The following is a 102,219-nucleotide window of genomic DNA, read 5'->3' as shown; positions in this document are numbered from 1 at the left end:
GAGGCAGGCCATTGGTGGAGATCTTGTTTGTGTCTTTGTTTTCATGGCTATTGTTTGTTCTTCACTAGAATGGAAACTGCCTCAGCCAAGACCTTGTCCGTCTTGTTCACTCATGTTTCCCCAGCCCCTACAACAGTGATTAGCATTTAGTAGCTATTCAGTAACTATTGGTCAGATGAATGAACACAAAATTAACGGATGGGCTGGAGGATGGAATGACTGAAAAGATTTGTTGTTAGGTGTGATAATCAAAATAGTTACTAATGTGGCCCAGGCACCGACAACAGAAAGATCCCCATCTGCGGGCCTGAGTTCCCCCCTTTACCAGGTGGTAACACTTCCGTTTGTAAAACTAATCTCTGTTCAGCCTCCCAAGGGTTTAGCCAAGAAGAACGGCTCCTACCTCTCTAGAATCATTCTTTTGTTTCCTGTGTTCTGTCTTCTGTCAGTGTGACTCCATCCACTTGGTATCTCCTGGAAACGTATCACGATCTGCAGCCCACTGGGGTTGATTAAAGTGATTAATCAAGTGATTAAACCCAGGTGCTTCCTCCCCCATCTGGACCTGGAAACCCACCCAAACAGTACAATCCCACAATGGCTGATTTAACATAACTATTAATTTGTTAGGGCTTAAGGCTGCCATTTTATTTGTTGCTTCTATTTGCTATCTCTGGTTTTGGTTCCTCTATTTTCTGTCTCCCGACTCCCTGTGAATTACTTAGAAAATGTTTTAGAATTCTATTTTCTCAATAGTGTTTCTAAGTCCGTCCCTCTGTACAATATAGTTTTGTTATGATTACTGTAGGCATTACTTTATATATGTGTAATTCATGGTCTGTTGGTGTCCATATTCTATGAATTCAGATGAACTGCAGAACCTTTGAAGATAATTGCCCTAAATTTCTCCTCTACACACCTATAGAGCCAGGTGGGAGTGAAGTCTTAGGTCCTGACTCAACTTGAACTTTTCTGAAACCACTCCTGAAGGGGTTTGAACACCCATTATAAAGGGGTGAGGGGAGACATCCAGGCCCCCATTCAGTCTTTGCTGGCCTGGATAAGGTGAAGGTTAGTTTTTTTTTTCTGTTGTGTTTTTCTGGAAATGAGTAATTATTGCCTACAAGTTTTTTGTCTTGTTAAGCTGTGCTTTTCCTGGTCTTTTGGCTAAAGAGAGCAGGCTTTCGGTAGAGCTTTTGGATGTCTGTATCCATGGGTGTTTCTGAGTTGCCAACTCCTTCAGCTCCAAGTCTGAAATAGTTGAGGCAAGAGGCAAATCTAGGGAATTCACCACTGGGTTTTCTTTCTAGCTGAGCTGCCCTCACTTCTCTGCCCTTCGTGGCCTCCTTATACTGAATTTATATGTGATGTTCAGAGGTTTGGGTTGCGTTGGGTTGGCCAAAAATTTCATTTAGTTTTTTCTGTACAATGGCTCGAGTAGTGCTCAGTGGTCTTTAACCTCATTCAAACCAATTTGTTAGATCGTATTGTGACAGCTGTCATATCTGTGAATTTTTAAAAAATGATCAAGATTGGTGAACTCTTGTGTAGCCATTTTAATATTGAAGATGGAAGAAAAATGTACGTTTTGGCATATTATCTCAAAAAGGATAGAAGCATGACTGAAATGCAAAAATAAAAGATTTGCATAGTGTATGGAGAAGGTGCTGTGACTGATCAAATGTGTCAAAGTGCTTTGCGAAGATTCTTGGTCCTATTGACATTTTGGCCAAATAATTCTTTGCTGTGGGCTGTCTTATGCCCTGGAAGATGTTTAGCAGCACCCATGGCCTCTACCTACTAGAAGCCAATAATGGGAGACAGTCAACATACTCAAAATATGCACATCAATAAAGTTATTGGTGAAAATGAGAAATGTCTTTTGTTTTATGGAAAAAACTAAACAGACTTTTTGGCCAACCCAATATTTAGTGGGAGAAATAGGGAAAAACACTTCTCCATCTTTATGGAAACAGAAGTACATTGTATAGATTTATACAGCCTTTGAATGCTAACCCAAGTGAACAGGTTACCTATTACAAATAATTAAATAAAATGTTAAAAATGTGACTGGAAAAGCAGGCTGGAACCTTTCGGTAAGAGATGGAAGGAACTAGGAAATCAGATTAAGACGTTTACCCTACCTCAGAGTGAAACGGTGTGGTATTAGGTGGCTACACTGAGAGTGAAGATGATGGTGTGGAAGGCAGTCAAACTGCACAAAACTAGACCTAAACAGATGAAGAACAGTCGGTGGGAGAAAAACAGGACACACCCGACAATTCACAAAAAGAACAAAGAAAAGTTGTTGAAAATATGTGAAGAAATCCCCAATGTCTCCGGGAATAAAAATCAACCAAATTGAAACAAGGAGATGCAGTTTCTCCCTCGCATTCTAAGTTATCTGCAGTCGGACAAACAGGTACTATCATAAATTGCCATCAGTCACGTAAGGTGTTACCAGATTTCTGGAAGGTTATTTTGCAACATACGTTAAAAGTCCTGAAAATATTTATTGAATCTGACCCCATTGTTTCAGTTCTATGACTATATTCTTGCACATATCTTCTTACTATTTCCTAAGGATAGAGTGATAGAGGTGGCAGCTTTGTACCTAAGAGCAAAAATTAGATGCAATTATATGGCCAAGGCCCTTGGTAGTATTTACAGTGTATCAGGCACTTTCCTAAACATTGCCCACATATTAACCTATTTAATCTTTCCAACAACCTGTGAACTAGGGGTTATTATTATCATTTTATAAATAAGAAAATTGAGGCATAGAGGCAGTAAGTCAGTTGCTGGCATTTGAATCAGTGCCGGGGTCCATGCCTGTCAGTACGCTATCTGCTACATGTCTCTAAAACACTTATGCAACATATCGAGGTTTCGTACATAACCATTAAAATATGTTGTAAATGTTCATATTTAAAATATTAAAATGCCTTCCAAATTTATTGCGAATGGAAAACTGGCAGATTATTAAATAATAGAAGGCAATCTTGGAGGGAAAAAATCCAAGTGTAGATTTTTGAAGGGTAGAATCTAGGCATAAAAGATTCATGTCAAAAGATTAATGGTTTTTTCCTTTAGAGTTATGGTGTCTTGGGGTTATCTTGTTGATAGTGCTGTAGACATAATGATTTACCAGTGATGGTAAGTGCCAGATAAATTCACATTTACTGCAATAAGGAAATAAGTCTTTCATAGAAAAATTGAATGTTCTCCAAATTTCCCTAAAATTGGATGAGTAGATATGTATTTCCACCAAAGATTCTTCAGTGTTTAAAAATTAAAAACTGTTCTCATGAAAGCTTTGCAAAACTGATCTCATAATTGGAAACTGGGTTTTTCCACTGTAGACGCAGATAAGTGTTCCCCCCCCAAAATATGAGGCTTATTATTTAAAATTATGTTAAAAATTGTGAGTTCTCAGGCATTTCCTTGTCTTCTTTGCTGCCTTTTTAGAAGTGAAATTAACTGTTTTTTCCTCTCTCAATAATACCACTCCACAGGTCTTTCTTCTTCATTGTGTTTCACTTTGCCTGTCACTTCTGAGAGTGGCTGGACTAGAGTCAGAGTGGTTCTTCGGGTTGCCATAAAAAAGGTGACCTGAGCAGAGTGACGTGGGACACAGTGATCTCTAGAGCTTCACGAGAAGATGATCTCTGAGTGGGAAGGCAGTTTAAATGACCAAAGATAAAACGAATGAATATAAGACACTCCATGGACTTTCCTTAAATCCTTAAACATAATACCTCCCAATAATTAAAAAAAAAAACAAGATAGCAAAAGTGGCGTTGCCATTAAATCATAGTTTAGTCCACATTGAGCAAAACATCAATTGAAATAACAAGGAGCGTTATACTAACCACCCCGGTGCTAACACTGAGAAAAAAGCAAGTCGGAAAGTGGTGTCAGGCCAACGCGTCTAATTTTAATCGCAGCTCTAAATAGTTAAGAGCACACCCAGCAAATGATAGTGTCTATCTGAGTCTGGTGTGCTTCTGTGGTTCCCACCTCTCTGACACAATCTTAGCGAGCACAGGTGGTTTCTCCTCTCATGGGCAAAATTCTAAATATGGGACATCCTTTCCAGAGGCTGTGGTTTGGAAGGACAGTCACAATGGCTCCTTACGCAATTACATATGATGACAAAGGTTCTGAGAAAAAAAAAACATCCCTTTTGAATCTCCCAAATGTTTTAAATTAAGAGGGACCCGGTAAAAAAGACATGTAAAGTTTTACAAATTGTGTAATTTTTTTCCTTCACCTTTATTTTGCTTCATGCACAAATGATGTGATCTTTCAGAAGGCAAAGTAAAGACCTAGGCACATGTGTGGCTTTGTTCATGGTGATAAAAACTGCAGTGGCAAAGACTCTCATTTTTTAATCAGACCTCCATGCCTATGAGTCTTCTCTACTGATGTAGTGGCTGACCCTGTGATAAATGGAATGACTCACAGCACTGAAAGCCACTGAGTGAAAGGTGCCATTGTTTTTACGGTGATCTGTACCAAAGCCAAGATGTGTAAGTACGTGAATCTTAGCAACTCTGCTGCTTTCACTGACCTGAAACAAGTAAAAGTGTGGTTACCTGAAAGGGGTTTGTTGCAGAGATTTGAATCCACAAAGACAGGGCAACATCCGCCCTGCGATAAGTAATGAGCACAGAATCAACTTCTCTCCTCCCAGATGCAGTGTCCCCCACACCATGCTCCCCTCCCAGCTGTTAGGGGAGGTGGGAAGGGATTTCACAGAGTGACGCATAGGCCGTGTTAAAAGGAAATGTCCAGCTTTGTGCTGCAGATCCGGGATGGATGACAGCTACATGCGAAAAACTGATGAATGTCTGCAGCTGCAATAGGAAGGGGAGATGGTTGGTGTTGAAAGCTGTTAAAATGGACGCAATGTGCAGTCTTGAGAATCCCTATCTGAGCCAACAGCACCAGGACCCAAAGTGGGCACTCGTACTGGGGAGGCTCTGAGGCTCCTGCCCGATGTGAGAGGCAACACGAAGCTGCGAGTTGCTTTTCAGCTTTGCTGCTACGTCAAGTACGGAAATAGAGCAGACAGCCTGGCTCTGGGGAGGAGAATTTGCTCTGTTTATAGTGGTAGTTAGAAATATGAGTATGAAGCTGGGACAGGAGGTTGTAGCTAAAGATAAAAATTTCAGCACATAGGTGGCATTTATAGCCCTACGACAGGATGGGATGACTAGAAAGTGTATACATAAGAGAGAGGTGCTGCCCAAGGACTAAGCTGTGGGTGGCCTGTTCCGATATTAAGGGGCTGGGAGGAGGCGGGAGGAAACATAGAACCAAGAACATCAAGGATGAATGAACAGATGATTCCTAAGCTATCTCAACTATTCTTGATCAAAGTGGTGGACCGAACCCTGTCCTCTACAATTTCACCAAGGTGACAGTAAATGCATTTGAATAAGACTAAATCTATGCACATGCTGGACCAATGTACATGCCACAAGTTGGACAAATAATTGGAAATCAGAAAGCATCTTAATGTTCTTATTTATGAATGATGCAGGACAGGGGAGATGTAAACTGCTACCTGCAGCAAACATGAGCCAGTTGCCAGGGGTGGTGGGAAGTGATCTCACATGAATACTGACTCCAGGCTGTGAGTCAGCAGAGAGCAGAGACGGGCTGTGGGCTGTCTCTCAGGGTGGCCAATGGGATGCTTGTATATAGAACACATGGACCAAAAGGCTCCACCACCACCTGTGGTGCCCCACTGCTCTGTGAATAGGTTGGAAGATTTGCCTGGGAAGGCACCTTAGTGTGAGTGCTGAACTTAGTAGGGTGGCAGAATATGGGGAGAATCAGGCTCTTACAGGGGCTGGAAGGACCAAGGAATAACAGCTCTCCCCAGGAGTGAAATACACTGAAGTATTGTGTTCTTAGAGTCTTTCATCACTTTGGCAATTTGGGGAGTTCTAAGTCAGTCTGCCTACACCCTTTCTACAAGCCACACAGGCAGAGCTCCCAGGAAGCCACCGCATCGGCAGTGGAAAGGCCCTGCTGCACAAACACGGCAACAGAACTGGCAAGGAACCCCCCTCCTGCTACTGATGTGAATCCAAACAACTCTCACTCGTAATCATATACCGTAAATGAGAGGTCACTGGACGTTTACAGAAACAAAAGCACAAAAGGGGAGAGGCAGGAAAAAGAAAACAAAATAATGTAAAAAACGGAACAGAACAATTCTGTGATATTTTAAATGCTATTTCACCTACAAAATAGGGAAAATAAAAAACGAATGGAGATTCAAATAAATTATCAAAGTAAAATAATTCAATAGTGTTATTTACTTGGCAATGCATAAATGTTTACATAATCACCTGATTGTAGAATTTTGGCTTTTTTTCATAGTTGGAACCAACCAAATATTTATAGACAAACTGAGGTAGCGTGTGGGGAATGGGAAGTAGTGCAGAGGTGTGGGAGCTCTAATTGTAGCTGATCTTGTCAGGATCAATGGGCAGCCTTCACTGAAGTGTATTTTTTAAAGTTATAATGATAAACAATATAAGTGATCATAAGAAATTTAGTATATCTCAGGAAAAAGAGAGGGGATTTGAGTAAAAGTGTTCTAAAATGCCCATGTTTTAGGAAGGGAGATATTACATATCTTTTTAAATCGATCCATTCAGAAGGAGATCAAAGCAGATTTGTTACCAGTGCGGAGGTAACCACCGAAAAAGAACCAAAACCAGAAATGGGTAAAGTGCTTTGTACTTAGAGAACTTTTATTTTTTTATTTGTACCATTCTTAGAAGTTTTCTTTAAACAAATACGTCTTTATATTGCTTTTATGAAGAAAATAACAATTATTTTAAATAAACAAATCAAGATAAAAGAGAAAGAGACCCTTGAGTTTTTGCAGCTATCATACTGCTCACACCACACTCTAACAGAGAAAAAGTGATAAACTTTTAAATTTAGAAATTTGTAGATATTGGTGCAAATGTATGTTAATAAATCAAATTTGGCATTAAATTAAAATATTGATGTGACACGTGCAAAAAGAGATTATTCCCAGAACATAAAGATACTTCAACATTAGGAAACCAATTCACACATTTCTACATATTAACAAATTAATTAAGGAAAAAGCCACCATTATCTCAACAGACTAAGAAATAGCATTCTTTCCTGATTAATAAAATCTTACAGTAAAAGACAAATCAAAATAATACATTTTTAACATGATAAAAGTAGGTGAAACACGTATGACAAAATTTCACTCCTTAATATATAAAGAGCTTCTAAAAGGCAACAAGAAAAAAAATCCCAAAGAAAATATCAGTAGGAGGCAAATCATAGAGAAAATAAATTGTCCCCAGAACACTGAAAAAATGTTTGACCTTATTTTATTTAAAGAAATGTAAGCATACCCTACAAAATAAAAATTTTAAACTATTATATTGGCAATGATTGAAATGTTAATGCTCAGTATTGGGGAGGTTGAAAGAATGGACTCATTTGGCTGAAATATTGTATATATTGGTAAAACAATGAAAGTAATTTTTCAATATGTTGAAAGGCATTAAAAGTGTATATACCTTTTGATCTAGAAATTCCATTTGTAGCAGTTACATCTAAAGAAAGTAACATTCAAGATAGATGCTCACAAATTTTAGCAACAGGATTAATTAGTAAAACTTTGTATTTTATAATGAATGATAGAAATAAGCCAAATGTCCAATACTAAAATAATAGTTACATTAATTAATTGATAAGTCCATATAATAGAATACTATTCAGCTATCAAATACTTCTTGATATGGAAGATATTCATGACATATTCAGCAATAAAAGCAAAGCTTGAAAGAATATAACAATATGATCCTGTTTTTGTTTAAAATTAGCCATCAATCATCTACCTATCATCCTATGTACTTACCTATCTGAAAAAGGCTAAAAGAATATTTATCTTGATGTCATTGTTAGTGACCACTGATTGGTATTTTTTAATTTTCTCTGTTATTCTACATTGTATATAGTATTATTGTATATTATTGATTATTTTAAAGTAAATGTTGTTTAAAATAAAATTTCTTTTGTAACAAAAAATGTACAGTTGACCCCTGAACAATGTGGGGGTTAGGGGCAATGACCCCCGCCACCCACACACACACACAGTTGAAAATTCGTATGTACCTTTTGACTTCCCAAAAATCTAATTTGTTTCTCCGAATCCATGAGGGGATTGGGTCTAGACCCCCTGCAGATACCAAACTGCAGATGCTCAGACCCCCTGTAAGAAATGGTGTAGATTGATGCATCCCACTGGCCCTTTGCATCTGCAGACCCCCAACTGCTGATGGAAAACGGTATAGGTATTTATTGAAAAAAATCCGTGTATAAGTTGATCTGTGAAATTCAATCCTGTGTTGTTCACAGGTCATCTGTACATGTTATTTAAGGTAAAAGTTTGTATATATTTTCTCCTTCTGTAGGGCATAACAAGAGTTTATAAAACAAGTCTTATAAGTCAATTAGAAAATGAAAAATACAACAAAAAATAGACTGTAGATGATTCCCTAAATAAAACTATAAGTGACCTGGGAACAAGAAAAGTTCAACCTCACTAGTAAATAAAAAATAAAATGAAAATGAGATATTTTTTCATAACCAGGTATACTAAAGTCCTCTTAAAAATTAATTTTCTATGGCAGCAAATGCTCAGGACTATGAGATCCCTTGTACAACGCAGAGATGAGACCGATTTCTAGAGAGTATGACACTGCCTACTCTATGCAGTATGACACTCAATATTGTGCATACCTTTGGCCCAGATACTCTTTTCATCAGAATTTCCATAAAGAGATAATTATGGACATGTTCAAATAAAGATGATCATTATCATACTGTTTATATAGTAAAAATGAGAAAACTTCAAATGTTAAGCAAGAAGAGATTAAATTATGTTCTAGACATAAAATGGGATGTCACTCAAAAGTCAAATTGGGCTTTTCAAAGACGATTTCATGACACGGAATAGGTTTATAATATACTCCAAAGTGAAAAGAAGTGTTCTTTGTCCGCTCCATCACCATGCCAGAAGAAATTTTGTTTGTTGCTTTTGTGCCATGTGATACACGCTGGCACGCTTGCCACGCTTGACCTTTGACCTCTTACGGAGATGTGGTATGACCTCTTACGGAGATGTCAGATGCCTGTTCTGACCCTTGTTATCAACCTGGCACCGTGTGTCTCTCTCTCGTCTCTCTTTTTGAATGTATACAATGATATTAAAATGGGAAAGATCTTTACTTGAAAAGAAAACAATACTTGTAAATAATGGGTCCATGTTCCTCAAATACAGAACCTGGGGAGGAGCACTAAGGAAAGGAGGGCGATCTTAACAGAACTTGAAAATACATTTGGAGGTAACAAAAAGATAAACATGCCATCTGCTTGGCTTTCTGATTAAACTGATAATGCTACGCTACATTATTTTGCTATTCAATAAAAACACTTGGATATGAAATGAATCATATGAGGGGTATAGTGTGTGCTCTGAGACCACATGCAATTACAAATCACCTCCATCCAGCCCCGGAGGTTTGGTTGTTCCCTCTGTAAAAAACGGAAGCATCCGGTATGGTGGGTGAGAGCTTTGGCTCTTTTGGTCATAAATTCGGCTGTTGCTCTGTGTGCCTGGGCCAGTTACACAGTCTCTCTGTGCTCACCAACAACACAGGGATGCTGTGTGGTTTACATGAGTATATTTAGAGTTCTTAGAATATACATGGTAAGCATTCAATAAATTCTATCCAATAGTATTATTTTTAATAACTATTACTGTAGTGGAAGCTGTACTTGATAGTTCAGATGGCAGTTGCTATAAATATTTTAAAAACTTGAAGGGTCACATAATACTTGCTTGCTCACTCACTGTATTTTTATATATTTCTATAATTTTTTTGCATTGCTTTCTTGAATATCAGAGCCTAAAAATACACACACAGACCGAGAACAGGTGAGGCTGTAGAAGCCATGAGAAAGAGACAGGAAAGCCTGGACTCCCATTCAGCAGTGGGGAGGGAAGCCAACCAGCTCATTGTGGCAGACGGTAGAACGTAGGCTGTGGAAGCCCAGTTCTGAGGGCTACTGCGCCCCCTGCAGCACAAGCCACCGGGTAGGTACTCTGAGTGGCTGTGCAGACCTGCGCTGCTGTGGGTTAGCTTTTCCCATTGGCCTGACTTCCATGTCTTTCCAGCATGATAAGATTATCTCGGCCGACAAAACCTGAAGACATCTTTGCAGTTTGCAGAGCACGTGTGACCATTTATAATAGGCCATGGATATCCACTCGAAAGCTCTAGACTTGTGGGAGGCCCACTCTAATTTCTCCATTTTCTTGGACTCTCGGCTTTCTGTTTTGGACCCACGCTGCAACCTTCTTCTCCTTCTAGTCCTTTGAAAGACTGTCTTGATTCGAACTTACAATCAGGAGTTTTGTGGAAAGCACCTCTTTAGTTATGTCTCAATCCTAACTTCCAATTTCCCTTTTTATAAATCAGGATGATGAATAAGCACATCCTTCCACTGCTATAGCCCATGGAATTCAGCTCTGGACTAAGAAGGGAGGGAAATGAGGTAATAGCTAGGCAGAGACAGTGACGGTGTACCTAGCAGTCAAGTAGAAGGGGAGGGAATGTGGGCAGGAGGATTTTAGAAAGCAACACCGATAGAACATTGGGGTGAAGGAGAGGACGAAGCCTGGGTAATGTCTATGTTTTTGTCTTCGTTGCCTGGACTGACTATGAATAGGACATGAGAGGGTTGGCCGCAGAGGCCGCAGAGACAGCAAGTGGTTGCATGAAGTTGGATTTGGAGATTTCAGGTGGAGCCCGTTGAAAGTCTGTTTTCAAGACCTCAGCCCATTTCTCCAGTGCCTAACCACCAATTAGTTTGACTTAAAGTAAGCAGGTAGAGTGTAGACTGCTATCTTCTCTTCCCTGTTTATTTGCCTTGCAGGATAATTTGCGTTCCTACTCATATCATTCATGTTGGCCTTGGAGAGAGACACACTGGGTGGAGCCCCACCGAAAAATCTGGTGCACCGGGAATCTGAGTTCTAGAGCATTTTAGAAAGAATCCTAAAATGGAAAATGATAGGTTATCATGCAGAAAGTTGGTAAGCAACACTATCTTGATTGTACTGGCTATTAAATTAGTTTCTAAAAGAAAAAAATGTCAGAAGGCACAAAAACATCATGTTTGGAATAACTCACAGCTGTAAGAGCCTCTTGTGAAATCCATTATAAGCAATGGTTTATGACATTTAACAGACTATGACAATAAAATTAATGAATGACAAATTTAAAATACGTGGCTTCCAAAGTAAACACAGAAGAAATGGTAATACTTTGCAAAAGGTGCGTAATATCAGTTCACAATGGTATTTTGAAAGTTATTTTGAGTGCTTATTTTCACAAGTGAAATAAAAGGAAAAAATAGCTAAATAACTGCAAAAGGGCAGAAGGTCTTGGAAAGAGAGGAAATAATAAAGTGTAAGGCAAAGAAAAAGGTACCAATAAAAAAGATAAATTCATAAGACATAAAACCTTTTTTTAAGAAAAACTTTAGGAATAAAATAAGCAGATTAAATTCCTTGCTGGTGCATACAAAAGAAACAGAACCACAAAGACAGAAAAGGGAACTAAAGATCGCAGTAAGAATAAAGCCTGCTGACTTACCATTTTATTTCTTAGTAAACCACAACTCTGCAGATGATAGACAAATAAGAAAGTATCCTTTAAATGCAAGGAAGAAATTTGATTAAAAAACCCCTCACACCCATCTTTGGGTGGGGAGACAATGAATGGTTTCTCTTTCTTTTTAGTATTCTGTGTTTTACTTAAATGTCTTATGTGAAGCTACGTTACTTTCATAATGGACAGGAATTGACTCCATTAAAATGAAGCTCTGTATCACATTTCATATTAAAATTCAATACAGCAGAGTCTTACTCCGATGCCAGCTAGTTCAGGAACGGAACAGAGGACATTCTTTCCTGCATAATATGTAATACAAACTTCCCCCATAAGGAAGTGCTTATCTCTGGTTGTCTGATGTGCTCCTAGCCTGCGGTTTCTACTCATTAACTTTCAGTAGGTTGGTTCATTAACTTTCAGTGGGTTGGTCTACTCTAGACTGTCTTCGTTTTGCCCTGGAAACAAACAACATACTACTCCTGGCTGCTATTATTCTTTCCTATGCATGTCTTTTTTTGACATTTTTAAAATTTAATTGTTTTGCAAGTACAGTTTTCTGTCTTTTACTCCCATCTCAGCCCACCCCCCGAGTGCTCCCCACCTCCCTCCCTTTTTAAAAAAGATTTTATTTATTTATTTTTTAGAGAAGGGAAGGGAGAGAGGAAGAGAGACATGAATATGTAGAGGGAAAGAAATATCATTGTGTGGTTGCCTCTTGGGTGCCCCCTCCTGGGGACCTGGCCTGCAACGCAGGCATGTGCCCTGACTGGGAATCCAACCCGAGATCCTTTAGTTCGTAGGCCGGCACTCAACCACTGAGCCACACTAGCCACGGCCTTATCTAGGTCTTGTTGGGCCTCTGGCATTGGAGTCCTCTGGCTCACAGAGTCTGAGAGGAAATGGCAGTGTTTTACTTGCACCTCTTGACCTTAGACGCTCACAGTTCCGTCTGCCCTCTCACACATGCGTTCCAGAATTCGGTGAATACTGGCGAAACTGGGTCTGTCCGCAGGCAGCCTGCTCCAACACAGGCGCATTAGATTGTACAGCTCCAGGGGACAGTTCTCGGGGCAGGAGAGGATGTTGCCGTCTCGCACATAGTAAATGACCTCCTCGTGGGCCATCCCGTAGTAGGGCTGCAGGCCGTAGGAGAAGATCTCCCACAGGACCACACCGTAGGCCCACACGTCGGACTCCGTGGTGTAGCGGTTGAAGAAAATGGACTCGGGCGGCATCCAGCGGATAGGGATAGCATCATTCTCATTAGCTTTGTAGTAGTCCGCCGAATAGATGTTCCTAGAGAGGCCAAAGTCAGCAATTTTCACCACCATGTTCTCCCCCACCAGGCAGTTCCTGGTGGCTAAATCCCGGTGGACAAACTTGCGCTCCGAGAGGTAGGCCATGCCAGCTGCTACCTGCCTGGCTATGCAGAGCTGCTCAGCGCAGGACAGGGGCGGGGGCCCGGGGCTGGAGACCCGAGCCCTCCGGGACAGGTCGCTGCGGCTGAGGCTGCACGAGCTGTGAGGAGACATGCTGCGGAGGAACTCGTTGAGATCGCCATAGGCCATGTATTCGAAGAGCAGGCACATGGGCTTCCCCACAGCACACACGCCTGGAACCAAATGACACCCTTTGTCAGGTGGGGGTTTTGAAAGGGGCACACTGCAAGGCCCACTCTAAAAGCTAAGGACCAGTTGAGAAACCCTGGAGCCCTGGCTTTTTTGTTGACAGCTTCGTCGTCAAACACTGACCCCATTTCTTTGTGTAAACATCTATTAAGATGCAGGGTGTCTGTGATGCCTCGTAGGCTGCCTTAGCTCATCCTTTAACACGGTGCGTACCATCCTACGTCACACTCATCCATTCATCTGAAGTCTCCCCAACCTCACCATTTTAGCATTGAAAAGTAGAGACCGTGATCTTTAAGTTCTGCAAACCGACCACGTGTCCGGCAGAGCAAGTACTCAAGTGTTCGGTGAATGAATTTGTGAATGGATGTTGGCCTTGAGTATGTAAGGTAACTCCTGTGCTGCTGCTACTTCTCTGAGGAAGGATAATAAGGAATGTGTCACATGGAATTTGGACAGAATAACAAAAACAATCCAGTATCTTAGATGAAGTTTGCAGGTTGACGAGGTAGAACATTCTGAAATTTACATTTTACAATACTCATTCTAGAAAGAAAAAATGTCAATGTAAAGAGTCTTAGATCTAGTGCCAGCAGGACTTTTGTACATCTTAACATCTTGCTGCATTTGACAGGGAACTGGGCCACTTGGAATATCAGATCATTTGGACACAGTTTTACATCACCATCAGAATAGATGATTAGATCTATTGGGGGGGGGCAATAATTAGAAGTCTCTGTTCAAAAAGGAAGAGAAATAAAGAATGCTTTTATCTTGGCTTTTTTATTTTAAGGTTAGTTTTTACAGTAAACGTTTGCTAAAGCACATCTCTAGTACATTTTTATGTACTAGAGAGAAAATTAAAGAAATTTTTAAAACCCAATTTTTTGAACTGAAGTGATTTAATGAAATGTTCTACTCCTTGATACAGAATATACAAAGAGGGATCCCCCCAAATGGAGTTTATTTATAACAAATGTCTATTTATTATTACATGTTAAAACTTCAGTCACCTCCGAAGTCCCCTTCATTGGATGCAGTACAGCTATCAGGACTTTTTCCCACTGCTCAAAGCAGTTTTGAACTGGTCAGTTTTGATGCCTGTTAGTGATTCTGCTATTTTTAGCTTCACCTGTTCCACAGTGGCAAAATGTTTCCCTTTGAGGAGTTTTTTTTTTATCCAGAAAAACAAAAACGAAGTTGCTCGGGGCAGGATCAGGTGGGACACAGAGGTCATGCCGTTTTGGGTCAAGAACTGCTGAACACTTAGCGTGGTGTGGGCGGGTGTGCTCCTCAATCACCCATCAGGGAATGGGCACGTGCCTTGGAAGAGTCCTCAGAAACATTCCCTGAAACTCGGTGCAACCCCTCACAACACCAGCAGCTGGTGCACTGATACACATGGAGTCCTAGAACACTCACCTGGGGGGGAAGCCTGCTACAAGGGTCCCGCCCTCCTGAAGACAATTCTGGATTTGGGGGCACCCTCCCCTCATATTATATGGCAAGAACAGAGCCATTTCCCTGATCAAGTAGTGAAGAAGAGAAAAAAAGCCTAAGTGGAGTATGAAGGAGGAAAAACTTGGAAAGCCTCTAGTTTCTGATACAATGAACTGCTTCCCTCGTCTTTTCATACCTAAGAGTTTCACAATGTTCGGATTGTCAAATTCTGCCATGAGTGCAGCTTCCCTCTGAAAGTCAGCTTGCATGTCTGCCGAAGCTTCTTCTTTGAGCATCTTCACTGCCACCATAGTGAAAGGTTCATAGGGGAGTAAGCCTGGAGCCCTAGAGATGCATTTATTCCAAAAGACATCAAAGATCAGGAGCACGATCCATAGTCACATTGTATCTGCCCATATTCACACCGCCCCCCCCTACTTAGGCAGACTTTCCCAGAGCCACAGAACCCAAGAAAGGTACCAATAGTAGAACATACTTAAAATTCCTTGATTTCAGTTAATAAAAATCACCGGTGCTATTTTCAACATAGATTAAGTTTGAAAAAAATGCATTATTTATCCATTACAAGAATTTGAAAGTGCACAGACCCAGTGGGATTATCATTACCATCCTCACCCCTTAATCTCTGGCCAGAATCTGAAATACTGGAAAGCAGGGACCATGACTTACTCATCTTTCTATCCCCAAAGCACCTAAAAGGGTACCTGCATATTTTTGGTCTTTAATAGCTATTCGTGTGAGATTTTTTATTGACTGTGTGAACATTATATCAGGGCTACTTTGTGTGCATGTACAGTCGTGTCCTGCCCGAGAGCCCCGGACAGTGATCCCTGGCGTTCGCATCCTCCGACCCATGCAGAGCGGGCATTGGACTGCAGGTTCACTGGAAGGGCGGGCATTGGGCCTAGTACCGCCTTGTTTTCTGACATCCTTGCATTATTTTTTCCTTTTCTGTTTTGCCATTCCACGAACATCAGTTTAGTGCCTGCACACATCAGGTCCTGAGTTTCTGAACTGAAACCCTGGTTGAAAGTAAACTCTAATTGCAGTGGAGAATACAGCAATAGAAAACAGAAGATAAGTACATTTGAGATTGTTTACTAAGAACAATGAAAAAAAATTATGACTTAAAATGCATGTCAAAATTTGTTTGGACAAAGAAGAAATGATTAACCTTTGCCGATTGCTTGTAATTTGCACACTGTACGAAGGAAGATTCTCTCCATATACACGACCCTCCTTTCTAGCAGAAAGGGGAATTGCTCAGATTCGAAGTATAGTACTCAATATAAATAAGGTTAATGACATGAAGAATTAAACTGATTTGATAATAACAATTATACATACATATAGGCATCAAGATAATGCCCTGGTAACTTTTCAGACACAATGTAATTCAGTGGAGAGGTGTCCCCTCCCCCCCCACCATAGGTCACTTTACCTTGCTTGAAAGACCCTTCCAAATGCTCCTTCTCCGATATCCCTCACATATTCGATATTATTCCTCGGATACTCCAGACTGAGCAGTTTGGGATTCAGAAGGAGTGGCATCCTCTGGTACATGGGGTTGGGATGGAGTCTGTCTAGCAGGAGCTCAGAAGGAAGAGTAGTGAGGGTCACGGCCGCTGATTCTCTGCAGGTGGAGACAGGAAAGAGCAGTCATGAGCTCAGGGTCGGCGAGGTCACCGTACTTAGACTTGGGTTCTAAAGACATGCGACACTTTGGAGGAAACACATAAATCAGCCTAAGTCAGCCCAAGATCCTTCCATTTTAGAGCAATGAATCATTTTGTTTGATCTGCAGCCAAAAGTCACATTTTCTCAGGAATTTTGTCACTGTCCAGTCCAGCAGTGGTGATGGAGATGAGGGGGGTGGTGGGCAGGAGGAATAACCATATTCTCCCAAATTATTGCTTCGCTTCTATCTGCTGTGAAAAATTAACCTGAGGACATGAGAGTCTATGCCCAAATTTATTGATATATTTCAAGATCCTGGTGGGGTTGCTTAATTTTAAAGCAATGCAATGGATGCCATAAAGAGGCTGACAGTTGTATGTATTCTGCCTCCCATTCCCCATTCCGATATTATATATGAAAGTTTGAAAACATTACTACATGCAGTTTAGCTTAAACTAGAATCTCACCTCTTCTTATTTTTCCATTGTTTTCGTCTTCGGCAGCAATAAAGGGTAGTTATGGTAAGCAGTGCAAATACCGCGAAGCTGGACATGATGGAGATTATTACAGTCATGGAGTGTATAGGTGAGACAGAGAGGGAGGAGGAGGAAGAGGAAGGCAGATTTGGAATGTCCACACTTGGCTTTGAGGACGTCATTGGTGGGAATGCTGAAAGTAAACAATAATTTGTGAACCTTAAACTTTTAAGATGCAATGTTTGTAGTCAAGCAATCAGTAAACTAAATTAAAAGAGTGTGTTTTTATGTATCAGATTCCCCCTGTTTATACATCTGTAAAATCCAGTTTCAAAAATCCAATGAGGTCTAGTCCTGGCCAGTGTGGCTCAGTGAGTTGGGTGTTGTTCTGGAAAGTGAGGGGTGCATGCTTGGTTGTGGGTTCGGTTTCTGAGCAGGGTGCATGTGAGAGACAACCAATCCATATTTCTCTCTCACATCAATGTTTCTCTCCCTTTCATTCTCCCTTCCTTTCCCTCTCTCTAAGGATAGCTATACAAAATGTTAAAAAGAAAAAAGAATCCAGTGAGGTCTAATTGTAAGCAAATCCAGTTTACAGAATCACAGAATTTTAAAAATGAGACTTAGAGAAAAAATGTTTCTTTCCACAACAAATGCAGACCCTGGACTAGGGCTCTTTACACTGCATCATGCTATTTTATGACCTGACAACAATCATGGAAATTCTTACTAAATAAAATATCTTAGTGAAATACTTGAAGTTAAGACTGCCTGAGGCTGAGCTTTTATACGGTTGATTTACAGACAATAAAATGAATGGGAGAAGATGAAAATGGAAACATTGGAACATGAATGAGCAGAAGTTAGTTCATCTAAAAGTTGACTCCTATCACCCTCGTATTAAAAAGGTCTGTGCAACATAGAGACCCAGTCAGAACTGTCTGCATTACTGCTGGAAACCAAAGGGCGCCGTGTTCATCACTCTGTGGAGTACAAAGTCCGTTGTGTATCTCTGAAACAACTGTATTAATTATGTTTTAAATTCTTTTAATTGATTGAGTGAACACAAAAACATGAATACAGAGTATTTTAATAATGTAATCAATAAGGCTGTTTTAATAGTTAAGAATAAACTTTATACCCTAGAAGGAGAGAATCAACCTTGTTTTAAAATGTTTGTGGACTAGTGACATGCATGGTCTTTTGTCAGGCCACCAAGGTAAACTCAATAAAATTCACAAGCAGAAATTACGCATATCTATTATTTGGCCAAAATGCAATTAAAATAGAAATAAAATCCAATAGGACATCTAAAAAAAAAGAAAAAAATTCAGTATCTTTTCAGTGAAGGAGTAAAAGTGGCCATAGTTACAGATTAGAAAATGACTTCCTAATAGTGTGTATGGAGTTTGGCCCAAACTGTGTTGAATTATAAACTCATAACATTATCTCTTTCCATTAGATAAAAAGTGAAAGAACTAAATATTTAATGTAAGACTTTGGAAAGAAAGAAACTACAGAAAACAAAGGAAAACAGATGATAAAATAACAGCCACATATAAGCAGAAGTTAGTAAGTTTGAATACACATACCACAAATGATAGAATTAAAAACAGGCCAATAGTTGGTCTTATAAATATTATTAAGTATCCTAATCAGTGGAATTTTAATGTTAAAAAATAGGAAAGGCACAAGCATACAAATTAAGAATGATAAAGGAATTATGACAGTAGATTCAAAGGTCAGTGAAAGAAATAATATAATTATACAATTACATTTTTAAATCTTAAGAAAAATATTAATGGTTAAGTTTGAAGAATTGGAAAATCTGAATATAACTATAATAGGGAATTTTATAGTTATTATCAAATTATGGATACATTACTTCAATCTTGGAAGAGATAACATTTTCATATTTTCTAATATGTCCCAGGAAGAGAAAAGTGTTTCAAATTATTTTAGGAAGTTATTATAGCACAACCTAAAATGTTAGCACAAAAGAAAAGCACATTCACAGATTATTACATGTACATTTAAAAGATCTGAAATGAAATATTAACATTTGACTGTAATATGGTACAAGAATAACGATTTAATATAAGGAAACACATTAATATAGAACATTACAAAAACCGCCAAAAGTGTTATTGCAGCAGCTACCTAAAGCCACTGGAAATAGGACATGTGAAAGCAGAGATTACGAGGGGTGCCCGCATGTGACTTCTTGGCCTAGGAGTGGACACAGTGACTGTGCCCCGAGCCCCCAGAGTGAAGCGAGGAAGCCTGTGGAGACCAAGTTTGGTCACCACGGCGACGCCAGTGGGCACCTGGGACAGATAAACATTGACACAGCAGTGAAACATCCGTGCAGGACCAGTGACAGCAGTTCTCATCAAGGGTCTCAGCCGCAGTGCACTTAACAGACGAACCCGGCTCCGCTACAACGGACGTGAAAGCTAATCTGATTTTCTTGGGACGGAGTCACCCGAAGGTTTTCTTTTTAATCAATCCAAGATGGCTTGCAAGGGGGCCTGTTGGAGAATGAACCCTGGGGCTAATAATCAAGACGGAGCAATCATTAAGAGACAGGGAGAAGTGACTGTTTTTGTTATCTGGATTTTTCAGAGCAACCCATGCCATATGTAACATGTGAGGGATATAATTCATAAAGTTTATAGTGTAATCCCATTAGTAAGTATAAGCATAATTTTTCTCAAAAATATCAGAAAATAGAATTCAGTGGCATATTAAAAGAATAACCCATGATGATTGAGTAGGATTTATTTTGGAAATGCAAGAATTTGCATAGTTTGAGCAATAACTTTGCTTGATGGGTTTAATTACTTCTTCCTTCCAGGATACTTTTGTTTTGTTTTTTTCTTCATTATTGTTTTTGATCTATTTGTCCTGATTTCCCTCGGAGTGACATTAGTTCTATCTTTGGATTCACGTGATGAGTTTGGGTCTCCAGTTTGTTTCCTTTTCAACTTTCTCTTCTCATCGTGATTTTACCCTTTATCTTTTGCCTCTAAATATCAGGGGAGTTTTATTCAGTCATTCATCGGTACATTAATACATTAATGCATTTACTAAATTGATATTGATCGTTAGGTACCAAGAATACCATGGTGAACATGACATGTCTTTGTGTAAAGTATTTAACTGGGAAATAATTAGTCAACAGGTAATTACAATAAAACATAAAAAGCATTACAAGAACGGTAAGAACAGGGTACTTATGAACATCCAGGGGTAGCTGAGCTCCAGGTCTAGGCCAGGTTTCTAGGTGAGTAATTAAGCTAACCACAAAGGGTGAGTAGGCAATACCAGTTGAAGGTGCATGTGTATGTGTGGAGGTGGGGAGAGAGTATTCTATAAAGAAGGAATAACGTGTATCAGGGTCTGAACTAAGCAGCTGTGGTGCCTTTCTGAAGGTACATCTGAAAGTTGTGTTGTTGAGTTGGGGAATCAGGTCTAGGTTGTAAAGGGCCTTGTGCACCTTTTGTCTAGGTAATTTGGATTTGGTCCTGTAGTGGAGAGAATCATAGTAAGGTTTTAAATAGCGGAACTGCATGGTCAACTGTATGTGTAGAAAGATCTCATGCGCAACCTAACTTGCTTGGGATTAATAGTCCCATCATGGCTGACTTCAAGCTACCAATATGAAGTCCTGAATGTGGAGTAAGAAAGAGATGTTCAGTAATACATGATTATACGGGATTTCTACCATACAGATAACAAGCATAAAGAGGAAACTTACGTTTCTATCTACATAGAAGGAACAGATTACTTATAGGAAAAGGAACAAGATGCAGACAACTCATTTCCAAAACTGGAAGTTGGAACGAAGTGAAATCACATTTCTAGACTACTGAGAGAAAAGAAATGTCACTCATACGAATTCTGTATCTAGCTAATGTAGCTTTCAACTATCTAGGTAAAAGAAAACTATTCTGAAGATATGCAAGTATTCAGAGATTGTCACCCAAACCTATTTGAAGAAATACATAAAGTATGTGCATTTCCAGAGAATTCAGGAATTCAGGACTGGTGAAATGCTTGCTAAGCAGACAAATAGTGAAAAGAGTACAAAGTATTAAGTGCTTAAAAAGATATTTCTCTTCAGCATAAAAGTTGTAAAATGAAAACATCTCAATTCTAGTCTGTGTGTTCAAGTAAGTAGGAAATACAGAAAAAGATAAAGTAATAATTTTTACAAAGATCTTCCAAAACCCTTCCAAGTGAACTGGTGATACCTTTTTTACTCAGGAATCAAGAAACTCTTCAAGAAATAGTAGAGGGCTTTACATATTCCCATATAATACGAGACACTACCTAGTACGGATGCCTTCTTTGTTTAACTGTTGACCTGCCTGAGGAGCTTAAGCCAATCTCTTTAATAATAATTGCATGTGACTCAGGGATCACACTTTTAGGTATTCCCCATCACATGCGCAGATGAGGTAATCATTGGAGTTCATCTTCCCACATGTACAAAAGATTTCATAAAACTTTTTTGGGGGGGAATAATACTAAATGTTATACTTAATATTGTATAGATCTATATTTTAATTTATTAAATTTATTGGGGTAACATTTATTAATATAATTATATAGGTTTCAGGTGTAAAATTCTATACTCTATGTTCTGTATATTTTGTTGTGTATTTACCACCAAGAGTCAAATCTTCTTTCATCACTATATCTTTGACCCCCTTTACCCTTTGTGACCTTCCCACAACCCCATTTTCTTTCAGTAACTACCATACTGTTGTCTGAGTGTATGAGTTTCTGTCTTTTTTGTTCATTTGTAAAACTGTGGTTTTTTTTAAGAATAGAAAATGAGTTTATCGTAATGAATTCATACTTATCTCTTTATAATCTGTGTAAGAGGCAGAAGAGTGCCTGCCTCTTTTCATGCCTGCTGTTCCCACCTAACCTAGGACCTGGGATCAGCACCTTCCACACAGCAAGCCCCCAGGGAACTGCTGGCGTGGGCGAGAGAGTGAACAACTGAAGGATAACAAAGATCACCGTCAACAACTGAAAGTCCAATCCGAGTGAACTTTGGCTGCTTATATGACAATGAATAGAAACATTTTCAATTTGGGAATAACAATTTGACAGGCTTTCAGAATAAAAAACTTTTTTTTCTTTTCCCTTTAGTTTACAGCCTCTGAGACATTCAGTTGCAACGAGTAGCATTCTTTTTTTTTAATACTTTGTCCCGGTCCTTCTAAGTAAGCTGAAAAAATTTAGTCCTGGCACTTAGCCAAGTGCAGAGGTGACTAGCTTTGAAATGTATCACAGGAAGTGAACATGACTTAAGCCTTAGAACACTCAAATCAGAACAAGTTTATTGACATAGAAAAAATGTTTCTAGAAACATTTTGAAGATTTCTGTAGTCTTGTAGGTTAAACCACTATCTGATACAAGTTAGTTCCTAAAGGATGTCCCTATGCAAGCAAACTTCTTGAATTCTTTCCCAGGAATGTGGAGACAATCACTTTAACATCATTTGATTTGTCCCTGTAAGCTTTTTTTGGAAATTAGCTTTTCCAAAAAAAAAAGTCTGTCTTCCGAAAGAAGGATCTGTTGTCACACATAAAGATTGTGAATTGGCTCAATGAAGAAAAAGATATTTGTTTTCACTCCAAATATTTAGTTGATACAAAAATCATGAATGTGAAGTCAAAAGGTGACATTTTCAATTTAACTTATTTTTGGAGCCATACAGGGGATCAAGCAAGCTAACAAGCTCGAAGTAGATGTTATTTGCACCATTCAGTAAATATGGTCCTCTCCAGAGCCCAGTGAGAAGCTATACGTTGAGATCTCCAAAGATTTTCCTTCATGTTTTACCCTGGGTGAGATTACAGCGACAAGCCTCTAAGACAGAGCTGTACATTCTGTTCCGGACACTATGAAGCATGAGTGTAAATACACATGCATGAATCCACTTACATACACATAAGGTTTCAAGGGCACAAACAAAATTACTTACTCGTTAGGTTTTCTTTTACAAAATCTGAGGGGGAAAGGACAAAAATTTGTTTTAAGTGAGCATCCAGATATTTCATATGTTCTGTAAGAGAGTGCTAAGGGGAGGGAGCTCTGTTTCAGCCCTTTAATATGCAACTGGAAAACATTCTTCGCATTCAGATGTGAAAGGGTGGCGTCTTGGAAATTAAACCAGCTGTTAGGGTTCCACAGAAGTTCATCAAAGCAACATGCAAGGATTTGGCTTTGTTGGGGGATGTCAGCATGTACAAACATGCAGCTTATTTTTGCATGCTTCAAAAAATCCGCTTCATTGGCTAAGAAAGAGGACTTTAGCCCTTTATTCCATTCCTCTGGCAGTGTGAGAAATGGCTTCGCCATTTCTCTGCACATTCCAGAAAATGTTACAAGCTCTCCTAAGATCCCCTTATGAAATAAAGTAAGATCTCAAGCAGCAGTTAAAAGTGCTCTTTAATTTCTTAAAAAAAAAAAAAAAAAGAAGTAGATCCTATCCTAACCTGCGCAATTAGGATAGTGGTAGGATTTTGTTATTAGGTGTCCAAGGGAGGCAGAACAACAACAACACCCGAAATGCCTAGAAATATTAGGAGATTTTAGTGCACACCTTAGTTTCTTCAAAACCAGTACATTTCTCTTAACCTCCAAAGCCTTGAGAGAACTCTGTTACCTAAGTACGGCAGTCTGGTACACGCCTGCGGGCCCCAGTGCATGCTGGGGAGCTTGCTGCATTCGGGGACGGAGAGCGGACGCATGCCAGATCTGGAGAGCCCTCTGCGCAGCCTTTCCTCCAGCGCCAGCCATTCTTGAGTGCAGAAGAGCTCCTTCACCGCCAGGCAGTATTCTCTAAAACATTTTGTGAAGAACAAACCTTGATGAATCTTGGCATGTTCAAACCAACTTCGCGGCAGCACCTAAATTCTTTGTTTTCAAAACATCGTTATGGCGCGTTGTTCTTGCAAAAACGGTTTTGAAAAGACAGTTTTATTGCAAGTAATGCAAGACATGATGAAGTATATTATCCTGGGAGATGAAATGGTATCTTGTTTTGTTTTTAAAACACAATTAGTGCTACTTTTGAAAATAAGATTGCATGTAAAGTATGTTTTTCTTGGGAAAAAATAAGAACTCTTAAAATCAAAAGGTGTTAGATTAGGAATCCATAATCTGTATTCTCTCGATTTTAGATTCATATCATTACAAAGGTACACAACAAGGTACCTGGAGTTCTGAAAACACAAATACTAAAAGCCACGGGTTGCTGTCAACCAATTTCCATCCTGGAAGGATTTCCTATAATCTCCAGGTCAGTGGGCAGGGCCCGAGAAACACAGTCCTCACCTCTGCAGGCTCGTCTTCCAAAGCAGAATGGCAGCACCTTCCTGGCAGGTTATGGGAGGGCATGGAGGTCTCACTCAGCCCTGGCTTTGAGAAGCTGAGTCCTGTCCCATTGCTGTGGGTGCATCCTTACTTCCTTCCCTCACTTCCCCATATGAGACAAGAGTGTCAGTACTATAACTACTGGAATATTGGGTGGAATGTATTTTAAAATAAATACATGTAACATAAAATCATATTCTAAAATGCTCTTCATGGTCTCATATTTATTGACAATCCTGAAACACTTGAAATGTGCTTTTATTTATCCTTTTCTATTTTGGCTTACTAATGAGGTCCATGTTAGCTTAGGATTTTTGTTTTTATTTTATAGAAAGCAGGGATATTTATTAAAATGATAATGTGACCAATAACAAAGGCAATAGAATATTACCCTTTTCTATTACACTCTAGAAGCTCAGAGCCCTTGTATTATAAAGTATCACCAGTGGTTTCCATGGTAAAAATTTTGTCCAATTAATTGCCTTCTATTTTGGACAAGTGGCAGTTTATGCCTTTACTGATGCACACGAGGACTTTATAAATACATTTTCCCATTTACTTATTTTTAAATTTTACCTGCAAATAGGTGTAGGAGTAGGTACCACCCCGGGGCTGCATTCTTGGAAGATGTGGTTACACAGCAAAGCCTCAGCAGCTGGCTTGCAGAGCGAGCTCAGTGCTTTCAGTTCATTCCAGGCAGTGTGGACCAGGAGTTCTTGGGCCTCCTCAGGGTCCACGTAGGAGTTGTTGAAGAAAACAAGAGCATCCTTTGCCAGGACCGCACTGCACACCTTCCCTCTGTACTGGGCGCAGTAGCCTTTGTTATCTTTTTTGGGTTGACTGAAAGAAGCAATGAACAATGTTCCCAATCAATGCTGTTCTTAGCACTCAGTCTGCCTTTTCTTTTTTTCAGTTTCCACATCTGCATCACAGAAACAGGAGAAAACTGTACCAGCAAATTGGTCGAAATGCTCTATCTGCATATTGTCTTCATTTCCACCTGCAATTACATCACCTCTAGCTACTCCAGGGAGCTATTATGAGGATCAGATATGATCATGAATTTGGAAAGCTTTGGAAACTATGGGTATTGTTATTAGTTTCACTATAAATAGAATTTGAATGCTCTTAGTTAAGCAGCCTGACATGCTTCTCATAAGCTGACGTAAGGAAACAAATACATCAAAAAACAAAAAAACATATTTGTCAGGGCGATCAACAGATGATCAAGCTTAGTAAATACTCGGATCCAAAGCTTTACAAGCAGTTTATTTATGTGTTACCTGGATTTTGTAGCATGCATGCATCTTTGTGACACCTTCCACACTCAGATTCTCTCCCTCGCACATCTTCCCACCACTCCATTAAGAAATTAAAAAATAATCACATAAGTGGGGCGAGCGGGGATATGGCTGTTGGAGGAGTTGAGCAGCACCTTTAGCTTTGCTACTTTACTATCTCAATGTGTGTTGGGGGAAAAAATCATATGGTGATTCAGAGCCCCAGAGTCCTAATCTGTACAGTGATGTAAGTAATTATTCTGAACTCAGATTATTGTGTGTTAGTGGGTAATGCATGTGAAGAAAAACTAAATTCTATAATGCTAGCATAAAAAAATTAAAGGCTTATCTGCTATTAACAATTGAAAAGATAGAAAATGCTGGTGGTACTCATTTATGACATGAGGCAGTATTCATTGCCTCCTTATGGAATGCTGGGAATTATAGTAATAATTCCTATATACCCTCGACAAGTATTTATTGAGCACTTATATGTAGGCATGGTGATGATCTCAATATATTCTTATGCCTTTCATCAGAATCCTATCATTAATAAATGGCATAAATCTCAAGTTGTATTCTCATTTAATTTGTATAACGGTTGGAAGCTAGCATTTTATTATCTTTATATAAAAGGTTTTGAGACAAGAAAGCTAACAAATTGGAACTTGTGGCAAATTTTTAAATTGTTAAGAAGACCCCTGTGAATTTGAAAAGTTGATACTTTAATTACAAGCAACTAGTGGCTAGTTTTTAAAAGCAAATTTATTAAATGAGATACCACTTATTCAGGTAACATGATAAACTTCTAAGAAACAGTATACTTTAAAATAATGTTTTGCAACATAGAATTTTTCATACTTGCCTTTCCCTAATTAACCAACATGAATTTCACTACATGTAGTTCATTGGGCATTTTAAAAACAAAGGCCTTTAATAAGAAAACGCAAAACTGCCATGAAAACTTGGGCCATGTAAGGTTGAGAAAACACCCAGAGAGATAGCTATGACCCCACTTCTTAGGAAAGGCACTTGATCTAAGATATCAATGAGAAACTTTGAGAGAAGCATGAATGCCATGCTTTAAGAAACTGAGTAATAGTACTTAGTAACCAGAAATAGCTCACACTGTTTACAAAATGGTCTCACACATGAATATAATATCTTGGTTAAAAAAGGAGGGTGGATAAGCACAGGTGGGACTTTCCACTTAACTGAAAAAGCCATATCATGTAAAAGCTAAATATTTTCCCCACTGTCTCTGAGCGGAGAATGATTCATGCAGTGTTAACACTGTCACGTGTTAAGTACTAATGGCTTTATTTCTTCTTTTTCTGCATTTTTAAAAATTACAAGCACTCACAGTTTTTCCTTAACTACACAAAAACACTGAAAACAGTGTTTTTCTTTTTAGAAAACACTGGAAACTAAGAACAAGAAAGAAGAGAGAAATAAATAAAAATAGTGTCAGATGAAAGGATTATTAATGATCAATTATTAAACTATCTCTCACTCTGGATTTCTGCTGCTTCTTCTAAAAAGGTTTTAAATTTTCTTAACAACTTCAGTTGATGCAATAGTATTGAGTCCTCATTTACTTTTGAGTGTTAGCTACATAATGCAAAAAATAAATTAAAATAAAACAAAGCCCTGGCTGGTGTAGCTCAGTGGATTGAGCATGGGCCTGTGAACCAGAGGATCGCGGTTTGACTCCCAGTCAGGGCACATGCCTGGGTTGCAGGCCGGTTCCCTGCAGGCCAACTCCCAGCAGTGGACGCACAAAAGGCAACCATACATTGATGTTTCTCTCCCTCTCCTTCCCCTCTAAAGATAAATAATTTTTTTAAAAAAGTAGGATTATAAAAAAATCAGAATAAGTTTTGAATAGAAATGAGAACTTGATTGCAATTTTGGTTTTCCTTTCTATGAGCTTGAAGATAATAAGCCTGAGAAAACCCTCTGCATGCTGGGGAAAAAAACACAATAATAAAATATAAGGTTCTCATTAATTTTCTACATCTCTGTAATATATCTGGGAGCATTTAAGACTTAGCTTTCATAGTATATCTATCCTAGGATTAGCTCCACAAGGTACGAAATAATATACAGCACCAAATATATACATGTTTTGTACATATAATATATTATAAATGGAGAGAGGCAGAGAGACTGCCCTGTCATAGTTTGAGAGTTTAACAACTTCCTTTCCCTTTTTCTCTGCTCTTTTGCAGACGTATAACCCTCAAATGCTATGCAGTTTATCAAATTTTAGAGGTAAAACATGAAGGCAAATTGAGCCATCTTGTTCTTCAACCTCCAGCAAAAACTGAGGGACAAGATGAACGCAAGGAATTTCCGCTGGTGTCTCCTGTTGACTTTCACATGTGAGGAGTCTCCTCCGTGTCCAAGGGAACATGCTTCTCTGTGAGCAGTTCCTGGGACTGTGATGGAGCAACACCAGGAGCAGCTGGCTCTGTTGTCCGTTTGAACAGTGGGGCAGAGGTCACAGGGATCTGTTCTCAGAATGCTAGTTATTTTGGAAGGATCTGCTGGACTCTCTCCAAAACCGCCAGTTAGTGTTGCACATGGAGCCAGTGCCTCTCTTGCCTCCTGACAAGCTAAACCTGGCTGGTCTTCCTTTCTGTGAAGTTTCTCTTTTTAGAGGCAGTAATGGATGTTTGATCCATTTTTTCACTTTTTTGTTTTTAAATGTATTTTATTGATTATGCTCTTACATTTGTCCCAATTTCCCCCCTTTGCCCCTCTCAACCTGGTACCCCCATTTCCTCCAGCAATCCCCACCTTAGTTCATGTCCATGGATATGCATGTAAGTTTTTTTAATTCTCCATTTCCTATACTACTCTTAACCTACTCCTGTCTCCTTTATACCTATCATTTATGCTTCTTATTCCCTGTACCTTTCCCTCCATTCTCCTCCTCCCCTCTCCCAGCTGATAACCCTCCGAATGATCTCCATATCGATGATTCTGTTCCTGTTCTGGTTGTTTGCCTACTTTGTTTTTTAGATTTAGTTGTTGATAGTTGTGAATTTGTTGCCTTTTTAATGTTCACAGTTTTGATCTTCTTTTTCTTAAATAAGTCTCTTTAACATTTCATATAATAATGACGTGGTGATGATAACTCTTCTGGCTTTTATCTTATCTGGGAAGCACTTTATCTTCCCTTCCATTCTAAATGAGCTTTGCTGGATAGAGTAATCTAGTTTGTAGGTCCTTGCTTTTCGTCACTTTGAATACTTTTTGCCAGTTCCTTCTTGCCTGCAAAGTTTCTTTAGAGAAATCAGGTAACAGTCTTGTAGGAACTCATTTGTAGGTAACTCTCTGCTTTTCTCTTGCTGCTTTGAATATTTGTTTCCTTATCTTTAACCTTTGGTATTTTAATTATGAAGTGCATTGTTGTAGTCTTCTTTGGGTCGAACTTGTTTGGGACTCTCTATGCTTCTTGGACTTGTATATCTATTTCCTTCACCAAATTGGGGACATTTTCATGATTTTTTCAAATAAATGTTCAAAGTTTTGCTATTGTTCTTCTCCTTCCAGCACCCCTATGATTTGGATGCTGGTATACTTGGAGGTACCCTGGAGATTCCTTAGTCTATCCTCATTTTTTTAGTTCTTTTTTTCTTCTTGCTGTTCTGATTGAATGCTTTTTTCTTCCTAATGTTTCAAATAGTTGATTTGATTCTTGGCTACATCCCCTCCAGTGTTGGTTCCCTGTAGATTTTTCTCTATTTCACTTAATGTAGCCTTCATTTCTATCTGGGTCTTTTTTATGCTGTTGCCATACTCAGTGAGTTCTTTGAGCATCTTGATCACCAGTGTGTTGAACTCTGCATCTGAAAGTTTCCTTATCTCCAGTTTGTTTAGTTCCTTTTCTGGAGTTTTATTCTGTTCTTTCATTTGGGCCATATTTCTTTATTTCTTCAATTTGGCAACCTCCCTGTGTTTGTGTTTCTGTTAACTAGGTAGAGCTGCTTTGACTCTCTGTCTTAGTAGTATGGCCTATAATGGAAAAGCACACCTGTAAATTGTGTGGGGTGGAGTCTTAGGTAATCGCCAGGGTGGGGCAACCCATGTCACCACTTTGTGGCTCTGTGTAGGGGAGGGTTAGAGAGGGGACAATGCCACTGCCTGACTTTTGGAGGCTTGCCTTGGAGGCAGCTGTCTCCCAGCACTTTCCCTGTTTCCAGTCACGTCACTTGCTCCCTCTATGCCATTTGTGCCCTTCAAGCTGTTGCGTTGAATCCCAAAGAGATTGGTGGGTTGGTGGGTCCTAAGTCTGTGCGGGCCCATTAAGAGGAGTTTCTTGAGAATTTTGCAGTTTCTTCCACTGCTCCAAACCCCACTGGTTTTTATGGCCAAAAGTTATCTTTCTGGTGCTGGATTCCTAGGCCGGGTGGTCTGGTTTGGGGCTGAAATCCCTTGCACCAGAGGTATCGCTCCTGATTTTCATCTACCACGTGCGGATGTAGGTTGGCCCATTCCACTGCCTCTCTGCACCACTCTGTGGTCTCCATACCTCTCCATGCCTCGTCCCTTCTCTGCACCTCCCCATCTGTCTCTGTGTCTCCACCCCTCCTACTTGTCTGCATGAATGTGGCCTCTTTAAATCCTTGGTTGTCAGAGTTCCATACAGCTTGATTTTCTGATGGTTCTGGGTGATACTTGTTTTGTAGTCTAGTTGTACCTTTTTTTTCTGTAGCTGTGCAAGGAGGCAAAGCGTATTTACCTAAGTCTCCACCTTGACTGGAAATCCTGTTCTTTTTATTTTTTAAATCCTCACCTGACGATATCCCTCACCATGGTCCTGCCAGTTGCAATTTCAGACTCAGAAGAAAGGCCTGGTGTCCTCCCCTGAAAGAGCTGCAGGGCTGAGGTCCTGGTTATTCCATGGGGCCATTAAAATCCAATAGGGAGGGAGGTGGTACCGGCCCAGGAAGCTCTGGGCCTTTTACCTGGGTGTCAGACTTTAACTTTTATAACGGACGGCTCTCCTTGCTCAAATGGACTATTTAAAGGGTTCTCACTACACATTTTACTCTTATTTCTGTCCACTTTAACATGATGAGTCGCATTTTTAAAATTTCTATGAAGAAGACCTCCACTCCCTTTGAACACATAATGCTTTGTCCCTGCCGGCCGCCAGCTGTGGTTTGTTTGAGGTAAGGCAACCCTACTACACCTTCTCCCGCCCTCCCTAGGGGTGGCGCACCTGTACCTCTGCTCTGATGTGGACCAACCTTTCCTTATACACCAGAAGTCTGGTCTCCCATTTTACTTTCCCAACAAATGTTATGACCAGGGTTCTATGCCATTTCTAATCTCCAAAGCAAACTGAAATTTGCTATTCCTTCATGCCTAGTAACTTCACATATGATTCATTACCCAAGGCAGGATCCACATACAACCCACAGGTCAAATTCAGCCCGACCTGCCTGTTTTTGTACTGCCTGTGAGTGAAGAATAATGTTTACGTTTGAAATGGTTGAAAAACTCAAAAGACCTGAAAGTTAATAAAAAATCCCAATGCCAGTGTCTATAAGTAGTTTTATCAGAGCAAAGCTGTGTCTGATCGTCTGTGAACGATCTATGCTGCCTTTGCCCGGCAACAGCAGAGCTGAGCAGTGTGGCCACAGAGTCCGTAGGGCCCACAAAGCCAGATACGCTTAATATCCAGCCCTTTACAGAACAAGTTTGCCAACCCCTACTCTAAAATGTAGATCAAATGTCCCTTTTCTGAAATGCCAAACCCAGTGTCCTCAAGTAGAAGGACATGGCCTCCTCTGAAAAACACCTCTTGTGTTTCTTCTGACTAAAATTACCACCTATTTTTGTGTAAAAACAGAGTGATATAAAGACAAAATTTTAAATTTAAAAAATTTGGAAAATGTATTATATTGGCCATATATATATGCTTTATATATTTTAAATATTTATACATATATCAGTTATAATCCATACATATATAAGTATAACATATACAGTATTATGTATGCTATATACTGAATACATAGACGGTATTTAATTATAGTTAGAATTATTTTATAGGTACATTTTTGTATCCTGCATTTTCACTTACCATGATATAAACATTTGCCTATGCTATTACATTTTTCAAAAACATGGTCCTACAATCACATCACCTCATCTTATTGGTAGATATTGAAACTGCTCATATATTTCACTAAAAAATAAGGGGTCATTTTGAATTACATTGCCTCATACCTTTATTATTTTTTAACATAAATTACTAAAAGTAGACTTATCCAATTAATAGGCACAACCATTTTAAGTTTCTTGATAAAAATTGCCAAATGCTCTCTAGAAAACTTAATGTCATTTTCATTCCATCAGCAGAGTTTTTGAGTGCTTGTGTTATCACAAGTAGAAAATAGTATGGAATTTTCTTTAATTAGCATTGATTTGACTACTAATGAGTTTAAATTTTTTCTTTTGCCCTTTTGTACATGTGAATGATCTATTTCTGTTGTGTCCTCAAATTTGTAATACATGCTTTCATTGTTATGTTGTCTTGCAATTAACCTGTGTACGTGTGTGTGTTTCTCCTGGTAAAATGTAAATTCCTTGAGGGCACAGATATGATTGCTTTATTTCTCTACTTTCCTTCACAGTGCCAGGGATAGAGGGAGTGGTTGAAAAATGCACAGAGACAACAGGTGTGCTAAACTGTAGTTAATATGGTAGTTGCCAATCTGAGTTCTTGTGTGTCTGCCTGAGATCAGATCGAGGCTTTGTAGTTTGCTCTGTGGTCCTGGCGATTCTTGGTGCACCAGGTTCTGCACATAAATAACATCTGTTCTTGGGGAGGGGTTGGGGGAAGGCAGAAACTCTACAAGTTTCTCAAACAAGAATAAAAAATGTTTAAAAAATAAATAATGTGTGTTCTTATAATAATAGTTTTTGCCCCATAAAGTTGCTGAATGTTGATATGGGAAAAATGGTAATCAAAATGTACCACAAAAATTAGCTGCTATTATCATTATCATGAGTATTAATTAATTTTAATCTCAGTTTCATTTGTAAAATTAGATAAAATAGTCATTACATTTCATAGAGTTTTTATGAAAGTCAGTCTTACTGCAAATAAAACACTGTAAATTTGCCAACTGTTGTATTACAAGGTAATACTTTCTTATCTACAGGATAAAGCAATGAGGGAGAGTTTGGGAAGCAGTTCTGGGTTCCACTTCCAAGCCTATAATTTACCAGCTGCATAAATCACTGGAACTCTCCAGCTGAAAGAAACTCTCAGTTTCTTTTCTGTGTCATAGGGATAATGATACTACCTATTTCAGGGATTTCCTGGGATAAGTTTAAATAATGCAGGTGAAGCCCTGAAAACAGTGCTTGATACACCATAAGTATGCAATAGATGTTACCTGTTTCATTTTCCTCATCATCTTGTAAGAGTATTAAAATGATTCAAAATTAGAAAGTTTCTGAAAGATTACAATGCTTAGCAAATAGACAACAGATGGCATGCCAAACAAAAATGAAAACATATTAAAACAAAACATTGATATAATAATAGTATCTTACCTCCATTCTTTTAACAGGAGAGAAAGTTCCCACAGGAGATGAGATTAAAGGGAAAAAGAAGTAAAAGTTAGTACACGTTCATCTTGTGGTTGGCAAGAGATAGCTCTGGTACCTCTACCCTCTAGATTTCTGAAAAGTTCTCTGCTTCACCCAGGAGGCCAGATACTACATTAACAGGCAGAGCTGGAGAAGGAGGTTAAGAAAATACTGAGTGTCTCCAGGAACTGAATTTTTTTTCAAGTTGAAGCAACGATAGATGTCACCAGCCCAGGTGGTGTCATAGCTCCATGTATCCCTCCATTAGCCACCCAGCGACTGTGCTTCAGGAAAACAAGGTGTGGAGGTTAGGTAGGAAGAAGCAAGAGGGGAAGGGAGGGGTGGAGGAGAGATGAGAGCACTGTTATTTCCACAAACCCACTAGGTTCATAGCCTTGTGACCTGTGCAGCCACACAGGGTCCTGTGTTCAGAAGGAACACGTGCTTAGTCGAAGGCACTGCTGCCGCCGTCTTGAAATACTTAATTTGTTAACAAGGGATCTCTGCATTTTCATTTTGCACTGGATTTCATAAAATACACCCACAGATTGAAAGCTCAAGGCACTGAGCAAACTGCCCCCTTCCTCAGCTGAGTTGTGGGCCTCCCAGCAGCAATGGCCCCAACCTGACTCTCCCAAGGCAGGAAGACCCTTGTGGGGGTGTAATTGACCAGCATTTCTGAATTCCAGCTCTTTTTGTATAGGAAATCTTAGACCTCACACCCTTTACTAAACCCTCTGTGATCTATATTCTCCTGTCCCCCAACTCCCATTGTAAAAGTAAGAAGTAAAACATATGCTTTGGCTACATGCAATTTGCCTTGAGATTTAGAATTTCTCCTAATGTTGAGGTCTAACTCCTTTTTAGGTTTCAGGTCAACTTGGGTGTTTTTCTTTGGCTATTTTTTTAAAAGATTCTAAAATGAATCCTCTGAGAAGTCTATAGCCTTGAAAAACCTTATAAACTCAGGTTTGTCTTTCTAATCACTCCTTGGGCATTTGTGAGGGTTGGTGATCAGAAGGTTTTCGTCAGCTTGTGCGTGTGAGTCTTTTGTCTTTATGGGCTTTTTATTAAGTGAGCCTCATGCTGAGACTCAGAAACCAACTTGCATGAGGCACTACCATGACCCAAACCTCATGACATTTCTGCCACTGTCCAGATAGAACAGGTGGAAGGAGCCGTCAGGAAATCCCTCCAGAGAAAATGGTATGTAATTTAGAGAGGTAAAGGCAGATTCTAAGAGCAGCTGAGCAGAAAAACCCGTTGAAACATGAGGAGGCCAAGAATATGTGTATGAAAGAGTTCTTAACTTAAGATGCAAAAGGAGAATCCAATACCACGGATATGGGCCAATGACAAAGAGAATCCAGGCATAGATTTAGGAGGCGATAATAAGATCAGATATGCTTCTGTTTCAAGGACAAGTAAGGAAAGAAAAATAAAATTAACTAAGGGTGCTTGGTTGTTTCAAGACTATTGTATTAAGAGACTCAGAGGATGCCCACGTATGCCAGGCTTCCATGTGTTTTTTACAGAAACTCCAGTCACATTTTCTTTGGGGGGAGGTTGGGGAACAGGGAAGGGGTCCAAGAACCTTGCAATCATAAACCAGTGCTTTTATCTCAAAACAAGATATTTTAAAATCTCAAAAATTTCCAACAGTCATCAAGGTTGTAGTATTTTTTCAATTATCTGGAAGTCAGGACAAGTTTGACTCTCTTCTACAACGAGCAGTGACTCTCATAAAGGAGAATGCTTAGCTCTTATGCCTAACTGCGGAACAGCTGGTAGCAATTTAGTGTCACCATTGGCTGTTATTCATTTATGCTTTCCCCTTCTATTAAAAGACAAAAACAAACAAACAAAAAAGAAAAAAACAGCACACCTTTAATCAGTATGAAACCAGATATGCAGATGAGTACTGGGAATACTGATGGTCACTTTGTGAAGGATATGATTGTCTAAGTCCTCTGCTGTGTACCCGAAACTAATACAAAACAATATTGAATATACACTTGAATTGAAAAAATAAAATAAAAAAATGAAACCATATAAAGCTACCACGAAACAGACTTTGGTGTTGATAAGGACGCTCCCTTTGGTGGCTGAGCAGGGTATTCCTGCCGCATTCACACAGTCTCATCATTGAGAAGATGGGGACACAGTGGGAGGGGGACTCTCAGCTTCAGATGTGAGAGAGCATGAAACGTGGTAGAACATTCAATCAGCTATACTGATTATGAAGTGTAATTCAAAGTCCTATTTATTTTCTGTCACAGTGTGAAATGGCAACTCCTTGAAAATCTAGAAAATAAAGCTACAGGTGACCCCTTTATCCACAGTTCCACTTTCTGCAGTCTCTGTTACCTGCACTCAACCACAGTCTGAAAACAAAATTGAAAAATTGCAGAAACCTAAGTTTTTAATGGGGTGTCATTCTAAGGAGGGACAAAATCTCGTGACATTTTGCTCCGGGCCAGCACATGGTCATCCCTTTATTCAGCTCCGTGCTGTGCACCGCTCCCCGCTGAGCACCTGTCAGTCATGGAGTAGCCCTCTCCCTCATCAGAATGACTGTTGCAATGTTGCAGTGCTGGTGTTTACTTATTAAGTAAAATAAATCACCTTTATTTTGCTTAAAAATGGTCCCAAGGCACAAGAATAGTGAGGCTGGCAATTTGGACATTGCCAAAGGGAAGTAGCAAAGGGCTCCCTTTGTGTAAAGAAGTGAAAGTCCTCAAATGGGCATTTTATTGTCTCACATAGCTACAAGAAGGGTGAGTAGAGTACAGTAAGTTATTTTGAGAGAGAGAGACCATGTCCCTGTAACTTTTACTATAGTATATTGTTATAATTGTTCTTTTTTATTATTAGTTGTCAGTAATCTCTTACTGTACCTAATTTATAAATTAAACTTTATCATAAGTATGAAGTATGTATGTACGACAAAACATAGTATATATAGGCTTCAGTACTATCTGGTTTCAGGCATCCACTGGGGGTCTTGGGACATATGCCCCCTGGATAAAAGGGGACTACTGTATGTGGCCCATTTGGGGAGTGGAGGACTCCAAGACTACCACATTGTATTTCTCCTTACTGCCCATTTTTGGGTGTGTTGCATATACTCATTTGAGTTTTAAATTTACCGGAAGTGACCGGAAGCTCCAGACCCAGAGGTCAGTCCAAAGAAGGGGCACTGCAGAAGGTGGGAGTGTCAGTAGCCTGGGGAATAGCTCGTATTGGATAAGGGATGTCAGAAGGTGGGAGTGTCAGTAGCCTGGGGAGTAGCTCGTATTGGATAAGGGATGTGACCACAGGCTCATTCCCGTGCACTGAGACTGTGCAGGCATAGACAGAACTTTGGACAGCGTTCTCTCACCAAGGACCTATGAATGCCGTTGTGAATGGGAAACACTGTACAAATATGTATTTTCCTCCCCGAATCCCTGTGTCTATTTCTCTCTCAGCTTTATTGAGATATGCTTGTCATAACAACTTATAAATTTAAGGTATACAATATGTTGATTTCATACCTTTAAATACTGCAAAATGATTACCACCATAGCATTAGCTAACACCCCATCACATCACATAATTACCATTTCTTTGTGTGTGTGAGAGAGAATAATTAAGATCTACTCTCGACTACTTTGAAGTGTGTCATTCAGTATTACTAACTATAATCCATGCTGTGCATTGGATTCTCAGAACTTGTAACTGGAATTTTGTGACCTTTCTTCAACAGTCCCTATTCCCTCCACTCCGTAGTCCCTGGTAACCCCTTCTGTACTCTATGTCTCCCTAAGTTAGGCTTTTTTTAGATATCACATATAAATGAGACTGTATCGTATTTATTGTTCTCTATCTGGTTTATTTCACTTAGCATAATGACTCTAAGCTTCATCCACATGTTGTCACAAATGGCAAGATTTCATTATTTTTATAGCTGAATAATATTCCATTGGGTATATATACTATAATTTCTTTATCCACTTCTTTGTTGACACTTGGGTGGTTTTCGTATCTTGGCTATTGTGAATAATGCTGCAATGAACACAAGAGTGCAAACACCTCCTCAATATCCTGTTTTCATTTCCTTGGGGCTTAGACCCAGAGAGGGGTTGCTGGATTATGTAGTAGTTTATTTTTCATTTCCTGAGGAATGTCTATACTATTTACAGAGTAGCTGAGAGGGGTTGCCTTCCCACCAACAGTGCTCAAGAAGTTCCTTTTCCCACAACCTCGCCAACACTTGTTAACTCTTATCTTTTTGACGATAGTCACTCTAATGGGTACGAGGTGGTATTTCATTGTGGTTTTAATTTGCATTTCCCCAATGACTGGTGGTGTAGAGAACTTTTTCACAAACCTTTTGGCCATCCGTAGGTCTTCTTTGGGAAAAAAATGTATTCAAATCCTCTGCTCATTTTTTAATTGGGTTGTTTGTGTTTTTGCTTTTATAAGTTGTAAAAGTTTTTTTTTCTAAATATATATTTTGGATATTAACTCCTTATCAGATACATCATTTGCATATATTCTCTCCCATTCAGTAGGCTGCCTTTTCGTTTTGTTGATGGTTTCTTTTGTTGTACACAAATTTTTTAGTTGGAAATAGTTCCACTTGTTTATTTTGCTTTGTCATAAATTAATTGACCAAATGTGAGTGTGTTTATTTGGGGGCTCTTGATTCAGTTCCATTTGGTCTATGTGTCCATTTTTATGCCAGTTCCCATATTGCTTTGATTATTATAGTTTTGTCATATAACTTGAAATCAGGAAATATCATATCTCCAGAGTTGTTTTTCTCTCTCAAAATTATTTTGGCTACTCAGGATCTTTTGTGGTTCCACACAAATTTTAGGATTGTTTGTTCTATTTCTGTGAAAAAAATGTGATTGGAATTTTGATTGAGACTGCCTTAATCAGTAGATTTCTTTAAGTACTATGGGCATTTAAAACATCTTAATTCTTCTGACCCATGAATACAGAATACCTTTCCATTTATTTGTGTCTTCTTCAATTTCTTTAATCAAAGTCTTAGAATTTTTTAAGCATAGACCTTTCACATCCTTGGTTAAATTCATTCCTAAGAGTAGGGGGAGGGGGATAATGAGGAAAGAAAAGGGGCAAACCAAGGAACACACATAGAGGGCTCATGGGTAGGGAGAATGGGGCAAAGGGCAGGACAACTATAACTGAACAACAATTTTTAAAAAATCAAAGAGGAAGGACAATAATAATTCCCTGTGGCGTCAGAACACATACATTATTTCTGCTTATCTGGAAAATATGTTTACTAAAATATAGGATTCTTATGTCTTCACATTATTATATTCCTTTTATTGCTAGAGGAAAATCTAAGCTTAAAACAATTTTTTTTAAACAAAGCAAAAAATAAATGTATTCCTAAGTATTTTAATATTTTTGATATTATTGTAAATGTACGGTTTTCTGTATCTCTTTCAAATACCTTGTTAATGTATAGAAACACAACTGATTACTGTATGTTGACTGTGCTTGCTGAAACTTTACCAAATTTATTTATCAATTCTAACAGTTATCCAGTGGAGTGTTTAGGATTGTCTATATATAAAACTATGTCATCTGCAAACAAAGAAAATTTCACTTCTTCCCTTTCTATTTGGATGCCTTTCTTTTTATTGCCTCATCATTCTGGCTGGAACTTTCAGTACTTCGCTGAATAGAAGGGGTGAGAGTGGGTGATAACATCTTGGTCCTGATCTTAAAGGAAAAGCATTCAAGCTTTCACTGCTGAGTGTGATGCTGGCGGTGGGTTTGTCATAGATGGCTTATGTTGTATTGAGTTATGTTTCTTCTATACCCAATTTGTTGAGCCTTTTTAACAGGGAATGTATATTCTTTGTTGAATGCATTTTTTGCATTTATTGAGATGATCATGTAATTTTTTATTTTTCATCCTATTAATGTGGTATATCACATTGATTGATTTGCATATGTTGAAGCATTCTTGCATTCCTAGGACAAATCTCACTTGATCATAGTGTATGCTCCTTTTAATATGCTGTTGAATTTAATTTACTATTACTCAATTCAGAATTTTTGCATCTATATTCATCAGGGATAGTGGTCTGAAGTTTTCTTTTCTTGTAGTGTCCTTATTCTGGCTTTGGTATCAGGATAATGCTGACCTAGTAAAAGGAATCTGGGAGTGTTCTCTCTTGTTCAGGTTTCTGGAAGAGTTTGAGATTATTGGTGTTAGTTCTTTTTTAAATGTTTGGCAGAATACTGTCTACTTTGATGGCCTCCGGCTCTTTCAGAAGTATGCTCATTAGAGGGGTAATGGGTTGTCTCTGTTGTCTTGCTGGTCTCTGCCACAGGGCGGAGAATTCTGATGACAAAGAGAGGGCATCTTGCCAACTATCCTGTGTCCTGGCTGGTTTAAATTGCAGTTTGAACCTTTTGGGGTTGTGACTGGAGGGGAAATGCAACTTCCTGGCTTCCAGGAGAGGTTCCAGGGAGAGGCTCCAAAAGTTTTTCTGACTCCTTTTGATGACTCACAGTGAATGTAAATGAGTCAGAAAGAGGTATATCACATTTCTCAAACAATGCATACGGATTGGGGCAAACACATGGAAGAGTTTTGGGAAAATGAAGGCTGATCTTTACTTTTTTTCCCCTTGTCCTTAAACACTAGAAGTATCATTACACCTGATCCTAAGCACTAGACCATATTTTTCCATTTCCAGTTTTTCCTGCTGGGATGAGTAAATAAACAGATGGAGTGAAAGCTTCAAAGTGAGACACAAAGAATGTGACCAAGGGGGCTGTTGACTACAGGACACTAGGGGAGGGCGGGGCTGACTGAAATGAGAGAAAGAAGAGTGACATTCCTTGCCGGAGCGTCAGGGAGAGACACCATGTCTGACTCGGAGCTCTGGACCGCTGGCCAGCCCCATCAGGGGCCAAAGGAGGGAGGGGCTGAAAGCAAAAATGGAGAAAACAGGTGCCACACCCAAGCTCTGGAAGATCTGGGGAGCACAAGACCATGGCTCTTTGAAATGATTCTGAGTTAGAGTGAGCCAACAGATTTGTTTTTCACCCGAGTGGCTTCACTTCTCAAGAGCATTGGTCCAGGGAGCTCCCCAGAGCTGGAAGGTAGTTTCTTCCATGATGGCAGAGGGACCTTCCTGAGACATCTAGCAGGTTTAACTGAAAAGAGCAAGTCAAAGTGATGAAGAGAAAATGGCAGATGTCTCATGGGATTCAGAAGTCTTATTTCATTGTATCATTGAGATACCCTCATTGAATCTTCCTGGGGAAATTTTAGGAAAATTAGGGGAGATTCATATCTCCCCACAGTCAGTGAGACACAACAGAAAAACACATCAGAGACTGAATAGAGGGTTCTATGTCTTTTTATGCGTTAGCAATGTGAAATAGTTCCTCTTTATTCATCTTACTATTTTCTTACCATGTGCAGAAGGATTCAGATTTATCGGTTCAAGTACAGTACCTAACACCTGTTCAACATGCATTTTTGGGCTTATTGACTAAAGCCAAGTCATTGCTGGTTCAGTTGCCCCTAACGAAGTCACTGCTCCTCATCTGAATTCAACCTGGTGGCAGAAGCGTATTGCAAGCCCTCTTTGCTGCTACGTGCCAAAGCACGCATTTGTTCCCACCATCCCTTCCCCTACAGACGCTCTACTGCTATTTTTCCTGGACTTCTATTGCCGATTGCCCCCATCTTCACTCCAGTCTTTTCTCAAGATTGACCACTCTGCCCTGCACTCTGAGACATTGCCTTTCTATGCTCTGTGTCTACAGCTTAGGGTTCTTTCTACCATCAGAAAATACCGCTCGTTGGGAGGAGATTGCATCTTCCTCTGTCAATATATGCCATTTATTAATGGAGTTGGACCAGATTCTCATTTTGGCTAGGACAGGGATGAAGGGGCGATGTTGCTGTAGATGATATGGTGACAATCAGGCTCTGTAGTCCTTTCAGCATGAGGACATCATGTCCATGTGATGAATCTGCCTTTGTGGGGCAAATATGCTCATTTTATCAGGTTCTCCTCCTCATCAGTCCTACCGCTGCCTTCTTTGTACTTGTGATATGTAGGCTCTGAGGTTGCTGCACTAGAGGGGGACTGCTGGGGGCAGTTCCTCCGGCTTGGTACGTTGTGAAAAGGAGGAAAGTAGGAAAATTAATAATTTAGATACATATTTTATAGATTTCCTTTCTCGGGCCCAAAATCCTAGAAGAGAGATATATTAATAAATTAAGGGAAAAGCCAAAAGCATAGGGAATTTTTCCTACTCTTTATCTGGGAAACTTAGAAGCAAAAAAAAAAAAGAATACTATAGGGGCCCCTTACCATGACATGGGAGGGCCACAGTCATGTAAAAATGGTAGCACCACGTGGTTGGGTAGACCGCAGGACTGAGTTGTTAGGTGTGAATCGCTCTTGGATTTTGTGTTCCTTGAAAGTGGTTCAGAAATTGCTCCTGGCCCCACGAGGGAGAAGAAGGGCTGAGCTGGCGTTCCACAGGCCTCCCCCAGTAGGGGGAGACAGGGTGGCCAGCTGCAGAGCCTCTAGAGAGGGGCTTTCAGAAGGATTTGACTGAGAGGCAGAGGGCTGTGTTGCCACAGGAGAAGACTCAAAGGGGCTGAGCCAGCCAGGGAAGTCCTCTGGGTTCTAACCAAGCCCAGAAAGGAGGTCATAAGTGTTCCAGCTGTAGACTATACTAGAGACTGGGGCAGCGGATGGGGTGGTTCCAGAGGGTACAACTATGTGAATTCAAATCCCCTGCCATCTAGGGGAAGGATGGAAGAAAGAAAGGCAGAAAGAGCCCTGGCAGAAAATTGATCTTTGAACGCCTTATTAATTACCTGAAAGAGACTCTCTTAAGATTAACAATATCATTTCTTCTCTTCTGCCCAGAGGAGGTGTAAATTAAACTAGTTAGATCAGTTTATTTTCTCTCTCTTTCTCTCCACACATACATAGAGAGAGACATAAATATATATTTTTTAACATTGGGTCTTGATCAAAGATCAAATAAAACATAAGATAATGAAACCAGAATAATATCAAGCAGTTAAAAGGCATCAAAATTTTAATAATTTTATCTTCTGAACTTTCTCATATTCTTACATTTTGTTTTGTTTTTATTTGTATTGTTTTTCCTAGACACCTTCCTCAAAATCTCAAACGTATCTTAACTCATTTTTCTACCATATTGCCACATTCAAATGTTTCCAAACTTATCATTTCTATCCTGATAGGTCCCATGGTTCTCTGCTCTTCTCTCTCCACCATTGCTGCTGTTGTTCAGGCCTCAGGACTTTTCCAGACTCCTGGAATAGCCTCCTAACTTCCTGCCATGCCTCCCAAACTTTTGACACCCAACATCTGTTAGTCTGATAAAGGATAGATCTGACCATAACACTTGTCTCCTCTGAAATAATGAAACTACTTCCCGTTGATTGAAGACCTCACTCAACCTACTTAGGGTCTTCACAACCTGGTTGGAGCCCACATTTCAAACCTTTTTTCCACACTCTTCCCATCATTCCCAGTTCCCGCAATGCTCTAGACCTGCTGTTTTCTGAATACTCTTTCACTTTCTCATCTCGTACTCATGTCTCCTGATCCATTCCTTTAAGCTCAGTTTTTCTTTTCCTGCCGTTGTACTTTGTTTACGCTTCTGACGTAGAACATAGTCTATGCCATAATAGACAAGGTCCGGCAGAAATAACACCCCCTTTTTATCACAAAACCATACGCTTGAAATTCTGTCACATAACAATATCACACTCACACCATAAAAGATCTTAAGTGAGATGTTCAAATTAAAACTGTTAATTATTATTACACCCATATTGTTACCCTACCAACCACACTTAAGCAGGCTTTACTTCTGCCGGACCCTGTGTATGGCTGATCGATTTCCTTTCTAAACTGAAAGTCCTCGGAAGGCAGGAACTCCATTGTTAATTATCCCATTTGTTAATTAAGTTTGCACCCTTTACCTAACACAATGGCCTGAACCCAGTGTATGTAGTAGATGCATCTAAAAGTACTTTATAAACAATGAAGTGCTATGTAACTAGTAATCCTTGTAGTATAGGTCTAGCTGAGTTGTATTTACTTTTAGAATTCTCACCCATTTTCTCTGGCAGAAATGATTTCCCATCAGTGGAAATTTTANTCCTGCCATGCCTCCCAAATTTTTGACACCCAACATCTGTTAGTCTGATAAAGGATATATCTGACCATAACACTTGTCTCCTCCGAAATAATGAAACTACTTCCTGTTGATTGAGGACCTCATTCAGCCTACTTAGGGTCTTCACAACCTGGCTGGAGCCCACATTTCAAACCTTTTTTCCACACTCTTCCCATCATTCCCAGTTCCCGCAATGCTCTAGACCTGCTGTTTTCTGAATACTCTTCCACTTTCTCATCTCGTACTCATGTGTCCTGATCCATTCCTTTAAGCACAGTTTTTCTTTTCCTGCCGTTGTACTTTGTTTACGCTTCTGACGTAGAACATAGTCTATGCCATAATAGACAGGGTCCAGTGGAAATAACACCCCCTTTTTATCACAAAACCATACGCTTGAAATTCTGTCACATAACAATATCACACTCACACCATAAAAGATCTTAAGTGAGATGTTCAAATTAAAACTGTTAATTATTACACCCATATTATTACCCTACCAACCACACTTAAGCAGGTGTTACTTCTGCCGGACCCTGTGTATGGCTGATTGATTTCCTTTCTAGACTGAAAGTCCTCGGAAGGCAGGAACTCCATTGTTAATTATCCATTTGTTAATTAAGTTTGCACCCTTTACCTAACACAATGGCCTGAACCCAGTGTATGTAGTAGATGCATCTAAAAGTACTTTATAAACAATGAAGTGCTATGTAACTAGTAATCCTTGTAGTATAGGTCTAACTGAGTTGAATTTACTTTTAGAATTCTCACCCATTTTCTCTGGCAGAAATGATTTCCCATCAGTGGAAATTTTAGGATAACTGATATGATGTCTCAAGACTATCTAGGCAGATGTAATCCTGGGGAAGGCAGAAGGAGCCCTCATTTTGGAATGTTCTCTTTCCTTCGTGGGCATGCCCAGAGGCCCAGCCTTGCCCAATGCTCCCTACATAGTTTTCTGTGGTCTCAATTCCCCTCATATAAAGATCACAGACATTACTGGAAATTTCCCCATCATGGCAGATCAAAGCAGTGACACGGTAGTAAGAAATGTCAGGCTCTGAAAAGCTGGCACTGGGCACATATCCTCCCAGTGCTTGGCTTACATGTGACAACAAGCATCTCTCTGCTGACCCTTGGGCAGTATACATGAAACGAATAGAACATGCTGGGAACTTCCTGATACAGGGATTAGTTTCATCTCCAGGAATTCCACAAATGTTCTCAGAAGCCTTTGGGATATTTACATTTTAAAAATAAACCTTTAAAACCCAACACAAACATCCTAGGATTCCATGTGTCAGTGCTTTTCCTTGAAACACCTATAAGTCCTGCTATCATTTGCATGTAACAGGAAAGGAAGAGACTATGAGGCAGATCGCATACTCCTAAGTAACAATGTCTTCCAGAAATAGGCATGAAGAGATTGGCACAACCGTATTAAATGCCCGCCAACTTACTCTTTGAGAGCCTCGGAAAGTTTGACCCTGAGAAAGAAAGAGAGAGGAGGAAGGAGAGAGAGAGGAGACAGAAAAGGAATGAAAAGGAAAAAAAAGGAGGAAACAAGGGAGGCAGGGAGGGAGAAAGGAATAGAAATGAGCCGTTGGAAGTTGTTACTCATCACTAGGGTAAGTATTTGAGGATTTCATTTTTGAGGCAATAAATCCGCCAATCAACAATTGTCTAGGTCAACCTCTGGAGTGTCTGCATGGAAGAAAATAGGCCAAAGGGGGATGAAGTAAGATATAAAACAAAATGTTTCCCAGTGTGAGATTTTTGTGGAATAATGCCAACTCTTCTCTCCAGGAACAACACCATGGTGAAGATCCATCCTACCTGCTACACTGACAGTGGCCGCAGCCTTTGCAGTGCTGAATTTCTCTCCGTGCTTATTGGTAGCTATGCACGTGTAGAGTCCTGGCTTGGTGACGAACAGCTGCAGTCTTGAGTCAATCACTCGGTCTTTCACACTCTCTTGAATGGATCCAGAAGAAACCTGGTGGAGTAGGGAGGAAAAAAGGATAGAATTAGTTCAAGGATTTCCTAATTTGCTGAGTCTGTAGACTTGAAAGAAAAAGGATTAAGATTATGATCAAAAGGCATACAGTAGATTGCAAAAATAGCCAAAAAATTTTCCATCCCGTGACCTTGTAGTGTGACTTTGTAGCTCTTCTCTCAAAAGGCAGCATCTTTCTCCATGCTTTAAACCTAGATTGGCCTGTGACATGACTTAAAAGGGCACAGAGATTTGTACAGTTCTTATACATTGTGGCTTGCTATCTTGTTGCTCGTTGCACCTGTGACTTTCAGTGGATGAGCCAGAGCTAGCCTGCCAGAGGATGAGGCACCCAATGCCCAGGTTTTCCCATTGTCCCAGCTTGGAGCCAACAACAATCACCTGACGTATGATAAAGCCATTTTAGACCAACCGGCACTCAGTTACCCTGGCAATCACAGGAGCAGATCAGCCAAGATCAAGGCCCTCCTGGTCCAAATCAACATAACTACCCAGCTGACCCACAGACTCATGAGCATTAATAAATGGGTATTGTTTTAAGCCACTCAGCTTTGGGATGATGGTGATATAGCAATATATAACTAATGCCATGTAGGAAAGATATACTGCGTGGATCCCTCCAGGAGGTATTCTGTATCCTTTGAAGATGAAAATAGTTAAGAACGAGAGGCGGTATACTTTTGGACTTATTTTCATAAATCCTGTTCAGTTCCCCACAAATACACATCAGATAAGGGGATGGGTACCAAGAAAAGCGATTGTGAAGTTGATTCTGTTTCTGAGACCTGCCACATGCCACACCATGCTACTTAAATCAGGAAATCAAATGTCCTGGGAGAGGCAGGATATCACTGCAATATTAGCACATAATCGATGGGCGGATATATGTAAAATAAATGCTTATTTATTAGCATCATCATCATGCTAGCCCTGTGATAAAGACAGCTGCCAGCACATTCACAGTTAGAAGTCGTACCCTAGTGTGTTTGACCCCCAATCCTGTGTTTTTAATCACTGTTATAGTGCCTTCCCCAGTCCTGCCAGCGGGAACAAATGACGAGTCATTAGCAAACAAGAATAGTAACAACAATAATCTCAAGAAATCAACCAACCATGCACAAAACTAATGTTTGACTTAAATGTCATTATTAATGTGGCACCATTTTTTTAAAATGGTGATTTACTCTTTCCTTCAGTCCTATGCCATCTTTTAAATAAGTACCCTTTAATTGCCACTGCTCGTATGAGGGGAAATGCCAGTTTGAGGGAGGGAATCAGAGTTTGGTTTGCTCTGACATTATCTGGGAGGAGTAGAGGTGGATCTCTCTGTCCCCTAGAAGAGGGGGAGGCTGGGAATGAGAAATCTGAAGCCAGTCATTTTCCTGTTTTGCCCGAGGGAGGATTTTCACAGTTAGATAGACTAGCAAGGGGGAGGGGAAGCCCTGGGGGAGACCAGCATTTTTCCTCCTGCAGCCAGGTGGCTGGCTGGCCCTGGAACCAAGCACTTTCTGTAGCAATGGGACAGAGCAAGTCTGCCCAGTTAGCTTCTTCATGTTTTTCTTCCCCTCTCCCTGAATCGCTAGTGCCCATGCTTATGATAAAAAAGATTTCTGTGAACGCTGATTCACCCAACTGGGGAAACTTCCCAGGTCAGGTCAAGTATAGTAGCATGTTGCCCTGATAAGCAGCCTCCTGGGTGCTAGGAGAAATTGACAAGGCAGAGAGAAAATTATCTTTAAGAGACACTTCTTTGGTTGGGAATTCAAGTCAAACTCATCATTTTGTTCATCGGAAGTGCAACTTCTTATAAATTTAACTGTCCAAGTTAGATCAAAAGGACTGAGCAATTTGAAACACAACTTTGGATTCTCCCTGAATTGTAATACAAAGCAATAAGGAGGAAAAAAAGCTAAAGACCTCTATGCTCAATCAGCATGCTGTCTGCTGTGAAGATGTTTTGTCTGTAAATATAATCCCTTTCTCGTCTGTAGGAGTGAAATCTGTAGGACTTCAGATTACCTTCCTCTGCAAAATTAGTCCCCTCTTTCAAGAAGCATACTGCATTGGAAATGACCCAGAAAGGACTCATCCCTCAGTGCTGACTAAACTCCAACTATTTGCATGTTCACACCTAAGAAAGTCATCCCCAAATGCCTCCTCAAGGTCACTGAAAACACTCTTGGTAGGAAAAATAAGTGATTTTTAAACTGCCTGAGCTCCCCTCTCCTGGACATCACCCAGGTGTTGAAACGGTTCAGTGAATAAACCGAGGTAGGAGGCTCATTAGTTGACTAAGATGCGGCTCTAAATGCCAATGCCGTTCCTCCTGATTCCAGAGGGTCGGCTCCATCCAGCTTGTGACTCATGCACAGCAGGCCTCGTTAGTCATGGGTTGAATCTGTTTTTCTTTTTTTATGGCTCTTCCCGACCAACAGTGTAGTATTTTTGATGACCTCAAAGTAAAAACAACCCTCCATTTCAATCTTTTTGCCCTTCAGGTTTGAAAGATGAAAGGGATGAGTTCAGATGATTACTGTGAGTTTGGACTAAGGTATGCAGTGTAAAGCAAGACCGTAATTGAGGTGACTATAGCTGGTGTTTATAGTAAATATGCTATTTTCTCCAAGTCACTGGGGCACGCTGACCTTAAAGAGCTGGATAAACGGCTGGCTCTCTGCTCTGTGTATCATGTTCCCTTTCCATGATAGTGACCTCAAAAGAAGACAATGGCTCACACCTGAGAATATGGGTGTGAAACCTTTCAAAGGTGGCAAAAAGGGTATAGACTGGTGGGATATTTTTACTATATCATTTAATATGTTATTAAAATGAATATTGTTGTTTTCAGAGAATCTACCCTCAGTGCTGGATAATCTTGTACCTTCTTCATGATTTGACCTTGGCACAGGTGGATGGCCTTGTTCTGCACATAATTACAGCCAGCTGGGCATACCTCCTGGAACTATTAGGGTGGGCATTGCCCAGAGGGTCCATGTTCCAGGACTTGTAATAATGCCTGTCTGGGCATCATTAAAAAAAGGAAAAATAGACTAAGAAAAATTTCCATAATGTTTCCATCTGGCTGATAAATTATTCCACAACAATTGATTTATGCAGTTATTTTGATTTACACAGCTAGTAAGATAAGATGACCTCAAACCTCATGTACTGACTGCCCCCTAAAAATATATGTAAACCATATAGGTAACTTCCCTTTAATAAAATTTAAAAACACAAACACAGATGATTTGACTATGTATTTGATTAAATTCTCCGAATACATTTAAATGATTCAACTTTTAAAATATTTTAGGAGCTATATGTATTGATCAAAACAAGATGACATAAAATTTTACTGTATTTTTCATTGAATGGTAAAATAATAGAGGTGTGTAGGTATAACTCTAAACAAATCTTGTTATCACAATACACGGATATTTTCTTTTAGAAAAGCAAGCCCTGCTCCTCCATGTTAAACTGCTATTTCTAATGTTGTAAAACAAGAGGAATATTACCAGTCACTCTGAGTTCATATAAAATTACAAATTTTCATGAAAAGTAAGTGACATAGCCACAGAGGGGGAAACAAGCAAAATGATTCTTGGTCACTTTGGGGCATGTTGCTTGCCTTTCTCTTGTTCTTCGGCTCTAACTGTGCTGTGTGTTAGTCTATTGGTGTGTCCGCAGAGGGAGACAAGAGGGGCATTCACACCTGTTAGAGCTCCCGTTGTACTTAGTGTGTTGGGAAGTTGGTTCACTGACTTGCAGTTAGTGAAGAGCCACAGTTCAAACTCTGTTCTATTTATTCTGTGCCAGCTAGCTCCCGGGTCTGCATTCGTCTTGTTCAGGCCACCCAAAATGATATCAGGGCTGGGGGCTCTTCCCTGCTCTCCTTATTAGACTTTTGGGTTTGCTGCTTGTACCACATTTAAGGCCTGAATTTGTCTCCATGTCCTGTGATCTGCATCAATGCGGGCAAAGTCATCTCGATTTCCATTTGGACTTGGAGAGTATCACCAAGAGCAAAGCTTGGCTGTAAGAGCCACGCGTTCTCTCTGACCATAAGAACTGCAGATGTAGTTTGCCTTCTTCCTGGAAGAAAGTCACTGTTAGTTGGTTTTATTCCTCTTTTAGAGTCTGAGACAATGAATCTATTTTGCCTTCTGCTTTTTTGTGAACCACATCTTGAATGATTAAGTTGGGGTTGCACTAAGACCAAAACTAACTCAAACCATCCAACTGTTTTAATTACTCCCCACTCCAACAAATCATACACTGCCCAGTTCTAAACGTGTAGAGCCTCTCTAAAAATAATGAATATTTTTAAAGCATACATCTTTTCCTTATTACTGTTTTTATGGAGTAAGACTAGTAAAGTCATATCCTCAGCCCCACCCCATTTTCTTACAGTGTCTTCACCCTGGTTCAGAGGTTCAAGACACTACAGCAACTTCCAGGGAAAAGCCACAAAGGGTATTGCTAAATAAGATTCAAGTTTTAAATGACACTTGAGATGTCAGTAGAGCTAAAGTACAGGACTGCGAATTACTTTATTATAACTTAACAAAACTAACCACTTTAGCTCTGATGTCATTTTGGGGATCATCTTTCCCAGTCACTTGTCTGTCATTATGGATATGGGAAAAACCAATGTCTGAGAGGTAAATGGACTCCCCTGTAATGACATTAGCTGGAGAGGAGCATTTACAACTTAGGTCTTCTAACTCTTCCCCTAATTCTCATGTAGCATACTTCAAATTACAAGCTTATAAAATGACATTCATTTATTTACTTTATTTTGAAAAGAAGGATGGTAGGCAATTAGATAAGATGAACCAATTTTAATAACAAATTGAGAGAAAAGTGTTTTTTCCAAGTATCAGAAAGGAAAAAAAAAGGGTTAATAGAAGCAATAGTTAAAACAAATAATAAATAAGTCATAAAAGGTTGGGGGTGCTACAGCAAGATGATGTTCTTCATTCGATGGGGTAGCCTTAGAATTTCGGATATTTTTCCTGATTTAAAACATTAACCCAAATTTCACACACTGACACACTTTGTTTTCCTCACACTTCCTGCTCCTCCCCCCCCCCCCCCTGCCTAGTGTCCTAGCTTTTCTCTTTCCTTTCCTCTCCTTTTTCTTTTTTTCTCATTTGGAACCCTCCTTGGACTTTAAAATGCTATCGTTAATATATATTATAATATGATAATATATGGACACTGCTGCCAAGATACCAAAAAGTTGGACAGAGACTGTGCCTGAAAACATAAAAAATGAAAAGAGCTGAGAACCTCTTAGATCAAAGGTGGCAAACACGAGACCCAAGGGCTGAACCCGTCCCTCCACCTTGTTATATCCAGCTGGCACCTTGTTTCTGCCCAGCAGCAGGGCTGAGCTCCTTGCCCCTAGTTAAGGAGTAGTTATATTTATACAGTCCTAACATTACATTCAGCCCTTTGAAGGCAACCATGAGGCTGATGTGGCCCCTGGTGAATATGAGTTTGACACCCTGCCTTAGACAACTGACCAAGGTTTGAGTTGTTCAGCTACACCGAGAGCAGTCCTCACCCCACCCAAAGGACCAGATTGAACATGCAACCCCATCTCCTTAAGGCATGAAAGAAAGTCCTGAACAGAACCAGCTAGAGAGTTGATACATGCCCCCTGCTGAGTCGTAAAGGTTAACCAGTGGGGTTGAGATGAGCAAACACTGCCCCTTAGAAAGAAAGGACTGGCCTTTGGCTGACTCCTGAGAGATAATCTTATCCCTGGGACTATCCTGCCCGATAAGCATGTCTTTGTATACCTGAGATCTGGGTCTCTACAAGAGTGTTCATGTTAACAGTGTAAATTCTGTTGAGTATCTCTTACTGATCCCCAGGGGCCTTAGGCCACACTGTACCTGGTCGACCTTTGGAGGGGCTGGAGATAGGCTAAAATCAGTCATGTGAGCTATCCATGCCTGCGTGACTAAGCCTCAGTAAAAACTTTGGACACCAAAGTGTGAGTGAGTGTCCCTGGTACAATCATCTGTACATGTCCCATGTCATTGCTGGGGCATTAAGCTCTCTCCATGCAACTGCACTGGGAGAAGACAATGCATTGCCCTTTTCTGATTTTAGCTGTGTCCTTTCACTGTAGTAAACTCAGTTCTGTCTTTCTAGTGAATCATCAAGCTTGAAGGGGACCTTGGGGGCCCTGACACCCCTGTAATTTTTTTGCCACAGCAAACACGTGTCTAAATCCCACCTCTAAAATCTTAGAAGCAGAGTCAGACTATTTAGCAACTTCAATGGAAGGAGCAAAGAGGAAGTAGCTCTGTTCAATGGTCTGGATCCAAAAGTTTGTAGATAAAAAGGTTTTATACAAGATCTGAGATGGAGTCATTTTCAACTCTTCCAAAAGGACCATCAGGGAGACTTTCAATCAACTAACAAATTGGGGGATAAGAGAGAGCTATCCTGAGGCAAGTGCGTCACTGGTGGCATCGTGAATATTCCCTGGTTTCCGAAGAGTCAGTTTTAAATACTCTTCAGGAAGAGGGTTATAAAGCAAACTGAGAAGAGTCAGTTAAATTGGAATTTTTCCACTCCAAGGACTACCCCTCCTTTCTTCCCACTGCAAACATGCGCATAAATAGTGGTCAGGAAGTGAGGGAAGAACCAATGAGGATGAACTAAGAAGGCTGTATGGAAGGCAGGTGGCACACCTGCAAGAGTCATGAGGAAGAGAGGAAGGGAGAGGTCTCGTCTGCAAATGCCTTTAGAGGCTCTGGTTATTACTTAGGGGTAGACGCTTAAAATGGCTAGATTGGGTTAGGGTTAGTGGATTTAAATGGCCAAAAAGTGACAAGAAAAATTCCTCAGCCTATTTGAAACAGGCCTCAGTGGTGAATAGAAAAAAAACTTGCCCTGATGAATGAACTTAAAATGACAGAGAAAGTATTCAATATGGTTGTATTACATACAAATCATGCTTATTTAACACCTGAGTTACAATTATAGTCTTAGCCTACACGTTAAACTCTTCTTTTGCCCCCTGAGTTCCCACAAGAGAAGTAAAATCGGCAACCATGAAAAATAAATTCAGACAGATGGAAGAGTATCATGGTCAAAGGCCCAGAAGTTTTCAGCGATTTCTGAAACACACAGAGATGGGATTATACTGATAGAAAAACTAATGTCAACTAAGTAGCTGAAACCTGACATTGTTTTTGTTTTTTTTTATAAAATAATGAACACTAGGTAGTCAAAGAGAACTAGGCACACAAGAATCAAAACATGATGAACAAAAGTCTGCAGGAAAACAAACAACAGGAACAGACCTCCAACTTCAATAAAAGCCAAAGTTGTTACAGGGACCTACACAAGCCTCTATGATCCACAGCCCCCAAACACACCCTTTACTTATTTCCTTTTTGCTCACTGACTTCTAGCTGCGCTGATGTACTTGCTGTTCTTCCAGAGTACCACACGCACCCCTTTCTCAGAGATTTTCCCCATTATCTTCCTTCAGCTCCTTTAGGTTGTAACTCAAATGTCTTCATCTGAACAGGACTTCCCTGACCACCCTATTGAAAATGGAATCTTTCTCTTAAGGTTGCTATTTCTGTCTCGTTTTTCTATTTTATTTTTCTCCACAGCATTTGGCGCTATCCGCATAGAATGTATATTCTTTTTTTTAAAAAAAATTATTTGTTTATCTTTAGAGGGGAAGGAGAGAAACATCAATGTACGGTTGCCTTTCATGCATCCCCTGCTGGGAACTGGCCTGCAGGGAACCTGCCTGCAACCCAGGCATGTGCTCTGACTGGGAATCGAACCAAGATCTTCTGGTTTGCAGGCCTGTGCTCAATACACTGAGCTACACCAGCCAGGGTCCACGTAGAATGTATATTCTATTTGTTTTCTTTTATAGCTTGTCTTTCCCCTTCAGAATGTGAGCTTTTTGAGGGCAGGGAACTTTACCTGTTTTGTCTGATCCTGTATCCACCATGCCTAGAATCTAGAATGGTGCCAGATGCCCAGAAGATGCTCAATACATAAATGTAGAATAAATAAATGAATGCTTATATGTGAAGTGCTTAGAAAAGGGCCTGACTTACAGTAATCACAATATAATTTATTTATTATAACCAGTATAAAAGATGAAGAAAATAATGTTCACCTGACAGATATGGGTCCTAATTCTGCAGTATTTTTATCAAAGTAGATCCCAGCAGTGAACCAATTCGTAAATGATGACTTTTGTGAAAACAGTTTTACTCATGTGGAAAGGAATTGCTAACACTTCCCTTTTATGCAAAGGCATAAAGAAAGCATTTGATTTTCTGCTATTACCCATGATAAAAGGAACAAAGTAAAGGAAAGAAGTAAAGTTCAATTTCTATGGCAGTGACTTGTAGGATGAAAATGTTGGAAGGCTTTGAAAAATGGAGGTGCAGGTGGGACCAACGACCGAGATCAGGGCAACTCTACAAATCTGTGGTCTGTCCTGAAATTCGCCACCCATGCATCTCCCCCAGACAAGTCCCAATGTAGATGGCACTCACAGCATTTCCATTTTCAATCCAGGTGATGGTGGGGACAGGGATGCCTGTTGCCGTACAACGCAGGGTCACAAAGGAGCCAAATGTGACATTGTGGGATTCAGGAGCCCGCAGGATTCTTGCGAACACTGTTAGGAAAACAGAAGTAGTGAGTGATGCTCCTGTATGGGAAGGTCAAGCTGGACCGCTCTTCCGAGAGTGTACATTGGATCATGTTCTCCTGTGTACAGTCCTCTCGCGTCCCCTGTGCCATAAAGATGGTACCAAATGCAATACCCTCAGGTCATTTATGGTATGGCCCTACGTGTCTCAGCACTGCGGGGTGTGCCCAGCTTGCACCCAGCGTCAGAGCATTGCGGTGATGACCTCCGGCCTGGTGCACTCATCCCCCGGGTCTTCATGTGGCGAGTTCCTTGTACCACCCAAGTCTGTTTGGGTGTCATTTTCTCAGGAAGGCCCTCCTTGACCGCCAAAATAAAATGTAACCCTCCTCCCATTTATTTTCTCATCATCCTATTTTATTGTCTTCTTTACAGACCTTACCGCTAACTGTAATTTATTTCTGTTTATTTTTCTGTCATCCCCTCTAGTACATGATGAGTTCTCAACAGCCAAAAACCTTGACTATTTCAGCCAGCACCCAGAAGAGTGCCTGACCAAAGTAATAATTTTCATTGAATTAATGAATAATTAATTACTGTTGTATCCCTTCAACTGTATCATATGGGGAGGGCAGACAAAATCTGTCAAACTTTCCAGTTTGAAATGAGAATACTGGGCCAGAAAAGACAAGAAATGTCTTAGGCAGAATGTGAGCCGAAAAATTCCTTTCTGAGGCTGATTCCCCCCTGATTAGATAAGAGGAAGGTCTTTTGATGTGAGAAGAAATTTTACCTGTAACTAAAGAGTGGAGATGAGGCTCAGAATGAACAATAAACACTTAGCATCACAGAATCACTAAACTTGGAAGAGCTTCAGAAATCCAGTGGATTCCTGCTGTTATTAAATGGATGTAGAAACTAAATCCCAGTTAATTGAAGCTGCTGTAATAAAACTGATGGCTGAGAAACCTGAACTCAAGTCTTTTGACTTCAAATCCAGTGTTCTTTAAACCATATGAAATCTTTTAAATTGCCTATTGCACTCTAAATATAATATGTTATGCCCATGCCTTTTGTTTTTACGGACTTAAATATAGAACATCATATTGTATGAAACCCCAATGAATGCTTAGTTAAAAAGTTTAGTCTTTCTTGTTCATTGAAATCTGTGGAGTTTGGTTTCTAAGGGAAAGTACAGAGGAGACAGTATACACTAGACAGGAGATGAACAGGACAAGGATAGATCAAGTTCAGAGCTGTGTTAGAAGTTGGTCTAATTTTTGAATACCTCTTAAAAACAATTACATAATTCAAAGAGATAAATGTAGATACAATTTGTTTGACAACTGGATGCTTCTCGCAGATTCTAATTTCAGATTTGCAAGTTCATATTAATTCAACTATGTATCTTTTGATATAGAGGACTCTAAGTAATGAAATCTAGAACAGCATGCTAGAAACACAAATGCTGGGCCCAAAAATCAGAAGGGAAAAGCAAGAAAGGTGCCAACCTCAAGGCAACAGGTGGTTTTAAATAGTGGATCAAATGTTTAAAATGCAACTGAATGTTCCCTCCCCCTGCACCAAATGAGCCTGATTTTAAGTAAGTGCTAGGGTCTAATTATCAACCTACACAAAAGAGAGAGTTGATAAACATGTTAAATAATACTATGGGGATACAATTCAATCAAATCCAGAATATGGACAGTTCACCATAGCAAATTATTTAGTCTCCTCAACAAATGAGTGATGTTAGGGGGGAAAAATTGAAAGAGGGAACTGCTATAGGTTGAAAAAGACTTAAGAGACATAACCCCAAATATAACACATAGGTCTTGTTTGGATTATTTTCAGCAATTCAGATGAAAAAAGATATTTTTTGAGACAATAAGATAAAAATTGCATTGTCCTGGCAATAAGTGCCATTAAGAAATTAGTACTAACTGGGAAAGGGTGGGGTAACGAAGATGGTAATGTGATTATGTTAAACAAAAGTCCTTACGTTGCAGTCCAGATGGACGGATTGAATTAGTGTTTGCGATTTGCTTTAAAATAAATCAGCAGCAATAAAATAGTAGATGAAACTAGATGCAACCAGAATGATAAACTATTGATCACTCTTGCTGTTGGGTAATAGGAACTTGGGAATTTACTACAATGTAGATTTTTTGTGAGATTGAATATTTTATAATAACACAAATTTTAAAAACTGGTAATGGAGCCTAAACCATAGCCCCCAACATGAAATGGGACACATACTTCTGCCATGGAAAGAGTATAAGTTTCAGAAAACTTAACACCTAAAGAAAGCTATATTTTTTAAATTGTTGTTCAAGTACAGTTTTCTGCCTTTTACTCCCATCCTAGCCCACCCCCAGCCTTCCCCATCCGCCTCCCATCCCCCCCCTTGTGTTTGTCCATGTGTCCTTTATACTCGTTCCTGTGAACCCTTCCCCTTCTCCCCTGAAATTCCCTCCCCTCTCCCTTCTGGTCCCTGTCATTTTTGAGGAGAAACATTCAGCAGAGGTATCGGTTCAAAGAACTTCAGAAATATCCACAATTTTAGGTCGAAACTTTTGGGGGGTGATTCTAAGGTGAACTAGAACGTGGGACTCTGAAATTTTTCCCTTGCAGGTAATATCGGCAGCCTGGAAAATTCCATATCGAAAAGAGTGGTAGCCACTATTGAGGTCAGAGGGTCAGATGCAAGAGCAAGTGACCTGTGTGGTCACACAGGGCACTGTGCTTAGATGGTCCAGGCTTGGTTTAGTTTTCTCCTGTCTATGTCTTGAAAGTATTAGTGATTTTTGAACTAGGAGTTACTGAGTTGTCTTTTGCATTCTGATTCACAAATTGTGGAGCTAGCCCTGATAGTCGGGGCTAAAAATGCTTTCTTAAAAGAGGGAGTGAAGGCTGAACCTCCGCTGAAGTTCCAGAACAAGAAGGCTCAAAAGGGAAATGGTAAATAAAAAGTTGCAAATATACTGGATGGATCTGAAAAAAACGTCCATCAAAATTAGATGGCAGAGGCTGATCCCAGTGGAAATTCTAAATTTCTCAAGAAGGCAAGCCAGCTAGGAGGCAGTGTCCATCCCCCAGAGTGACCAACATGGTACCCAACTGAGCACCTGCTGGGAGATTCCTCTCAGCTTAGCTCAAGTTCACAGGTTTCGACCCTTTGACAACTAACACAGATTGACTGGCATCCTAGCAAGGGTGAACCCAGGGCATCTTGTCTTTTCTAATATTTTTGGGTAACAATAACGGAGTCCTAGATTGCACAGCATTCTTGACACCATATTCATTTTTTGGGTGAAATAACTCTTGTAGATGTTGGGGTTATCCATGTGTGTGTCTTAATTTTTTAAGTGTGCAACGACTATAAAAATTATTTTGTAGATCCCACTGCCTCAGAGAATCTGGAAAAAAAAAAAAGCAGGATCCTTGGGTGACTAGGAATGGGATTATTTCAATCCCAAAGGTGTTGTAAAAGTGTAGGTAGCAGCTGTTGAAGATAACACTGGCTATACCCTTGAACTTAAATGAGAGCCTTCTGGCTAAAGATGAGAATGATAAGAAATTGTGGAACAATGAAATCTGATTTCTGTTTAATTTATAAAGGCAAAAGTTTTCATTTGGGGGCCTGAATTCTTCTTGGAAATTTAGTAATAAGGGAGGGTTTATTTTGTTGTTATTTTCGGTTCCCTTTTTCCCCCTTTTGGCTGGTATGACATTATTTGGAATATCACTTGGGTTCATTGCAAAACGTCTGATGACCAAGTTGCACAACACAGCTGAGCATAATGGGACATGGTAAACAAAACAGAGTCAATTACCATTCTGGAGTTCAATGTGGGCTTAGAGTTAATTTAATTAATATCCTGCTCTTTCCCACATCAGAACCTTCTGAGAGGCGCAGGGGGGCACAGAAGGTACAGAAAGGAGCACCTTTGGCATTGCATGTGGCTTCACGAATGTGCTGACAAACCGCTGGTCTCCTCCTCCAAGTTTCATTGTTATGTCAAGTGAGTTAGGAGAAGGACAAATCAGGAATTAAAGGGAAGCTGGTCACTCTGGTACTTCCACATTCTTGCCAAAAGATAAATTAGAAATTCTCCCTTATTCCAGTCCTGAAAGATAGCTTCCACCCTTCCTGCCTCTTTCCCTCCCTCAGGGAAGGTTGCAAACGCCTACTGGGTTTCAACTCAAATGTCTCCTTGTCATAATGCTTTCTGGACCCCTAGCCTTACCTTTGCGTATGTTTGGTCATAGCATTTATCATCCTGTCTTAACTATTTGTTTTACATGTTTGTTTTTTGGCCGTCTCTGCCCACAGAATGTAAGCTTGCTTTGTTCATTTACACAGGCTGATTGATAGACAGATAGACAGATAACCCAGAATCCTCCATGGTATATGGTTGCCATGAATGAATGAATGAATGAGTGAGTGAGTTACTCCTCTGATTGGTGAAATGGGGGAAGGGATTTGCATGTGTTATGAATAGCTCAGCCCTCACTGGGCCATCAGTCTTCCAGCTCCCCTGCAACCAATAAGGGTATGGGGTTAATACGCAGTAGACGATTCCCCAGGTCAGGGCTTCTCCATCCCACAACTCAGGGTGAAAGGCAGGGGAGTGGGGAGGGGTGGAGGGGGGTGGGGAACAGGAGTAATGTTGGTCTAATTCTGGCATGGAGGAATAGAAAGCTTTATTTTTCAGTCCAGTTTCATCAGCAGTGATGCTGATTATTTTTATACCCATCTGTATTTGTTACCAGTTCTAAGCATGAAAGGCAAATGAGTGGTGAAAAGAATTCCACCACATTGATCAAACATTGAAAACAGTAAAGCCAGTTACAATTAAAAATAAACACCAGACTAACCTCCATGGGTAATAATACACCTGTAATAATAAACACAGTCATAGTTCAATAATAAACTCTCATTATTTTAGTGGCAGCCACAGCTGAAATTACACTGTAGGTCATTAACTTTAAAAGCAATGTGACATGTTTCATATCAAGTCAAATGTCCATTGAATATTCATATTTGTATTTTATTTGCATGAAAAGCAATATAGAAATGGTTTTTGTGATGTAAGTAAGGTGTTTAATAGAAGGGGCCTGACATTACTTAGTAATATGAAGATGCCTACAATTGTTTTGCTATGGATTTTTAAAGAAAAAAAATTATGCAGTCTTTTTTCAAGAAGTGTTATCCATCATTCTCCAAGTCACTGGGAGCTCTCTTCCACTTGCCTTTCTATTGTCCATCTGCAATATGGAAAATAGACACAGGTAATCTATTCCTCCCTGGGTTTTCTCTCATGGTATCTAGTCATGCGTTGGGGCCTTAAATTTCTTTGGGTTAGTTTACAGTGCTAACCACAGGTTGAGAATCTTATATTCAACATTAGGCTGAAGCAGCCAGTGATTCCAACGTTCTTTGTAATATAACCATATCATATTCTCCTCACTTTCTCTCTTTTTCTCTCTTTCTCTTCTCTCCTCCTTTCTCTCCATTTTTCAAAGCACTTTCAACTATGTAAGTTTGATTATTGATGATCACTGTGAGGAGTAACCTAAATTTGTTAGAAGGCAATACAACCATTCCTCACTCTGAAATCACACTGGCGATGTAATAGAAGCCCAATGGGCAGGGGATCCAAATTAAGTCCTGAAATTAATGAGCAGTTTGACTTGAGATGAATTACCTCTGCTTTCTTGGTAAGGGAGGAAGACAGCAGGAATATTTAAGTCCCTTATTAATTCTGTTTGAGCAATTATCTCAGAGGACACAGTGAGCTCGCATGGATTTTATTGTATTTTCTCGTTCTTTTCTTTCTTTACTGTTATCTAGTTTTCCTTAAAGAGGTTTTTAAGGTTACTTGATTTAAATAAAAAATGGCTGGTAGCAGTAAAGTGAAAACTAACACAAACAAAACTAAACTGTGAAAAAGAAATTACACAGGAGCAGGTGAAATGCTTTTATCTAAATTTAGTTGTAGGCAGCCTGGTATTTAGACATAGGAATGCATCTCAAATACCTCATTTGCGTTACCAAGATAAGGAGGTGACATTTCAATAATTCCAGCTAAAGGTGATTCCTGGAGCCAAACCACATTACATGAGAACTTACACATTTCATCCAACAATATAAAAGCTTAGGTTAGAATAGCATAAAATTTGAATATTAATCAGGATGGAAATTGCTTTGTTAGAAATAAAACTGTTGTTGTACCATTGGGTTTTTTTCTGGGATTCAATTTTCAGCCATTTCCACTAGACATTTTCCTGTATGTGTGTACGATTAAACATTAAGTTAAATTTGATTGGTTTGGTTTGGAGCGCTTGCATGATATTTGTCCGCCTGACGTAATAACAACCAAACCTAAGCTGGTACCTCCACGCTTCCCCACTTCAAAGATTGTAACACCTTGCCGCCCCCAAAAGGTTTTTAGTCAAAGGGTTACTTTTCATTCCAATCAGTGTGCTGTTTATAGTCTCATGCTGACTGACGTCGTTTCACGATGTCTGCATTTTCAGAGTTTGGAATTCCAAGTTTAAACATTTCTGTCGACTCAATCTTTTCTTAATAAAATAGTTAATAAGTATTGCACAATACAATAAAGCAGTGGCATCTAATAATGCTCTGTTAAGTGCTGACTTAATATTCCCCATACATTGTTTGTTATTTCGTCACTACCTAAAGCACTCAGAATTGTTTGTACGGTCAGCTGAAATAAATGATTGAATAGAACCATACATTTAAAAAGCAGTGCAGAAAGAAAAATAATACCTTTATTATCTTGCTCAGGTTCACTTTCTTCTGTTAATAGAAACAAAACAAAATACACACAAAAAAATAGACACACAAACAAAAATAAGACATCATGAAAAAGGGGAATCTTTGAGCACAGAGATATCAGTTGTGCAACAAGATTAATTAGAATCTGCTTGTTTCTTACTTCAATAAGAAACAAATGCAATCAAGGGAAACTGCTGACATTTTAAAAGCAAACTATTAAATGATATAAAATTTCAAATGATTATGTTTAGTCTCAGGCAGTAGCACACAGAAAATAAACTACAGCATACCCGACCACATAGCTCATTCATGCATTTTTATTTTAGCGTTGACAATCACCCTTTCGTTCAAGGTAACAAACAGCCTGCTCTATTCTTACAAACTATGCTCCTTCTTGCTAGCTTGGCTTCTCCTCTTACAAGGCCCTGCTGTGAAGTCCGTGATGCTGAATCTGGGATCTCAGCTATCATTTCTATGGCAATAGACTCATGTTGTGGTAAACAGAGGATTAGGGGGTTTCTGCAGAACAGAGCCTCTCCCCAACGGGACTCTGTGTCAACTCTCAGAGGCTGTTGGAGAACTGAGAGATCAACCCAGTGTCTTCCAGGAAACTACAGGGGAAGCAAGCTCCAAAGAAAAGGTAAAAATGTGTACATTAACTACATGGCATTGAGAATTTATAAAGTTTAAAAAATCCTAGAAAGACAATTAGTTGTCCCCAAGTGTTTAATATAACCATATCAGATATAAATCCCACACGAAACTCTATTTTTCTTGCTGAGGCTTTTTGTTCATGTCAATTTAGATTTTTCTTCGAATGAGTGATAAGCTAACATATAAGTACAAAATGGTACTTATGCAATTCTATTGTTAACTACTTTCAGTACTAAGAACACATTGCATAGTTCTTCACAGGTTATGGATACATTCACACATTATACATAATCTCACTTAACCCTGACCATACCCCTCTGTGCATAGTTGATATTCAGCTCATTTTCCGAACAAGGAACCTGAGACTCACAGATTTGCTGCAGGTGCAAAGCCAAAAACTTTCAGCATCACAGCTGGCATTGCAGTGAGAAGTCCTCATTTCTACACTCAACACCCAATCCTCTTAGTTATTAGTGAACTTCTAATTTCCCATGTAGACGTTTCTATCTCTGAACTTTTCCTACTGCCACCAACCAATCAGTAGCACATGCTGGTTTTATTTATTTTTTAATTATTAAGATCAAAGACTACTTAAAACTTCTGTGAACAAAAAAAGGGGCTGTGTAATAAGACTGACAGGCTCCAGGGTCCACATGGCAGCCCTGACAAGCTCAGGGCTGAGTAACCACAGAGGTTCGATGATAAATTCCTAACCGGGCAGGCCTGGTGGGGAGTCTCGTCCCAGGCCTGGAGCTTCCCTAGCAAAGGTCAGTCTTTACCTAAAGTGAGCCCTGTCCGCAGTCCCTGTGCATCTCGGACAGCATACCTTTGAAACAACGTCAGAGCAATTTTCTTTCCTAAAGCCCTTGAAGGCACAACCGCAGGCATCCGAGCGGGAGATCAGAGAAGCCCTCACTGCTGCCTTGTTCCCCACCTACCATCTCCATGTGCTGTAAATGTTCTTTGTTAACTATCCTGTACCCACCAAAGCAAGCAAAGTATGTGCTTCTCTATTTTGCTTTTGACCCATCCCTAGAGATTTCCCCACATTGCTTTCTCCAACCTTCTTATCTACCACCAGTGGCCTCACAAAGCTTCCTCCTGTTTCCTTCTTTGGTTCTAAGTGCATAAAAGAAACAGGAAAACTGCCATTCTCCAGAACATTTCTTCAATCCATTGAGATCTTGCTTCTGGGTGTGTCCTCAAAAATTTGGCTCAAAAACACTCTTCTAAGACTTTTCTATAGGTTTGCATATTCTTTTGTCGGCACTTCTAAATTGAATACGTTTATGTTAAAAGGAGATGTAGAGGCTGTCTGGCAAAGGTAGCTCTAAACAAAACGATCAATTTTTAAACAGCATTCCTAACAGGTGCAGCACAGGTGTTAGGGACATAAGAGTTTCCCTCACTCTTAAAGCTGCTCATCTGGACACCTGAACACTGCAGAGATCCCCTGTGTATGACAGACCTTAATCAGAAGTAAATGAGGACCCCCTGGTTGGGCCAGATCAGGCCTCAGAAATTTCATTTGAATGCCTTTGGGCAGGACATATCTTTCTATTTTCTCAGCACAATTGTGCTTATTCCCAAGCTTGGAAAAATGATCTTTTTTTTCCAGCCAAGTATCTATGAGTGGCTGAGATGGGCGTGCACTCCTGCTGGGAGTGTCTTAGGCCCTAGCTGCTGTAGCTCCAAAGTTTTACTGCATGACCTTGAAGGGCCTCAGTAAGTCTCGAGCATCTTGTTCAGTCATTATTTTCTGCTCTTACACTACTCCTTGCAGGGTTCTGGAGCAAACGCAGGTAAATTCCGACGCTCTTCAGTTTTGCTCCAGCAATCTTTTACCGGACTGCGCTCAAAGTGTGCTCTGAGAACAATGCTAATTTTCCTTTGCCATTTTTCACTTTGTTGTTATTATTGTGACTATTGTTCATTTTGCTTGATTTGTTTGGAATGAGAAGCAGTGCGAAGTTTTGAAAGAACGTACTTGTCTCCTCCACTACAACTACAAAGGAGTAAATATCTAAGGGTGGCCATGGTCCTAGAATGAGGCTTAGAAGTTTTACCAGAAGTTACATTGCCATATATAGACTCAAAAATCTTTTTCATCCATAAATGCAAATATATATCTCTATACAAACATATTTACATTTGCTTATGTATTAATTTACACACACAAGTACACACAGTCACACACAATTGAGGTTACTTTAGAGAAAATTTTGCAAGCATAACCTGCAAAATCTCTTTAAGCCTGAGTACATTCACTCAGTATATGAGATGGTTTGTTATTTCAAGGTCAAACTGCAGTTAGGGTTGTTCCATGTATCCTACTTGCGTAGACTACTATGATCCCTCTAGACTTATGAACTTACTGTTTGTACCACTTATCATTTTTAAAATTTTCCTGCCTCACGGTCTTTACTCCTGTTTGATTTCTAACTTCTCATTTAACTGCTTTGTGTGTAATGCACTGTAGTCTTTTCTTCTCAACTGCTGAGTGATCTCCTTTGGGGAGTCAGGGCAGGAGCAGCACAGCATACGTTACTCTGGTTTGTGTCACCGCCACTGCTGCCCCCGCCCCACCGAAGTCCCGCACAATCTCTTACAGAAAAAAGAAAACACTTAGGAAAAAAAAAAGAGTTGAGTTAGTGATGCTTTCCCCCACCTCTGCTTTCTGGGACTGTTCAGTACGACATTTAAAATACAGAATCAGAGACTTCCCTTGCCCTGGCTCGCATGGCTCAGTGGATTGAGCATGGGCCTGTGAACACCAAAGGGTCACTGGTTCAATTCCCAGTCAGAGCACATGCCTGGGTTGCAGGCCAGTTCCCAGCAGGGGACGCACGAGAGGCAACCACATGTTGACATTTCTCTCCTTTTCTCCTAGTCTCCTTCTCTTCCCCTCTAAAGAGAAATAAATAAAATCTTTTTTTAAAAAGAGACTTCCCTTATTGGAATAATCTCAGAGCTATTCAACATCCAAGTTAAATAGTATATCTATTGTCTTGACTACTTTGATTTATGGGGAACTCAGTACTATCATACCAACCCATTTTTAACAATGCTGTAAACATAAATGTTCTAAATCAAATGAAAACCAGTCTCTTTATAATTAACTATCACCTATAAGACCTAGTTACTACATCTATTCATTGGACCAAAAATATATCTATAAAATATTTTCATTTGTCCACGCACACTGGCCTCAGTTCACCATCCTCTTATTCTATCGTCTTATCCTAACCCTCCTGGAACTGAAACGAACATGCACAGAGTCTTACAAATTCAAAGAATGTAAGAATGTAATGTTTTCTTTCTAAACATTCTAATTCTGTGAATATAACCTTGCGTAAGTTTCTGTTTGCAGTCATATAATAATACAGCTAGGTCATTGCAAATCAGGAGTATTCAATACTCATTTTACAAGTGCTCTTATTAAGACCGGGCTCCCTAATTTTGAATGTGAATCTCTGTGTGCGTGTGAAATATGATGTGATTCTGAGGAAGATAAAATAACTTTCCTACTCAACTCCCTGGGTATTTTATTGGAGAATGAATTTAGCGTGGCAATGAACTGTTACACAGCAGGTGGGAAAGCCGTCAAGGTTCCCTGGAAGATGTAAAAGAAATGCAGTTAGGAAAATTGTACTGGTCATAGAGCCCCTTGAGAAAGAAAGAAAACCAGAAGAGAAAACAGGCCGTCCTGTGGGATACTTTGCAGTGTTCTGACTGCGAGAGTGAGAAGCACCAAGAAGACAGTGGGAACTTAGTCACCCAGAGCAGAAGTCTCACCAGGGGGGTGATAGCACATCCTTGGCTCTTCCTAGGGTGGCGTTGTTTGTAACTTTCTTCCTCGTCAATATCTTAAAGACATTCCCGACTACCCGGTATTCTAAGAACAACATTCTAGGGCTTTTTCTCAAACATACCCAGAAACTGCGGAATCGAATTCGGATTAATAGGATTGTTTCCTTACACGTAGTCATGTACAAGGCCCTTAAAACAATCCAGGCAGGTGGATCTGAGTTTGAAGCCTCAGTCCACGACGCACGGCTCACCAGCTGTTTCATCTTGGTTACTACGTCGCTCGATTTCTCTGAACTTCATTTCTTTCATAGAGAAAATGTGAATAACAACTACCAGCTGGAGAAGATGAGATGAAATGATTTGTATAAAGCAATTCATATAGCAACTAATGACCAGCAAGTACTGAGGGCAGGCCTCCTGACTCCCCTCCTGGCCCCCTCCCCGCCTTCATTTCCGGAGCTATCTCTATCTCTAGAGGATCTTCCGGGCTCATGAAAGCTTTTCTTCCCCCTGACTTTAAAGGAAGGAGTCTTGAATTTTTATTTTATTTTAAATTTTCAATCTGCCTTAGCTGGCTACAGTCCAGGTATCAATCATGTTGAGCGCCCTTTCAGTAGGTGTTCAAAGCATGCGCTTAAACCCATCCCTCAATTATCCGAGAAGAGAGAAATCATTCTGTAGAAAGAGAAATCTATTCTTTGGACCCTGCTATCAAACCCTGGATGCTAATCAATACCAGAGATTCTTTGACTCTGTTCATAAAAGACTACATGTGTCTTATCTAACATCCTATTTCAGAAATTACCGAGTCGGAGATGCCTGTTGGAAGGCAAGCATCAAAGAACAAAAAGGGTCATTTCAATTGTTTTTATTTTTTTACTTAAAAAAAATTGGCCCAGGGGTGGTTGAAAAGTGAGCGCATTGAGACTCTGCGGTACAGGGTCCCTGAATGGATTCCTGTTTGTTTTCCCGTCATTAAAAGACAACCCGATACACACAACGATCACCCTAAGTCCATGCCTGGTTTTTCTTTCCTGACTCCTGGGTCGCTAAAGCAAACAAACGGGATCCTGGTGCGCTGCCCCTGTTTGCGTTTCTGTCCGCTTTGAAGCAGAGCTTTGCTGGAGAAGGTTTATGCACCGTGGCTCCATCTCCGAAGGAGCCAGAACGCAAGTCCCTTCGCAAACATACACAGCACCTCGCAGACAGTAACTCTCTTCTCCAAGTGAGGCTTGCCTGTCTCTGAGACGTCACGGTCCTCTAAAGTGGCTTGGGCTGGAAACATTTCTGTGGCCGTCGGGGTAGTAACATTTTCTTAGCTTGTAAATATGGACGATGAATAACGACATCAAGAGCGCAGTGTTGGCCAGCTAATTCAGGGATGAGCCGCAGGAGGCTAACTTGTTTCACTTTCAGTCTCTGAGGTAGATAGACCAACTATTACATTTTTTTGTTAAAATAATTCTGAAAGTACAAGAGAGGTTTAACCATAAGCCAATAAAAAGGTTGGACTTCAGTTCTGATTCACTTTTTATATTCTTCAAAAAAATCACTGTTTTCTGGTTTTAATGGGAGGAGATGCTAACTTGCTTAATTAGCAGGACAGAAACCTTTCGTATGTTACACCTTCAAAGAGTTTTTATTTAGAAATAGCTTTAGATTTACAGAAGAGTAGCAAAGATAGCATAGAGAGTTTCCAGGTATCCTTCATTCAACTTCCTGTGATAGTAACATCTATATAATCATGATGCACTTACCAAAATCATAGTTTATTTTCAAATAATGTTTTTAATTTAATGTTTATTGTATTTTTCATCATCCTTTAATCTTCTACACTTCCCACACCCAGCAAAACCACACATTTTTTTTACTTCCTTTCATGAAAAGGAAGAGACATGAGCAGGGGTCACAGAGGGGCTAAAGTTTATTAAAAACAGAAAGTTATTTTTTGTTTATCTGTTTATTTTATTTTATTTTTTATTTAGCTAACCAGAAATTTTATCTGGGAAAACAGCCAGGAGCCATCACCTTAACCTTAAGGGCCACCACACTGTTATCCTGGCTCTCTGAAGTGGCTCAGATCGGGAGCATTTCTGTGACCTCTGAGATGGAGCTCCGGATGCCCAGATAGGGCCATCGGCTTTCGAACTGTAGATTCCCATGCTAATGAGATTGTAGTTATGCACCCATTTAAAAATGATATCCAAGACACGGCACGTAGCGTATGATTTCAATGTTAGCCTGAGTCAAATCACAGCTCCCTCTGGTTTCTATGACAGCGCTCACAGACCCTGTCCCGACCTCTCCAGCCCTCCCTTTGCTCCCTGGTTGGGAGTCCATGTCGGCCCGTGCTCGCAGGATAAACCTGCATCTTTCCCTCCCTCACTGTGGTACAATCTGTACTATGAGCCGGTCGCTAGTCATCAATCATAGCCCTGCTGGGCCTCGCCTCTCTGAACCTTCCCCTGACCTCTCCATCTCCCTTGTCCTGTGTATATATCTGGCGCAAATTCCTGTCATGGCACTCATGTTGAACTTTAATTATTATAATCCCTTGCTAGCATGTCTATCTTTCTCACTGAATAAACCATGTCTTACCTGCATTCTTGAATGCAGGTAAGAGAAACACTTACTCTGCATTCTTCGGAGTTACCTCATTAGACAGAGTATAGTAGCTACTCAACAAATGAATGAATTTGAAGCTATTCTAATATTTACCTTACTAATTATGGATAAGCTAGTTTTCTCCTTAAAATTGTAAGTTCCAACTGGAATCAAGACATTCCAAGTAGAAATCCTTAATGAGACCGGCTAGTGAGAAGCTAGGAACATTCCTTGGCAAGTAGAATGGGGAAACTGAGACAGGTAGCAGAACACAGTGGGCAAACAATTCACAGCCAGGTGCAGATGGTCACCAGGGCAGAAGGCCCCCAGTGCCTGGCAGGGGGCAAAACTGGGAAAACGAGGACCTCACCCCCAGGCTAACCTTCCCCCACCCTGGCCCTTCCTCCCTGGATATAATGTCTGGGAGATAATGTCTAGGCCCCAGTTGTATTCCAGCTCCTCCAGGTCCAGAAAAGCAGCAAGACCAGGTGGGTGACCCCAGAACCAGATGCAATGACTGAAGACCCCCTGCCCTGTCACTGACCAGTCAGTGGTGACCATGCCCCTGAAAGAATGAATATGCTGTCACCTGGAGAACTGATGGCTATGCTGCTGAAATCCCCCCGAGACCTCCCCTAAGACTCCTGCCCACAAGAGAGAGGGGAAAGCCTCAGGACAAAGGGCCCAGGGAGCGCTCCCCCTCTGGGGAGCAGCCCATGCCATTCCCTCTCCCTTCTTCTTCCCCCACAGACCCATGTGTCCTCACCTCTAAGGCAATGGGCAGCTGGCAGCTGGTCCCCTGCACCTGTCCCCAAGGCCCCCTTCTCTGACCCCCCAGTGAGCTCAGACAGCCGAGCCCAGGCTCTCCTGTTGCTTCTTCTATGGTAAGCCCTCCCTTGTTTCACTGACTGCAGCCTTAATAAATGCATCCTCACAGTCACCTGGACTCATGTTGTGAAATCTCTCCTACGTGAAGTCAATAACAAACACTATGGCCAGCCCTAAGCAAACCCGCTCAGGGAGGGATCCCTGTCTGGTAACAGCCAGGTCCATGTTTCTCAAAATGTGGTTTGTAGACTACCTGCATAAGGATCATTTAGGAAATTGTTCAGAGGACTTAATGCAGACCAGTCAGATCTGAAGCTCTGGGGAACGCATACTGGAGCTATGCCTTTTAATAAGATCTGCACCGATGTTTCAGAACTACTACCTTGAAGCAAAGTTCCATTAATCCATCAATTTTGTTATTTCCATCTCTTTCCATAGAGGTTTCGAAGTGAGCATGATCCATGATGTAACAACAAATGAAATGAAATAACACATTAGTATCAGGGGAAAGAAGACTTCTGGTTAGTTTCATGGTTAGACTTCTGGTTAGCCATAACACGCTATGGCTAGGGTTCAAACTGGGCTCTGAGACACAGGCCAGCCAGGGCAAAAACAAACAAAAAAGGTAAAAGAAATAAACAGTTCTTATTACAGGAAGTCAAACAAAATGCCAGTTTCTGAGAGGAGACCACTTTTTCCCCTGGCCCTGAATTTTTAAAGCAATTTCTCACTTGAGATTTACCTCCGAGCAGTGAGTGATGGAAGGATCAATATTTTCAACAAGATTTTTGCCAAATAGCTATTTATGCAGTGGGTGAAACATGACGTAAGGCAGTAAGGTTGCCTTGTCTTTCATGTTGTTGTTGTCGTTGTTACTATTATTATTTTGGACAGGATGACTCTGAACCACCTCTCGCCAGTGTTCCAGTAAAAGGCACATCTTCACACAGCCTCTTAGCTAAGCTACCCTCCATCGCTTGCCACAGCGGGCCACAGCAAAGTTATGACCTCTAACAAGTACCAAGAATGCAGGGACACAGTCTTGCTGCCTGAGGGGAGATTTGCGTTCTTTGAAAACAAGAGGAGCAGTTGGTAAGGTTGACATTCTATTTATGAAATTTGAGAAGCCTAACCAGCACTATTCTCTGGACGGAAGTCACCCAGCCCTAACCCAATGTAAACAACAGGCAACAATACCAACACCAGCTCATATTTATCAAAGAGCTGCCAGGAAAGCGGTGGATAGGCGGTCTCCTAGACCACTTTGAGAACTCTGCGCTCCAGGAGATACTGCACCCGTTTTGCACCTGAGGAAATGGACTTGCAGTCTTTGATTAGGTAAATCAGCCACTCTCGCATTACTAGCGAGGGGCAGAGACAGGAATAACCTACACGGCATGAACATAGAGAGAGGGAAGACTAGAGCAGGGCCATGCAAGACGTCCTGGCCTTGGCATTCAGACAGTCAAGCTCCTCCTTTCTGACTTGGGCAAAGTAATGATGTTTCTGGTCTTAAGGTTCCTTATCTGTGAAGTAAGGGATTGAGTTGTGTGACTTCTACGGCCCACTCCTGATATAAAGTCTGAGGCTACTCTTCTGAAAGGATCAAAAGCAACAGAAATCAACTCTACTTCAAATACAAATTTCATTTCTGCCATTGAACTTTATAATGCTTCTACCCCAAAGAGGAAGATGACACAGGGAATCAGGAGCTGCAATCGTCTTCCCGAGTGTTTCATTGCACAGGAGGCAGCTCAGCCCCAGAACTAACACTGAGAACTATGATTTGTGTGGTTATTCTATGCCAAGAATTCTCGCAAGAGCTTTAAGTATATTAGCTAAGTTTAACATTCTACAGCTTATGAGGTAGAGAGTACTGTTAACCTCATGTTTGCATATGGGGAAACTGAGGCACAGAGCCTGAGTCACCTACCTGAAGTTATGCAGGTGGCAACTGGTGGAGCCAGGATCAGAACTTAGGCAGTTCACTCTAGACTCTGGAGCCCAAGCAGTTTTCTCCAGAGTCTAGAGTCCATGTCTTTAGCTAGTACATTAAGCTCCCTCCAAAAATTATGTTGTGAAAACTTGTATTAATTCATTGAAATGAATATACTAACTAAAGTTTGGAAGTTATTTCTAAAGGAAACAACCAAATGAACTCTTATTCAAATTCCATATTGCCATAGAGTTCTCATAGCTTTCTGTGATATCTTTGCATAATTCAAAATAGTTACATTTTGGAATGAAGCCCACTGAAGGCCTGGCCCCCTCTCTCTGGCACAGTGCCTGGAAGATCACTCCATGAATCTTTGTTGGATGAATTAATGCACTCAAGACGAGAAAGTTTCCTCCCTGCTGTATGCATGTGTATCTCACTCTAAGACCTAACAAGTAGAAAGAAAAAGCTCACTCTGATTGGAGTAGGCATATTTCAGGTCACAATAATGTCTCATTTCAAATCATAGAGTGCAAACATTATACCAAACACTTCAATTCTCTTAAACAATTTAAGGCAAATTTTTGAAGCACATTTTTCTTCAAACCTGCAGTTCAGGAGGGCCTACCTCTTCCTTAATTTAAACTATTATCTCTTCAGTGCTAGAGTAATTATGTAACTTTCCCCACCTTAGAGGCCTTTGCTGGCAACTCTTCAACTGAAGGACCACTTTATATCGTTTCTTGAAAGCACTGGAGAACTTTTTAGATGAGAATGCAACATGATATCCACCAACACCGGAATCCATGGGTCAAACTCTTCTTTTCGAGCATGCGCCCTATTAAACATGCAGATTTAATCTTTCCCTTGATAACCCTCAGGGATATCAAAGGTTTATGCTTTTTTTTTGGGGGGGGGCTTTTAAATACACAATGGACTCATGACAGCAAATCAAACCTGTTAGTGGCATCAGAAAGTGGAATCGATGCCGGGAACAGGACCACTGCAAATTTTATTAAAACTGCAATCACTGAGAGCACAGCACACACTGGGGTGGTAAATACCTCTCTCTGTGGCATTTGTCATATTAAGAGCTGCAGCATAAACAAAGGAAAAAGCAAATCAAAGGTGTAAACATTACACGATCGCTTCCACTTTCCTAAATGCAGTGAGGAAATCTGGTGTCTGGGAAGGAAGGCAGCCAGACATCTAATCATTTTTGAAATCAGTCCTGCTCTCTTATAGTTATATTTCTTGACATTTGCATATACGTAACTTCAGTCTTTTGGATTCTACTTATTATCATATGTACTGTGTATGTCTGCAAAGATTCTTGAAAAAAAGTGCCTTCAGTAGAGCTGCTCAGCCCGAAGAGTTCGTGGTGAAGCCTTTCAGACTGCTGAGCAATAGACTAACCGAATTCAAGGGCCCCGACAGTGAAGGACACTCATGCCTGGAAGCCACTTAAATTTACCAGATGGCTGTCCTTCCATCCTCACTCCCCAGGTATCTCCCAACTGTTGACACAGGGCTGTGCTTTGGGGGTTCCCTGCAAATAACAGGGTGTGTCAACCTTAAGGGAAGCCTGCAATAATTGTCCCCCTACAAGGACTCTGTTCTTGTTCTTGGTCTGCTTCCAGGGCCCTCAGCTTCTCACTGTTCTTAAGTCACCCCTTGCCGCTGGTATTCCCGACTGCAAAGCCTCCCTTGGTTCCAGCTTCACCTTTGCCCAATCTTTTCCTTAACAGCTTAAAGCTCTGAGGGTAAACAAGGTAATAATCGAAAATGCAATCAAGGGGAGCCCGATACGCTGCAACCACCATCTTTTTAAATTTGGATCTCGGGTATCCTACCCTCGACCAGTTTCTGTACCCAACACAGGGTTTGTCTGAATGTAGTAAGATCCATACTCAGCTCTGGTAAATGAATAAAGAATTCCATAATCGGTAAGTCAAAGAATATAAGGCAAATATGATGAAGTTAGAAATTTGTAAACCTTTAAATGGATCTTTTCCATCAATTAAAAGACTCATAATAAGGACCTCTCCAGGTATAAACAGAAAAAGAACTACATTGTCATATCAAAAGCATGTAATTTCTGTGACATAGTGTTTATTAAATATATACTTTGAAGGGAGAAGACCCCTCTGGTCAAAAACAGAATGGTAAAATCAGAATCTTGCACCAGGGGGCACCTAAAGCCTCCACAATGGAAGCCTGTCCTTGCAAACTCCAGCCCTAGTGCTCAGATCACACCCGCCCACCAGCACACTGCTCCACCCCAGGGCATCTGTCTCCTGGTCTTTATATAGTACCCGGGAGAAAATTGTTTCAGTAAAGATACATGAGAGCGACTGTATAGATCGATCATTCTTAGGATACACACCACAGCAAACAGAGACCATGAGGCAGCCTGGAGAGACGGATGAGACTGTCTCTTGATTTGGAAGAGAATTCCTTCGATGGGGCACTGAAAAGTCACTTTACCTCTGCTTTCCATCTAACACAAATAATATGCAGCACATATAAATGTTGGGGTGGGGAGACTACACGGAATGAGGCTACTGAACAGGATGATTTTCTCTCTGTGAGGACTAGCTAAAGGAAAGTACCTCAAGCAAAGGAGCATTTCTGGTAAAATATAAGGAAATCTTTAGGAGCCCGTGGAATTGATTTACCTTTGTGTTGTCATTGTCTAGTCATCCTCCTATCTGCAGAAAGCTAAGGCATGATCTCAACCAGAGGGAGAGGCCACAAACTGGGTGTGACTGCCTTTAAGACCAGCAAGATGAAGTTCAATTTCAGAGATACTAAAATGCACAACAAGGAAGCAAATAATTAGCCAATGGGGGTTGTCAGAAACCAGTGCCTCTGAGATGCTTTCAGGATATGGCAAAATATTTTAAAAAATAAGCACCTTAGCATCTGTGAAATCCAGAGGTTTCTCTGGCCTTCATCACGTCCTGCTATGAAGCCAGTCCTAAAGCCCACTGTCACAGATGCCTGTGAGGAAGGAGGAACCTTGGCAGTGGTGAGACTGAAACCTATTTCTGCATTCCAGGTGACTGTGGAGTTTGGGAAACCACACAGTGCTTCTTTGCCCTGTGCCTTTATTTTGCTTCATGAGTCAATAACACCCCACCAAGTAGAGAAAATGTTCATTGAGAAATCAGAACCCAAATGAACCCTCTAAACCACTCTAGAACCACACATTCCAGGTGTCTGCCCATGAGCAAGAAAGAGAGTCAAATGGGAAGAGAACGCCCCAGCAGCTGTGCATCTCCGGGCCATCCACTCCCCATTCCGCCACGTGGTTCCTGGAAGGCCATCACGGATGAATTCCGTCCCTACGGAAGTGGCACGCCCCATGTTCTGTGCGCCAGGACTCCACACTCAACCTCAGTTCTTCAGCGGATGGCCAAGTCAATATTGAATGCCTCGTCAATATAGGGATCAATTGCCTTTGACGAAGCGTTTCCCATGCCTGCGTTTGTTCTAGAGCAGAGTGGGAGAGCAGACTCCAACAACAACGTATCCAACCCAGTGAACTGAAAGGTTGATGTCGCTTTATCAAAATAGTATAATCTTTGGACTCCAAATGAACTTTTCCAAAGCATAAATACAGGTATTAATTCTTCCTAATGATAAAGGTCTCCGTTAACATTTTTCAAAAAGTATAGAGCTATATAAAATATGAGTAAGTAGATTAAAAATGAACCCCTGTGTAATTCTGTATGCAGAAACAATGACTATTAGTCATTTGGTATAGATTCTCTAAAGTGTAATAGGTAACGTATTGTTCTTTAACTACTTTTTCACTTAGGAGTATATTAATATTTCCAATGAATTAATATTTCTAAAGAAATAGAACAGTATCTTGCAGAACGAGCTCATGCATGTATTGCTCTGTTATTTAAATTCCTTTTTATCCCTGACCTCTGGAGATTTACATTTTATTTTTGTGAGTTATACAACCAGCCCAGCATTTCTGGGTGTTTAAAGTCAGAAGATGTTTGTATTATCTTCTCAGTCGAATTTTGGGGGCCATAAACATTTCATCCAAGGTTTGCATTACTTGATACATAAAGATGCCATGGTTCATTGCGTTGACCATTCTCTTGCAATATTCTCGGATCCTTTGCCCTATTTTCTTTCCTTGCAAAACAACAGCACTTGAGAGTTCTGCCTTTGCATTTGGCTTTCTACTTTTGGGGGACTTATACCTATATTAGTGAGGAAAGCTGGGGGTGAGGGAAAACTAGACAAAACAAACAAAATAAAACAAAACAAACAAAACAGTGCCTCCCCATATGCATATCTGATTATCTACTTACTGTGGCCCAGGACTCCTGGTTTCCCTGTGAGTCATCTCTCCCATTCCCCACAGCTATTTTAAAACCTTCTACCCTCCTCATCCCTTGGCCCCCCTTTACAGAAGTATTTTCAGAAGATAACCTTACTTTTTACTTCCTACAGGACATAGAGACCGGCGGAACAGAGCGTTCTCAAATTCTATCCGCCAAATGCATTAACTCATTTATACTGGAATACACCCCTTCTTCCTTTCTTCCTGTTACAAGGAAGGAGGTTCCCTCTTCCATAGTATAGTGGTCATGTAATTTATCACTGAAGCCTAGATACTTTTGAAAGTAAACGAGGGACTCTATTAATAATTACTCCAGGACAACAGATGTAAGCCAGAACATCCCGAGAAAACTGGGACATGCGGTCACCCTCTGTATGAATTTCGTCGCACCATTTGTCCCCTGAAGACACCCCTTTTACCTTCACCAGCGCCACCAACATTCCCTTGAGCATGCCCCTTCCCTCTCTCCTATGTCCAAATTCTCTCTCACTCTGGGCTCCTCCTCCTTAATATTTTAATGCTTTTTATCTTTTAAGAAATCTCACAAGACACCGCTACCTATATGCCGTACGCACCGCCAGCTACGGCTCACTTTTTTGACCTTGCTCTTCTCTCTTCCAAATTCGTCTGTACCCAACTGTCTGTTTTTCACTTCCTGTTCTCCGTTATTTATAGAATTCTAGCACCTTTCCTAATCCCTGTTCGGACACTATGCTCGGCAATGTTGCCCACAATGACCTTGTTCTTTAATGGGACAGACGGTATTCAACGTAACTTCAGTTCCCAGACACCTCTCTCTGTGCAGCCTTGGGTTCATTCTCTCTGTTTCTCGGTTTCCTAAAATAGCACGATGCTAAACCTTACTCACGCTGTTAGTGCTGGTGAAATAAAATACCCATGTAAAGGCATTTAGCATTTTTGAATGTTAGACATTCCATTGCTTATCCTTTTAGAGAAGTGTCTGTGTTTGCCCATACGTGAGTTAAATGGTTCTGTCGGTAATTTTGCACGTCACTTGTCCGAGCCTTGTAAGGTGATACAAGGGGAGAGGATCTTTGCGGTGCCAGCCCAGTGATCCGGCAGCCTGAGGATGGCAATCTAGAAATGGAGCTTTACTTTTATGCTGAGGGTGTTTCTTTTATGTTTGTTATGACACCTCAGATCTAGCAAACACACTGGACGAAACCCAAGGCCTGGCATGCTTATCCTCATTAGAGGCGTATTCACTTGCAATAAGTGTTATCCCAGAGTCAAATGGTGCTCATGGAATTCTCATTCTAATTTGCTCAAACTAATGTTCAGAGTTACTGACGCAATACATTACAAATGCTCACCCTGTCCTGACTGACCATGGCCAAGACGCATCGTCAACCCTCCCCATGCCCACTTAGTAGGCATTTGCAGGCACTTTGGGGATTCTTCCAGTTGCTTCACTGTGGTGTGTTCACCTGTTCTGAGTTGTCAGCTGAACTGGACCTTCCTTTAAATAGGTCATGTTGTGTCATATCTTGTGGAATTGCCTCAATTATTTCTTGAAGTGGAAGCTAACCTTTTGGAGCTCCAAGAACAAAAACAGATTTGATGTAATTTTTATGTTCTAATAGTAATAATTATAGTTAGTGCCATTTTAATATGCTCATTATGTACTAGCAACTGTGCTAAACAGGCCACAAATTTTTGTGCCTATTGGCTGTTGAATAGGGACTAGGATGGAGTAAAAATGCGCATGTGTGATAAAATCATCTTACCTACTGTTAGGGCAACTTTAAACAACAGGATCAGTTCTTGCCTTGGCCAGTGTGGCTCAGTTCGTTGGAGCATCGTCCCATAGATTGAAGGGTTGGGCATTTAATCCCTGGTCAGGCACATGCCTAGATTGTGGTTTCGGTCCCCGGTTCAGGGGTGTGTGAGGGGCAAGTGATCGATGTTTCTCTCTCATGGAAATGTTTCTCTCCCTCTCTCTCCCCCTTAATTCCACTCTCTCTGAAATCAATAAGCATGTCCACAAGTGAAGATAAAAAAATAAATGATACGGTCGACTCTCAATACTAGCAAGTTAATTAAAACCTCCAGCATATATGAACTGTTAAAGCAATGAGCATGACCATTTAAATGTTAGGAAGAAAGAAGAGAGTATTGAGTTTTACTGCTGGGCATGATGGCCAGGCAAGACCAACTGTGTCATTGGACTTCATTAGCAGGTTTTCGATAATTTTTGGGAGGCCAAAGCTAGAGAGAATCATTTTGATATTTATGAAGACAGTGACCTAAACAACCAGTATTATATAATATAAAAGTTCATATATTGAAGAGGAAAATCTTTGTAGCATTATATTCAAATGGATAACATTAATTCTGTATCATTCCACACATAGTTTAAGGAAACACTGAAGCCAGGCAGATCTTCAATGTGTCTAAGTGTGCAACTGAGTGTGTCAGTACGTTTGTTTTGTACTGAATAATTAACACCAACTGGTTGTTGCACGCTGAGCTTTACATCGCAGTGATAGTTTAGAAGATGTTAAATTATAACAATGCAGCTGAAAATACATCTTTGTAATGTCTGACAGCCACTGTTCTCACCAGCCATGTTCATGTTCATGTTCATGTTCATGAGGAGTTCGTGGGAATTTTATGAGCAGTTGACACAATGATGTAATAAAAGTGTTATCTCAAGTAAAAGTAAGTGTGGGAAATGAGGTCATTAGAGCTGTGAGTGGAAGATCTGGCTGAAAAATAAAAATAATCTTAAAGGAACTAATAAATAGCAACCTATATGACTGAGAAGGATGAGATGTAGGAAAAGATAAATTTTGGCTTAAGAGTAGGATGGAATCCAAAAGTAAGCTATGGGGAAACCTGGAATTGAAAACTTCCCCAGTTGAACTAGAATATGACGAGGCCAAGTAGACGATAATCCAATCACTCTACCAATCAGATAAGAGAAAAGCAGAAAATAGGTGATGATTCTTACAGTCAGGACTTACTGAGTGTTTATAAAAGGGAGGCTTGCTAAATACTGTCAACACTTCGCTGAACACCCCCAACAAACCCTGCTGTACAGGTGAGAAAACTGGGAACGAGGGAGGTTAATTCTCTGGCTTCTAACAGGCAGAGCTGGGAAGAGTTTTACATGCAGCTTCCTCACCTAGCACAAGTGTGCTGGTCGTTTCTATTTTTAAGCAAAATGTGATGTAATTTTAGGACACGAAGGGTCTGACAACCAAAGGAATAAAAGCTAACCGTACGGATTCTGATTTCTCAGTGAAGAACTTTCACACACAGTTATTGAATTTGTTAACTGTGAAAGAATATTTTTTAAAAATGAAAACATTTTGACAATGTAACTCATAGAAGTAGAACTCTTTGTGGTTATACATTCTGAGTCGGTATTTTAGTGTTCTCAACCCTTTGTGACAGAATGCAATTTGAAAACAAACATTATTTTCTTTCTTTTGATATCTTTTTCAAAGTCATGTCTACTTGCTGCAAGAGATCAAATGAGGGTCTTCAAATGCACACACAAAGCAGACTCATCCACGCCAGTCAGACGTTCTAATGTGGTGTCCTATTGTTTTTAAATTCATAGTGAATTTAATCTGCTCTGGGCAAAAGTTACCAGTGATTATAGGTGGTAAATGAAATATAACCTATTACACCAGTGCAATTTTCTTTCTCTTTTCCATTGCTCCTTTCATAATATTGACCATAAAGTCTAGTATCTGAAACAGCTGAGGGGACTGCACTACCTGCATCTTTGCCTTTGCCAGGTTCAGAACAGCTTTCAGCTAGAAACACAAGACCCTCCGATACCACGCGGGGGAAGGAGTGCAGCTCCTTACCCTCAACTTCCAGCTTCACCAATTTGGAATAGGCTGTCCCGAGGCTGTTTTTGGCCACACAGCGATAGTGTCCTGCATCTTCCTTTTGCACATTGTGAATCCTTAAACTCCCAGATCCGAGAACTGCAATTCGGGAATTTTCCTGCCAGGGATATGGACATGAATTTAAAAAGGTCCATGGCTCTCTCAAGGACACATTTGCCACATTTCATCAAGTTATTGTCATTGCTGATGCCATCCAAAATATCATTTGAACATTTGGGACTTATATATAATACATGATATTATATAAAATAGTACAAGATTACCTAAATTAATTTTGATATTAATCTCATAGGATTAGTTTATTTTTGTAGTCTTTCATCACATGAGAACACCAAGGCTTGTTTGATTGCCTAACAGTCACATCCATGTCACTTTGATTAAAAGCATTGCTTTTTACTACCATATTTACTGTGCACCCTATGTGGTATGCTTGGGGAAATATATGTCCTTTGAAAGAATGGCGAGCTCTACAAATAAAACAAATATTTTGAAGTTAAAATACTACATTTATCTCCTCTTCTGGAACTCTAAATTTAGTAACACTTACTAGAGCCACCCCTTGCTTTTATTGTTGGAAATGCATCAATACTTACAACAAAAGAAAAGCCAGAGACATATAGATTATCATAAAATATTTGACATTATCTATTTAGTTTAAATCAAACAAAGCTGATTGATTTTACTATATTTCAATTATTTGACACATATCATTACCTATTTATTCCCCCTGGAATATTCTATTATGTAGGTGTAAGATAAAAAGGCAGTATGAAATGAGCAGGTGAATAACTATTTTGACTAATCTGGTGTTTGGGGAATTTGTCAGGATGTTGCTCATTCGCCAGCTTTGAGGCTTCACACTCTAACTTCACTCCAGAATGTTTTCACTTATTTTCTTCCAAATATCATCTTTCTCTCTCCTCCCAGAAACTGTTTATCAGGCCTAAAGCTTGGATTTTAGTTCCAACATTTTCATCTCCTAAGTCCCTAAGATTCAGTGCTGAAAACTAAATGTTCAGCCAAACAACTGACCCAACCAACCAACTCACCAACAAAAGAGCCTCTAGCTTTTTCATCCCTAACACTGTTGGTTCCTGTCTTGTTTTTCCCCCTAGCCAGCCCCAACTGGAATGCCTTCAAACTTGCATATAGGGGAACAGAAATATTTAAGTTTGGTTAAAATATTGTGTACAGAAAAAATCTTATAATCAAAGTTTATGGATGTAACAACTTGCAATGGATTGCTGCATTTGAAAACAAGTTATGTACATGTTTTAACAGAATCATCACTTACCCTGAGAGCGCTGTCTCCCTTAATCCATGACACCGATGGTTTGGGATTGCCCATCGTAGTACAAGGTAGAACTGCCTTTAATCCTTCTATTATTTTTACATTTATAGGAGGACGAGTTATTTTAGGTTCTAAAGGGAAGTAAAAATTCCAAATTAAAAAGGCAATACAGCTTATTAAACTTAGAGTTTCTACCTTTCTATTTAATTCTAAATATCCATTTTAAGAATAGTTTTAGGTATATTAGGTTATAAAATTCACCAAGTGCCAGAGCAGGTCTTTAGTGGATAATAAAGAAGTCATTTATGAAAGCTTAGGTTATCTCTAGTTTATTAATAACTTGAAGAACACAAATGTATGAAACATATTAGGAACCTGGAGTTTTCATAAGTTCTTCCCTTTAAAAGATAGTTAATAAAAAGTTGATTAAAACAAGCCGCCATCATAACAATTCAACATAATTTATAGAAACAGACAAAACAATTTGAAAAAATGTTTTAAGCTTATATTTTTATATAATTCTGTGTTATGACCTACTTTCCCTTTAGTTTCCATTGACATTTGACCATTAAATTTGATGACTAAGAGAAAAGTAGGTACATTTATTCTCTAGAAAGTAAACCAGATGTTATTATATTAGTAATCAGAGAAGTTCTGTCATACAATTTATGGTTAACATACTCTGCAAAATAAACATGGGTCATTTATCACTTTATGAAACACTCTTAATTCTTTCAAAAGAAATAGTTTATGTCAGCTAATTTTTATTCTCTAAGCTTTCAGAGGAAGAAGTTATTAATCTGATATACAGGAGGATTGGCAATTAAAGGATGCCATTATTTTATTACTTGAAACATTCATACAATAGTGAAAACTAAATTTATTTCCTTATAACCTTATGTTACAGATACAAACAAATGACTGAGAAATAGATGCATTTTATTTCTTTCAGGTCATGTGGCATAATCAATTTGTTACTTTGACAGAGAAGATCATAAAATAAACATTTTTTCTCTCTTCTATCTCAATTGTATATTTATATGTATGTGCTGGGAATGGGTTTGGTGGTGGTTATAAATCTTTAAGAAAGGAGAATATGAAGATATCAAGATAGATATGCAGAAAATATAAGGAGAAAATGGAATCATGAAAAATTGAAAAAGAAGATTTAATATTTATTAATTAAGAATGAGATAGAATGAAGAGAAAGAGAAATGAAAAAAAATGTGCCTGATTTTAGAAAAAAACCATCTTTAGTCTTTAGATCAAAAGGTCCCACCTAAAACTAAGTAGGAATGATCTACACAAAAACAATTAACAGATTCTTGTGAATATGAGAACTTCTAGAAATAAAGAGAAAATTTCAAAAAATGTTAAGAAAGATAAATATAAGATTTACCTATAGAGAAATAAGAAAAAAGGCCTTGGCTGGTATAGCTTAGTGGATTGAGTGTGGGCCTGTAAACCAGAGGGTTGCTGGTCACATTCTTAGGGCATAAGCCTGGGTTGTGGGCCAGGTCCCCAGTACAGGGAACAACACAAGAGGCAACCACACATTGATGTTTCTCTCCCTCTCTTTCTCCCTCCCTCCCCCTCTCTCTTAAAATAAATAACTAAAATCTTTTAAAAACTTAGACAATGTAATTTATAAAAAAGGAAATAAGAAAAAGATTTCTCTTCTGCAAGAATATCATATGAAAATGAATAATTATCCACAAAAAACTAAGGAGAAAGCCTTTTAAACTCTAATTCTGTATCTAGATTATCATCCAAGAGTGAGGGCGGAGTAAAGACTTCCAGCCATGCAAAGACTCAGAACCTGTATCTCATATGCTCACACTGAAAAGGAGCAGCTAACGATTTTCTCCAACAGAACACAACAACAGAATACAAAGATAAAATAAATAACAATAAAAATCAACAACAATAACAAAAAAGTCTCTGGTGGAACTGGACTTCACTAAATTTTATGGTGCCAATACGCATGTTTGTGTGATTCCTCCCTGCCCCCATCCGTAGCATGGTGTCAGATAGGAGAAAATAAAAATTGTATCATTACAAGCTTAAGAATTTATGAGCAGCAGCACAAGAGGTCATGAGATTTGAGGATTCTGGTAGGAGAGTACTTGATGATACAACACTAGGTTGGAAAGAGAACAACGCATGGGAGGAATGAAGCCCCATTTGGGTGTCAGTGGAAGGGGGAACAGATTGGAGTCGAGGGCAGGAGAACGTGACCATGTTGGCGATAGTGTGTAGAGGGAGTAAGGAAGTGAGAGGGGCAGACTCTGTTCTTAGCCGAGAAAGAGACAGATGGAATTTGCACCTTCTATCCGGAGGCATACCATGAGTCTGAGAAACTGCTTCTCTGATCAAGCAACACTGGAATAAGAAATGTTCATGTTCAGGGTATGACATACTAGAGTTTAGAATTTTAAACGCAGTTCATTTTCTGGGGCTGATAGGTCATTGATTGGGTAGGCTGCTAAAGAGTTAAGGCAAACATCACTGGATTGGTGGAGGTCAAGGCATTGTAAGGATGACGTAGCTAGCGGTCCTGCTTTATGACTGTTAAAATCCCCTAGGCTGACAGCAAGAGTAGACAGCAAGGTGGATAGAAAGATACTGGAATCAAAGTCTTTGATAAATACACAGAGTGCCTCGACTGGGTAGATGACTTGGCAAGTAGAGTTGGTCAGATGGCACAGTGTGAGAGGAATACACAATATGGAGGCTTAAACAAGGGCTAGGGGATTAGCCAGGAACTCGCTAGCCTTGTGGACATGAAGTGAGGAAAAAATAAACAGCCTCCACTTAAAAAGAAAAGTCACTCAAGTCTGCAAAGTCACTCAAGTCTGCAAAGTCACTCAAGAAAAACAAGCTGAACTAAGGCAAAAGCATCGAAGAAATGTTTGTTAAGCAACTAGAGATAAAAGAAAAAGAAAAGGAGGGGTGTATTTGGTTGTAATGGAACTGTTCTAGAGGCACAGACATTAAGAGACGGTTTCCTCAGTGAGAGAAGTCTGGGTGGAGCACAGAAAGAGCTGTGTCAAGGCAAGAAAATGAAGAGGACAGGAACTAACAGACTTGCCTTTAGGGTGCTGGCTGACGGCAGGAATAAGAGGTGTGGAATTAGCTTCCTCAAGGTTGTGTTTTGAACTTGAACTTGTCTAGCTTTTGAAACTTCAGGTCTGTGGCAGTCTCTATTTACTGCCTGCTCCAAAATGTACCAAGTCAGCTTAAAAACCAAGAGAGGGTTGTCTTTCTCACTCACTCATCTTCACTTGCAGGGCCCCGCAGCTCTCGGCAGCGCCTCCCACGCCATTGTTGGCTATGCAGCAGTAAATGCCGTCATCGCTGTCTTCCACACTCAGGATGGTGAGCAGCTGCCCGTTCTCTCGAATGCTGTACCGGGTGTCAAAGAGCCTGCAGGGTGCAGGGGAAAATGCCAGGTTAGGGCCTCACCTGTGATATTTCGGCTACGGTGAACTGATCAATCAGATGACTTGTCAGTGAGGAAGTAGATGATAGGAAATGAGTGAATTCTGAATAGTAGAACAGTCTTATTTAGTCATATACAGCTAACATTATATTCTAATCTTTGCTAGGCTCCCATAATCAAAGCACCACTGAGTACTTTAAAAATGCTTTCAAAAGGGAATGTCTGCTGATAAGACCAACTGTAAAGTTTACTTTACTTGGGAAAGTATACTATTACCGAGATACAGAGTTGTCTTCCCACAATTACTGGGAAATAGCAACTAGACATAATAAACACATGCACCTCAATGTAACCAGAAGAAAGGGTTAAATATTTATAAAATTAACTAACAATTAACTGCATACTTATTCATTCATTAAACAAATACTTAGTGAAACCCTAACAAGTGCCAGGCATAGTCCTAGTTCTTTGGGATACATAAGGAAGCAAACAGCCTTGACTTCCCACATCAATTAAATCACTGTTTCCCTTTGAGCGATTCCCTTAACCTCATTGAAGGTCAGACCTTACATTTATAAAATGAGGACATTTGCACTTTGTATGTTATGGAAGGTGAACTGCAATACTGCCAAGAGCTGTGGTTGCTTTTATGTCAAGATAAATCTCAAGGCAGCCTTGGCATTCTTACCAAAAAAAAAAAAGGCAGAACACTTACTTAATGAGAATTTTATTTCTAGTCCAGGAAATTTCAGGCTGGGGATAGGATTCCACCGCACACATGAAAGTAGCCACTTCTTCAACTAAGGCATCCACTGTCTCAAGAGGAGTGGTGATGACAGGAGCTAACAGGGGAAGAGAATGCAAATGAGAGCTGTGTACTGACCCTCTGTAAGCAGTCAGAGGCCTCCACAAGCCTGAATGAGAATTATATTTCCACATAGCACAAATTTGCCAAAAGGAAGAAAAATTTTATGCAGAGAATTCTGTTTCTACTTGCAAACTAGGCATTTGAGAGTCAAAAAAGAAAGCTCTTGGGATAGTAAGACTTAGAATTTACTGTATGTGAGTAGGGACAGGTCCAGGTTTTGGAAAGCCCAAACATATATAATTTGGGCACCCTCTTGAAGGAAAAATATATAAAATTAGGAGATATAAAATGTCTGTGGCCACCCCAACACCAGTCAACTTTAGAGGAAGTGTGACTGAAGGGAAGGGAGCGAGAGCAGAAAGAGATGGTATCCCTAACAAGGGTTTAGAAGCCATTTCCCCCACATTTTATAAAAAATGCATATGTTCATATGAACACATTTCTAGGGTCTTAAGAGGGGCTCCTGCAAATAATAGACTTGGAAGTTTAAGCTTTATCAGATGTAGAGAGAATTCACATCTGCATATGAGTAGATTAGAAAAAGACACCCTGATGAAAAGATAAATGATCCAAGTAAAAACGGGCAAAGGGTCTTAACAGACTTTTATTCAAAGAATGTGTACAAATGGAAAACAACACGAGAAGATGCTCAACTTCCTTACCATTAAGGAGATGCAAGTCAAACCACATAAGATAACACTTCACACCCACTAGGGTGGCTCAAATCAAAGGGAAAGAAACAATAAGTGTTGGTGAGGACACGGAGAGATTACCACACCAATATATTGCTGGTGGGAATGCCAAATGGTGCAACTGCTGTGAAAAAAATACAGTCGCTTCTCAAAACATTAAACATATAATGATTATGTGATCTGACAATTTGACTTCTGGGTATATATCTAAAAAAAATTGAAAGCGGAGACTCAAATAGATTTTTGTACACTCATTTTAATGACAGCTTTATCCATGATAACCAAAAGGCAGAAACAACCCCAGTGTCTGCCAACAAATGAACAGATAAACAAAATGTAGTTTATCCAGATGATGCCATTTTATCTGACAATAAGAATAAGAGGTGCAACACATGTTACAATATAGACAAACCTTGGAAACAATAAGCTAAAGGCAAAAACCCAGTCACAAGGACAACATATTGTACAATTTTATTTCTATGAAAGGTCCAGGGTAGACAAAGCTATAGTGACAGAAAATATAGAGTGATTGGCTAGGATTGAGGGGGGAAGATGGAGGGATCAGGGGGGTAATGACTAGAAGCAAAAAGAAGTGTAAATCACACCTTTGCCTTGGAAGGACCCACAATCTGGGTAACAAGGTAAGACAGAGATATAAAATGATAAGCTAGAATAATCAGTTATGCCTGCCATCCTCTTACAATTATTAATACTGCCCCCTTTGCTCCGAAAATACCTGAGTTTGGACAATAAAGTATGTGACCATTTTAGTTAAAACACAAGGTACATACGAAAGCCAAGTGAGTAGAGTAGACAGTACATTAGATGCGGGTAGTTAGTTGGTGACAGCCTCGTGACACGCCCAGAACTGGCACATTGGCCTTAAAGGATGCACCCACTATCTACATAACCTTATTTTTTTTTTAGTAAACTCCAAGGCAAACTCATCAGCTGAGAGTGAAGGAAAACGGACAACGGTAGTCGGATGTGTTTCACTTAGCTCCTATCCCCCTTGTTAATGTTATTCTTTTCTTAAAATCTTTTTAAAGCATTATCTCCTCCCAATTTCCCTGACTTGTTGGAGCCAGATGCCCTTTTCCTTAACCCTTGTTCATCCTGTGTAGTCACTTTTACAGTGCTTGTCATGCAGACGCTATTAATATGGTCCGTTTATGACCGAGTGTCCCACACTCAGCCATAAAAACCTTGAGCTTTCAGTCAGGGATCACATCTAGACCTGTTTCTGTCCTGAGGGTTAGTACATTGACTGATTATTATTTAAATGAACTAGACTACATTTCTGAGGCCTGTAGAAAAGACATATATTTTCTAAAAGGTTGCAAAAGAGCAGCTGAAATGAGAGAGCAGAATTTTTAGCTAAAGTGACATATATAGGTACCAAAGCCACCCTTTTTCAATTTTCTACTGATATAAACATTAAAATCTTCAAAATGTAGTACAAAGAAATAAAATGTAACAAATAAAGATATTAAGAAATGTAAAATCTAGGCTGACAGGCATTTCTGATGGAAATTTCAAAACAAAGCAGAGGAAATAACCTAGGCTGATGTATAGCTGATTATTTTTCAAAATTAAAAAAGCATGAATATTCAGATTGAAAGTTATACCAAGTGCCAAGTCGAATAAAGAAAAATGAATTTATCCGTAGATACATTGGAATAAATCTATAAAAATTAAAGATAGAAAGTATTAAACCTTACTAGAAAGAAAAGATCAATTGCTTTGATAGAAATGCCAATTAGGCTAACATGAGATTACTCAGCAACAATTGACGCCAAAATTCAGTGGACTAATACCTTAAAAGGGATGAGATAAAACAACTTTTAGCCTGGAATTCTATAGCCAGCTTAGATAATAATTTCAAATGAAGACAAAATAAAGACACAGACCAACACTGATACCATTTACCACTCATAGACCTCTGTGACATAGTTGGTGAAGTCTATAACCCCAGCAAGAAATCATTTGTACCCAAAAGGAAAGGATGAAAGATGGCAATAGTAAACACAAATGGTGGTAAAAATTGATGACAATTTTAACTCACTGTGGAATATTTAAAAAAAACAAACCACAAATTTCTGTGTTTAAAAATGAATGAAACTAAAATTACAGATAAACAATGATAAGCTCAAAGTTCAGAGAAGAGGTTCAGCAGATAATTAAAGCTAAGCTCTTTGCCACAAACAGGCAGATGACAGAACTACTTAATAACTACAAACATGAAAAGAAAAAAATGCATGGCTAAATGCATGTGTTAAAATTGTTTAATGTTTTGTTTACTTTCTTTTTTTTAGACTCCACATGTAAGTGAAATCATATGGTATCTAAAAAAACCAAAATAAATGAAGAAACAAACTCTTAAATAGAGAAAAGGCACTGATGGGAGACAGACGACAGGGGTTAAGGGGTGGCCAAAATGGAAAAAGGAATAAATGAGTACAGATGGCTGGTTATTAAAATGGTCACAGAAACATAAAATACAGCACAGAAGTATAGTACAAACATGTATTAATGATTACACTAAAAATAGATTAAAAGGCAAACTTCCAAAGTAGCAGGAGGAAAAAAAAGAGACTTGAACTCTATCAGTCAAGAGAAGGAGGATGAAGAGGATGTAGAAGAAAAGGAAGAGGAGATGGAAGAAGAGGAAGAGGAGGAAGAAGGAGGAGAAGGAGGGAAAGAAAGAGAGAGAGAGAAGGAAAGAAAGAGAAAGAAAACCAGGATAACTGAGCTAAGAAGAGATATGGGTAACAGAAGACACAAAATAGTGTGGATGAAACATTCCTGAATGTATCAGAAACCACAGTAAATGCCAATGGCATAGACCTATAGACCTTTTTTTATAGACCTATAAAAAATAGATACTATTGCCCTGGCTGGTGTAGCTCAGTGGATTGAGCACAGGCCTGCGAACCAGAGGATCGTGGTTGATTCCCAGTCAGGGCACATGCCTGGGTTGCAGGCCGGTTCCCTGCAGGCCAACTCCCAGCAGGGGATGCACGAAAGGCAACCATACATTGATGTTTCTCTCCCTCTCGCCTTCCCCTCTAAAGATACATAAATAAATAAAATCTTAAAAAAATAGATACTGGTATACATTAAAAAGCACAAAAGATACACCTAAATAAATTAAAAGAGAAATGTTGGAAACAAAGGGAAGGAAAAATATGTACAGTAAGCACTACTTAAAGTGATAAAGCAACAAACAGTACTAATATGAAAAAAATAAAATATATGCTGGTAAAATTTATAGAATGAAGAGAGACATTACTCACTAATAAAAGGAACAATACATCAGGAAGATGCAACAAGCATGAAGCTTCATTATTTAAAAATAAAGACTTAAAGTCAAACGTAAACATTTCAATGAAGTTATGTACTTTTAAATTTTTAAAGAAAATTATATACACACATATTTGAGAGAGAGGATGGAAGAATGATACCAAAATGTTAAAAAGCATTTTCCCTAGGCATGCATCTTAAGTATAATTTTATATTTTTGTTTCATTGTAACATGTTAAAAATGAATACAGTATTAAAAATGAACACATTATTTTTGTAGTAGAAAGTCATAACAAATCAGAACCCCACAGAAATGTTCACTTTCCAATGCAGTGGAAGCAAACTTGTAACTGATGAATTGTGAGAAAGTCAATCAATCTCTTATGTACAAAATATATATTTTCTAAACAACTAATGAATGTAACAAGCAATCAATTATATAATCATATAGATGTTAAGAGATAAAAACAAAAAATATAATATTAAATTTGCGGGATGCAAGTAATGACGAGCCCAAAGGTTAATTGATAATATTAAATGCTTTCGTTAGACTATTGAGCAAGTAAGCATTGAGAGCACAGGGCTTGAGTTCAGATCCCCTCTCCATCCCTTTCCTGCCCACCAAGTCACTTAACTAGTGCCTGGGCATCTTCAGCTGTAGGCGGAGGCAATAACAGAGCCACCACATGGCCAAGCATTAATTTTTAGAATTTCATGAGAAAATTGTTAAAGCTATTATTAAAAACTAAATGATATAAATTTAGAATTGAACTATGTTAAACACAAAGTAATACCACTCAAAATTCATCACTTCCTAAGTATTTGACTACAGTTTACTATTATCTTTGTTCTTGAGGTTATTCACATCTAATATATCTGTATGGTAGAAGCAGTAATATGAAGGCCTGCTTTTGCACACCTCTTCCCAATTCAGTGTTGGTAGTGTGAAGTGGGCGGTGGCTGGAGTATTCACACTTCAGAAGTCAGCAAAGGCAACAAATCGGGGCCTTCTGTTTTTTCTTAGAGAAGCAGGTATTTAACACGGACCAGCAACTTTGATCTAGTTAGAAGGTCACTTACAGCCATGGCCAATGGTGCCCTGAAGATCGGAGATAATACAGAATGTGCCTGTTCTCTCGTGTTTAGTTAAAGTGGCAGGTGGAAGAATTGTATAAACAATTTTATTATGATACCTCTTTTTTAGGATATGTAGGAAAAAATGAAAGAAAAATACCAAAATGTTCACAGCCCTGTAAGTATGGGTGACTTTTTTCTCTTTTCAATTTGTATGTATTTTGTGTTTTCAAAATCATTCTTGATGGCCCTGTACTATTTTTATTTAAAATCTTTATTCCTTAGTCTCTTCTCACTCAGTACACAGGTGCAGAAGCGATGGAGATAACAGACACGTCATTAACGTTGTCTTTCCAGCGAGGAAACGCAAACTCTGTGGAGATCAGTTACGACCCAAGAAGTGAATATTAGAATGTCTTGACAAACAGACATGGAGAAGTCTGTGAGGTGTTATTAAGAACTTCATTAAGTTAACACCTTCCCATGTTCCCATGTTCTGTGGTATGACAGTTTTATGTGGTTTGACTCTGTTTTTAATAACATTAGCGTCTAAAATTGACTAAGAACCTGCTAGGGACAGTGCATCACATTTTCCCCTTCATTATCTCATCTATGAATCACAACCAGCAGAAACACATACTATTATTATTCTCATTTGCAGGTGTGACATGGAGGCTAAGAATGGTTAGATAACTTGTCTAAACCTAAAAAAGTACAGGGTGAGAGAGCTGAATTTCAAGGTTAAAATTGGCTCAAAGTCCCTGTCTTTTAACTCTAAACTACACCATGTCTTCAACCATAGTACTCATTACCCAGAGAATGGGGGGAGGAGGGTAAGATTCACATTCAATGTCAATTTATTTCGGCAGAATGTAGTTGGTTAAGTTCATTCTGCCCATATTCCAAAATTCTCCAGACAAGTCTGCTGGAGAATTTGAGAATTTTCAAAATTTTCCTGACACAATCACATAGTTGTATTTGATGATACTTGTTGGCCCAGCAGACTGTCTCATGTTTACTTTCATTCTCCTTCCAGCTTTCATCTCAGCCAGAGCCTGTCTAAACTAGGGCACTGTTTCTTCCCTTGACCCAAGGACCACACGAATAACAAATACATGCAAGTGAACACAACGCTTTTCTGGACCCAAAGAGTAACGTAACTTGACTACTAGCTGCCTGATGAGAAGGACATAATATTACTCTTTTAGGGCCTCTAGCACGTGGGTCACTGCCACACCAACTTCAGATTGAATAGCTGCTGATCCATGGGACCAAGTGATGGCGTAAACAAAGAAGTCAGGTGTGTTTACTCCTTTTTGTTTTAGATAAATTCGGGCTCAGACTTGGAATATATTCACGTTTTCTAACATCATAAATACAGTACTGTTTTCTCAGTAGGAGAATGCACTTTGGTATTGGAAATTTTCCAAAGCCCCCAAAGAATGAGGATACTCAGTATTGCCCAGCATTTGGCATGTCTTAGAAAAGGACATGTTTGTACTACTGGTGATGTATTTAATAACATGGAAGTGATTTTTTGCCATGATGTCTTTGGAAGTGGTAAGGTTTATTGATTATGTCGATAATCACTTATCAGTGCTGCATCATTAACTCTCCACCTCAGAGCGCACTCCTTGTGCTTCTGGAATGACACTGGATACAGGCAGCTGAGAGTTCCAGCTCAGTCTGGAGTCTCTGAGATTGTTTCTCCTGGGGACATTGCTTTGGGGTAAGGCAGGATCTCCGAGGGATCCATCTAAAATGTACACGAACCCAGGAGTGATCATTTCACCAATCACTGACAGTCCTTAGCACAGTCCATAATATTGTATGTTGAGCACTGGTAAACACTTCCCCAGGCCTCAAGTGTCCTTATTTCATGTTCTTTATTGTTCAGCCCATATTGCATGATCATGTTGCCATAGAATCTCAACTTTCTCACTCTGTAGTCCTTTAGCTGCATTGACCCTTGAAAGCACCAGTCTTGAACCAATCCAGACCGCTGTCCTTGTGGCTCCTATGTTCGTATATTATTGTCCGATAAAGTGAAACTACGGTGCAGATCAGAGTTGCTAGCAAAATGCAGTCCTCAGCCCAACTGGATTCTCAGCATGGCCCACGGGTGCTTCTACATTCTCTGGTCCTCTGTCTCCTCTTCCTGAATGAAACTACTTCCTGCTCACCCCTCACTTGTTACTTTCCCCCAGTGACTGCCAAGTTCTACTTCACTGAAATGTTGCCTACTTCCCCTTTGGAAATATGATAGAAATATTGACATTTCTGCTCTTCCTGTCTGTTCTTTGAGGACAACAATATTTAAAGCAACTTATGTTTCCCCAAATGTGCAATGAGTTTCTCTTTCAATGCACATCAATATTAAACATTCATCCAGGACTTGGTGTCCTGGATTTCAATGACAGCTGTGCCCGCTCTGAATTAGTCATATGTCAAGCCTGTGAATCCTATCCCTGTATACATACGTTTTAGAAGAGGGGGCTACTCAAATGTCTCTAAAGTATATCAGTCAGACTCCACAATTTTAAGGAATGCTAGCAAGTGGGGTAATTTTTAAAATTGGGTGTAGACAGGAGTTCTTCATGGGTGTTAAACAGATTCAGTGCTGCTTACACGAACTCCTAGGCTCCCACAATTTAAATTCTGCTGGACACACAATGCTTCGTGCTAAAGCATTAAACATTTTAAAAGCATGTGGTTGGCTACTTTCATACACGATAGTTTGTAAAATTCTCCTTCTTGTGGATTATGATTTTGAGCTCATCATTGAGAGTATCAGCAGTTGAAATGATCCAGAAAGATAGTGACTTTTCCCTTGTCTTTGAATATTAAGACTCTCAAACTGAAACTAAAACAGTAAACTATAAATTCTACCAAGTCAGTCATTAATTTTCTTGAGAAAATGGCATGCTGATAGAAAGGAATCCACTGAACACCCTTGCACAATTTCAAATCTGCCGGTCTACTTTGTGAAATGTTAGTGGGTAGATTCCCTGATTTATTCATGATAAAGGACTTAGAAAAAATGTATACCAACTAAACAACATCTTTTAAAATTGCCTTCTGCCAAGAATTTAAAAACAACTGCAAGATATTTTGTGTAGAACATTTGTATTACTTCACACAATATTAAAATAATAGCACATGGTTGTGTTTTGTTTGTACCAACATAGTCCACGCATTTCAACATTTACAATTTGAAAGGCTGCACTTTCATGACCATGCTCATCCTCAGAGCTGGGTTGTGTAGTTCATTGATTCTTGTTCTGCTAAACTCGGTGTCTTTGGCTTAGGTGGATGTTAAATGCGCATTATTGTAGATTTTACAATAAATACAGTAGACTAGGCAAAACTACTGTTTTAATTTTTGATTTTACATTCTAATGGTAGTGGCACATAAATTACAAATAAGTAAAGTTGGATTAACCATCTGATTATTTTATTTAAAAGCCAAGATATCTGATTTTATTAGCTTTATGCCACCGTATTTTGAAGTTATATAGTATGCATTTGAAATAAGGGCTTTATCCATAAAATTTGGAAACTGAAAATCATTATTCTCCAGGATATAAATTAGGAGTTGCTCATACAAAAAGCCTTTTTATTTTTTCCTTTTTCATGCACCAAATTCTAATTTGAATCATCAAAACCAATTGTCCAGCTCCTTATAAAACGACATTTTACTGAATTTTAGTGTTTAACCACGTCACTCTATGTAACTTTGTGGTTTAAAATAGCACGAATGAGATACAACAGTTCATAAGTACCAGCATCCAGGTGCTATCCTACAGGACTTCCGTTGTGTGATCAGGAAGTATCGCAACAATCTGAAAGCAATGTCAAGTCTCTCTGGCTATTATGAGCTGTTTGAAAAGATCTAGATTCTCTTTTATCAGCAGATACCTCAAAGCATGAGTTGGCAATTAAATATTTAAATGCATGTGCAGATATCATACTGCTTATGCAAAATGGAAAAAACCAACAAAATAAATTAAGTTTATGAAATCAAGAAAAGCTTTATCTTATTCACATGGGCATCTTGACACTGTGGCTCCAGAAATTTTAAAGAACTACAAAATCTAAGGCTGCATTTCCCATCTACATACCGGTACTACCTTTGCTTACCTATACAATGCAAGCATGTTTGGTTCTTTGATAAAATAATATACAAAGGAAAAATAATTTCTTTGAATGTGTCCTAAACCAAAGAAGGCTTTTTATGCTACTGTGATACATTAATTTGAAAACTGTTTACTTTAATGGATACCATTCACTCCACTCTCTCACGTCTTTTTTAAAAAAGATTTCAAAGCAGCCCTTGGTCACTTCGCAAATCACTTATTTTCCAGTCTTTCTCCCTGATTTGAAACACGCTAGTCTCAGCTTCATAATACACTGGCCAGAAACCATGTCACTGTGGACATTCTTGCTACTGCAACAGGTGTTTGTCAGTTTCTTAAGTTGCTTTCCTTTCCCCTGAGGTCGTGTTATTTCCGGTACATTCCAAAGGCCCTGAAAAAAACCTTTCACAGTCTCTTGCCAAGCCAAATCATGACTCGGCCTCAAAGTTATTGAGAACCCCTTGTCTTCAGGCTTTTATTAAATAGGCAAATTGTATGCACCTATCTCTAATTCTGATTTTTGAGGAACCAAAATATTTATGAAGAGTTTTGTAAAATTAAACGTGAAAATGAAAATGATTTTTTGTTCAGAAGCAAACACTCTGGGTGTGTGGGAGTAGGGTTGATTATATCCCTGCGTTAAAAGGTTTTCATCACCCATTTAGACCACCCTGAAGTTTGACGTCCACGTAAATAAAACAGATCTTGATAACTTGCAGTCTAATGTTCCTACCTGCTAATGTTTCCTCTACTAGCGAGGGCTCTGCATGCACCGTCTGGCTCAATTTTTTATTGCACAACTTAAGGCAGGGAGGGATACCGCGAGAAAGGAGCCCATCAATCAATTGCTTATTTATATAGCTCTCCACAGATCGAACCCCTACTTCACCAAGTAAAACCCAAGCCCATCATAATTTGAATCGGTCATAATCAGGGCACACACACACACTCTTTAGAACTGCGACAGGACACCAAGAAGACAAGATTGCTCCAACCAACCTTTTGGAAGTTTCTCAGTCCCGCTGAAGGCAACCAAGGTAAGAATATGTACCAGTGGAATGTTGACGAGCTCTCTCATGATTAATCCAGGCTCAGGCAGGAGAAAGTTCCTTCTGGACAATGCAAGGAAAATGCCCCGCAGTTTACATTTTAAAGCATAGTTTGTCACAAAAGGGTCGTCTGCTAATGACTGTTCGTGTCAGCAGCTCCACAGGCTCTAAGTATAATCAGGAATTCCCAGACTTGGCTGTAATGATGGACACGGCCAGCTGGTGAGTATCCACTTAGACCAGTAATGCAAGTGTAGGGCTGGAGGAACAAGGGAAAGAAAATCCCTTTGGAATCCCCTTTAAGACAGTGACAGAAGGACAATACCAGATGCCTTTTGCAACCACCACTGTAGTCCCTGAGGTACAGGTTTCCTGATCTGACTCATCTCACCATCTCTCCTGCACTCACCCCGGAGCCCTGGGTGTCTCTCACCGGGACTCCTCCCCGCCCCATTCCACCTCCCACATCCAATCCCTTACCGATACCTACAGATTGTACCAACTCAGTATTCCTTGATTTCTCCCCCTCCTTTCATTCCAACTAGTATCACACTGTCCCAACCTCTTTTTTAGACGTTCATCTTCTCTGAACAATGGAGATAGCTCCTGTCTGTTCTCTCTGCCTGGTGCCTCACGGTCTTCTACCATCTTTTCAGATAGTCTCTCCCACTCAAAAGCTGTCTGTCAATGGCTCCTCAGCACATAAAAAATAGTCAAACATTCCTTATATGATATAGAAGGCTTTGCTGGACTCTGCCTACCTTGTTAGCATCATCTTTTATAATCCATCCCTACCTCTTATTTTAATAAGAGCAGCCCACTGTTGGGTCCCTGTGTATATAGCTTTCTTGCTTCCATAAATCATAAATTGCTCATACAGTTCCAGCTTCTTAGAATGCTTTTTTCTTTCTCTCCACCCAGTCAACACCTGTCTCAGCTTGATTATCATGCCCTTCCTGGGAGCCATCCCAGACCCCAAATTCTGTATCTTCCCCAAGTTGTGTTAGGGTTGCCTCCTCTGGGTTTCCATAATACAATGGACACATCCCTATTGTTGCACTTACCTCATGGCTTCGAGATTTTTTTCCCCTTGCACTGGAACACTCGTTCTTTGGCCCCAAAAGTCCGCTGAGTCAGCATCTGTGGGCTGTCAGCCAAATGATACTCTTAGCTGCAGAGCCTCCTGGAGGCGCACCTCCAGTGGCTTCTAAAACTTCCCACTGTGCAAATTGCCTTTTCCCACTGAACAATATGTCTTAGAGACTTTGCTATGTTAATATAGAGACACTACTTCGTTATTTCTATTGCCTACATTGCCCTCTAATTCATGGATGTGTGATGGTATATTTAACTATTCCCCAGCAACTTAGGAGAGAATCCATTTCCCCACACATTCATCACTATTTACCTTTGAATTTTTACATCTAAAATCAAATTGATATTTTATTGTTTTAATTGATGTTCATTTTACTGAATACTGTTGGTAATGAAAATTTTTCATATGTTTATTGTTATTCATTTTCCTTTTCTGTGGCTTTTGCCTGTTTTCCTCTTAGGCCATTTTTCTTCTTGTTATTAATTTACAAGAGTTTCTCTAATACTTTGGATATAAATAATTTATATCACTTCAACTGTTATATATATATTGCAAATATTTTCTACATAGAATACCTCCACTACCCAGCTGTAGCAATTGGTTCAGAAATGGGCTTATGGCTCAAGCCAGTCAGTCCAAGGTCCCCCTGGAATATTACTGGACCTAATGCAAAACAAGCTCTTCCTTCTTAGATCGCCACCCACATGAGCCAGGTAATCCAGGGCCATTGGAAATTTCCATGCTTCATTAGCAAGAGTCAATGTGCAAAGCCAAATCTGTCTATTGAACTTCCTTGCTATCTAAATGAATAAATCCTCTCTTTTGTGGCTTGGCTAATATTAATTTGATTTCTTAAATTGCAATCAAAATAATCCTAACGCAATTTTGAGAGAAGAGATGTAGATTTAATCAGATTTCTGCTCTGGGAATATCCTGCAAAATGCCACTTATTTCATGGGAAATTTAGACATTAGTATGATGAGCTCATTTTTTTTTTTTTATGTGAAGTTCAAGAATCAGCTGANGAATAAATCCTCTCTTTTGTGGCTTGGCTAATATTAATTTGATTTCTTAAATTGCAATCAAAATAATCCTAACGCAATTTTGAAAGAATAGATGTAGATTTAATCAGATTTCTGCTCTGGGAATATCCTGCAAAATGCCACTTATTTCATGGGAAATTTAGACATTAGTATGATGAGCTCATTTTTTTTTTTTTATGTGAAGTTCAAGAATCAGCTGATGAACAGTGTGGCCATCTCTCATTCCCATGCATAACACTAGGTAAAGCACAGGGTTCTGGAAATTGGGGTGGCTGTAGACCCATAAGCTAAAAAGTTCAGATCGAGATCAGGAGCCACCATCAGTGAAGAGAAGTCCAAGGCGAGCCCCTCAGGGGACCTCGTCATTCGAATGTCCAGCAGGAGGGTTTGTGAGAGGGATCTCTCTGTCTTATGCTCCCTTTCCCCTAAAACATCAGACAGGCATGGGTAGTGCCCATTTTTAATCTAACAGGAACTGCACCCTATAGAACCAGTGACCCCAGGAGGTTATCCCCTACTTCAAATTCTACCATGCCTTGAGTCTGAAGGGGACAATAGTCCTCTGCAAAGCTAAGAGAGGACAAAACTCTGCTCAGGGAAAACAAAGCCAGAATTGGAGGGAGAGTGCTCATTCAAAATAAATCCATCACGGGCCAAGAGAAACCCATGGAGAGTGTGGCTTAGGCATGAGCCCAAAGTGTGGCAGCTGGAGGCTATCAGCCGATTTTGCTCCTTGCTGCACTTTCTCGGAACTTGGCTACAAAATGGCCTTCTCTCCTACAAAATAAAAGCAAATCTATTCCTTACAATAGTAGGCTCATTCAGCTCCACAGAGTTGAGACTGGGTGCCCGCCAGTCTTCTCTTTAATAAAATACAGCCAACCATCCATTAAGCATGCCTTGCCACCCCTGGTATCTCTGCTTTGTGTCAGAGGCTGGGAAGTAGCCTCGGAACAAGTAGCACCATTCTGAGCCACATCTTGAACTCGACACAGGAACTCGGCTGCACAGCAGCGAATGAGACCAGCCCCATTCCTGCTGGAGTCGGCACATCACCAAGTAAGCTGTCCTGGCCTGCACCATGCTCTCGTACCTCTGGTGAAGCTTGGCAAAGAGCCCTTTCCATTGGTCACAAAGGGAGATGACCTAATTCTTCGCCCCACTGCTCAGCAGACAGTGGGTCCCAAATGCCACATGGATTGCCTTTTCCAGAAAGATCCTGGGGAGTCTGGAAGATATTCTGGAATTATATTTTTAAGTAGGGATAGAATCTCCCATGAAATATTTGGATAGCCATTAGAGATGTATCGATATTTCGGAGGCCAATAATTGTATAATTAGAAGCAGCTCTTACAGAAAATGTTTGTCTCATAGATGAATAAATTGCATTAAGTATCTACTCCCAACAGTGGAGCCTAATGTCTGGTTATAGGGTGAATATTGTACAATTACATGAGTAGCTAACTAAATTATAACCTGGAGAGATGTACTGTGCTGTGAAATTATATAAAATTGAACGTAGTCTTGTCTGAGGGCTCAAAAATGCTTGTTTGAGAAAAATGTCACTGACGCGAATGCCCTGCCAGATAAATAAAAGTCAGACAGCCACACGAGGAAGGTCTGGGAGTAGACTGGAACATGTAGTGGGAGAAGAATGGAAAAATGCCTGGGACATGAAGGGACACAGTGATGTGATGGAAAGGAAGGAAGGTCTGCGTGTTTGGAGTACAAGAAGTGAGAGCAAACACTACAGAGGCAGGTAGCAAGGGTCAGTCAGGATCTCGCCTATCTCAGGAAGAACTTTATTCTCACAGCAGCAAAAGCCCATGGGAATGTAGATTGCAATGAAATCTATGAAAGTGAATTGGACAGGCTAAGGAGAGAGTTTAAAAGAAGAGGAAACACTAGAACGGAGTCATAAAACACTCCAAGCTTCGAAAGTCTTTAGTAGATAAAGAGCTAGAAAAAGTGATTGCTCAGAAGGAGATAGTGAGATAGAAAAAGAAAAGAGTACCACAAAAATGAAGGGATGGAGAGAGAGCATTTCCAGAAGGAGAGTGTGCTTGCCTGGAGTATGCCGCATGCTCCCGAGAGGTTAAGGAAGAAAGAACTGAAAGACTGGCATTGAATTTAGCCACTTAGATGTAATTTATGACCTTAATAAAGGGCAATCTCAGGAAACAGAAGAGCATGAGGTAAGCAAACAGAGTCATATACATGGGTGGAGGAGTGAATGGGAAATGAGAACATGGAGACAGTGCATAAATAGGATTCACTCAGGAAAAATAATCACAAAGGGAAGAGGATCTAAGATAGTTAAGTGGTGGCTGAAGGGAAAGGTTGGATGGAGACAGACATTATTATATTTATTTTTTAATGTAGTTTGAAGATGTGATGCAAAGGATTCTGTAGAGAAAAGGTTCTGTAGAAAAGAGGTTAAAGACATAGGAGAGGAAAGAGATAATAGATAGTTCGAGGTCTCAAGGAAGGTGGGAGGAGCCAGGGTCCTGAGCATAGGATCCTATAAGACGTATAGAAGTGGGTGAGGCATAGATGACCAGGGAAATGTGTGGGCAGAATGGCGAAGAGTCTACCGAGCCCTCATCTGTTGACTCCTTTTCTCAGTAGCAGGTGAGGATGTAGAGGATTTAACACGGTTATTTTGAAGACTAAAAGAGCACACGGTTGAGGTTGTTCACTATGAAGTTAGTACCAATACCTATACACACTAGAGTGATTTTTTTTTCTCTCTAGCCCTTCTCAGCTTCCCAAAGGACAGATGTTGAATGGTGAGGGTTACTTTGGGGCTTGGGAAGGGAAAGGGTATTTGTTAGTAACATATTAGTCTAAGGAAGCAGCATGCCAGAAGAGAAAACGCAATGTGATGCTAGGAAGCAAAGTGGATGTCTCAAAGACAGAGATAGTCAATAAACAGGTGAGGTTACTGGTGGGACAAAGAAGGTCGGAACATGGCCAGTGGGAGCAAGGACCGTAAAGAGAGGAGTTCGGTGATGCAGGTAGGTTTAAGTCAGTTCAGGAGTTTGCCTGGGAAGCATAGCCCATGACCTGAGGCCATTTGGCTTTTGTGTAGTTAAACTCGTTTCTCAGAGTAGAGACCAGCTCTAAGGCCATTGTTATTGCACATGGAGAACAATGAGGTTGTAATAGTGTGGACAGAGAGGAGAGGATGGATAGATTTGAGACAAGTATGGAAAGGATTTCATCATAAAGTCAAGGTGAAGACCAGATTCCCAACATGAGAAATTGAGTAGAGTGGGGCTGCTGGAGTGTGGCGTCACTGCGGGGACCAAGGAAGCCCAGGAGTGAACACCTGGGATGGTGGCGGGGGGTGGGGGTAGTGGAGGGAAGAAAAATTGAGTGAATGTAGAAAATGGAGTTTTTAATTATAGGCTAGCAGGAACTTCCAAAAGGAAAAGTTGTTTACTGGAATGGTCAATATGTACCCTACATGACTTGAGCTGCTGGCTGGGTTTCAAAACTAAATAGCAGGCTCACTCAAATAGATTGAAGGGAGATGTATACAGAGAGGTAAGGTGTGGGGAAACCCCAAGAATTAGTGCAGAAACTGTGACCCAGAGACCTCTCTAGGTCTGAGGGCCAAAGGAGCAGAGAAGCAGTTACTGGAAGCTGCAGGCAGAGACGACTGTGTGGAGAGAAAACCTAGACCTGTAGGTGAGGCACTCCACCAGCTCATGAAGATGCCTTTGATTTCTGGCAGATTCTCATCATTGGTCAAATCCAATAGGAAGCTGGTGGGCAAGAAAGCCCGTTGATAGAATTCACAGAAGTCCATTTCCACAGGCACAAAACAGGGGAGAAGTGGGCAAACGGAAGGACATCCCCTGCTGGCTTCTTTATGGTGTTCTAGTTTTTCCCAGAGCACAGATGAGATACCAGACAAGAGAGGCATACAAATACTTCCATTCATTGGAAAATTATTTTTGGAACCATTCAATCAATGTGTTATTTTCATCCACCTATCCATCTTGTTCCAAAAGATGGCTACACTTCTGTACCATTCTACCGCCTTGCTTTTTTGAAATACATCTTCAATGCTTTAGTGTGTTACAGGGGCTTTTTTGGACTATAGGTCTACTTTTTTGGCTTTTCCAGAACATGGAAAAAAAAAAACTATTCTGAATTCAGTACTTCTTCCTGGTTCATCCAGTCCCACTGGCAACATCAAGATATCAGTCTGAAAACTATGGAAAATTCTAACATGGCTACAATTTAAAGACCTTAAAATTCTCAGATGTGGTTTAAATACAACTGAAGAAAGAAGTTCTCCACATTGTCTACCGGGGATGCCAATTTCATCTGCCACCTGCTAGAAAAAGCTATGGAATGGTTGTTATCCTGGTAGGCTTCATCTACCTTGCCTCAGCCTGCTGCCATAGGCTGTTCACACCCTTAATGATGCCAGAAGGATTTTCAAGCAATTTGAAAACTTACCCACTAGACATACATTGGAAGGGCCAAGCTATGGAACATTGAATGCTGATGAGGATTTATTTTATTTTTTTAAGATTTTATTTATTTATCTTTGGAGGGGAAGGGAAGGAGAGAAGGAGAGAAGTATCAATGCATGGTTGCCTCTTGTGAGTCCCCTGCCAGGAACTGGCCTGCCACCCAGGCATGTGCCCTGACTGGGAATCGAACCGTGCTCGTGTGGTTCGCAGGCCCACGCTCAATCCACTGAGCTATGCCAGCCAGGGCTGATGAGGATTTAGAGTAACAAGAATGCTCACACATTGCTGGTGAAAATGCAAAATGGTACAGCCATTGTGGAAGACAGTTTGTGGTTGCTTATAAAGCCAACCATACTCTTACCACACAATCTAGCAATGGTACTACTAGGTGTTTACCCAAAGGAGTAGAAAATTTAAGTGCACAAAAGTCTGCACACAGATATTTATAGCAGCTTTATTCATAATTGCCAAATCTTGGAAGCAACCAAGATGTCCTTCAGTAAGTGAATGGCAAAATAAACTGTGGCTCATCAAGAAAGGAATGAGCTGTTAAGACATGCAAAGACATGAAGAAACCTTAAATGCATGCTACTAGGTGAAAGAAACCAATCTGAAAAGGCTACATACTGCATGATCCCCATTATATGACATTTTGGAAAAGGAAAAAGC

At 39.9% G+C, this 102,219-nt stretch overlaps 1 protein-coding gene across 1 annotated transcript; it reads right to left on the bottom strand.

The window, feature by feature from the left end:
• Nucleotides 1-12,545: 12,545 nt before the first annotated feature.
• On the bottom strand, nt 12,546-95,236 carry MUSK (muscle associated receptor tyrosine kinase). The gene is made up of 14 exons (XM_037036038.1): nt 94,872-95,236; nt 84,515-84,641; nt 83,632-83,783; nt 80,361-80,488; nt 79,022-79,163; nt 54,079-54,203; nt 45,346-45,505; nt 33,256-33,262; nt 24,971-25,234; nt 23,685-23,860; nt 16,987-17,188; nt 16,284-16,475; nt 15,018-15,166; nt 12,546-13,365 (listed from the first exon to the last, which is right to left on the bottom strand). Exons 1-14 carry the CDS (start codon nt 94,948-94,950, stop codon nt 12,683-12,685), a joined length of 2,586 nt encoding a protein of 861 aa, XP_036891933.1. The 5' UTR covers nt 94,951-95,236; the 3' UTR covers nt 12,546-12,682.
• Nucleotides 95,237-102,219: the final 6,983 nt, after the last annotated feature.

This window comes from Sturnira hondurensis, unplaced genomic scaffold (genome assembly GCF_014824575.4).
Source record: "Sturnira hondurensis isolate 20B ecotype Veracruz unplaced genomic scaffold, ASM1482457v3 Scaffold0022566, whole genome shotgun sequence".
In the NCBI taxonomy this organism is placed as follows: domain Eukaryota; kingdom Metazoa; phylum Chordata; class Mammalia; order Chiroptera; family Phyllostomidae; genus Sturnira; species Sturnira hondurensis.
Note: the sequence above shows the minus strand (reverse complement) of the source record. Positions and strands in the feature narration are given on the sequence as shown.

Excerpts from the sequence above, each read along its gene's own strand:
- MUSK (XM_037036038.1), bottom strand. The coding sequence starts at position 94,950 with ATGAGAGAGCTCGTCAACATTCCACTGGTACATATTCTTACCTTGGTT. Across the intron at positions 45,506-54,078 it reads GGATTGAAAATGGAAATGCT|GTTTCTTCTGGATCCATTCA; the intron begins GTGAGTGCCATC and ends CTACTCCACCAG. Across the intron at positions 15,167-16,283 it reads GGAAGGGTCTTTCAAGCAAG|GGCTCCAGGCTTACTCCCCT; the intron begins GTAAAGTGACCT and ends ATGCATCTCTAG.